The 144,179-nt window shown below is 29.6% G+C and overlaps 9 protein-coding genes across 13 annotated transcripts in view; 4 read left to right on the forward strand and 5 right to left on the reverse strand.

Annotated features, from left to right (window-relative positions):
- Positions 1–4,068: 4,068 nt before the first annotated feature.
- On the forward strand, positions 4,069–17,024 carry LOC129915617 (serine protease easter-like). The gene is made up of 4 exons (XM_055995237.1): positions 4,069–4,288; positions 15,747–15,916; positions 15,981–16,170; positions 16,240–17,024. The coding sequence occupies exons 1-4, from the start codon at positions 4,219–4,221 to the stop codon at positions 16,965–16,967; spliced, it is 1,158 nt and encodes a 385-aa protein (XP_055851212.1). The 5' UTR covers positions 4,069–4,218; the 3' UTR covers positions 16,968–17,024.
- A 1,817-nt stretch (positions 17,025–18,841) lies between these two features.
- On the forward strand, positions 18,842–24,140 carry LOC129913543 (26S proteasome non-ATPase regulatory subunit 13). Its single transcript, XM_055992276.1, has 7 exons — positions 18,842–18,996; positions 19,097–19,210; positions 19,319–19,454; positions 19,505–19,807; positions 19,866–19,957; positions 20,026–20,290; positions 23,907–24,140. Exons 1-7 carry the CDS (start codon positions 18,890–18,892, stop codon positions 24,033–24,035), a joined length of 1,146 nt encoding a protein of 381 aa, XP_055848251.1. The 5' UTR covers positions 18,842–18,889; the 3' UTR covers positions 24,036–24,140.
- A 34-nt stretch (positions 24,141–24,174) lies between these two features.
- Positions 24,175–37,153, reverse strand: LOC129913545 (glutathione-specific gamma-glutamylcyclotransferase 1). Its single transcript, XM_055992278.1, has 4 exons — positions 36,433–37,153; positions 30,094–30,129; positions 24,978–25,056; positions 24,175–24,915 (listed from the first exon to the last, which is right to left on the reverse strand). The coding sequence occupies exons 1-4, from the start codon at positions 36,673–36,675 to the stop codon at positions 24,479–24,481; spliced, it is 795 nt and encodes a 264-aa protein (XP_055848253.1). The 5' UTR covers positions 36,676–37,153; the 3' UTR covers positions 24,175–24,478.
- Positions 37,154–42,787: 5,634 nt separating this feature from the next.
- Positions 42,788–86,286, forward strand: LOC129913546 (myogenic-determination protein). 2 transcript variants are annotated; one of them, XM_055992280.1, is made up of 5 exons: positions 42,788–43,010; positions 64,885–65,007; positions 65,077–65,151; positions 80,845–80,923; positions 85,904–86,282. In XM_055992280.1, exons 1-5 carry the CDS (start codon positions 42,999–43,001, stop codon positions 86,068–86,070), a joined length of 456 nt encoding a protein of 151 aa, XP_055848255.1. In that variant the 5' UTR covers positions 42,788–42,998; the 3' UTR covers positions 86,071–86,282. The 2 variants fall into 2 exon arrangements, with proteins under 2 accessions (XP_055848255.1, XP_055848254.1); XM_055992279.1 differs by lacking the exon at positions 42,788–43,010 and adding an exon at positions 59,026–59,788 and having other exon boundaries at positions 85,904–86,286.
- A 77-nt stretch (positions 86,287–86,363) lies between these two features.
- On the reverse strand, positions 86,364–87,526 carry LOC129913544 (alpha-tocopherol transfer protein-like). The gene is made up of 3 exons (XM_055992277.1): positions 87,156–87,526; positions 86,714–87,086; positions 86,364–86,657 (listed from the first exon to the last, which is right to left on the reverse strand). The coding sequence occupies exons 1-3, from the start codon at positions 87,449–87,451 to the stop codon at positions 86,403–86,405; spliced, it is 924 nt and encodes a 307-aa protein (XP_055848252.1). The 5' UTR covers positions 87,452–87,526; the 3' UTR covers positions 86,364–86,402.
- A 13,476-nt stretch (positions 87,527–101,002) lies between these two features.
- LOC129915956 (lysosomal acid glucosylceramidase) lies at positions 101,003–112,768 on the reverse strand. Its single transcript, XM_055995683.1, has 11 exons — positions 112,597–112,768; positions 110,208–110,344; positions 109,897–110,044; positions 109,692–109,830; positions 109,473–109,629; positions 109,249–109,412; positions 107,416–107,545; positions 107,212–107,325; positions 106,804–107,146; positions 101,865–102,030; positions 101,003–101,427 (listed from the first exon to the last, which is right to left on the reverse strand). The coding sequence occupies exons 1-11, from the start codon at positions 112,664–112,666 to the stop codon at positions 101,328–101,330; spliced, it is 1,668 nt and encodes a 555-aa protein (XP_055851658.1). The 5' UTR covers positions 112,667–112,768; the 3' UTR covers positions 101,003–101,327.
- Positions 112,769–122,048: 9,280 nt separating this feature from the next.
- LOC129916363 (synaptic vesicular amine transporter) lies at positions 122,049–129,213 on the forward strand. The gene is made up of 9 exons (XM_055996248.1): positions 122,049–122,198; positions 122,276–122,695; positions 122,854–122,957; positions 127,718–127,880; positions 127,946–127,986; positions 128,052–128,348; positions 128,519–128,732; positions 128,798–128,922; positions 128,994–129,213. The coding sequence occupies exons 1-9, from the start codon at positions 122,054–122,056 to the stop codon at positions 129,084–129,086; spliced, it is 1,602 nt and encodes a 533-aa protein (XP_055852223.1). The 5' UTR covers positions 122,049–122,053; the 3' UTR covers positions 129,087–129,213.
- A 5,271-nt stretch (positions 129,214–134,484) lies between these two features.
- Positions 134,485–144,179, reverse strand: part of LOC129916450 (caspase Dronc-like) — a 15,031-nt gene continuing 5,336 nt past the window's right edge. The window contains exons 1-5 of one of the 4 annotated variants that reach the window (XM_055996422.1): positions 141,897–141,969; positions 140,976–141,069; positions 134,942–135,612; positions 134,764–134,873; positions 134,485–134,699 (exon numbers count right to left, since the gene is read on the reverse strand). In XM_055996422.1, the coding sequence (XP_055852397.1) occupies positions 134,485–134,699; positions 134,764–134,873; positions 134,942–135,612; positions 140,976–141,053 (1,074 nt within the window). In that variant the 5' untranslated portion in view covers positions 141,054–141,069; positions 141,897–141,969. Of the gene's footprint in view, positions 134,700–134,763; positions 134,874–134,941; positions 135,613–140,975; positions 141,070–141,596; positions 141,710–141,885; positions 141,970–144,179 lie in introns of those variants that run through there. The other 3 variants (XM_055996424.1, XM_055996425.1, XM_055996423.1) reach the window with 3 other exon arrangements.
- Positions 143,809–144,179, reverse strand: part of LOC129914912 (caspase Dronc-like) — a 1,168-nt gene continuing 797 nt past the window's right edge. Inside the window, exon 3 of the mRNA XM_055994362.1 lies at positions 143,809–144,026. Coding sequence (XP_055850337.1) covers positions 143,809–144,026 — 218 coding nt within the window. The remainder of the gene's footprint in view (positions 144,027–144,179) is intronic.

Below are 144,179 nucleotides of genomic sequence, written 5' to 3' on the forward strand. Positions count from 1 at the left end.
GTAGATTGTTTAGAAAAAATAGTTTTCACAAATGCCTAGCACTGGGAAGATTATTTATTTTTTTTAAATTAAATTGTTTTATTTTTGACTTGCGATATAGTTATTTAGGGCAAGTTTAGAATTCGTAAAAAAAATCGAACTCGAGATAACAATTTTACATGACATTAAAATGATGATAGGAGAATGCCAAAAAAGTGGGTCCGGCAATTGTGTCTGTCTCTATCTGGAGCTGCAGCCCAAACGAGTGAAGTGATTTTCTTCAAACTTAATAGTTAGCAGTTTTTGGTGATTCCCTGAGGGGAAATTGAAATTTTTTTTTATGACCAAAACTAACGGTACCTGCCATATAACGGAAATAGAAAAGTTAATTTTTTTCGAAAACGGTAAAATGTGTTTTTTACCTTTTTTGTAATAGATCAGCTTAAAATGGACTAATTTCATTTTTAATAACGGTTTTGGAAAGGTCTAAATATAACCCTACAAATGCAAAAAAGCATTCATTCAATTATGTATAAAGTCGCAAGAAATATGCAAAAAAGTAATTTAAGATCATGTTTTTTTTTACTCTCAAAAATTGAGTGACTTAGGGAATGATTTCATTCTACTCACTTGCTAATTTTTTTGGGGGATTATTTATATACAGAAGTTCATATTTTGAGCTAAGGAACCGGTAAAAAATGACACAAAAAGATTTTATGACATAGGTATTTTTCGTATATTCTTTTCACATGGAATTACTCACCTGTCATAGAACGGTTTTTTTCGTTTCTGAATATCTCGTACAAAATTAACCCGATTTATATTAAAATTTTAGAAAATTTTCAAAAAACGCATTTTTGGATTTTTAAAAAATATTAAAAATTTTTTTTTTGAAAAATCAATTTTTTGAAAACGGATCAATGAAAAATTTTGAAATTTAGTTTTTATGTGTAAATTAATTATTTCTTCAAAATGGCATACCAACTTTTTTTTTGAAAAATGTTAAAAAATTTTTATATATAAAAAATTATTTTTTTTAAAAACGGCTCCAACGATTTTCGAAATTTGTTTTCTAAAAATATCTTTTTATACAAGTTTAATAAAGTGGCACACTTAGTTTTTTGTAAGAGATCATTTAAAGCGGTATTTAATTATTTATTTTTTTTTGCACCACTTATGAAATTCCGTGCAAATATCAAACCTAACCTAACCTAACCTAACCCCAGTCGTGCAATTTATTATTCTCCAAATGGAGCACAGATATTTTTTATTTCTTAACTAATATGTTGCTGTGGCTATCAAGGTTTAACTGGTTTCAAATCAAATCAAACGCGAGTCGCCATTACAAAAGAGACAAAACTTTGTGCATTGCATACATTGCGCTCTTTTCCTCCCATTTACCAACTAAGAATAAAAAGTACAGGAATGGGTGTTTGAAGAAACCAGTGCGGCATTTTTTTCATTTTTACAAATAAGTTTTAGTTACACAAACACATATTCATTGAACCAGGGACGGAGTGCAGTAAGATTAAATAAAAAAAATAAAATATTGGCATTTAAGCATTAACTACATTGGCTTAAAAGTGTAAAAGTACTTTAGTGAAAATTTTCAAACATATTTCTGGATGGAAAACTTAAAAAAAGCTTAATTTTTTGATCTACAAAACAATTTATATACTCTTTTCTATATTAAACTTGCGCTAGCGAGAAAAAAATAACAAATGGAAAGAATAATTTCACATAAGGGTGCCCGGCGGTTGCAGCGCCTTACCATCACCAAACAAAAATAAATACACCCCTGTTTGTAAGATTTTCAATTTGACAGCTGTGGATTGAAAAAATCCAAGAAAAAAGGACACTTTTATTTTAGCAAATTTTATTATTTTTATGACTTTATTTAATATCCTAACATATTCAGCCCTATTTATAAACTTATCAAAGACAGTGCATAGCATTATGTACTCTGTATAATGTCTTAAAACAAAAAATTGTCATTTATAATATTTATTCAACGTTTAATAGAGATTGTATAAGCTAAACGCGTTTTTAGGTTGTTTAGAGCCTGAATAAGAATATATTTTGCTTAAATGTCATTTAAACATCAAATTATTGTCAGAAAAATAAAACACAGCAATGATTTGTATATTTTTTTATTGACGAAATTCTTTCGCATCTTTCTCTTTTTATTTTATAAACAAAAGTGATAAAATTGCAATGAATAATAATAAATAATAAATTAAATAATAAATAAGAAATTGTGTGTTTTTAGATAAATAATGAATTACAAATTGTGTGTTTTTGGAAATGTTTTCCTCATATTTCTTACGAGGGCTTTGTATGCATTTTGTTTTCTTTTCACAGAAATTATTAATGTTTATTTTTTTTATTGTTCTAATCAACTAAAAACAAAACCAGGAATCGCGTTCTGTTTTAGAGGTATTCTTCCTTAATTATGACATCGTACGAGAACTTTTGCTTTTGTTTGTTTTTTTTTTTTAGTTTTATTTTTTTTTTTTGTTTTGTTTATTTTCAAACGAAATGTAGTTAATTTATCGACAGATGGAGTTGTTTGTCGTTATAAAAAATACTAATTTTCAATTTTTAGTACTTATTTTGACACAAACCTAGCATAATTATAATTTCTAAGAAAATGTTTAATAAATAGAAATTTATGTAACGTTGCATAGAAGCTACATAAAACTTTATGTATTGTTTAACTATTCAGCCGTTTAGAGCTGTTTAGCGAAATCTAATAAATAAGGCTGATTGTGTATTAACAATTTGAAAGAAAAAGGTCCATCACTATTTCAACACAATTATTGTTTTAATAAAAAAAACCAAATTTTCAATTCATAATTATCAATGAATTTTAAATACATAATAATTAATATTCATAAATCATAACATTTATCCAGGTTTGACTGTATTATGCATTATTGATATACAATACATATTATTTTTAAAACTTTTCAGTTAAGGGGTTACCGTATTTCACTATTGTAACTATGGTTTATATTTCTATGAAATAAGTTCTGTTATAGTGTTATCACTTTAAATTATGCAGTAACGCCCCGATAATGATAACTTGGGAATGACAGCAAGTCAGTTTTATGTAAATTTTATTATATCTCAATAACATGAATAATTAATGATATTATATTTTATATTTTGTATAAGTTTTCAGCCTTAAATGTTTCTAAAAATTAATATGCAAGACGTACGTCACGCGTACTTCTTCTTATAGTTATTTTTTTTACAATATTTAAAGCTTTTTAAAAATCCATAAAATACTTTTAATTTAATTTTATAAGAAATTGAAGAAAAACCTTAAGAAATAAGTTAAATAACAAAAAATCCCTTTTAAATGGTTTTGACCTCCAAATAAAATAGGTATGCCATTAATTACAAAATATTTGTACTTGTTCGAAAGAGCAAGTATTAATTTCAAGTAAAAAAAATCGAGGTTTTAATCAAAACTTTTCTTCAAATTTTTAAAGAAGGAAATTGGTATTTGGTACAGATGTTTTTTTTTTCGTAATTTCTAAGGTTGATTTTTATTGTTTTGTAATATCTTCTTTAGAAAGTGTACCTCCTATACAAATATTTTGAATAATTGCACTAGGTAAGGATTTTAATAAAATTCGATGTAAAAAAAAAGGCAGACTGACAGAATTATGTGAAACCATGTATATAAGTATATGTACATCGCAAGTAAAAGACAGACTTATAATCTGTTTTTTAAGCTTGAATTTAGCTTTTTATTTGGCCTTGGTTAGTACAATTCTTTTTTAAGTTTTTTTTTCAGCGGTATAAAAGTTATTGTTTAAAGGTATATGAGGCGCTTCCTTTTTTTTCAAAATAATAATTTAAATCAGCTAAATTCTACGCAATTATTTTAATTAAATTATGAATTTCTAGTATCTCTTTTGCTTTCATATTTCAAAACAATATGTACTCATTTTTGTGAGCTTTTTGGATTATTTTAAAATTTAAACTACGGTAACTCTGTTACCCAGCGATGCTAGAATGTTAGAGATGGTCTATCTGTTTGTCGCAGTATAACATTTAACCAAAGCAAGAGATTAACTTTAATTAGTTTTATTCCGTTTGTTAAACTAAGCGCACATTCGTTTTCTTAAAATTATCTCTATGTACCTATCATCGACGTTCTTAAGCTGAAATTGGAATTTTGAATTGTTATCTATTATTAAACACTGACCAGTGCCGAAATTGTATACGATGATAAACTTATCTCTCATTGGGATCACCCTAGTCTTACTTATCAGTTTGATATCATTGACCATTGGACGTAAGTTAAAAAAAACCAATGTTTTGAATTTAAATAAATCTTTTGTGATGACATTTTGAACTCTTATAAAAAATTCTACATAAATATGTTAAATCCCGGTTTTTCGATTTGAATCAGAAGAATTGTGACGTATGAATAAATTCTATTTTTATTTATAATTACATATTAGCAGACAGCAGAGTACAAGTCATATTGTTTAATTCACATGTAAACAACCGCAACCCAATAAATTCATGGGAAATTTATAAATTGCAAAGTGACAGTTTTATTTTCGTACAAAAAGATGAGGTAAGAGATAACAAGATTCAATAGTTATCACTAAGAAAACCCAGCTTGCTTACTGAAACAGGTAGACAGACTGTCAGGTATAGAAACACTTTCTACTAGAAACTATAAAATTGTGTATGTGTATGTTTTGTTTACTTAGTAATATTAACACAGAGAATATATTGATTAGAAACTTGACTTGAGAAGTTTGTTCTCTTGTAGGGTTAACAAGCTGAAAGAGAGAAAAAAAGCAAATACTAACTGCATGATGTAGCCAACACATCTAAATGTGAGTAGGGCCAATGTGGGTAAATGTAAACAATTTCATGTCTTTTTTTTCTTTTGATTTTAGATTTTAATATGTTTTAAAGGAACAACTTGAATGGTATCTTCAAATGCAAATATGAAATGATGGCAATTCTTCTCTATAAATATGAACAAATATTTCCCAAATTGTTTAAATAACTGTCAAATATGACATGTCATTTACAAATACTCCACCATGTTTGTGTTTTTTTTACAAATTCAGGGTACATGTAAACGGTAGTTTAAAATTTAGAATTTCTCCTTTATCATTTGGATAACGACTTGAAAAACGTTCCAGAAGGTATTTGACAAAAACTTTTTCAAATTCCAATAAAAGTTTTTGTTTTCTTCCTTTGATTCTTTATATAGGCACCCAATATGCATCCTGAGCAGCTCTGAACGTCATTTTTTTTTTTTTTTAAATCAAAGACCGATTTAGCAACATCATACACTGAAAATGATGGTGTTGGTACTTTAAAATGTGACTCCGCGGCACTTTACCAATAGTAATTGACTAAAAATACTTTATTTTTATTAAAACCAATAATTTCAGCAAAAATATATGTTTATATTTACCCCCAGAAAACGTTGTTTACATTTACCCAATATGAAAAATATTCTGGGGTACCTAAATGTAAACACATGCAAATCGACATAAATGTCCTGTATTTTAAAATTTGTTTGTTTCACATAGAATCTACATCAAAATTAAAAACTAAAAAGTATATGCAAATTATACTGACTTAATTGAATCTGCAAAAATATTTAATTTTTCTGAAAGACTTACGACTTGTTTGACACTTTAAAAAATTTTCTTTAACGGAAAATACGCTCGTTGAATGAATTCTATCTTGACAGCAATGAGTTTGACGTATAAGTTAAAAGATACATACATCCGCGATTTGTACTTATGTATGCATCAAAGAGATTTAACTGAAGCTTGTTATGAGCCATGTTCTCATTTACCCCTGTTTACATTTACCCACATTGACCCTATAGCTAATTAGCCCGACCAATCTAGAAATTTTATCAAAGTTAATTTAAGTACAAAATTTTTTGATGCAGTTAAAACCACAGTACGATAACTTAGGGGCCCAGAATTGATAACGGTTTTTTGAAGAGGAGTTCAATACAATAATTTTTTTCTATAGAAGGGATGATCTGTCTCCCCCCCCCCCCTCCTCCATTTAGGTGGGAGGAGCAATTTTCAAAAAAAAATATTTAAATTAAAAAATTATTAAAAAACAACGGCAACACTTACAGCTATGAATGATACCATTTTTAAAAGCCAGAACTCCACACTTTATTTTAATTTATAAATCAAGTTATTTTAATGAATTGTTTAATACTGAACACTGAAAAATCGATTATTTTCGACTGAATTCCGTACTACCTAGGGGTCAGGGGTCATTTTCGGGGATACCCCAACTAACAATTTTACTTCCACAAAGGTCTAACGAAGCTGTTTCGATTTTAGAAATATTGCTTGTATACGACCATAGAGAAGCCCATTTGGCCCACCTGAGAAGCTTCATAGGTTTTAGAAGAGTCATATGCAAGTTGATTGGAGATACTTAAAACATGTGTTTAATGCCTTATCTTATAGAAACAAGAAACATTCAAAATTTGAAAATGTGTATTACTAATACAGGCTTTTAATTTTATTTAGAGGCTCTGTAGGCTATTGATTATGTAGTTTAGAAAGGAACTAAGTAGTTCACGGGTTTTTATTGCAGGAATCGTTCAATGGGTTATAAAAGGAGATAAAACCGCGGAGTGCTATTAAATGAGAGGGTGGAAACTGAAGATAGGGGTGCAAAAGCCCCTTTTTTGGTTTTTTCAATATACCTCGTAAATCAAGCAAAATTTTGATATATTGCACATAAAACTTTTTGTAGAGAATTAAATTTCCTATTGAAATAATGTTTTTTAAAAATTAAAAAAAAAATACCCATACCAAAATAGTCGAAACAATCATAAAAAAAATATCAAAAAAATCGATTTTTTGAGTTTTTTTGCTTTTTTAGTCGTACATTTTTTTTGGGTTGAGATAAACATAAACATTGCTCCACAGAAAAAAAGAAAATTAAATTTCTTTCAAAATGCTGTGCTCACAAAATTTTAATAATAAACAAAATAATTAAAATAACTTCATTTTAAAATAAATATTAAGTTTAATATTCTAGCTTTTGAAAAAAGTATCAATCAAAACTGTAAGTGTTGCCGTTGTTTTTTAATAATTTTTTTTTATTTGAAGTATTTTTTTTAGAAAATTGCCCCTCCCGCCAAAACGGGGGGACATTGACCCCCCCTCCCATAGTAAACAATGATTGTATTTAACCCCTCTACAAAATCTCATTATCAGTTCTTGGTGCTTAAGTTATCGTACTTTCCTCTCAAACGTTTCTGTTTTACTTGAGTAAAACTAAAAATGCGAAAAAAAAGATAGATTAAAATGGCCATACTTCGGTTAATTTTTTCTGTGGAGCAATGTTTATGTCTATCTCTAAAAAAGCAAAAAAACTCAAAAAATCGATTTTTTTGATATTTTTTTTATGATTGTTTCGACTATTTTGGTATGGAATTTTTTTTTTTCAATTTTTAAAAAACATTATTTCAATAGGAAATTTAATTCTGTACAAAAAGTTTAATGTGCAATATATCAAAATTTTGCTTGGCTTACGAGGTATATTGAAAAAACCAAAAAGGGGGCTTTTGCACCCCTATATTCAGTTTCCACCCTCTCATTTAATAGCACTCCGCGGTTTTATCTCCTTTTATAACCCATTGAACGATTCCTGCAATAAAAACCCGTGAACGTCTTAGTTCACTGTCATCTCGTGACCACGATAAGTGCAACCTTATCGAAACGTCGAGCCGTGTCATATTTTTATATGATTTAAAGTTTAATTGTCGCGGTAAGTCCGGAAAATACTTAATTAAAATAATCGCGCTTATCCAAATATTTCTTATTCTCATGTGTTTGTCTGACAGTTTACAAAATTTAGCTTGTACTCACTTTCACAGGGCTTCTACAAATAAAATGAGCGAACCTAACTTCGCTTAGGCAAACTCATAAAACTAAATGCTTTTTTCAATGTTTTGCTTGTGATTAAAGGGCTTCTACAAATATAAATAGATAACCCTTAACTTCTCTAAGGCAAACATATAAAACTAAAAGCTTTTCGCGCATGCGCCTGAAATTGAATTTCTTTTTACTTGCTCTATAGGGCAAGTATTGGTTTCGTGTCAAAAAAAAAATTCGAGGTTTTAATCAAAACTAACATTACGATGATGGAGAAGTCCAAAAAAGTGGGTTTCGTCATGACGTCCGTCGGTCTGTGCGTCTGTGCGTCTGTGCGTCGGTGCGTCCATCTGTACAAGTAGCTACAGCCTAAACGGGTAGATGGATTTTCTTGAAATTTGGTATGGATGTTTTTTTCGTAATTTCCAAGGTTGGTTTTTTTTTGTTTTTTAATATCTTGCTTAGAACGTATACCTCCCATACAAAATTTTCGAGCTATTGCAATTTTCTCGGAAACGGCTCTAACGATTTTGATTAAATTTAACACACGTAATGCTGTATATAGTTCTAACATAACTGCGTTTTTAGTTTTTCTCAAAAAATACGGATAGTGGAAATATGGTCTTTACATTTTTTTAAATCGCGGATGTCGGCTCTTCCCGTACATCATTATGGAGTTATTGCAATTTTCTCAAAAATGGCTCTAATGATTTTGATGAAATTTTGCACACGTAATATTCAAAGTAATTGCAGTAAAACTGCATTTTTAGTTTTTCTCAAAAAAGTCAAGTCAAATAAAAAAAAATTTATTTAACTAACATTTGGCCTCCATGCCGGCTCTTCCCCTACATCAACCAAATTTCTTAAAACTGTAGGTATATAGAGGCAGCTATTATAATCTACAAGTAAGCTAACATAAAAGTGCTTTGAACTGCAAGAGCAAGTACGTGCGGCCCCAGTCGTGCATTTTATTTGATAAAGAAATAGAATTGTTTTTAAATAGGTCAAGTGCATTTCTCGACTTCACAAGAAAGGTTAAGCAAAAGTTTTTGTAGTTAAGGAAACTTAACTTATACCTGATGCAACCAATACCCAACCAATGCAGCTACAAGGACATATTATACTCTCCCCAAATCATGTGACAAAAAAAAATGATACTCATACGCCATAGTGCACAAAAATAAAAAAATGTCTTTAACGGCAATGTGAATTTGAAAAATAAAAAGTTTAAAATTCTTTTTTTTTTTTGCAACTTCAAATTGCATAATTTCCAATTGTTTTTTGTTTTTTTTTTTTTTGAAAATCAATTCGTTTTGAAATTTTGTGTCAAATTATAATATTCTTTAATGTTTGAAATTTTGTATTATAAACCATCTTTTACTACTAGCGCAAGTACTTTTGTATAATTAAAATCAACGAGGTTTTCCTAAATTTAAAATTCAGATTATTTTAATGATATTTCTTTCTTTTTCTTTTTTGTTATTTTAAGAACATTTATGTATTTCTTTCTTACTTCTTTAAAATGAAACAAAACATTTCTGAAAGTGATTATTCATCATTAATATAATAATGGTGATATTATTATCTCTTTTAATTTTCTTTTTACAAACTATGTGAAGTGAAATCTTATTGCCTATCAAATTTGTTCAGTAGTTCATATATTTTACTTCTAAAAAACCCAAAGAGTTTTAAAAATTTTGCAAATTCAGATTTTTTATTTTTTATCAGAAAAAAGGTAAACAATTGCATTTTTCTGAACCAAAATAGTTTTATATAGGTACTTTTTCAGGTTTATTTCTCTTTTGAAATGGCTTTCATTTTTCTTTACGTTTTGAATATAGTTTCATTAAAATTTGATTTTCTTGTACTAAAAAAAAGAAGAAGAGTATTTAATATTAATTCATAACCAGAAAGAGTTATAATTTAGGTGCAAAGGAATTAGTTTTTCATTCAAATTTTCTTACATTTCAATAATTTTGATTACATTTTGATGTTTCGTATTACATTTTAATTTTTACTTGCGATATAGGTACTATATATCAAGTTATGCATTCGTACAAAAAAAAAAAGTTGAGATAACATTTTTCCATGACATTACGATGCTAGACAATGCCAAAAAAGTGGGTCCCGGAAGTCCGTCTGTCTGTCTGTCTGTCTGTATAAGGAACTAGAGCCTAAACAGATGAACCGATTGACTCCAAACTTGCTATATAGCAGTTTTTGGAGACTTTACAGAGGGGTTTTTGGAATTAATTTTTTTGGACCAAAAATAACGGTACCTGTCATACAAAAATTTCGGAAAAGTTTAATTTCACGAAAACGGCTCCAACGATTTTGTTAAAAAAATTCAAATGCTAGTTTTTAAACAAGATCTATCTTTTGAAGAAAAAATTTTTTTTTGAAAATCGTTATTAACGGTACCTGCCATAGGACCGCTTTTTTCAAATCGGATTTTCTGCAAAACTACTTATTGTATTTCAACGAAATTTTTTATACAAAAGCATTTATATTATTTAAATATAAGCCAAAAATAAAATTTTGAAAAAAATAATTTTTGGATTTTTAAAAAAATTTTGAAAATTTTTTTTTGAAAAATCAAATTTTCGAAAACGGGACATTGAATTTTTTTGAAATTAAGTTTTTGGATGTTGATTAGTTATTTCTACAAAATGGCATACCAATTTTATTTTTAAACTTTTTTTTCAAAAAATTAGTTTTTTAAAAAACGGCTCTAACGATTTTGAAAATTTTTTTTCTAAAAATGCACCCTAATATATCAAATAAAACTGCATACTTGTTTTGTGGGGCGATTTGATTTCAGATATTGTTTTATTTTTTTGAAAAATGAATTTTATTTTTTTTTTGTTTTTTGTTTTTATGTACCTACATTTCCCAAGTTTCTATATAAAAAGTCTTAAAAATTTAAGCAACTTCAACTCTAAGAGCAAGTTCGTGCGACCCAGTCGTGCATTTTATTTTGTTATACAGAGATACAAAATATAAGTCGTTATATTTGAAAGTGATATAAATCATACATATTTTGTATTATTTTCAATCAAAAACAACAATTCAACAATTTATTTCGATCAAATATTAAAATGTTGTAACTATAACACATCTATTTTGTGTAATATTTGTATAAAAAGGCAAAACTGTTTAACTGCGGTTTATTTGAAATTTAATGTAATGTTTTTTTTTTTATAAATATGTTTAACGGCTCACATATTAAAAAAAAGCAATTTAGTTTTTTGGGACTCCTGAGTTATATATTTTTTTGTAGATGAAATATTTTGTGGCTGGCTACCAATTCACTGAAATATATAATTTGTCTCTCTTGTGTCCGATACTTCGATACTTTTATAATCAATTGCTTTCTCTGCATTGTCTCCTTACAGGGTCCTGGCGTGTTTGGGGCCCCGGGGCACCGCCCCACTTGCCCCAATGGTGTGTACGCCCCTGGGCAAAGCCATTTAAAGGAAGTCATTTAATGGCTTTTATTTCTTGTGCTTCTAATTGAATTTCATGTGGCCTTATTGAAATTTAAACGAAATGTTTACATTAATGCTTGCACTTGCACTAGGTTTCTAGGAAGCGTTTAACGAAAGTTTAGCCTCGAAAATTTTAATTTTCGATTCACAAACTAAATACAAGACCTGTAGAGATAATAACTGCGAGAAATTAAAGATCCTAACCTGTGGTTTAATATTCTCCTCTATCAAAGGAACCTTACTGCATCAAAAAATTTTGTACTTAAATTAACTTTGATAAATAGTGAAATTTTGTCTAGGATGATCGGGCTATAATAGCGCGTGATTAGGTCGATTAGACCATCGATTTACACAAAAGTAAAATGCACTTTCACAATGTACATTGTACAACCCTGTTTTGTTGAATCCAAATTGGATTATCTTTCGTTCTAAGTTCAACTTGCATACCTACTTTTTTTTTAAATTTCAATAAAAAGAAAAATTTTCAAAATAATAAACCATTTTCAATCAGTAAAAATTCACCAAAAAACTGTAGAATTTGAGGTTCTTTACAAAATAGCATTTAATTTTTTCTGAATGGTATGGCATTTTATCAGTTTTTTTAAAGCATAATACTCCGGTTTCTTAAGTGGAAGGTTTTTTCTTAAATTCACTTTGAATTTAAATCTAACACCTTTAATTTTCAACATATTCCAATCGGAAGTTTTTTTTTAATTTTTCATACAACTTCAGATAAAAACTTATATCGAAAACTGGAGCTTCTAGATTCATAAACTTTATTATTTTATATCTAAAGCAACAAAGAAAACTTATATTTAAGGAAGGTAAAACCGATTTTTGCACGTATACGCCACAGTGTACGTGGACAATATGTTAATTTATTTAACACTGGCACTCAATAATTGCATAAAATTTTCAACTTCTTATTATTATCAGTGTTAATAAATAAATGAAAAAAGAAAATCCTTTCAGATAAGAACCAAACATTTTAAAATATTTTTTCGGCCTCGTTTACACTGCTTATTTTTAAAATATTACAAACACAAAAGAATAAATATGTAGGTCAATTTTCAGAAATGAATCATATTGAAATATTTTACAATGCCCAATTATTTTAAGAGTAAAATCGACTTTTGACCAAAAAAACTTAATGTGATTTCGTAGAGAACCACTGAACTACTTTTCGAAAGCACCTACCATTAATAAGTTATATATGTACAAGGCTGTTCCATTGGATTTCAGAATTAGTTAATTTGTAAATATAATGAATAAAACCAATCGAAAAATAAAAATAAGGCTTTGTTTCTGTAGGGGTCAGCTCTCAGCAATACTAATAATAAACTTTTTTTTTGTTGCCGAAACAAAAATATACTTTTCTAAAGGTTTTCGGTGTGTTGAACTCGAATCCGAAGTCAAAAAAAATTAATCAGCTCCAGTTTTTGAAATATTACCGTTTGAAAATGCGGGCAGTACAAAAGATATTGAAAAGATTTAAACAAATATTGAAAGATGGAAAACAGTTCTTATAGAAACCGTTTCTAAATATACTCAAACAATTTTCTTTATATAAAACAATTGGTCCGAAGTACTCAAAAAAAAACGTTATTTTGCATTTTCTAACGGTAATATCTCAAAAACAGGAGCTGATAAGTTTTTTTTGTCTTCGGATTCGAGTTCACCACACCGAAAACCTTCAGAAAAGTATATTTTTGTTTCGACAACAAAACCCTTGTAAGCCAGTGTAATCCGTTTTTATCAAAATCAAGATATTCAAGATATACCTACCCCAAAACTTGTTTTTCCTTAATAAATGAATAACAACGTAATGTAAGTATCGTGTAATTGTCAAAAATTACCCATTTTTATCAATTTTTGCATTGAAATAAATGAGTTAGTTAATAAAAATATCCCTTTATACATCGCACTAGTATTACAAGATTGTTGTAACTCAAATTTTTTTTTGCTTGAGGTGACATCATATTTTACACAATAACTTTATATTTATATTATCTAAAATTGTAAATAATTACTGAATAGTTAATTGCATTATTTTTATAAAGGAACTTGTTAAAAAAATTATTTTTTTATAATTTGGAACAGTTTGTAAATAATCACTTTTTCGCTGATTAAGTAAGACATTTTTTTTTAGCTACATCAGTCTTGTAATAGTGCAACATGTATATTTTATATTGTCTGAAACACTTGTATAGCCAAACACCAAAAGTACACTCTAAAATTGTATATCCTTTTATATCTTTTTTCGTATAATGTATGCAACTGAGGGTTTCATTTCACTTTTTTTGAAGTGAAAACTTCTTTAGTATCGTAGTGATTTGAAACAAGATGAAACGAAAAAGCGACACTAAAATTCAATTGATCATTCCTTTATTTATTTTATTAAATAGATGAATGAAATTTATACAGTAGATAGGTAATTTAATAAATTATGATTGTGCAAAATTTCAATTAATTTCATATTCAAATTTCTGAGATAACGGTGAAAACATGTTCTTTTTCTTAATACGTAAAATCTTTTGATCTGGAACACATAACAAATTAATACGCATGCTGATAATATTACCTTCCATTTAATATATCACACATAACGGTACGTGCTCTACAAGTTATATAATCTTTAATTGAAAAACTTGAAAAATACCTAAACACACCTGTGGAGATTTTTTTGCCGATGACCAGCCAGCAGTAGAGGAAGTACCGAAATCTCAGTTTGAAATTTCGTCATGGTTGGCTTTAAAAAATTCTAACTTTTTTTGTAGGCATGGTAGAAATATGATTGAAGCATCATATAAAAGATGAAATAATAATGATATAAAATTTATTATAGGTTGTCTTTTTAAAAAAATGGATTAAATGGCGTTAGAAGAGAAAAAAGATTGATTGTTTTGCTTTTTTTATGAAAACTAAAGTTCTAGCTCTTTTTGTAGGTGTTGAAACAATAAGCTTTCAGATGGTATAAAATTTATTGTAGGTTGTCATATTAGAAAAGTGATGGAATAAAAAAAAGTTATATTTTTTCGATTTTTTTAAAATGATTTTTAAGATTTCACTTCAACCACGTGTGAATTGCACACATGATTTTTTTTGCATATTGCTTCCTTCTTTCCCTTAGTCGTTGGTCTGGGTCTATTGTATAAAATCATTTTTTTAATGCATTTGTTTTTCATTACAAATAAAAAAAATGTATTGCAAATAAAAAAAATTTTGCATTGAAAAAAATATTAGGCATTGCAAATAAAAAAAATTTGCATTAAAAAAAATATTGCAATTGAAAAAATATTTTTATTGAAAATAAATTTTTTATTGCAAATACAAATATTTTGCATTTTTGAAAAAAAAATTCAATTCAATTTTGCATACATTAGCTATTTCAACTATAATATTGAACAAATTGTAAGAAATTCGACAAATATCGAATATTTAAAAAAATATTTAATGCACAAATTTTGCATTGATTTTTTTTTCTATGCACAGTTTTTTTTTTTATTTAGGTACAATAAAAAATTTTTTTGATGCAAAATATTTTTATTTGCAACAAAAATTTTACTTGCAATGCAAATATTTTTCTTTTGCAATTTTTAATGCAAAATTTTGTACTTGCAATTAATATTTTTTTCTTTTAATGCAAATATTTTTCAGTTGCATACTAATTTTGTTTAATACATTTTTTTTATTTGCAATAATTTTTTTTCTCAATTGATATTTTTACAATCCTGGTCTGGAAGTCAATCATCTCAGAGACGATTGGTGCCAAGTTGCTAAAATTGTAAAAATCTTAAATGAAATGGTTTCGAAATATGCCGTTTTGGGTATTTTAATTATTAGGGGTTATTGTGTCAAAATTGTTAGTTCCAAGGTTAAATCTATAGGCCCAATTATTATAGGCATATGCGCGCATGGGCTTATGTCAAAATGGCATGAGTGAGTTGTCGAATTTAACTTTCGTTAAGCATATGCCGTGCGCTCTGAACCGCACGACATGAGTAAATTTCTCAGAATCAAATGTAAACAACATGGATGCAAGGGGGATGGAATAATTTTGTCTAGTTCAACTCGTTTTTTTTTTTACAAAAAATTATGGAAACAAAATGTAAATTGTGACAGAAGGCTATGAGCGCGTATGTTCATTATGCCTATGGCTACTCTTCATGTTTTCAGAAACAGGACGAAGCAGTTCGTTCGTTTTTGACATAAGCCCATGCGCGCATATGCCTATTATAGTTGGGCCTAATGCAAAGAATAAGCGTAGCCCAACCGTAAAAATAATTAACTTTTTTATTAGAAATTATGTTTAATTAGGTATACCTATTATAATTAGTACAGTATATTTTTTATAAACCCATTCCATTCCTAGAAAATATTACTAAGGTACCATGTACTACACCTGATATGGAAAAAGGAATTTGCATTCATCTGGATCAATGCATATATTTGCTTAACATGATGATGCAGAAACCACTACCAGTTGCAGACAGAGATTTTCTTAAAAATAGTCAATGTAGTTTTACTAATGGAAAAGTTTTCGTAAGGCGACACATTAACAGATTGAACCAAAATACAAGTTTTAAACATTGAATTTTTATTTGAGGTATGTTGTTTAGAGGATAAAATTGATGTTCAAATATGGTCAATATTTAATACAAGGGAAACAAAAAAAATAAGAGAATCACTTCCTGAACCCAGTTCCTGTGTTAGTCAGATTGGAAATCGAATCTATGGTGGCAACGTTACGGAAATAAGAGAACACCCATCCATGGTCTTAATTGAATATAATAAAGGTAACTTATTTTCAATTTACCACACTTACTTTTGATCTCTATTTTACATTTTTTTTAAAATTCATGAAGGTGGAATAACCAACGAACATCATTGTGGTGGAAGTTTAATCAATGATCGTTACGTTTTGACAGCAGCTCATTGTATTATCGGTTTACCGGATTTATGGAAACCAACTCGAGTTCGTTTAGGCGAATGGAACACTACAACAAATCCTGATTGTCAAAAATACAATCTTGGCGCTGAGATCTGTGCTGATCCTCATGTTGATGTAACAATCGAGAAAGCAATACCTCACGAAAAATATGTATCTTTATCACCAACTCAACCCAACGATATTGCGTTGTTACGTTTATCACGTAGCATAAAATATAGCGACTTCATAAAGCCAATTTGCTTGCCGATTGCAGATCATCTTAGGCAAGCAACTTTCGATGGTCAATTAATGCAGGTTTCCGGTTGGGGAAGTACACAGAACGCAACGCGAAGTAAAGTTAAATTACAAGCCCATGTTTCGGTTTTATCATTGAGTAAGTGCCAGAGTGTTTATACTTCACCTGCTTATAATATACGAAATTCACAAATATGTGCTGGTGGTGAGAAGGGTATAGACTCGTGTGAAGGTGATTCGGGTGGACCACTTATTGGATTTGATACATCAAATAAAGGTATCCAGCACCAGTTTATTGCTGGAGTGGTTTCCTTCGGCCCGACTCCGTGTGGATTTGAAGGTTGGCCAGGGGTCTATACGAGAGTTGGTGCTTATATTGATTGGATTCTGGAGCATATGGAGCCGTAGTTGTATTTATTATGTACTTTGAGAATAAAATAACAGAAAGGTTTAAAGTAAAACAAATCTTTATAGAACTTTGTTTCTGCACTTACAGAAGCTACATTTAAGCTTCTGTTAAACATTAGTAAGGTTGTACGACATCGAAAAAGGAGAACGTTATACAAGTTGTACCCTTTAAATTTAAATTTAATTTCGTTCAAGATTTCTTTAACGAAATTTTGTATGGAAAATTTCGTTTCGCATCAGCAGCTTACTAGGCTTAAATAGAGACAGCAATGGTCAAAACGTTAACGTTTGATCGTAAAGTTAAGTCTAGTACGCTGCTGAAGCGAAAAGAAATTTTCCATTAAAAATTTCGTTAACGAAATCATGAACAGAAAATTTCGTTTTGCTTTTCGTTTTTCAAGTCTAGTACGTTGCTGATGCGAAACGAAATTTTCCATACAAAATTTCGTTAGCGAAATCTTGAACAAAATTAAAATTGTTTTGTTTTTTGCTTTTATACTTATTTTCTGATGTTTTTTCTTGAATTTTTTTATTTGTAGTTTTATTATTTTTACTCTGCTATAATCCGATGGTATTTTTTTGTCTTAAAAAAATGTCTGCTGCTGACTTTGGAGACTTCAATTTTTTCTGGCTAGCGCAATTGTTTTGTCAAAAAGAGTATACAAATTGTTTATTAGACCAAAAAATAAGCTTTCTGCATCATTTGTTTTAATTTTTTAGGCCGAAAAAATATACAAAAATGCGTTTGAAAATTTTCACTTTTGTACTTTTTCACTTTTTGAGCCAATGCAATGTAGTTAAGGCTTAAAGCGAAATAATTTCAATATAATTTTTATATCATTCCAAATTTTCAAGGAATAAGTTTTATTTAAAGTTTGTCTTATGGGGACTTTTCATGAGTCGATTTTTAGCGGCACGATATGTCAGCTATTACATACATGAAGCCTAAAGAGGCTTGACTCTTTTTTTTTAATTTTCTTTTGATAATCATTCTGTGAGGCGCGTACTATTCGGAATTTCGCTCATCTGTCAGTACCAAACGAACAAAAGAAAATAAAAAAAAAAATATCTCCAAAACCGGGTGAAAACCAAAACAAACCAAATTTTTCAAGGACACGCGCAATTTTAAAGAACTGTTTTATTGCAAAAAAACAACTCATACAAATCGATTTTAAGTGTTTTTTTTTTGGTAAAAACGTTCTACTATAACTAAATCTAGTGTCTAAAAATCGAAAAAATTACTAAATTTAAAATATATTTCTATGCTGTATTTTTTGCTTTTTTTATTTTTTGGTTTGTTTTTGCTGGTTTGTTTTGGTTTTCGCCGAGTTTAAAACGTCAAAATGGTAACTGTAAAAAGAAAGAGAAGACAGGGACAAATGTTCGAACTTCTCAATTACACGATGCCTCTTGAGTCAAAGACTCAAATTTGACATTTCTCTTTTGATTTAAGTATTGTTGTTGTTGTATTCCACTAAGAAGCAAAAAGAATGAAGTGGAATGTTGAAAAAAGAAAGAGTGGAAAAAGAAACGTCAAAAAAGAGTCTCAGAATTTTGGCCCACGACTCTCCGGTCGGATAATTTTTTGTTTGATCTTCTATCTCTTTTGCACTCATTAGTTTTGAAAAGAGGCGCTCCTCTTGAGGATTCATGTAATAGCTGACAAAACGATATTTTTCTTTTCCGATTTCTTTGTGCTGGTTTTCTTTCGCTTTACAAACTGTGGAGACCTCATCTCTTCTCATGTATGTCAATGTCATGTGTAAATCTCAAAGTGTAAAAACCTTACACTCCTAACAATTCACAAAGCTTGCACACATGAAAACCAACCTGTTTTAGTTTTTGACACCAACTGTCAACATTTTTTTTGCGAACAAAAAAGAAAAAAAAGCAGAATCAACTTTTTTACGAAAGTCATCACGATGGCGTCCAACGCAAATGTTTCCACATATTTATCAACTCAAAAGAAAACTACAAATAAAGAATTAGCATCCGAATGGACAACAATTGAAGATCTTTATAATGAAAAGTAAGTTTCTTCTTTAAAAATATATAAAATTTAAATAAATTAAATTGTTAACACCGGTCACTTACCTATTCTTTTTTTCCTCAAACTTTGCCTATTAAAGACTTTGGAATGAACTTACAATCAAATTGATTAAATTTATTCGTCATGAATCTCTCCAGGATGAGGATTCACTATTACAATTGTATCAGAACTTCATATCGTCGTTTGAAATGAAGTAAGTATAAACTTAACCAAAAATTTGTCTTTTCCCCAATCCCCAACAAAAAAAAAAAAAAAAGATGATGATGCATCAAAAATTTCTTTGTATTATTTTCCATTCAAGAATCAATCCTTATGGCTTGGTTGAAATGCTAGAAGTTGTTGTTGAGCATATTGCAGATAAAAAAGAAGCAATTGCATTTTTAGAAAAACTCAAAGACAAAGTCAAAATCTGCGATGAAGCTATTTGGTATATTCAGGTAAGAATTCCCTATCATTTGGGTAACTTTGAGTTAAGCCTTGTTTTTAGGTTCTTCAAGGTAATATCTATCTGACAAACCTTAAAGATTTGGAAGCAACTAAAAAGATCATCGAGGAACTGAGAGAAGTTCTCGAAGAAGCTGGAAATGTTACTCCAGTTCATGGAAAGTACTATCTTTTAGCTTCTCAATATTATGGACGTGTTGGCCAACACAGTGATTATTATCGTTGTGGTCTGCAGTTCTTGGGATGTTCTCTAGAAAATTATCCCAAAGAGGAATGGGCTCAACAGGCTTTCTTTCTGGGATTGGCTGCTCTTTTGGGTGATGGAGTCTACAATATTGGAGAACTTGTAAATATAATTCTCCAAATAGTTTAAGTATCGATTTTATTTCCCCCTTTTCCCTAAGCTTGCTCATCCCATTTTGGAATCACTTAAAGGAACTGAAAATGAATGGGTCGTGGAACTTCTTAAAGCATTCAATTTTGGTGACATTGAAAAGTATAATTCCCTTTTTCTGTTTTCTTTAAAGAACTCGTATTTTTTATCTTAAATGTATTCTTTTATAGATTCAATTCAATGAAACCAGTTTGGAGTAAAATTCCAGACTTGGCTGATAAGGAGATTAAACTTCGTCAAAAAATCTCTTTATTGTGTTTAATGGAAATGACATTCAAACGATCGGCTATACAAAGAGCGATTTCTTTTGAAGACATTGCAAAAGAAACTCAATTACCAATCAAAGAAGTTGAACTTTTGGTAATGAAGGCTTTAGCACAGGGACTAGTTCGTGGAGAAATTGATGAAGTTGCAGGAGTAGTTAATATGTCTTGGGTAAGTTTAATTTTATTGAAATATCTATCCACAGTTATTGTTTTACTGGGCGTTTGATAACTGAAATTAAGAGTTGATTAAGGTTGATTTACAATTCTCAATTATCGAATTTGAAGTCTTCATTGGTCACACTCACATTCCTTTCATGAATAGTCTAGTCAAATCGGGTTTTGTATTCATCTCGTCTCCTCATTGGAACTTAATTTTCAAACTTTACTTCGAAATGGAACTATTGGTTGAATCTCCGAGAGTCTGAATGAGAAAAGATTTATCGATTTCGAACTCACAACAAACTCTATTAAGGTTACGACAGGAAACCGATTCGCTGTAAAAATTTCACAATTCTCTGGATTTTCACCCTTCTCTCCATATTATAAATTAGCATTGTTTGTGTGAATTTCAATATTCGATAAGATGCCCTTGATATCCTCTTCGCGAATTTGACTATTACCACGTACCGCCAAGTCAATTAAAAATTAATGGCTCAATACAATGCCACAGTGGTACCGGTTTCTAAGAAGGGCGGCCATAGGGGATTATAGTTAGGATAGCAACAAAATATACTTGAATATATGTGAGAATATATTTTTTTAGCAATAAAAAATGAATTAATTTAAAAACAATTGTCTTATAAAGAAATCTTGTTATATTTAATAACAAAATGTACAAACGAATGATAAGTTATTTTTTTAAATTATTTTTATGTTACATTTCAGATTTAAAGCTTGCTTAATATCATAAATTTATATAAAAATATGTGCAAAAACTTAAGGAAAACATAAAAACTAAAAAAAAAAAAAAAAAAATTTGAAAAGGTTTTAAATATGAGAAATATGGGTAAAATTGAAACAATGAGTGTGAAAGAGTCAGTCGTAGCCCGTCGCACTTATTCGCAGACAGATTCAATTGTTTAAGAAACTACTCGTGCTAGAGAAAATTTATGTATATGAATCATGTATTTATATTGATGACAACATAGTTAAAAGTTTCGGTAAAGTGAGAAGAAAAACAAGAAAAACAAAAGTATGGAATTTGAACCTGTCCTTTTCTAGTCTGTTTTTTATTGAAAATTTTAAATAAAATAGAATTGTAAACTCTTTAAATAAAGTACATACCTTCAACTTTAAGTTCCATAACAAAAAAAAAACTTTAAAAATAATTTTAACCGAAAAGTACACTTAAAAGTTTAAGTTGATTCGGGACCAAAAATAAAGCATTGAAATCAGACTTTTTTCGACAACTTTTCATGGTCGATATGAAAAGTTCCGTTATTTTCTCAAAATGTCTGTTATGCTATCTTAAAGAATAGGCTTTTTATAAAAAATATAACGAAAAATGACGTCATTATATTGACATCGATATTTCGGCCTATGGCCTACTACGGAACCACTGTGCAATGGTGAAGCTGTCGCTGTAGATCGTGGCCTTGTCAAAATTGAAAGATGCAAAAATAATGTACTGCGATACAATTGGTAGTTGAACCTGCAGCTGTAGCTTGGTGTGTAGTACAAGTTGAGCAAACTTCAACATTTCCTAAGATCTATCGAACCACAGGCAAAACGAGCTTTGTAGACGACTTTTACTACACATTGAGTGATTTTAATGACATTTTGCACTACAGCAATTTTTTTAAGCTACAGATACATTCCACTGTTTTCTTCCAGTTATCCAGAGACTCGATTTGAAAAATGTTGTCGAGTATAAAAAAAAAAATACAATTCAATTTTCCTGAGACACTAATTTATTTCGTATATGAGAATATGAATTCAACAAAAAATATAAAAATGTGTTGGAGTTCGAATCCCAGCTGTGCCATCGCTTTTTTTTTTATTTCAACGAAAACAGATGAGAAGTCATGAGATTTTGAACATGAATCTATAAATATTTGAAGATTTAGTATCAAATATAAAAGTTTTTTTTTTCTGCAATCGATTGTGGGTTTGGGTCAGCTGCTTCCAGTTTCCCTTGAAAAAATCCAAGGAGTTTTCATTCGCCTTTCCATGCCTCTGCACAATATAGCAGGGCTGGGATTATAAGAGTCTTATATAGGAACACCTTAGTTGCTCGAGGGAGGGCTTTGTTGTTCAATTGCCTTTCAACCCCAAGTAGACTAATTCTCCGTTTGATTTCAGCGCTGATGTTGTTGTCTGTAGGTAGACCAAGTTCTTTGTTGAAGAGAAAAGCTGATCGCAAATTAAAGTATCTGATACATACAAAAGTCGAAGAAAATAGGTATTTAAAATTGCGATTTTGTATGATGTTTTATAAGTTGCCACTTGCTCGAATTTCTCACCCGGAGTTATGCCGTTTCACATACAACCTTGGCCAAAAGTATAAGGCACCCCAAAAAGCTTTTTTGAATACTGGAAGCGCGGATTTGTTTCATCTTCCATTTTTTGTTTGGCTGAAATTAGTCGTAATGCTTTAGTATAATGCTACCGTCATAGTCTCATTCACCTGAACACAAGAAGTTACAGGAATTTCCCTTGAGATATAGTGAGAGTGCGTTGATGAAAAACTACTTGTGTTCAAATCCTTCTACCTGTTTTTTGCAACAATATATTCCAAAGAAATTTGCTGCTGAAGGAGAAGCATCATTTCCTTAATACAGTGGAATTAAGACTTGGGGTTTCATTCTTCCCGACTTATTTAAAAAATTAGTGAAAAAAATAGTGAAATCGGCCCAAAACCACATTCAAACAATATGAGAACCAACGGATAAATTATTGTTAAAGTTGTATATATTTAATACACCCACGTGCATAACGACTAATTTCAGCCAAAAAAAAAAAAATAGAAGATAAAACAAATCCGCGCTTCCAGTATTCAAAAAAGCATTTTTTTTTGGGTGCCTTATATGTACTTTTGGCCAAGGCTGTAGATATTTATACCGTGGTTTAACAATTTTTATCTTCAGAAATATGCAATGCAGCTGGTTTATAGAGCTTGGCTTGAAGGTTCTTATGGTTTGATACAGGCGAGCATGTAAAATTGTTTTCTCTTCCTTGCAACAACTGGAGCCGAAACTTTTGAAAGTAGATACGCTGGATTTTTAGGCATATTTATCATTTAGACAAGGTCTAGTTATTAGACATAAACCAATTTACAAATCTTGCGTTAGATATGTTTCCTAAGCGATGTGCACAACTACGTTTGCCTTGTCGAGAAAGATGGGTATTTATGTTGCGAGTACATACGCTTTAAAAATGCCTGGAATCACGGCACTCATTAAAGTTAAATATTGAGCTGTTTTGCCATCTCCGTTAAAGAAAATGGAGAGTTGTTAAGATCAGTAAAGTAGAGTTTTCGGGAAGTCAAATAGGCCGCACTTTTTGATGCTGATGTAGTTTCCTGTGAAAAAGGCCCTTCACCAGAAAAAAGTATTCGAATATTAAAATACCTTTCCAAAATCGAGGATAATTTTTTTTTACAAAAATGCAACTATTTCAAAAGTTTACTTGTGTTTTTTTTTTAATTGTGCTTACTAGAAAATGTTAATCGGTTAAAAAGAAGTCGCCCGAAAAAATTAAATATTTGAATCGTTTACAAAAGTGCTTAAAAACAATATTCTTATAAATAGTAATAATTTTTATTTTTTTTGTTTTTTATTTCGCAGGTGCAACCACGAGTTCTCGACCGAAAACAGATTGCGAATATGGCAACAACATTAGACGTTTGGATGCAATCGATTACTTCAATGGAAAAACTAATGGAACTGCGAGCTGCAGATATACTTACGAATTAATTAAATCCATTTTCATTTGTCCCATAAATTTTTTTTAAACAAAAATTATATAAAAAGAAAAAATACTGTAAGCCAATTTGCATTCGAAACAAATTACAAAAAAAAAAAAAATAAAAATAAATAAATACAAAAAATGTAATAATATTGTCTTCTTCATTATTTTTATTCATATCTTTTCTTCTTCTTTTCATTCTTTCTTTCTTTTTGTATAAAAGTTAGTATGATATATTTTATTTTTTTTTTTTATTAATTTACAAAAAAAAACTTATGCGATATCAGCGAAAAAACTAATTTTTTTTTGTATTAAAAATTAAAACAACAAAATAAATATCAAAAGCTAAAATGTAATAATTACAGTTATGGTTCTTTAGTATTTAGATAATAATTACAACAACAAAAAACAAAAACAGCAGATATATAGATATTTTTTTTTTCTGTTTTGTTTAAATGTTCAAGCAGCGCAACTTTCTTTCAGGTATTCGCGATGTATATTCAAATGTTGGTGGTTTCTTAATATCTTCATGCGAATCTCTTCGTATTCTCGCCGGGTCAACACCCATCACAGATATCAAAGGTATTTCCTTTTCGGCAATTAATTCTCTTACATACTTCTCCAATGTAAACAAATGCTCATCTTCAGCATCGGGAATTTCTTGATGCATAAATTTGGCCAATCGCAAAACATATTCGATATTATGTCCACTTGGACCTTCGGCATTGACAATTTCTCGAGCTACCTGTTTCAGACAATTCTCACCCATCCAGTGGCAATTTTGATCGGTGGCAATGTAGACAACCACTTGGATGGCTTCTCCAGTGAATATTGTATCGTATGATGCTACCCGAGGATAGAATTTTGTATCGACAGTTATATAGCCTCCTGAAGGAACAAACTAATGGGTTAAATAATTGTGACGAAAGAAAAACGTTTAAACTGCTTACCTAGGGTACATTCTCTTTGTTTGAGATAATCTAAAGCAGTCTCACCGGTTATTTTGTATGCACAGCCCCATGTAATACCCTGCAAGAAAAAAAAATTGTATTTAGTCTGGTTTCTCTTTCATCATTTTATTAAAAAAATTACTTTACTCGATCACTTCATTCATTGAAAAAAAAAATATTAAAAAATTAATTCATCTAACAAAGCACACAAATAATCATAAAAACTACTAATCTAATCATCCCCTTGTGATTATTTATAAATATTTTTTGTTCATTCTTTATAATTCACAGATTTTTTTTCAACCATGTGTCTGTTTATATAGAAATGAAATTCACTGTCAGTGGCGGTGGTTACTTGTGTCTTCTAGGCTTGTCTCTCGGGGTTACATACGAGCTCCTGGTAGCTCTTTAGAAAAGTACAATTGTAATTTTCTTCATTTGACCCTGGGGAAAGTCCCCGGGCCTAGGATAGAAAGTATAAGGGCGCAATATTACGCCTATATTCCAGGGAAACTCTCCAAATCGCTATTGGGAGGATTTCGATCTGAATAAATGCGTTTGGTGTTCTTGGAAATGTGCCAGATAGATTAGATATCGACAAATGTTTGTTGGAACATACAGAATGGGGCTTACTTCAGAAGATACAACACCGAACTTTTTGAATTTTTTCTACAGCAGGGGGATGAATTTTGATTGTAATGTTTTTGATCGAAAAGATCAAGAAAAAAACTCATGAGGATATTGGTAATGTTTGATGATTCCTTGTACGAAGTTGAAGAGACTTTTACGATTTTAGCTCATTTGAAAGAATGGAATATGGAATGTAGGAAATAAAAAAAATAAGCTGAAGACTTTCAGGTAAGACAAAATTGGAGCAAAAATGCAATTCCGAGAATAAAATGGAAACGTTTCAAAATCTGTTGGATTGACAGTCATTTTTAAGGTTTTATTTATTTACCTGAATAAGTTCAATATCACTTATGATAATATTTTATACCTACGGATGTAGGCATATACAGCCATGGACAGATAAATAGCACACTATTGAGAAAAATCATGCGAATCGAATTTTAGATATTAGGAATGCTTTTTATATATTTCTTTCTTTTGGTATATTGTCGAAATAAAGTAATGGAGACAAAAATATCTTAAAAGTACCGTTATTTTCTATATTTATTTGCACTAGCAATATGATGCTTTTTCTGTCTCTTTTGCTAGTGGACACAGAAATAGCACACATTGGTTTAACCGTTAAATTTTTATTCCGCGTTCAAAAGTTGTAGACGAAAATGCATTTATTTTATTGCTACTATTTAATTAACAAGTATTTTTGAAAAAAAAATAGGCAGAAAAAAATATTAAACTGCGAAAAAATTGAGAATTACTTTCGATCTTCATAGCCAAGGGAAAAATCCTTCTCAATTAGCTTAAACTCTAAATTTTTCGAATAAATAATGGATAAAGCCATTTATTTAGAAAGAGCAAATAGAAATTTAAACTCTGAAATTAAATTGCGTTAACTTCTTCCCCGCAAAACTTCCATATGAGTGGATAGAGCGATCACAAAGAAAGGCAAATGTGGGCCTTTTAAGTCATCTCGCACGATTTTGCCCGAAGTAAATATAGAATTCGTCGTAAAAAGTATCAAGCAGACTTTTAAGAAGGATACTTAATGATGCTGAGTTGTATAGACAGGTAAGCAAGAAAAATCCAATGATATAAAAAGACACATGAAAGATCACCTAACATTAGCTAAAAAACATCTGAATAAAAGCATGCAGTTTTGAATGAGAGTCTTTTGGAGTGATGAAATTAAGGTTAACCGCATTGGAACCGATGACAAAACATTTGTCCATCGCACTAAATGTTAAAAGGACAAGCCAAAGTATTATCTCAAGACGATGAAACTAGGAGGATAGGATTTGATGGCCTGGGGCGCATTTTCCTGGCATGGTAAGGACCCATTGGTTAGGTGGATGGCAGAATTGATAAATTCTTTTGTCTTAATATTACATTAGAATACCAAAGAACCATATTTATCGCCAGGTAATAAGATATTCATACATGATAATGGCCCAAACATGCATCAAAAATAGTACAAGATAGGTTTTCGGACGAAAAAATCGATGTTTGCACCTAGCCATCTCAAATTCACGATCTTAACCCCATAGAAAATTTATAAATTGGTGTCAAGGTTAAGCTTGGGGAAAGAAAATTCGAAAATTCAAACGATCTTTGGGCCAGAATCAAAGAAGTGTGGTACCGTACTCCACAAAGTAGATACCAGACGTGAGTTGAAAGTTAACCAAAGAGGTGCGAAGGAACTTTGAAAAACTGTGGTCTACTAACAAGTTACTAACTAAGTAGTATTGAATTTATTGGAAATTGTAAGAATTTTTTCTTATAGAAATGATTATTTTTATGATTTTCGGAATGTGTGCTATTTCTTTGTCCACAAGAAAAATGGGTATTCTCTACAAATTATAATTTTTAAAAATTGAATTGAAACGAAATAATTTATAATTATTAATTTTATGAATCCCCATAAGCTAATGCATGCCCTGATATAAAAATTATAATATATAAGTTAAAAGGTCCCAAATAAATCCAATTTTTGTAAGAAAAATCAAAAGTGTGCTATTTCTTTGTCCATAGCTGTAGGTACAACGAATTTATAATTTACTCGTTGATTTTATCCTTATCGCTATAGGTAGACGACTTGGTTGTTTTTTTTTTTTTTAGCAAAGAAGATGTTAAAGAAGAGGTAAACAAAATACAAATATTTTGTACAATAGTAGGTGTGTAATGACTTATAATTTATGTATGTATTTGGAGAATTTGTTGTTTCCAAACTCGGTCTCTGATGATAAGTGCTATCTGAACTGGTTCATGGCAACAGGTAGACAGAATAATTTTTTTATTGTTTTATAGTTAAGTGTTTCATGAATCTTTAAATAGCTCAAGTTGAAATGGATCAAGTATTAAGATTGTAGGTATTTTGTTTTTACTCGGATTACACTTTTTTGAAATATAAAATGTGTCATGAGAAATGTGTATGCGAAAAATAAAATTTTCAAATAAACGTTGGGCCACCCCCTTGTTTGGTTCCATATATGTACTATTGGTATCATACTGTTGAATTTTCAGCCTCCTATCTTATATAGAAAGGGGTGCTGATCGATATAGAAAAATTTTATTTTTTTTGGAAAAAAGTAAAAAAAAAAATATTTTTGTTGTTTTGTTTTTTTTTTTTTAAGTTAAAAATGGCTTGAAAGTTGTGGTTGTTGTACTAATTCTGAAAAAATATCGAAATGATAATTTCTGGAGCCACTTTAAACTAAATTTCGTCAACAGGTACCTAGTACACAGACGTTTATTATTTTATTTTCACTTTTTATCGAAAAACAAAAATATTTTATATGTTTTATAAAGACAAGTGAAACTTAAATAAAATATTTTTTTTTTTCAAAAAAAAAAAAAAAAAATCAAGATTAGGTACCTACAAAACCTAAAAATTGAACTGTTACTAGCACTCTCTTGCGCTTAAGACAGCGAATTGAATTTCCACAACGTTAATGTTATAGATAAGTCAGCTATTACATGAAGCCTCAAGAGGCGCGCCTCTTTTCAAAACCAATGAGTGCAAAAAAAAAAGAAGGTAAAATAAAAAAATATCCGACCGGAGAGTCGTGGGCCAAAATTCCGAGACTCTTTTTTGACGTTTCTTTTTCCACTCATTCTTTTTTCAACATTCCCTTTCATTTCTTTTTGCTTCTTGGTGGAATACAACAACAACAATACTGAAAGCAAAAAAGAAATGTCAAATTTGAGTCTTTGACTCAAGAGGCATCGTGTAATAGTACGTGCCTCACAGAATGATTATCAAAAGAAAATTCGAAAAAAGAGTCAAGCCTCTTAAGGCTTCATGTAATAGCTGACTTAGTGGAACAAATTTAGCGGGTGGCCCGACCGAAAATAGAAACAAATATTTTTTGGACCACACTAGTGAAAAGGTATATTTATTGTACACACGAATTATTCAACATTTCTTTCAAATTAACTTTTTGATCAATATAAAATAATTACAATCAATGACCACAAAAATTTTATAAAAAAAAATTCTTTGGTATGTGGATATTTTGGAGGATTTTGAAGATAGTGACAAAAAAATTTCTTCTCGGAGACTTTGTTCATTGATACCCTTTCCCCCTCGTATTTTATTCAAATTTTAAATAATATAATAATAAAAAAAAAAAATTAATTCTCAAAATCAAAATTTTGAAGAAAAAAAAACTGGAAAACAAAATTTAAAACTATTTTTTTTCAAAATTGTATGTAAATAAGTACTAATTTAGTTTTTAAACTTTAATGCTTTAATTTGTTTTTAGACAAAAACAGAAAACTGGGTCCAAAAATATAGGTACAATACAATTTTTTTATTTCAAAAAAAGTAGGCAGAAAAAAATAGATAAATTATTTTATCTTTCAAATTCAGTGGCAATTATAATTATATTTTATTATTTCCCACACGCGCTAAGCTTTATTAAGAAATAAAAGGTGCAAACATTTTAATGTGCCAAGAATAGATGAAAAATGTATGTAGTACATTTGCAGACAATGTTTATAAACACGAATTTAAATAAATATATGGATGGCTACCACCTGAATAAGAAATATATAAATATCATTATCTAATGTTTTGAATATCATTTCAAAACACGCTCCTAAGAAATGTTCATATCACAAAGCGGAGATGACTTTAAAAACAAGTTGAAAAAAAAAATGAAAGCAAAATAAAATAAAAGAACATACAAAGAATGTGCTGACAAAAATAAAATTAAAATAAATAAAAATGGTCAAGACACATTACTTTTATTATCTCTATTTTGATATATCTGTAAATCTGTTTATATGCATGTGTATATTATTTTGTGGAAAATGGTAACAAGGAATATATTTTCAAAGTGGAGGAGTAAACAAAGAAAATTGTGTCACACACATTGTGTTGAAATAAAAAAAAGTACTTTTATCACTACCTACTGTTATATAAACAAAAGAACCAATGAACTTTTCGAGGCAATGTTTACATTTTATTCCTTGAAAATTAAGTACTCACCTCTTTGTCTTCCATCAGTGTTGCCACTCTTCCTGGCTGAAATAGAAAAAAAAAAAAGAAAAATTGTCAAACATTATTCCACTATAATTTTATTATTTGATGAGTAAAATTTTGTTTAATTCTGTATGGAGAAAAGTAATCAATTAAACATTTTATTGATTAAGTACAAAAAATGTCCAAGATTTTTGAAGGATACAAAAGAACATAGCAAAGTATGGATATATCCAAATATATTGGATATTATTTGTATTTTTAATTAATGGCCGTTAAAGAAAATTAAACATATCATTGAATCCTTTATAAACCTTATTTTTTTGCCAAAGAAATGAAATATTTATTTTGAAATTAAGACCTAAACGGGTAGTTTAAGTTCATTTTGAAAAATTCTTGAATAGATTTTGAGGCAAGCCCCCTCTTAAACGAAATCGTGACTACGGGCCTGAGGTAGTGACAAAATTAAATGGTTATTTACATGTTATTTAAATAAATATTGTTTTTGTTTGGCAGTCAGTTCTCCAAACCTACCTACAAGAAGTGCTTACGAAAAATACATATTTGCTACATTCAAACAAAAAAGAAGTAGATAAACAAATTCCAAAAGTTGTTATTGAAAAAAGAATAGAATTAACAGTGTTTTCTTTGCCAATCCTTATCAACTGCAAAAATTAAAGTCAGAAAAAGAAAAACAAAATAATTTGAATTAGTTTTATACAAAACTAAAACTGTTTTTCGACTTAGACGCGATTTATTCACTTTCCATTAAATTTAAAGCCGCCATTAGAAAGTGGAAATTTTAAAATTTGTATGCGTTTTGACAGTTTTCTAATTTTTAATGGAGACATTAAATTTAATGTAAAGTGAATAAATTGAGCCTTAAGTCTGAACTACCTAGAAACACAAAGTGAAAAAAGTACAAAAAAGTTTCTAATTTTAAAAATAATTTTGATTTTTAAAAGTCACATCAATAAAATTGTTGTCGTTATTTTGTACTTTTGTTTACTTTTTATACTTTTTTTGACTTTGTGTTTCGATGTAGTTCTAGCTTTAGAGTAATAATTTAATGGCGTTTTCGATTGGCTCTCCGGAAGCATCCGGAATGATTCAGAAGCCTTCTGAAAGTGTTTTATTCGCACAAAACTGACAGACAGAACGCTTCTCAGAAGAGAAATTCTCTTCTCGATTTAAAATCAGAAGCACTAAACCATGAAAACTAAAATGTCAACAAAAAAATACTCAATCATTCGTTTTTTGTTGTCATTCAAAAATTTAAATTAAATTAAATTAATTAAAATTAATAATAAGATTTAAATGGGTACCTTAATGCATTGGAATAATTTTTTATACCATTTTCTTCTCCCGTCGTCTTCAGATTTATAATTTTTATAATTTTTTCGTTTGAAAAAAAAAAAATAATATCAATATTTGACATTTGAAATTTCACAAACACAAAACAAAAAAACAGAATTAAGTGGAAGGGTCTTGACCTGTTCCATTCGATTTCAGAATGAGTGAATTCTTGAGTGAAACCAATCGAAAACGACATAATAGTTGCTAAAATTAGGTTTCCGAAATTTAAAATACTAAGGCCCATTTGCTGAAACGAGTCTTAAATATTTATGTGAAACATAAACCCTTAAGTTCTACATTACGGTTTGCACGAACTTCAAACTGTGTCATAAATTCCTCTAAGTTTAACATAACTTAGGGGGAAGAAATAGTAGAACTTAAGCTGTTATGTTCTACCTAGGCACTTTTATTTTATGAAAAAAGCAAGAATGTCGCTCAAAAATTGATGTCGGTAGTACAAAGGACATGAATTATTATCAATTTAATAAAAATAAACTTACATTCATTAACTTAAACCATCCACAGATGGTACAATTTACACCACAGTTTTTTGTATGAGGCACTATTTTGCTGTCATATTTCATTGACTAATTTTGACACACCAGCACATTTACACACACACACGAATAATTTTTGTTTAACCAATTAACACTTATTTTTGGCTCAAATATACTTTTTTATACTTTTATTCCGCAAGATAAAGACACAAACTTGAAAATTTAACGATATTGTTGTATATTAATTGCTAAATTGCTCAAAATCTATTTAAATTATTTGACGTTTCTATTGATTTGACTTTTGAATTTGAAGTTCTCAGCGATTTATATCATGAAAGTAAATCATTGCTAGGTTAAACATAAATATTTTTTAGCAACTTAGAATAAACTAAGTAAAACACAAGAGTTATGTTCGACCTAGCTAAGATGAGAATTTATGACTAGTATGAGCAAATGGGCCTAAAATATTATTTTTTATTCCAATGATCCATATTTTAAAGTTCTCTGTTATCCAAAATTCAAAAAAAAAAAAAACTATGGAATTTTTTTGTTTGTTTTGTTTTGAGAAACATAGCATGCTAACACTTAGTTTAATTTCAAAATTAATCAAAATAGAAATGCATAATTATGAACCTAGAATTAAAGTGCTGTCGTTGTGTTTTAATTATTTGTTTTCCTTTTATTTAAATACGTAATTTGGAGAGAACTGTATCTCACTTTAAAATATATTTTTTCTTGTATAGAACTTACATACAAAAAATATTTAAGTGCATTTATTTAAATTTATAATTACTATACCAAAATATTTAACTCAAAAATTAAAACATTTGAATTAGCAAAACTCTGAGAAGATATTGAAATCTTCTCAGAGTTTGCGTGCTCAATTCTTTTCACAAAATTGTATTGTATATAATTTTTTGATTGAGAAAATACAAAACATTGATAAATCTGAGAAAACTGATTGTTATAGAAAAAAGGGGTCATTACACAAAGAGTTATTGGTTGCAAAGCTCACAACTTCACTTTCTGAAAAAAAACTTGAAATTTGGAATTAATGCAAAAGAAATTTTCCGAAGATTTTATCTTAATATTATTTCAGAGTTCAAGGAGAATTCAAAACTAAATTACCTACGGTTCTATGGATCGTTTACAAGAAAAAATAAAATGCACGACTGGATCGCACGAACTTGCTCTTGGAGTTAAAGTTGCTTAAATTTTTAAGACTTTTTATATAGAAATTTGAAAAAAAAAAAATAAAATTCGTTTAAAAAAAAAAAATAAAATAAAATCTGAAATTGAATTGCCCTCCAAAACAAGTATGCAGTTTTGATTGATATAATAACGTGTATTTTTAGAAAAAAAATTTTCAAAATCGTTAGAGCCGTCTTTTAAAAAAACAATTTTTTATAAATAATTTTTTGGAAAAAAGTTTGAAAATAATATTGGTATGCCATTTTGTAGAAATCACTAATCAACATCTAAAAACAAAATTTCAAAAAAATTCAATGTCCCGTTTTCGAAAATTTGATTTTTCAAAAAAAAATTTTCAAAATTTTTTTAAAAATCCAAAAATTCTTTTTTTTAAAATTTAATTTTTGGTTTATATTTAAATTATATAAATGCTTCTTCACAAAAAGTTTCGTTGAAATCCAAGAAGCAGTTTCGGAGATAATCGGATTTGAAAAAAAAAAAACGGTTCTATGGCAGGTACCGTTAATAATGATTTTCAAAAAAAAAATTTTTCATTAGAAGATACACCTTAGCTTAAAACTAACATTTAAATTTTTTAAACAAAATCGTTGGAGCCGTTTTTGAGATATCTCAATTTTACTAAAATCGGTATATGACAAGTACCGTTATTTTTGGTCCACAAAAATTAATTCCAAAAACCCCTCTGGAGAGTCGCCAAATAACACTACATACCAAGTTTGACATTAATCGGTCCATCCATTTAGGCTGTAGCTCATTATACAGACAGACAGACAGACTGACAGACCGACAGACGGACTTCCGAGACTCACTTTTTTGGCATTGTCTACCATCGTAATGTCATGGAAAAATGTTATCTCAACTTTTTTTTTTGTACGAATGCATATCTTTATATATGTACATATAGTACCTATATCGCAATTAAAAAGGGGTCATTACAAAAAAAGTTATCGGTTGCAAAGCTCACAACTTTATTTTCTGAAAAAAAACTTGAAATTTGGAATTAATGGAAAAGAAACTTTCCGAAGATTTTATCTTAATATTATTTCAGAGTTCAAGGAGAATTCAAAACTAAAATACCTACGGTTCTATGGATCGTTTACAAGAAAAAAAAAAAAAACGGGTTAACAATTTTCATTGGAATGTTCTAAATCCTTTCTCCATAACAATTATCTGCATTTTTACCGACTTCCAAAAAGGAGGAGGTATTCAATTCGTCTGTATTTTTTTTTTTTTTTTTATGTTTGTTACCGCATAACTTTGGACTGAGTGAACCAATTTTCATAAAAGCTGAAACACAATCACGCTTTAGGGCGTCGCTTCGTTGCGTTACGTTGAGAAATCCTCAAATCGCGCTTCTGTCACTTTAACTTTGAACAGCTGATTGCAAAATAAAATCTGCTGTCAAATAAAAAAAACACAGTCACTCACAAAATTATTGGGCCAAGTCTTTATCTTGATTTAATTGTGGAAAAATGAAAAAGGATATTAATGTGTTTAAAAAATGCATAGAAATTTGTTTATTCTTTAATCCTATAGTTATAAAAACAAAACCAATCAAAATATATTGTTTTTAACAATAAAACTCAGTCCAAAACATCATTAAATTTTTTTGTTTTTAATACGTAAATTGTTTTGATTTAAAATATCTCGATGTCGTTTTTTTGTGCAAAATCTATATAGAGAAATTAAAAAACACACATAGTTTTGCAATAATTTATTTTTTTTTATTCACATTTGGAGCAATAATAATGTGGGTGACTGTAACTATGTCTGTTAAATGTCAGAAAGCGAGCAAAAGTTCAGTCTGGTTGAACTTTTGCTCGCTTTCTTACGTTTCCTTACGTTTGTCAAAAAAAGCGTACGTAAGAAAAGCGTCATTGTGTGAGGATACACAGATTTCCTATAGTAGAACTTTTCGCAGTTGTCAAAATCGACGGCAAAGCGTGATTGTGTTTCAGCTTTGAGGATACACAGATTTCCTATAGTTGAACTTTTCGCAGTTGTCAAAATCGACGGCAAAGCGTGATTGTGTTTCAGCTTTAATTCTTTTTGTATTGGATAGCTGGTGGCTGCAGTGTGGTCCCATTTCAATTTCGTTCACTTTTTGTCATAGGAACTATTTTAAAAACCATAAAACCCAGTTTTGATCCATGGAAGTCGGTTTTGTTTTTTTGCTAAAAATGATTATTTGTATTTAAAAATTTGCAAGTAAGAACCGATGTGTCATACAATTTTCAAAACAGCTATTCTTTGTTCAAGCTTTAGTATCCCTTTTGTATATCTTATTGTCTTAGGTCCAATAACAAAAATTAAAAACAACCTATATTTTTGTGAGTAGCATGTTTTAAATAGGCCACTATAACTCATAAATAAGTCTGTTCAGGAACACAAAAAAGCAAAACAAGTTGATTATAATGCAAAACAATAACAAATATTATTCCAACTGACGCAGATGTTATACGTATTCCACATCTTATAAAACCATTTTTTTTTTCGCATCTGTTTTCGAACAATGAAAACCCATAAACATATTAAACCATCTGAAAAATAAGACTTTTTTAAATCTCTGCAAAAAACATTGTGTCTTGGTTTGAAGTAGAAACAATTTATAGTTAATAAAAATAACAAAGAAAGTTCATTATCTGCGCGAACTAGTTACTACCAACTTGTTTAATTTTCAAATCCACTGAGATATTATATTTGCTAAGAACTTTGAACATCTTATCGATTTTATATACAAAACACTTCAACCAGGTCTGGATTGTGCTGATTATTATTATCGGGCGATTATACCAAATTAAACATCCGATACTGTGTTTTTTTTTTGCTTTTTGGTAGGTATAGTAAACTGGAGTATTAATTGTAGCATATTGTTTATTGAAATTCAACAATATTTTAGTACAGAAAAAACAATGTTTTTTTTCCTAAGAAAGGTAGAACTAACTATTTAATTTTATTAGAAAACAAAAAAGAAGACCTAAAACCTTGATAATCTCGATAACTACTGCAGAGATTTCGGTTAAATATGTTTTCATGGAATAGGTAGATTCAATTGTAAATAAAATGGCCGGCCCATTTTTTATTTCTTCATTACAATCCTGCACTCAATTAACGTCTTGTGTAAAGTCTGTCAAACAGATGAATACATAAAATATTTACACAGTTGTTTAGTAAACTTAATCGTTATCATTCTGATGAACTCTTGCCAAAGTACAATTATAATCAAAGCCACGTTGTCTGACAACAAAAACTAATTAATTAAATTAAAAAAATAAATACAAACCTTATTGGGAGTCCCCCGATGTGTGATATTTCCCTGCCAGAATCTTCTTACGAATCCACGTATATATCCTGTAATGCACTTTGAGTACTCAAATCCAGGATTCCAGCACAAGGATCCATACCCAAATACCCATATGGAAGGTGTACTTCCATGAGCAATGTCGTCATTGATTTCATTGAGATTTTCGTCCAAAAAATTGCCATTAGCAAATAAATCTTCAAAATTAATCGGTGGTTGATTCATTTTTATATATTTTTTAAACTTTTTGTTGTTTTCAATTTTTTAAAAAATTTTTCGAAAGTTATTTTTTTTTTCTGATAATAAATTATTTTTTTTTGTATCAATTTTTGTTAGCTAAAAATTTCTTTTAGATTTATTTGCCTTCTTTGAGATCTGCGGGCGCGTTTAGATGTTTTGATAAATTTTATGCTGCCGCTGCAAGACATTGATGCTTTCAATACCGCATACCGTTAGTTAATTTGGAAGACATTGTTAAAATTTTATTATTTTTTTTTTCAACTATTTTCGAGAGTGATTTTATTATTTTTTTAATGCACAGATGTTAATTTCAAAGGCTTCATATTTGTTTGTATTTTTAAAAATTATTGTTTTTCATATGGATTTTAAATAAAGATTTTTATTTGTTTCTGAAAAAAATATAACAAAAACAAAGAGTTTATATTTAATTTATTTCGAGACACAGAGATATTTTGTAGAATGAAATTCTAGACACAACTCGAGTACAGTATAGATACAATTCGATCGACCGAAATATTTATTATTTTCTAGCTATAAGTTCCACTCGCTTAGCGATCTTTGTGTGGAATGAATTGAGAATTGTTTATATAAACTCAGAATAACACGAGCAGAAAAGCTTAATTGAGAATGAAAGCGGTTCGGTGTGCAAAAAAAAATAAATAAAATAAATATACATAAACGACTTGAGTAGCTACATTAGTAGGAGATAATGCTCTGTGACAGAAAATATAAGCAGTTTAAAAAGTTCCTTTATATAGGGGTGGGTGATACTCGTATTTACAGTCGATGTCAAAATAAAATATTTTAAAGAAAACATAATTTATGGTTTTTGATTTTTTTAAGGCTTCTATTTAAAAAAGTCTTGTACAAGATTTATTTATTTCTTTTTTTTAAATTGTATATTATAGGAATTGTATACAAAAGGATAACTTTTTTTCCTTTTTTTAAATATTTTTAAAATAAAAAATTGGACATAATTTACCTATGTGACATTTTTCGAATTTAAAAATTCGAAATAGCTCCACGTGCTGAAATATCTATCTTGTCGTTTTTAGAAAAAATAGTCACCAAAGCTTAAAAACATTGACAAGCTAATTTATTTTACTTGTGAAGTATACAAATAGCCCAGTCATTTTAGTCATTTTTAAGCCCAATCTGCGGAAAAATTCCTACTGGGCTGAATTTTGGTATACAGCTTAATGACGGCTTTGTTATGAAGATGTGAAAAATCGACATTGATATCGTGTCCGCGTTAAGAGTTATAGGGGTCAAAAGGTCACAAAAATTGGTTTTTCACGATTTTCAGCAAAACGGTAAGTCTTATCAAAAAATATTCAATGCAAGAATTGTAGACCAGATTATTATATATAAAAAGTGTCATGACACTTTTTTTCCTAAGACCCACCGTTTCTTAGGTATAACGATTCAAAAAGTTGAAGTTTAGTTGTAATCGTCATAATCCTATTCCTGAAAAAAAACTCCTAACTGAAAAGTTCCTGAAATTTCATTATTTTTGTAGCTTGAATTTCGTCCCTCAACTGTTAAGAATATGGGGAAACCAAAAAAAATGGAAATTTTCGCCATTTTTCCGATTGGGGCCCTTCTCCCGAAACCATTTCCCTGGGAATTTTTGTTTAGAATATGTCTGAAAATATACAGGGTGTGCAATAGAGAATGGACAACCCTAAAACGGCTTATAGCTACACTTATGATTGTTCTAAAAACAGATAGAAAAAAGTTCTGTCGCAACCAGTTCATAAAATAGATATGGACTTTTTTTCGTTCAGTGTATTTTAAATTTTATCATCTTATGTTTTCGTTCACTACAACCACGAATGAATGAATTTTATTTATTTCTTTTTTTATAATTTTCTACAATAATTGGATGAGTATATAAACACTTTAAAAATTTCATAGCTATTGCACATTTTCGTAAAAAAAATTTTGAAATCTGTTTTTTGATGCAAAATGTAAAAAAAGTATTTTATGAAAAATTTTAAACACCTGTGGTATACAATAAATCTATAGAAACCTAGGTGGCCATCTTTCTTAAAAATATTCTCCTTATACCAGAATATTTTTAAGAAAGTTGGCCACCTAGGTTTCTATAGATTTATTTTATACCACAGGTGTTTAAAATTTTTCATAAAATACTTTTTTTACATTTTGCATCAAGAAACAGATTTCAAAATTTTTTTTACGAAAATGTGCAATAGCTATGAAATTTTTAAAGTGTTTATATACTCATCCAATTATTGTAGAAAATTATAAAAAAAGAAATAAATAAAATTCATTCATTCGTGGTTGTAGTGAACGAAAACATAAGATGATAAAATTTAAAATACACTGAACGAAAAAAAGTCCATATCTATTTTATGAACTGGTTGCGACAGAACTTTTTTCTATCTGTTTTTAGAACAATCATAAGTGTAGCTATAAGCCGTTTTAGGGTTGTCCATTCTCTATTGCACACCCTGTATATTTTCAGACATATTCTAAACAAAAATTCCCAGGGAAATGGTTTCGGGAGAAGGGCCCCAATCGGAAAAATGGCGAAAATTTCCATTTTTTTTTGGTTTCCCCATATTCTTAACAGTTGAGGAACGAAATTCAAGCTACAAAAATAATGAAATTTCAGGAACTTTTCAGTTAGGAGTTTTTTTTTCAGGAATAGGATTATGACGATTACAACTAAACTTCAACTTTTTGAATCGTTATACCTAAGAAACGGTGGGTCTTAGGAAAAAAAGTGTCATGACACTTTTTATATATAATAATCTGGTCTACAATTCTTGCATTGAATATTTTTTGATAAGACTTACCGTTTTGCTGAAAATCGTGAAAACCCAATTTTTGTGACCTTTTGACCCCTATAACTCTTAACGCGGACACGATATCAATGTCGATTTTTCACATCTTCATAACAAAGCCGTCATTAAGCTGTATACCAAAATTCAGCCCAGTAGGAATTTTTCCGCAGATAAAACCTAAAATTACTGGACTAAAAGAAAATTATTTGCAAACCGGCCAAACAGCTCTGATTTTGATGAAAGTTTTTGAACTAAAAACAAAAACTTTTTTTGATTCATGATATCTAAAGATTAACTAGGATCTTTAAAGAAAATGTAGGTACGTGCAGAATTAGTGAATAAGTTTTGGGAGGTGCACCTTTCTCAGTTTCACATATTGACTTCATACCGAAAACAAAATATTTGAACTCAAGGGCCACATCTTACAATACCAAAAGACACATTTTTGAAAAACGAATATGTAGGTAGCATGAATATGGGATCTTTGAGCCTCAAAACCTAAGCCTGATTTCGTGAAATCAATACGTTCTCAAACTTTATTTTTTATTTGTTTCTGCCTCAGGTTCTTTTTTTCATAGCCCGAATAGGACCTAATCCTTTTTTCTGAGATACCTCACACTCAACTCATCATTGATTGGGCTTTATCATTTCTGAATAAATTTAATTTGGTTTGTTCACCTCACCTATTTTTCAAAGCCTAGTCACTAGGCTTTGAACACTAGGCCCTAGTGTTATATTTTATTGAAATATTGCACGGTTAAAAATTCTGTCGTAGGTTATTTTTAACAACATTTTTGGAATTTTGGTGTTGCCTCACACCCAAATTTTCGTAGAATCAATCTACACCAAAATTTTTAACCGTGTGACAAACGAAAAAATTCCTTTCATATTTTTACATTTAGTTTCTTTTGATTTCGAGATTTTTCGATTTCGAAAATTTGATGAATTTTTTCAATTGTTTGTAGCCCAGCAAAAATGAATATAAAATTTTAAAAATTCAGAAAACAACTGTGTTAAATTAGATATATTAAATACACACAACTGGCGAATTTATTCTTTTCAAAAACATTTGTATTTATCTATTTCTATTTATTGACTGCGTTTAGTACAACAAATGTTCATTTTACTTGCGATTAAGGTACTATAGCAACATTAAAGTTTAGGATTCGAATGATAGAGAATGCAAAAAAAAGTAGGTCTTGCAATTCTATCTCTGTTTGTCTATCTGTCAGTCTGTATCTACATACCTAGAACTATGTATTATGTAGCCTAAACTGCTCAAATGATTTTCTTTACAATTTACAAGTACTTTTTCACAAAAAATGTAAAATAATTGGAAGATTCTGTTTCACCAACTTTTAAATACATACACAAAGTTACAAATTTGTTAAAAAAAAGTACAAATACAAATTTGTGATTGTTAATTGTATTTGGTGAAATAGACCACTGGTAGTGGTAGTTATGTATAAATTTTGTGTGAATTCCTAGAGGCGAAGATGAAACATTATTTTTTGTACCAAAATTAACAGTGTCTGCCATAAAACCAAAAATGAAAAACAAACTTGTTTTTCTCAAAAAACGGACCTAACATCTTTGATAAAAAATTGTGTGTAATTTGTAAAATAAGGTCGAATTTTCAAAGTAAAAAAATATTTTTTGAACCGTCTATAACCGGGGTACTTGTTATAGAACCTTTTTTTTATTTCTGACTTCCTCGTAAACGATTCAAATGATTATAATGAAAATATTTATGCAATAGTGTATTAGCGATCTTAATTTCAAGACTAAAAACAAAAGAACCAAATTTGGACTTAAAAATAAATCAAATATTTTTTTTGGAAAAATCAATTTTTTTGGAAACGGACCAATTTTTTTTTTGAAACTTTTGTTTTATGTGTCGATTAATTTCTCTTTTTAATGAAATACAGTTTTTTTAATATTTAAATTTAAATATTTCAAAATTTTATATTTATGAAAAACTTATTTTTTGTAATGGTTTTCATTTTTTTTTTCTTAAAATTCTTTGTTACAAGAAAAATTATATCACATGTTAAGATTGGAGGTAAAGACCATTTTGAAAGATTTTTTTGTGTTATTTTAAAATGAAATTTTATATTTTTATATTTTTTTTTCTTATAAAATTAAATTAAAAAAATATTTTTTTACGTATCGTAACATAAAAAGCTTCTTAGCAAATTTTAACATAAGAGCAAGTACGTGGGACCAAGTCATGCATTTTATAATTTATTTTAAAACGGATAAGTGAATTAATATGTGACTTTGTTTTTGTACTTAAATTTTAAATATACAAAAAGTGATATGATTAATTACATTTGGTTGTAATATTCTTCTAAATAATAATTCAATCTAGATTTGAAACCCATAATTCACAAATAACTTCAATTGCATTGCATCATATCGGTTTGAAAAAAATGTTGAGTATTTACCGCCAAACCTGGCAATGCTGTGTGATATAATCAACCCTCCTGATCTGTCTGTCTGGCAGATAACACATGCATCAAAATCAAATGTAACTTACATAACCTATTTTTCAACTCTTAACCTATACACATTACTAAATTGTTAAATAAATTATTGAAGTCTTAAATCATGCCTTGTATCTCATTTTTATTACGGAAATATGTATGTATATTATAAAAAACATACGTCACTCCTAAAACAGCTAAGAGGTGAGCTAAATAAAAATATCATATTTCACTGATGACACGAACAGTGGTCATTCGCTTATGACACTAAATATGTCGATTCAGCGTCACTTGAATTGCTGATTAGGCATGAATTAATTGAACACGTAGAAATATAAACCCTCGTTCGAAAATGACCTGAGTTGATTTCTTTCATGTCATTGAAAATGAATTTATTTTTTTTTTAATTCACGAAATCAAAAAATTATAACTGCAACTAAAAAAAATTATATAAAAATATAAACACTGTTCATATTAGTGTTCCAATAAAAAAAGCTACACTAGACGAATAATTTTTAATCATACTGTAGGGCAAAAACGTGTATGTTTCGTCTGCGATGCCGATGGCTTGTGCTAGTGAAATGTAAAACAAAAAAATAGACCGCACAAATCAAAACATGATAATAAACAACTTCGTAAATTCAACAACATAAAGCTTTTAAAAAAATATATTTTTTTTCAACAACATCATAAGCCCTATTTCCGACGAAAAATAATTTTGTTTAAACTTTTTTTTTAAGTCTGCAAACGTAATTTTGTCGTTTTGTAGATTTGATGCTGAGATGAAATGAAACATGTCAGGCGTTAATATAGATTAAGCTTGACGAGAACAGTTTATTCAGTCACAATTTAAATTAAATAAATCAAATCAAATTATTGTTGGTTGCAAAACACCTCTTTTTGCATACGTTTTTGTATAGTGTTGGGACGTCATTCATAAAATTACAATCATTCGTTTACATATTTAGCTATGAGTATATAAGACGCGCAAAATGTTTTTTGCATTCAAAACATGAGTGATGCAGTGAGTTGATGATGTTTTGTTTTCATTACATTTAAACTGCGGGATATATTTTTTTTTTCTTAAACACAAACATGTTTATAAAACTTAAAACGACGACATTTTTTGATCTTTTCTGAGTGGGATAAAGAATTATTTATATGCATTTAGCTGAAAATAAAATATTAAATTTACTGTAGAAAAATGTGTCTATCAAATATTCATTAAAGAACGTAAATTTGAGCTTTACCCTCTGAAGAAGTATAAAAAGTTACTTAAAATCAGGATTTAAAATGCCGTTGATGTGCAAAACAAACTTACATTTTTTCTGAAAACAAAAGTAACCATTAACGTATAGAAAAAAGGAAACATTTAAATGTGCACTGTGGCGTATACGTACTTTTTTCAGAAGACTTTTTTTTCTAAGTTTTATTAAATGTCATTCAATTGATATTGTTTAGTATGTACCTACATTAGGGTGGTCCAATTTTTTGGTTTTTACATTTCCGTTGTTCCCCACTCAAAAATTGGTTGCATATGTGTTTTGTATTACACACGTGAAATTTCAGCTTTTTAGGTGAAGTGTAAGTGGGCGCTCAACAGGCTCAAAGTTTTTGCTTAGATGCTGGTATAGCTGGGTCCTCATGCCTAGTAATTAACTCTTGTTTTGATTTATCAAGTGAATTAAGTTATGATGTGGTAAAGTTTTTCATAAAAAACCAATAGTTATGTGATATTTTCACAGATAATAATTTTTGTTCATTTAAATTCGTCTGTAAGTATTTTTTGCTTAAAGTTATCAAAACAGAATTAATGAATGAAATACGAGCTAATGACTCAAAACCAAAGAAACGTGAAAATCATTTACTTGGTTGTCGGGAACATGCGTGCTTATCATGTTTAATCCAAATTGCAACCTCAAGCCAAGTCCTAATATAAATGTAACAAAGTCTAATATTCCAAAGCTGATGAGCGCCCTCTTCCTTTTAGTTTTGAAGGCTAAAACTTTCGGCATATGTTGTAGTCTAAGAGCCCAGAGCAGATTTTGGGAGTTTTTGGATAACCGAAAATGGGTCATATGTATGTGTAGGTAATAGCGTCCTGATGAAGAATTCGAAAGTCTGGCAGGTTTATTTCACGGCATTCTATGGTTTATGGGGAGTTGAAAAATGCATTTTTTCCGATTTTTGTGTCGAGTATATAACCACTTTAATTCATATAGAGCCGATAGAGGGCGATACCTTGATTGCAAAAAGTTCGGTCCCAGACGTTTTATTCGCGGCATTACCCCCGCCAGACGTCCTTGAAGATTCGCGAAATGGCGATTTTCATACAAAAGTCAGAATATTATTTTTTGCAAGATATATAACCGTCTGGTGGTACCTATTAAGAAATCACCACTACCCCTTGATAGAAAATAAATTAGTGCCAGACGTTTTAACCACGGCATTACCCCCGCCAGACGTCCTTGAAGAGTCGCGAAATGGCGATTTTCATACAAAAGTCAGAATATTATTTTTTGCAAGATATATAACCGTCTGGTGGTACCTATTAAGAAATCACCACTACCCCTTGATAGAAAATAAATTAGTGCCAGACGTTTTAACCACGGCATTACCCCCGCCAGACGTTCTTGAAGAGTCGCGAAATGGCGATTTTCGTACAAAAGTCAGAATATTATTTTTTGCAAGATATATAACCGTCTGGTGGTACCTATTAAAAAATCACCACTACCCCCTGATAGAAAATAAATTAAAGCCAGACGTTTTAACCACGGCATTACCCTCGCCAGACGTCCTTGAAGAGTCGCGAAATGGCGATTTTCATACAAAAGTCAGAATATTATTTTTTGCAAGATATATAACCGTCTGCTGGTACCTATTAAAAAATCACCACTACCCCCTGATAGAAAATAAATTAGTGCCAGACGTTTTAACCACGGCATTACCCCCGCCAGACGTCCTTGAAGAGTCGCGAAATGGCGATTTTCGTACAAAAGTCAGAATATTATTTTTTGCAAGATATATAACCGTCTGGTGGTACCTATTAAAAAATCACCACTACCCCTTGATAGAAAATAAATTAGTGCCAGACGTTTTAACCACGGCATTACCCCCGCCAGACGTCCTTGTAGAGTCGCGAAATGGCGATTTTCATACAAAAGTCAGAATATTATTTTTTGCAAGATATATAACCGTCTGGTGGTACCTAATAAAAAATCACCACTACCCCCTGATAGAAAATAAATTAGTGCCAGACGTTTTAACCACGGCATTACCCCCACCAGACGACCTTGAAGAGTCGCGAAATAACGATTTTCATACAAAAGTCGTTATTTCGGGACTTTTCAAGGACGTCTGGTGGGGGTAATGCCGTGGTTAAAACGTCTGGCACTAATTTATTTTCTATCAAGGGGTAGTGGTGATTTTTTTATAGGTACCACCAGACGGTTATATATCTTGCAAAAAATAATATTCTGACTTTTGTATGAAAATCGCCATTTCGCGACTCTTCAAGGACGTCTGGCGGGGGTAATGCCGTGGTTAAAACGTCTGGCACTAATTTATTTTCTATCAAGGGGTAGTGGTGATTTTTTAATAGGTACCAGCAGACGGTTATATATCTTGCAAAAAATAATATTCTGACTTTTGTACGAAAATCGCCATTTCGCGACTCTTCAAGGACGTCTGGCGGGGGTAATGCCGTGGTTAAAACGTCTGGCACTAATTTATTTTCTATCAAGGGGTAGTGGTGATTTTTTAATAGGTACCAGCAGACGGTTATATATCTTGCAAAAAATAATATTCTGACTTTTGTATGAAAATCGCCATTTCGCGACTCTTCAAGGACGTCTGGCGGGGGTAATGCCGTGGTTAAAACGTCTGGCACTAATTTATTTTCTATCAAGGGGTAGTGGTGATTTTTTTATAGGTACCACCAGACGGTTATATATCTTGCAAAAAATAATATTCTGACTTTTGTATGAAAATCGCCATTTCGCGACTCTTCAAGGACGTCTGGCGGGGGTAATGCCGTGGTTAAAACGTCTGGCACTAATTTATTTTCTATCAAGGGGTAGTGGTGATTTTTTAATAGGTACCAGCAGACGGTTATATATCTTGCAAAAAATAATATTCTGACTTTTGTACGAAAATCGCCATTTCGCGACTCTTCAAGGACGTCTGGCGGGGGTAATGCCGTGGTTAAAACGTCTGGCACTAATTTATTTTCTATCAGGGGGTAGTGGTGATTTTTTAATAGGTACCAGCAGACGGTTATATATCTTGCAAAAAATAATATTCTGACTTTTGTATGAAAATCGCCATTTCGCGACTCTTCAAGGACGTCTGGCGGGGGTAATGCCGTGGTTAAAACGTCTGGCACTAATTTATTTTCTATCAAGGGGTAGTGGTGATTTCTTAATAGGTACCACCAGACGGTTATATATCTTGCAAAAAATAATATTCTGACTTTTGTATGAAAATCGCCATTTCGCGAATCTTCAAGGACGTCTGGCGGGGGTAATGCCGCGAATAAAACGTCTGGGACCGAACTTTTTGCAATCAAGGTATCGCCCTCTATCGGCTCTATATGAATTAAAGTGGTTATATACTCGACACAAAAATCGGAAAAAATGCATTTTTCAACTCCCCATAAACCATAGAATGCCTTTAAATAAACCTGCCAGACTTTCGAATTCTTCATCAGGACGCTATTACCTACACATACATATGACTCATTTTCGGTTATCCAAAAACTCCCAAAATCTGCTCTGGGCTCTCGGTCTATTGGTATTGATGTCTGTAGCAAAATAATGGGTGGGGAACTAATGAATTATATGGTTTATTTTTTTGCCTTATAACGTGGACCACACTAACCTACATAGATACATATGGTACATTGAAATAATTAACAATGCAAGGAGAACTAGTAACAATTTCACCATAGCAATGTCTTTTAAATAACGATAAAAAGTGTGAAACAAGAAAAAATTACATCGATTTTAAAGATGTAACTGTTTCTATTATGCAACATATTATTATTCCAAAGGCTCAACGCTGTATTCTATTACAAAGCCTCACGTGAGCTTCGTTATAGGAATTGTGCTTATGTACATGTATGTACATAATGTTTTATTTATAATTTCCAGCATTTTTAGAAAAAGTCATGCAGGTATAAGATTTTAGTGGATTTTTTTTTATAAGAATAACACTATTTTTGGAAATTTTTTTTGAAAAAAAAAAAGTATTTGAAATGATGGTACGGCCACGTTGTGAACTTATTCTGAGCGCCCAAGCGGTAGAGATGTAGAGTTCAGATTTTAATAAAGAATTACTTAATTAGGGCATTTAATTTTGTTTTTGCTATATACCTATTTAAATTAAAAAAAAATGGTTATGTGTAAAGTCGGTTTACGGACGATAATTTTATGTGATAACGACATTAGAAAACAAGTTGTTTGCTTGAGGTACAAAACTGAATTCAAAAAATAATTGTTAGCAACAAAAATTTAGTTCGAAATATGGTAACCAGGCAGTTTTTTTCAGATTTTGAAAATCTTCGAAGTCAACTGGGTTACAAAAAAAATTTTAAATAACAAATGAAAGGTACGCTATGCGAATAAAGATATTTTTGTACATTTTATCAAAACAAACTTGATAACATGATAGTATAACACAAAAGCAAATAAAATACAGGTAGAAAATAAATTGCACGACTGGGGTCGCACGTACTTGCTCTTATGCTTAAAGTAACTATAATGTTAAAGCTTTTTATTCAAGAAATTTAAAATTTGATATTTTGAAGAAATTTCATAAGTAGTATAAAAAAATTAAATCTGTTTTTATATTAAACTCCATTTTAAATTATCTTAAAAAAAAACACAAATATGCCATTTTATTTCTTGTACAAAAAGGTATTTTTAGAAAAAAATTTTCGAAAATTGTAGGAGCCGTTTTTTAAAAAAATAATTCTTTATGTATAAAAATTTTTTAACATTTTTCAAAAAAAAAGTTGGTATGCCATTTTGAAGAAATAATTAATTTACACATAAAAACTAAATCTCAAAATTTTTCATTGATCCGTTTTCAAAAACTTGATTTTTCAAAAAAAAAATTTTGAAATATTTTTTAAAAATCCAAAAATGCGCTTTTTGAAAATTTTCTAAATTTTTAATATTATCTTTACTTACACACGTTTGTATAAAAATTTTCATTTAAATCGGGTTAATGTTGTACGAGATATTCAGAAACGAAAAAAAAACGTTCTATGACAGGTACCATTAATAACGGTACAAAAAATATTTTTTTTATTTTAAAAGTTGGCTCTTATGTGTAGTACTACACACAAAAATTTAAATCAAAATCGTTAGAGCCGTTTTTGAAAAAAAATTAACTTTTCTATTTCCGTTATATGGCAAGTACCGTTAGTTTTGGTCATAAAATAAAATTTTAATTTCCCCTCTAGGGAATCACCAAAAACTGCTAACTACCAAGTTTGAAGAAAATCACTTCACTCGTTTAGGCTGCAGCTCCAGATAGAGACAGACACACAGACAGACAGACAGACAGACAGACAGACAGACAGACAGACAGAATTGCCGGACCCACTTTTTTGGCATTGTCCATCATCGTTATGTCATGTAAAATTGTTATCTCGAGTTCGATTTTTTTTACGAATCCTAAACTTGCCCTATAGTACCTATATCGCAAGTAAAAACCCAAAAAAGACAGTATATAAGAAGAAAAACATTTGTAAAAAGGAATCTCATTTTATTTTTTGTTATTTTATTAAAATCACACCTCCCTACACATATTTTTTGCTATCGCGCACCGGCCGGCCGGCTTTAATGGAATTTAGAGCTTTTTCTTTTTGCTAAAAATACAAACATAAACATCGTAAATTTGGCCTTCACATCACCACATGTACCTACATACGTGAAATTTAATTTTAGATCAAAAAACTTTTATTTGATAAAGAAAATTCTAAACTTGTTTAAAGGGAAAACAATAAAAGATGAATCGTTTTTTATAAACAAACAAATTATTTTAATTAAATGAATCGCAGAGACATAAAGTCTGTGCTGTCGGCCAGAGCTTAGCTATATTGTTATGGAATCGAATGCTTTTTGAATCTTACGTAAGGGAAAATTTTTGCCCCGGAAATAATAACAAGTAAACAGTAAGAACGGATACACTTAGGAATTTAGATAGAAATAAATATAAATTAATTAAATAAACAAAAAACGTAAAAGAAAATAAAAATATTGTTTACGGTTAGTTTTTAGCTATGTACTTAGAACTTACAATCCGTATGATTATAGTATACAGATTTTAAGTATTGAAATTCTATTCAAAGTTTGAAGTGTTGCCAAAAAACAAAAAAAAATGATCAAACCCGCATATCTTCTTACTCATTCAGTCACTTAATGAATCTTTTCACGCGTAGCGCGCCCACCTAGTGAGCTACAAGTAGAATTAAAAATGCGCATTTTGTATAAGCAAATCAAACCTCCCAGCATACCTTACTACTTGCCACATTTATAAGCTTTGATTTAAAAGCTTTTGATGATCCTAATTCCAATGCAAATTTAATTACTTATATTTTATCACCATTTCCAGCTCATTATTTAATTATGTATTGGTAGAAGTAGATAGAAAGATACATTTAGCAAATAATGACTCGTTAATGAAATTACAAATTGCAATTTAGCTATACATATATGCAATATAGCAATAAATTAATCTTTTCATAGCAGACCTACTGATAGCAGAGAAAGACATGATATAGATAGTACATTCTACAATCTACATGGGATTCATATTATACTAATTAATTCATTTAGACACATTTTAGCACGTTTTTTGTTTAATTGCAAATCGACAGAACTTGATTATTTTGTTTTTCCTTTTTTTTTTGTTAAGTTATCAATTTATCAATCGATTCAGCTTGATAAGAGAATTACAGTTATATTTGTTTTATTAATAAAATAAATCTTTATCTATCTAGACAGATAAATCTTATGAAAACAAGTTAACAGGAAACGAGTATACCTGATATATATATTTTTTTGTTTGTTTTAGTGATAAAACAAGTGGAATTACTCGTATTATGAAGACACACTTTTATATCGATTTATAATAAATATAAAATAAAAGGTTAACATTTAACAGCAAATATTTAAGTGTTAATGTTTGAAATTGACATGTTTAGTATCTACATAAAAGGAATTTATAAATTTAAATCCTGTTTCAAAAGGTATTGCTAAGACGTAGATGGTTTCATCTGAGTTTGCAAAAGAATGCAAGGACATTTAACTCTACACGTGCTTGTCAAAAGCTAAACTTGTCCCTAGAAAGTATTGGGTTATATACCTACAGTACTTTACCATACTATTAGGTCCAAGCGAAAAAAAAATACATTTTTTGATTTATGTTGCTGAATTGTTAAAGTTTTTGTCGAAGTATGTTACATTTTTTTTTGTTGTATCAACTTACTTTCATTACGTTTGTTTAAAGCTCTCTAATACATATCTTTCGTTCTAACCTCAACCTTAGAAACTTTTGGGAAAGTTTTTAAAATATTAAACTAGTGTGAATACATAAACATCTTTTTCAGGGTGTTGCTCTCAAATAAATGTAAGAAATTGAGTTTTATTAAAACTTCCAACTTTAAACTAATTTGTAGCGAAATGGTGAACGAAAAAAAAATGTTAACAGTTATTATTAAAAATTTGTAAAAAAAAAAAACAAACCAAAATCAATTGAAAATGGGAGGAGCAATATACTGTTTAAAAGGAGGGATTTTTTGAAATTCCACAAAAACTGCATTTAATCGAAAACCGTAAAGATTTGAGGATAAACAAGTTAAGAAATTCTGAGAGCCCTTAAGTTCACCTATATCTCTCAAAAATTTCGTTTGAACCATTACTTTTGGGACACCCTGTATGAATTTAGGTGCAATAGGGCAATTTAAGACTAAATAAAAATTACAATTTGACATGAAATTGCATACAATTGGAAACCAATTAAGTATCAAAACTTTTTTATTTCTTTCGCCATTTCTTTACAACTATAATTTGTATTTAAATAACAAGTCTAAGTTTTAATAAAACTCAATTTCTTACTTCTATTTGAGAGCCAGCCTGAAAAATATTTGTATGGTTTGACACTGGTTAAACATTTTAAGAACTTGCCCACCGCAGAAAAAAGGGCATCTCAAAATAAGAAAATGCCCAATCCAACCCTCTGAAAACTATAGGATTTTTGCTTAAAATAAGTGGAATTTGCTTAAATTTTCGTTAAAAAAAAGACTCGAAATGAAAAGATTCTGTCTCAATTCTATGACGATGCGTGTTAATATTAAACGATTTTCTTAAAAAAATGAAATCATTTTAGATTAATGTGTTGTTTATTTCTTTGTAAACAAAAGCCACTATTTGTGTAACAATAACAATTTAACATGACATAACAATAATTTAGAATGCCAAAAAAGTGGGTCCGGCAATTCTGTCTGTCTGTGTGCACCTCGAGCTACAGCCTAAACTACTGGAGCGATTTTCTTCAAAAATGGTAGTAAACATTTTTGAGTGATTTCCTAGAGGAGAAATTGAAATTTGTTTTTTAGGACCAAAACTAACGGTACCTGGCATATAACAGAAATAGAAAAGTTAATTTTTTTTCATATGAGCCAACTTTTGAAACAAAAAAAAATTTTTTTTTGTACCGTTATTAACGGTACTGGCAGGAACGGTTGTTTTGGTTTCTGAATATCCCGTACACGACTAACCCGGCTTCAATGAAAATCTATGTACAAAAGCTATTAGGTAAAAGCAATATTAAAATTTTAGAAAATTTTCCCAAAACGCATTTTTGAATTTTTAAAAAAATATTTTAAATTTTTTTTTTTTAATGGTCTGGTGAAAAATTTCGAAAATTTGTTTTTATGTGTAAGTTATTTCTTCAAAATGGCATACCAAATTTTTTTTTCTGAAAAATGTTAGAAAGTTTTTATATACAAAAAATTATTAAAAAAAAAACGGCTCTAACGATTTTCAAATTTTTTTTTCTAAAAATTCTTTTTTATACAAGAAATCAACTGGCATACTGGTTTTCTGTAAAAAATCATTTAAAGCGGTGTTTTGTCAATTATAAAAAAAAAGATTTGTTTTTCACTACTTATAAAATTCTTTAAACATATAAAATTGTAAATTTAACCTGATTTTGTTCAATAAAAAGCTTTAAAATTACAGTAACTTTTACCGTAAGAGCAATTATGTGCGACCCCAGTCGTGTATTTTATTTATTTTTTTTTTGTAAAGGATGATTTTCCACTGCCTGGGCACTCGCTTTGAAAAAACTGTTGAAAAAATTGTTTGATTTCGACAAAATTGATGATACTTTAGCAGCAAAAGGTATTTTGGAAACCATTTAACATACTCAGAAGATTTTAGGTTCAATTTATTAGCCTAAAGGCTATACATATTTTTTTTTGATAAGTCCTTTAGACCTAAAGTCTCAAAAGACTAAAAAATTCAGGTATTTGTAGGTATTATGAATTTTTGACAATGTCTTCTTCGACACTCGAAAGTCAAAACTACCACACACAGAGGAAGTAGGTAGGTACATTTGCGGTGACTCAATCGTGCATTTTATATTATTTGCCTTACAGAACCCAATATACCCAAACTCCCTTGACATTTCTATTGAGTCATTGATGTTTGTTTACCCTTCTTTTAAGTTACGGAAACACACATCAAAAAGACTTGTTATTCTTAGAACACTCACATGCTAAATTAGACAAAAATTTGTCAAATCCAAAGTGCGTAGGTATATAAATATGCATCAAACCAATGACAAAATCGACTTTTGTTCTCTATTCTCACATCTATTCATAGTTTATTATTACTCAGGTACATAAACTGAACTGAGTTAGTAACATAGGTATAGGGTACATTCCACTTTGATGCAGGTAGATATCATATTTACTATATGTTGTTTTATTTTTCCCACACCATTGACCTTGGGCGAGAGCGATTCTCAATGAAATATCTGCTCTATTCTGTTTTGCACATTTATATGTATATTTTTTTTGTTGGTATACTTTAACTTGCACCTCGTGCTCAGGTGCTTGCAATGCAATAACCTAGTTATTTTGTAGATACTGTTATGATAATTTTATTTTAAAACTTAAGGTGAAGAGTGATAATTAGGAAGATATCGCGCAATTTGTATCTCTGTGTCATTAGATTTCATTCAACAACAAAAATAACCAGAAATTTCTATACACACCTTTTAGACAGAGAAGAGTTTTATATTTTCACTTAAAACATTTTAAAGTTCTCTTTATAAAATACTCATATATTCACTTAGGTCGTGTTTTGTTTGTGTATTTTTTTTTTAAATAACGTGTCACTGTTTATTGCAAAAATACTATTTCAATATTAATTTGGTATTATTTTAACTCACTGATGACAAATTCAATAAACAATTTTTGAGATGGATGAACTAATTTTTGGCAGATCGAAGTAGAAGACGAACCGTGTGTGTTGTGCATGTGGCCAAAAAATGAAAGCACAAAGAAAAGAATAATTATTTTGCTCTCTTCACGGCGCACTTGTCAATTTGGGATTGCGTTGCGAGAGTTTGCGATTCGATGATGATGTTGGTTTTTACTTTTTTGTTGTCAGTTTACATAATGGGCGAAGGAAAGCCGGGGGAAAAATCAAGAAAGTGTTTTGATGAAAATTTAAGAATGTGTTATTTAAGAGTAGATATTTCTCTTTTAAGAGAAAATCGAACACAGTAGGGTCGAGAAAAAGGGTCTAAAAATAAAATGTATTTTTAGGGAAACCGACGAAGTTACGAATACCAGAGTTATGGCGACAGAGTAACGGCCGTCAAAGTTACGCGAAACCGAAGTTACGAAAAACATTTTTCTCATTGGTCAGAACTAAATGAGTTAAGCGAAAATGGGTGTTATTTAATCTTGTAAAATTTTGATTGGATAGGTATAGATATACATATATTTTTTTTTTGTTTTTGTGAGAAGATCGCAAAAACGTTGAAATAGAAAAAAAACATAAGTATGCTTATATAAGTTTGGGGGACATAATTGAAATTAACTTCTTATTTGTCCAACTAATATTGCACCTACGTATTTTTTTTTTCTATTAATCATATAATAAAACGGCAAACACTTATTTTGTGGTACAAAATACGCGGCCCACAAAAACCGAAGGGGCATAAATTATATACCGAACGATAGGAAATTTTATCTAGATGTGCAGAATGTATACTTTTTTTTATTTTTTTTTACCGAAATAGATAAAAATAATAAATTAAAATTGAGAAAAAAAAAACAAAAACAAATGTGCTGAACCACGCCCTCTCCCTTCTGTAAGTGGAAACTTCTAAAAGCAAAGACGAGAACCTTCGAAGACATTCTTGAATTTCGAATAAAATTAAGTGTTGCATATTCTTAGTAGTAAATAAAGTGATTTATATAGTGTGCTTATTTGAGCATAAATAAAAGTTACAATTGGCACTCGAATGTTGAGTGCGGGGTCGGCTAGTTAATATAATTATTCATAGCGTACTTTGTAATACCCACTTTGTATATCTATACCTATCCAATCAAAATTTTACAAGATTAAATAACACCCATTTTCGTCTAACTCATTTAGTTCTGACCAATGAGAAAAATGTTAATCTCTTGTTTGTATTTCCATAATTCCATATCGTTCCTCGCAATTGTTGCCAACCCAAAAATCACATGTCATAGCTTAACATAACTTTAGAATTCGTACCTCTAGTTTTTCGTAACTTCGGTTTCGCGTAACTTTGACGGCCGTAACTCTGTCGCGCGTAACTCTGTTTTTCGTAACTCCGTTACCATTTCGTATTTTTAAAATGTTAATTATAATTTGTTGGAAAATATGGTCAGCAGTTGAGGGTGTTAAACCGTTGAACGATTTATCTTTTGCACCAGAAATCCAGGTTTCGAATCCCAAGAGAGCCAAGAAAAGACAGCACAAAACCTGTTTTCTTATTTTTCAAAAAATAGAATTTGAATACGATAAAACTTTTATTAATTTTGGGAAAAATAAAATTATCGGAAACAAGTGTATGATTTTTTCGAAATTTTTTTTTTAAGGGAATCAACAACATACACAGGTATCTACTATATTGTTAGGTTCTTTTATATGGATATAAAATATATGTCTTTTAAAATGTCTTACGATTTACCTCCTATAAAAAAAAATTCAGATAAAAAAAGTTAGGTGAAAGTCATTAAACGTTTTGCTGCGTTTTTAATGAATGAAAAACAGTAAAAAATTAAGTTTTTAAAAATTTGCAGAACAAGATTCCTCCACACGTCAATTTTCCCTCATTGAGTCCCGAGTTTCAATTGGCGATTTATACAATTATACGTTCAATATTCCGGCAAGAGCCAGTGTTACTCTGTGTGAACAAAAAAAAAAACAAAAACAAACTTGCCCTATAGAAGGTACCTATATCGCAAGTAAAAACATTTGATACTTTTTTGGAAAGTCAAGAATTTATTATTTTGTTGTTCAGTTTTTAATTGTAAATGTAAAATTCTCAAAAAAATATAGCCGAGTTAAAATTTATTCAAAAATTTAAGCTGAGTTGTGCGCCCTTTTGAGTGATTACTGTACGTCGAGTATAAAAATAGAGAAGACATAAATTATAAGTGATTGCCTAGATTTTGTTTTAAATATACAATTTGTATTTGCGATGAATTTTTCATGGACAAAGCCTAAAATTAACCATTAAAATCAAATTGTCCAGAACTTTTCCACTTTTATTTGAGCCTGTGTGTGCTATATCTAATCAAAGCAAAATCTTTTTATTTAACTTTTTTTACACCTTAAACCTAGATTTTTCTACTATGTCTTCATTAAAACCAATTCGTAGTATTTTTTTGTGAAAGTTGTATGATTTGTGGCCTTCACTGTAAAAAAAGAGTCTATTTTGAGTTTAACAAAAACAAACAAAAGTTCTCTTAGTTTTCTTTCTCTTCTACTTAAGGTTCGAAATTTTTCCATAACATTAAATCATCTTCACTATGGCTCTTTAAAATTTACCTTTAATCATGGATGAGAATTGAAGAGATGAACAATTTATTTTTGTTGTTGTTAAATAAAACTGATGTAATAATTGTGAAAGATTTCACTTCATTATTTCAATTTTTCAGCCGGTGCGTGGCTGGAGATGTGCTGTTTAGAATAAGAAGTGGGTATACCTTATGGTTTAAGAAACAAAGAAAAAGAAGAACATAATTTTTCTGCACGACCTTAATCTAAAAGTAAGTAACCAACATATTGAAGTGACAGGTAAGTTAAAAATGTAAGGTTTAAAATTTAAATCTAAAGAACAGTTATCTATTTTAAAGATTTATTAATTAGAGAAGGCTTAAGGTTAATTTAAACATACCATCAGTATAGGTAGATTAGGGAGTAGCAATAGATAATTTTTTGAGGTTATTTCAAAGATCATATATGGTATTCAACAATTTTAATAGTTTCAAAGAGATAAGTCGTAAAATATGTTATTTGATTACCTCGATTTTCAAAACATTGCATTCGCATTTAAAATGCTTTGATTAGGTAGAGACACTTCTTCCCTTTAAACTAAAAAAATTTCGATTTTAATTTTTTTTGCAAATTTGGAGTAACCCAAATAACCCTGAAAATTATTTTTTTTTTTTTTAATTTTTATAATTTCTTTATAAACAAATTGCGGTCGGAGAGCGATTTAGTGTTTCCCTCTATAACTCAGAAGTATGAAAAATGTAGAGAGATTATGGGCAGATAAAGAAATAAAAAAAAATTGGTTTGAAAAGTTAAATAGGGGATTGGAACTTGAATATTTTTACCATAGAATAACGTTAATTTAAGCTGTGTTTAAAAAAATTTATTCAATAGTAGGTTTAGCTAGGGCAGCGGAACTATTACTGGTACTGCGAATTTTTTTCTGGAAGCCAAGAATTCACCGTAGTTTGTGGATGGTAAATTTGTTTGTTCTGATTTTTTTTTTTTTTGTTTCGTTGTAATTAAATATGGGTCAAACAAGAAAAACGGAAGTAAAACAAGGGCATCTGAAAAACCTTATTTATAGATCGGCTTGTTATAGATTCCATCACTGAAAATTAGAAACCAAACAGAAAACCTTCTATTCTTTGGTGACTCATGTCCTTAGAAGGAATTTTAGGTAAATATAAGGAAACTTTCTGGACATTAGATCCGTTTGCTTCGTTATTTTATTTATATTAACAAGTTTCCTAGCCCCATTATTTCCCGGGGACCTCGGGGTTAAGGGCGAACGCAGAAAAAAATGGGGGGGGGGGATGTTTCAAAAAATTAACTAACCATTTTTTGTATTAGTAATCAGCCCTGTTGTGAGTTTCACGTGGACAATTTTTGGTCAAAATATTTTTGTTACCCCGGAATTTAAAAAAAGCTATTGCAAGTTTCATCAGAAGGAAATTAGCATTTCTACTAAACTGGTTTTAAAATTTTTCACCAAAATTTAAGTGAGCTTCTCATCTTGCATTTCAGGACGCAGACAACTTATTGTCGCCCTCAACTCATAATAGAGGAAAAGTGAAATTTATTTTTTCGGGTTGGAATCTTGTTCACGTGAAACTCAAAATAGGGCTGAATGTTTTTCGGGAACATATTGTCGCTTGAAAAGCTAACTGACTGTTGCCAACTTAATTCGGAACTATAATGTATAGAACAACCAATTGCAATTCCATCTTATTAGAAATTTCCATAACTGCAGCAAATATACTTCCAAATCAATCGCCAAAACCCCCCCCCCCCCTGCCTTCACCCCTTGCACACTTAACTAAGCGACGATCATTTCCACCCATCATGAAAAGGTTTGATCTTTGATTTTGATTTTTAACAGAATTTGAAAATATTTACTTAAATCGTTCTGAAAAAATTCTACACCTATTTAATTCGGTGAACATTTTATTATTAAGAGCTAAACTCAAAATGAGTCATATTTAAATCAATAATGCTTAAATGTAATTAGTACATTATTTTAAAAATATGTTATATATGTCAACGAGAAACATTAAATGAACGTTTTCTACTTAACAAAATATTGCAGCCAGTAGATTTGTTCGTAACTCTATTTTTATATTTGAACAAAAAGTACACTTTATTGTTATTTTTGGTTAAATAAATTGATATTTTTTGAAAAGAATACAAAATTTAACCAATATTATATCACTTTCAAATAATATCGATTTATATTATGTTATGATTTGTTGTAAAAGCTTTCCATCATTAAAAACAACCCGAAAAAATTATTAGCAGATTATTTTAAAATACTTTTTCACAAGTATTGCTTAAAATAAAATTGTTTTAACTTAATACAAAATTGATTTTTCTTGGTGTCTCTCATCAAAAGTCTACGAATTATTACCTGTCAAATCAATTTCCAAAAATTTTAAATTCAATTTCTCCTTGTTGACAACTTTTCTCTAAACTGCAAGGCCCTTTAACCTATAGATGTCACTCTTAGCAATTCAATATCACAAATATATTTTTCTCTAATAGCTTTACAACCAATTTAAAAATTTTCTAAGCCAATTATAAATCACAAACTTACAAATCATTATGTCCACAGTGGTTTTTGTGCTTAATAAATAAGAATCTTTAAATCCTCAATGAAATCAAAATATGTATATTTTATTTTTTTCTTAAAATTCTCACGTTTCTGATGTCGAAAACTCAAGAGGTAGAATAAAATATATAAAAAAAAGAAATAATTTACAAAATGTGTATAGCGATCAAAAAAATAAAATATACAAAAAAAAAAAAAAAATATTCCCAACAATGTTGTCCATTGAAATTGTCACATCAACGAAATTTTATTATTTTAATTTATCCAGAGAGAAAATTATTAGAGTCATTTTCGATTCTATTTTTTTTTTTTTTTTTGAGAATGATTTGTGATGCTACGCAAAGCAATCGATCACTAAAAATATAAACAAGCATCATATCATCACCAATGTCTCTGAAAATCCTTAATTAAATTGTCAACCATCACCACGCACGACATTTAAACTCACTTAAAAAACAACTAAATGGGCGGGACCAAGTTAGGAACCATCCCATTGCTACTAGTTTGTATGTCGAAAACGGTGTGTTTTTTAAAAATAGAATCCACTCAAATGCGAAGATCGTTTGGTTGTTGTTTCTTTTTTGTTTTTAAAAGAGTCCGATTTGTTTGTCACAGAAAACACATGTAGATAGCACGAAAAACTGCAAATCAGTATAAAGTTGGTTAACGGTTCGCGTCGGACGTGTTAAGCTTAAGAAACGGACTTTCTTTTTAAAATTCAAGGATAAAATTGATATTTTCGAAATATTCAAACAGTGCTCAAAGTGCTCAAACTAGTTGAATTTTTTAAGAAAAATGACAAAATATACAAATTGTAAAATAAACCAAAATGATCAGAATTTAAAAAGTGATTGTGAATTCCAACAACGCCCTTATCATAACTTTTATTCAAGATACGACCATGGAAACGGTTTCGGTAACAGAGTTAATAAACATGTAAATTTGACACCTTCACCAATTTTTACGGATTACGACGATAACAGTTTGAGTTCGGAAGAGCATGTTTTGGCACCATTAGTCTGTTCTTCCGGACAATCACGTCCTTGTTTGACATGGGCCTGTAAGGCATGCAAAAAAAAGAGCGTCACTGTGGATAGACGCAAGGCTGCCACAATGCGTGAACGAAGACGATTGAGAAAGGTATTAAAAAAAAGTTTGATACAAATCTAAGTTTTTAGATGGTTTCGCCATCAAACAGTTATCAAGGAACTTTAAGTATGAACAATGTGAGAAAAATTTTTCCCAATTGGAATTCTGTACGAAATTCTAAGTTTTTTTTTCGTGTGTACCTACTTTCAAAAAAAAAAAAACAGGGTTTAATAAATACCGGTGCTTGCGTTTTTCACAAAAAAAAGGTGTGATGAGTGATGCGTGTACTTATCTACATTGTACATGCATTGAAAGTTATACATTCATACATACATAGGTAATAATTTTTCATCCAATAAAATACCTCAAAAGAGGTATAACTTTTAGCGTCTACCTACTTAAATATGTATGCTACTCAGAATTCCGAAAACGACCAGTTTTTCAGAAGAATTAAAGAATAAGAATTGACCAAAATTCAAACAGTAGAAGTTGATCCCAGGATTAAAATTAACTGAAAACTACAACAAAACAACATTATGAATATTGTTCAAAATTGTTTGCAATATTTTGTTTAATATTAAAATACCGTTTAGGTATTATAAATTTCATATTATTTTTTGCCACAATAACCAAAATATACTTTTTTATCTGAAAATTTTAGGGGTGCTGAATTCAAATTCGAAGTCAGAAATATTATATTAGCCTCTGTTTTTTAAATACACATTATACGGTTTTTTTTATTATATTAGCTGTGTTTTATTTTCCTCGTGATCCAGATCAGATCATTGTATTTATTTGCAAAACAATAACAAAACAAAATCCTGCTTTTGTCGTAAAGCTAATAAAAACAATGATCTGATCTGGATCACGAGGAAAATAAAACACAGCTATTATTTCAAAAACGGATGCTAAAAGAATATTTCTGACTTCGCAATCAAGTTCAGTAGTTATCAGCCACATTTTTAAAAAAATAAAAAAAAAAATTGTATCCTATCAATTGTGAGAATCTATAAAATAAAATTTTTAAGGAGCTTTTTTTGTAAAAACTTGTTTATCTGAGTTTTTGTTTATATTTTATGATGCACAAATTTTTCAAGAAAAATTCTGAAAAGGTTCGATTAAAAATGCTTTTTACTCGACTTCTTCCAATTAGAACTTCCAGATTAAGGTTATCAAGGAAAAAGACAGAAAAATTAATTAAATTATTAATTAAATAATATTCCCCTTGTCATAAGAATAATAATGCTTTATACAAGTTATCGTAATTACAAAAATTGTTTCCCTCAAGCTAATTGACCAAATTGGATAAAATTGGTTTAAGGTGACGGAGAGATAATACAAACGGATACTTCCCAAATAACACTTTGCAGACAATTTACACAAAATAAGGGTTTTTTTGCATATGGGGTACCTTAAAGAAAAATGTTTTTTTTTTTTTGAAAATCATTATACTGTACGTACCTTCTATGAATCGTTGTTTTTTATTTCTGTCATTCTCCCAAAATACTTGTTCAATTTCAACAAATAATAATTTTATGCAAAAGTTGTCCAATGGTTAATTTTCTCCGCTCGATAACTTCGAGTTATATTTGCTACGTTTTACTATTGATTTGTTATTAAACAAGTTCTAGTTAAAAACGAAAGGTGAAAAAACGGCATACCTATCCCTTCAAAATTAACAGCTTCGAACCAACAACTAATATGAACAGGATTTTATATCGTCGTAAATTTATACAATTTATAACATATGTCCATTGCGGTACTTTTGGCATCTAAAACGTCAAATTTATCTCTGCAGGTACAAAGCTTCCCAATTTTGCTGTATGAAATGAAATGAAAAATGAATTTTTGGATTATAATAAATTATTATTATTTTTTTTTTTTTAATCAATTTTTTATCCTAAAAATATATGGAGTTTGGTATTAGCAACATAAGTCCAAAATCGTGGTTTTGAGATAAATGCATTTAAAAAAAATTCCTCCAAACCCAGTTTTATTTAATACAAATAGTTATATTGGGATGCAATTTATTATTAAATAATAATATTTAATAAATAAAGTAAAAAATTTTAATTTTTGATCGTATTTATATGTTTTTAGTGAGATTATGGTATTTTTGCCAAACTATTTTTCGTTAGTGCCAATATTAAAATTAGTTTTTTTTAAGAATTTAAATTTTTCGGACTTACCGCGATTTACTTAAACTTAAACTTAAACAAATCAATCGATTAAAATATTTTCCCGCCATTTCCATCACTAATCAAAAAGCAAAGGAACTGAGTTGTGCTGTTTTGACCAAACACTTATTTAAAAGTTTAAACATTTTTGATTGGTCAAAACAGAACAAGTTGGAGTTATGCCATTATGATCAAACATAATTTTAGAAGTAGGAGTTAAGTGTGGTTAGGACCATTGAATATCTTTGGAACTTGTTTACTTAAAGTTATGCTGTTAAGAAAAAACGAAAATAGACTTATGCTCTTAATACCAAACTCCATAGAAATAGGATACAAGGTTTCAAATTTTTTTTAATAATTTTTTTTGTTGTTATTTTTGTAGATTCATGTAATATTTTCTTGGTTTTTTGACATTTACCAAATTTTTATTTAATAAGTTTTTAACATTTAAGAGACTTAAACTTTAAGAGTAAGTTCTTGGCGCCCAGCTGTGCATTTTTTTTTTGACTTTCTCCTTTGTTTGCCTAAGATTTATCAAAGAGATCTATCAAGATTTTACTTTTTGGAGATATACATATGAAATTGCAAAAAAATTTTCCAATCAAAGTGAACTGCAAAATGAGCAATGTAAAAAAACTAGGCGGAAGCATACACATTACACAGTTATAGTCTATTTTAAACACTTTCCGAATTCTTCAATTATTTTATGTAACATTTTAAAAATCTCATTCAATTAGCATTTTTTATGATATTATTAATTTACTGTAATTTTCCATATGTATTTGGAGTTGGCATTTTTCAAAATCTTCTAATGGAGTCTTGTCTTAATCAAAAAATAATGTTAGTTTTCAAAGATCAGAATTCTCAAAACTCAATTCTTTTGGTTAAAATTTTTATATATAGTTGTTAACGTAAAAAGTTCTAAGCCATGGAAAAGTTTGGAATTACCAATGGTTTGTTCTATTTATTCCATTGACAAATTTTATTGATCATCACCCTATTAAACTATTTGTGTCAGTATTTTTTTTTTTAGTCTAAAGTGTTTCCAAGATATAAAACAACATTTTGGAATAAAGTTAATAGAAAAAAGAATACAGCACAAAAATCACTAACTAGAAAAATTTTTATATGTATGTATTCTCTTAAATGACTTGAACATATTTTTAATGCAATACTTAAATATTGTGATCAAGCTACAATGTAGCAAAGGAACTTTCACTTTACAGGCAATTAAATTAAAATCTTTTACAAGTGTTCACAGTAAAATGTTTTTCCACAAATTTGAAATGGCTTAATATATATAAAACCATTCAACAAAAATGATTTAGGATCTTAATAATTATTAAGCTGGTTAATGTGGCCTCGGCCATAAGCTTTAATGGCATTTTCACATCATCGTCATCATCAAATTAAACGATCGTAAATTGTAAAAATAGAAAATTATTTTCTTAACGATGCATTCATCGTAAAGGAAAATGTCATTCTAAAGTTGCTTGAACATCACAAAATAAAAAAATGTGATGTTTGAAGAGAACAAAATTGTCGCGGACCGAAGCACGAAAATGAGAACCTGTTAAAGTTAATAGCCTCTTCCTTGTAATTTATAGAAATTAATATTATAGTGATTGTATTAATGATAGTTTAAGATGATTAAGAAAAACACATAAACACGGATGATATTGGGTAAAATCGGTTTTTTTTTGTAAAGATTTATATGAAGATTTAGTTTGCATTTCCAAGATGTTTATCAAAGGGCATTGGCAAATACAAACAGCTGCTTAATTGGTAATAGATACTTGTTGGTTTTGATAAGTAAAAGTCCTTGAATGAAGCATATACATCGTTTTGGACTTTTGACGAAAGCTTATACTAAATTTATTGACAATGCTCCAAAAGAGTATCTATACAACTTGATAATTTTGTTTTGACTTATATGAAAATTATACATATAAATAAAAAAATTCTTTCAACTCGATTAGGAGAACGTAAAAAAAGACCGTCGTCTTTTTGCACGGATTGCCACTTTTTAACCCCCAATTAAAATATCCACCAATTTCATTATGATGCGAAATACCTATCAATTTCCTTGTAATAGCACTTGGAATTAGACCCGATGTAATTTTGCCCTGAACGGCAAAAATTAGGGGTGGCGAATTCGGGAGGAAGAAGTAAATTTAAATAACTATTCATTTGCAAAGTGCTCAAGTCCTAATGATTTAAATTTGATAATCTATTTACTTGCCATGTTTTTAGAAACATGGCGAAGCAGTTTATCGATTTTGATATACATAAGCTCATTTTTATTATGGTAAAGCCTTAAATATGGCTATGTGAAGTTGGTACCCCCAAAATGCTATTTTTTTTTTCAAACCTGAACAGTTCGATTGCCCAAATTTAGTCCAAAATAGGCCACTTTTGATTTTCGCCAACCTACGCTTAGTTTACAAATTATAGAAGCATTTTGTATGCACTTCACAAAAAAATAAAAAATAGTACGCATACACCACAGTGACCTTTTTTTTAATTTATAAGTTAATTTGTTTCATTTCACCTTAAAATCCACATAATACAAATAGTTTTGCAAGTGTAAAAATAATTGATTTTTGGTTTCTTATATGAGCACATAGAAAAGCTACATGCTTAGTATAATCTATCCAAACTTTTTTTAAAGTATACAACAAATGTAAAATAGTGTGCTTGGTGATTTCTTTTTCAGTACATTAATAGTACTTTTTAGACCCTTTTACACTAACCTTGGTTATTCCAACAAATTAAATCCCTTTTTTCGTTAGCCTACCCTTAGTTCAAAAATTATGACAAAAAACCTTTTTTCAAAAACCTATTAAAAACCAAAATTACAAACTTGGAAGATGAAATTTTGGCTCAATAAATAATGTCTCCACGTCACACAAAACCAAACGAAAAGCTATAAAAATTTTTTTTCAAATGCATCTCTTCTTCTTTACATAGGTAAATGAAGCATTTGAAGTGCTTAAAAGAAGAACAACATCCAATCCAAACCAAAGACTACCAAAAGTTGAAATACTAAGAAATGCCATTGAATATATTGAAAGTCTCGAAGATTTATTACAGGTAATCTAATATATGTTATTCCACTTGAAACCATTTAACTATAACATAATCAAAATAATTTCATTTAAGGAATCATCACCCTCACGTACAATAGATAGCTTATCAGAGAGTATAAGTGGTAAACCATGTCAACAAGACTATTTGGTAAGTGTAACTACAACTCAATTATTAAACAAGGTATAGAATCAATTATAATTTGCAAGAGATACTTGCTACAAATTTTACAAGCAGTAATTTGTAGAGATAATAAAACTCAATTAAAGTATATTAGAACTATAAAGAAGAAGTTATTTAGGAAATTTTAAATTGAAATGAGTTATTTTTGCCTACAAAATGATTGATGCTTTAAAATCTTACAAAGTGCACCAACCATTTCTTCTATGTCATGCAAACGGAAAGTGTCAAAAACAATCGATTGATTTATTGAAACGATCCATTGCAATGACACCACCTGAAGGAACGCGAAAAAAAAGAAACATTTTATTCAATTCTGTGTAAAATGCATCTCAATTTTTCACTTAACATGTCTCACAGAAAATGTTAGCACTTCTCAATCGTTTTAAAAAAGGAAAAAAAAACTTCCATTCTCAGAATAATGTGACACCAAATATATTTAGGTAGAAGAGAAGATTGTATGCGGTTCACGGCACGATGATTTGAAGTTCAAATTCTTTTTGTTGACACTTTATAAATTAGTAGCCACTTATAAGAATCAGATCGGAAATTATATGAATAGTTTCTGATGAATAGATATCAATTTATTTCCATGTATTTTTAAGGCTAATGAGTTCATTTTTGTTTAAATATATCTTTAAATTGAATAGATGAAGGGAAAAATAAATCTGCATTAGTTTGTTTTAAGGTTTTTTTAAAATAAGATGGTGGTTGAAATTTGAAAACCCGATAACTTTTGTTAGAATTGAGATAGTAACAGAACAATTCACCCTGAATACTTAAAGATTTAAAAATTTAAAAAAAAATGTTGCACATATTCGCCACAATGACCCTTTAATACATGAACAATATAATAAAATGAAGAAGAAGAATGGGATATTTTATATGAACTCCCTTGATGTAAGTTAGGTAAGGTATAATTGGCTACCCCTCATTCAAAGGAGTTTTTTTTTGTTTGTTTCCACACAAGTGGGACTTAAGTTTCACCTAAGGTTATATTTTTTTTAAATCAATCAATTTATTAATTTAAAATTTTATTTTTAAATTATTTTAAAGTTATACATATAAATCATTTTTAGTTCAGGTAAAATAGTAGATACATAAAATCAACAAATAAAAAAATGTTACACCAAACCAAGTCTATAAGAAAAAATTGGGTGGAAGGATGTTTTTCGCGGACAAGGGGAAGGTCAAAAATATAGTGAAAAAAAAATTGTTTGTGGAATATCATCATATGACACATGTTTTTAAGGTTATTTTTTGATGTTGAATCTAATGACATAAAAATAAAGTCAATACGATTGCTCTAAGAAAAGTTATTGCCGATCAAAAACAAGGGTGCTTGTTTTATGACCCCAACAGGTAAATATTATCGAAACCCATTTGAAAAACAAGATACATTGATGATATTCGGGATGAAGGTTTTAGATAAAGCAGGGACAAAGGATTCACAAAATTTGGGTTGAGTAATGAATGAGAAAGTCATCATACATTTGCTAATTTTTTAAACTTGGTGAAAAAGTTTAGTTTGTTATAAAAACTTAGAATCAACAGAGACTACAAAGAAATGATGAAATTAGGAATTTGTACCACAAAAACTTCAACAAAAATGTTATACCAATGAAATTGGTACAAATGTTTCATTTATAACAGAAAAAAAGAATCCAAGCAGTCTATGCAAATATTTTAGGTGAAAAGGTGTTTTTTTTTGGAAATAAGGAAAATCCGCGATAAGTCCGATAAAATTAATAAAAGTTGTCTTATTGAAATTTATTAAAAATGTTGTCTTTTTCATGGGAATTATGAATAAAATAAGTTTATACCTTTTTTTAATATGAAAGGGTGTTTTTTTTTCAGGTGTAGAAAAAATGTTGGTCCTAAAAAGGCAATAATTCGTGTAAAACGTCTAAGAACTTAAGTATAAAGTTCGTTTTGTCACCGAAATTCTTATTGACTTTATTTTTATGTTATTAGATTTAGCATCAACAAATGACTTAAAAGTACCTAAACATTTTGCCAAGTTTCATGAGTTTCATTTGTTTATAGACCAGTGCCAATAATTTTTGAAAATAAAAAAATTATTAGCAGCATATGGGTGGTAGGAAAATTTAGGATAAATGGTATATGAAAGGGGAAAAATAAATTGCCCACAAAAAAATTGGGGGAAAGGGGGTGGGTGGGCGAAAAAGTGGGGTGGGTGTCAAAAATCATGGTTTTTTACGATTTTTGTCAAAACTAGACGTCCTTTCGAAAAAAGTCAAATGCAAAAGTTGTAGGTAGTATAAATGTCTACAACTTTTACTCAAACAATTTTTTTCTATAACCTCAAAAAAATTGGAAAAAATGCAAAAATACGATTTTTTAATTTTTTATTTTTATCTTTTACAAAAATGGTTGGATTTTAACAAAACTTGGTTAAAAACTACTTTGTTATGTTTTCTATCTATTAAAAATGTTTTTTGAGCAAAAAGTGAATTTCTGGATTTTTGACGAATTTAATTTGAAAAAAATAGCCTATTTTTCAATCAAAAAAGTTACCGAAAAAATTTTTGATTTTTGAAAAGTTTGAAATGAAATTATTTAGATTAAAACCTATAATTTAAGATTAAGTGGAAAAACTATACTTTTGTTTTAGAAAATATTGAGAAAAATTGAAAAAAACAAAAAAACGATTTTTAAGATCGATTTTTCCGTAAATGACAGTAATATTGGCGAGAAATAATTTTCCATAGAAACTAAATTATAATTTTCTAATGGCCTTTGACCTTCTTAATTTGAATCTAGCATTATAATAGCTCTAACGTTAAAAGTTTTTGAGATATTGAATTTTGAACGTCCAAAACACTATTTTTGTGATGTTTTGCATGGTAATATCTCAAAAACGTGATGTGATAGAATTTTTCTGACTTCTGATTCGAGCTCAGCGCACAAAAAACCATTAGAAAAACATACTTTGATTTCTGTAAAAAAAAACTTTTTGACTAGTGAATTCGAACAGGGAAGAAAAAATCGAATGCCTTATTCGAATTTACTAGTCAAAAAGTTTTTTTTTATAGAAGTCAAAGTATATTTTTCTAATGGTTTTTTATGCGCTGAGCTCGAATCAGAAGTCAGAAAAATTCTATCACATCACGTTTTTGAGATATTACCATGCAAAACATCACAAAAATAGTGTTTTGGACGTTCAAAATTCAATATTTCAAAAACTTTTCACGTTAGAGCTATTATAATGCTAGATTCAAATTAAGAAGGTCAAAGGCCATTAGAAAAGTATAATTTAGTTTCTATGGAAAATTATTTGTCGCCAATATTACTGTCATTTACGGAAAAATCGATCTCAAAAATCGTTTTTTTGTTTTTTTTCAATTTTTCTCAATATTTTCTAAAACAAAAGTATAGTTTTTCCACTTAATCTTAAATTATAGGTTTTAATCTAAATAATTTCATTTCAAACTTTTCAAAAATCAAACAGAAAACATAACAAAGTAGTTTTTAACCAAGTTTTGTTAAAATCCAACCATTTTTGTAAAAGATAAAAATAAAATATCAAAAAATCGTATTTTTGCATTTTTTCCAATTTGTTTGAGGTTATAGAAAAAAATTGTTTGAGTAAAAGTTGTAGACATTTATACTACCTACAACTTTTGCATTTGACTTTTTTCGAAAGGACGTCTAGTTTTGACAAAAATCGTAAAAAACCATGATTTTTGACACCCACCCCACTTTTTCGCCCACCCACCCCCTTTCCCCCAATTTTTTTGTGGGCAATTTATTTTTCCCCTTTCATATACCATTTATCCTAAATTTTCCCACCACCCTTATGCTGCTAATAATTTGTTCAACTTTTGCCCTCTGAAAACCGGATTGGCACTGGTCTATTAATACCTATTTTACTTTTACTATTTGTCTTAAACATTTTGTTGAAATTGAATCATTCGTTGGGGAGGAATTCAATAATAAAAAAAAACCGTTTCTAGGCAGGTGATTTTTAAAACAAAATTTCGTTTAAGTATAGCTAAATTTCCAAAAAATAGAACTCGTACATACCAAGTTTGATGAATCGATCTATCTATTTAGGCTGTATCTCCTCATACAAACCGACTTGTCATATTGTTATCTTGAGCTCTAATTTCGAGTGCCTACGTATATCACAAATAAAAAGCAATTTAGTGCTAGGTTGCTTTTGTTAAAAAAGGTTAAAATAAAATCCATTTAGCCAACGACCTAGTCGTATATTACAACATCTAAACTATTATATCGCTTATTTACTAAGCTGAATTTACTTTTCTACGAGTTTCTTAAGTGCTTCATCCCCAGATATAAAACTTTACTAGACCAATTTTTTAAAGTCCAGAGAATTTTTAACAAGTTAAACAAGTTCAGCTCATCTGAATAAATGGTGTAGAACAGTACGATTTGCACTAGACAAAAGTTTCACATACGCCACAGTAACCACAAAAAAACCGTTGAAACAGCAATACTCAAGTCATAAATGGTGGCAATTGGTGGATTTTTTTATTTACATAGCATATCTACAAAAAACTTAACTTAGAGGAATATATAATATTAAATGAAAAATTAATTGGTGCACCATGAATTGCAATGTTTTACAAAAATAAAAAACAAAAATTATACTTTCGCTATTGGAAGACAGTAAAGAGGTTGCGAAAAGTTCGGTATAAGTTCAATTTCGGTTTCTCTCTCTATTAAATTAGACATCTTTTAGTCACTTTTATCTAGCACTTTGAGTGGCCTAACACCCATTTTTTTTTTTTTCAGAAAGTTTACCATTTTAGTCCCAAACAGTCCACAAACAAGTTCTATTCTTGATTTTCTGTTTGTCTTGTTGCACATTTGAAAAGTTTTGTATTACTCAGTGCATTTTATAGTGCCAGTTAATTTTCATAGGGCATATCAAAAGCTATAAATCATTCTACAACCGCTTTTCTTTCTTCAGCCTTCATAAATATGTCAAAATGGTATAAAGCAACCTCATTCCGTAGCCAGCCCACCAATCATCGATGTGAACATTTATAATAACCGTGCGATAATATGTTCGTCTGTCACCTAATGTCATCCAACCAAATATTCTAAATGAACATCTTTCTTTATGTTGCTCCCATTAAGGTGGCACAAAACAAAACAAACCATTCACGGGCATCTCTGCATGCATCCAAAAACGCATTTAACTCACATATGATCGAAAAGAAACAGCAGAGCCCGAGCATGTCGAGCTAGATATGCGGACATGCAATTCATTTTTGGTGTCATGTTTTTCGTGGCAATTTGTCTTCTTGTTTCCTTTTGATACAAGTTGATTCAAAGATCCGTGGAAGTATGTATTTTGCGCCATGAAAAGACACAAAAGTCTACAATAGATTTAACTTGAATTCCAAAGAAAAGAAAGTATCCAAGCAAAAAACTTAAATCCTGCCATATCGTCATGTAAGTATGTGGAGATGATGTTGCTCCGAAGAAAAGTGTCATGAAATATTTTTTCTGGATTTTGAAGTTGGATCTTTATCACTGCCGCCATCATGGGCCACACACGGGATCTATATGACACGCGCCCTAAAAATGCGTTCCCGCACTTTAGTCCGTCTAAAAATAACTAAAGCCAACGTCGAATTGACGTTATAAATTAAATGCATTTATATAATTTTCCATTAATTCACGTATTTCTGTGAATTCTATTAGCTCGGGTATGCACACGAAACGTCAAAGTGACAGTTAGTATCGTCGTCGGTGGATTTTCATCTTTTTTTTTCCTGAAAAATTACATGGAAACATTTTTCGATATGAGGAAAAAGTCGATCTTGTCAGGAGAATGTTGGAGATCTCTATGACGTGAATGAGATGATGAAAAATTGAAGAAATTTAAAGACGAAGATTATTATTTGCGATTTTTCTTGAGAAAAAATTTATTGTATGATTTTCTTCATTAACTAATTGATGTTGAAAAACTAGGAACATCCATTCTCTTTCAGCTCAACTGTCATGATGTGATAATTTCCTAAAAGACTAATGTGGCCTAAGAGTTTGATTAATGCTTTGTTATGAATTCTTCGTCAAGCTTTTTAAATGTCATTTAATTATAAATAACGAAGCGTTTTAATATTATTATTTTGACATAACTGATTGTGGGTGTGTTGGTAAAGAATTTATTATGTATACTGTATCTTATAGAATCTTATAGAATCCTAAATAAAATCGTGTAGAAAATTATTATTATTCATTTTGTGCTATGTTTTTCTAAGAAATTAATTTATTTTATCTATAATAAATAGATTAAATGTTATTTTAGCTGTTAAATATTTCAAGCGATTGTTGTTTTTATAAGTGTGACAGGAAACATATTGGAGACATTTAGGATAAAGGTTATTCTAATATATCAAAGAGTCTATAGTCTAAGAAATTAATTTGAAAAAAAATAATGCCACATTATGCTGTTGAAGCAAATAAAACACAATGAACTATTAATTAAACTTTCAAGGTTTTTTTTTTTTTTTGTTCTCATAGTTTGAAAATATTTTACAGTTTAAAAAGTAGTTTGTTTTCGAAAATAAAATCAAGCAGAAATATAGACAAGTAAAAATGTAATGAAAGAAACAAATAATACATGCTGAAAAAGTTGTTTAAAAATGTGAAACAAAGGGTTAATCTGAAAATGAGTTTTAGAAGTCTAAACATTTTGTAAAGATCTTCATTTTGGACCTTACCTCAAACAATAGTTCATACAAGCAAACGTTGCTTATCCAGAAATTTTCACGTCTCTCTTATAACAAATATGAATCGATTTCAGTGTTTTATTTTTAAACTAAAAAGGTCACTGTGGTGTATGCGTAATTTTTTTTATTGATAAATCTTACTGTCTGTAGTGCAAATCGTTCTATTTTTTACCAATTAATCAAACAAGTTGAATTTACTTAACTTGTTAACCTTTTTGTTAAATTTGTCTAGTAAAACTTTAAGCATTGCCAGTGAATAAAATATTTTAGGTTTTTCTCTTAAAAAAAGCTGTACAAAAACCCTTTTGTGAATACATTTTCAAAATATTTCTTTTCCTAAATTATAAATCAGAATGAGGTAGATGGAAAAGTTTTGTAAAATTGAACATACACGAAAAGAAAAAAACATTATAAAAAAAAGCGGATTTTTGTATTGAATTAATCGGATTTCGGCATGGTTTCTGGCCAAGTAGACTTCCGTCTTAAATAAAGCGGACAAGTCTTCTTAATTTCTTAAATGTGCAAATTTAAGCGAATTCCATTTATTTTAGGAAGAAATTTTATTGTTTTAAGAAGATTAGATTTAGAGGGGACCTCATCTTATTTTAAGGTGTCTTTTTTTCTCCGTGTGGAATTGTATGGCTTCAAGTATGAAATCCTCAGGGCTTCGTCCGCTCTCTGATTTTCTTTGTCATTTACATAAATGATATTTCTAAAACTTTTATTCCTGTTTTGCTGATGATATTACTCTGAGTTTTTCATCTTCCTCGTTGTCACATGTAAATGTTGTACGGTAAAATACAATGAGCTTAAATTGTGATCTTGATACCATTAATTAATGACGTAGAATTAAATATATACTTCAAAAACAAGATGTGGATTACTGTCATTTAAGAGGAACCTTCCTTTGCCACTAGTAATGAGTGCACCTGCATTTTGTGTGGCTCTTTAGAGCTAAATAGATAGATAAATGTGCATTAAGATTTTTCGATAAAAAAAAGTTACGTATACACCGTAGTGACCCTCTTAGTTTCTATTAATTTAAACACTTTTTAAGTAATTCAATAGCAACTTGGAATTCTCACCGTCATTAAAGAATTTCTCCAATTTTGTTCAACCTCTTCTCTTGATATTATACCCACTCTGCCATAAATATTCAATAGAAAATGAATGAGATCAATATATCAAAAAATAACCTAAAAATTAAAATAATAAAATATTGCATGCAATATCCTCCATTTGCAAATCTAGATAAAAAACAAGCTGACTCAATTAATATGTTAGATTTTGAAAAGAAATAAATAACTTGTACAAAAACACTTAGACTCATATAATACACCTCACCCATTGATCAAATGTTAAATATTTTAATGACTGCATTCAACACCAGAGTAACTTTTGAGCGGGAAGAATAATAATAATAATTGAAGACGATCCCGAATTTGTCAGATAATATGCAAGGCATATCAAAGTGAATGTAAAGGGTTGTCACATTCGGAACTCGGCGAAACAATGTCAGACAGTAAACATTTTTTATAATTAAATTTAAATAACCTCTTGACGTGCTCTCGGGATGGATGCTAGATTTTATTATTATTTTTTTTTTTTTTTTTCATTTTTAATTTGTCGTTTGGAATTCAATTTTAATGACTCCCTTCGTTTATTTTTACCCCATCATGATGATGATCATCGTTAAATGCCACACGAATCATACATACAACTTTTCACAAATAAAAATGACAAGAAAAAAACGCGCGCCAAGCACACAAAAAATAATATGGGAGAGACAGGAATATATACCAATGCTGCAATGCAGCAATGTGCAATACCGTGAAGATGGAAAACGCATATACACGCTTTGACGTTATATGGATTCAGGGTTTTGATTTCATGGCATTTGGCCAAAATCCAATCAAAACCACACCAAATCCACCAACCCAGCAAATATCAAACGTTTATGGTAAATTAGCAAATTTGTTTATTGTGCATAATGAATGGTGGTGTTAGTTTTTGAATTCGTAGCACAACATATACATTGCACAACGATCATAGTCGTGGATCTGGATATGTTCAATGTTTCTGATCATATAAATATGCATGTGTTTTGCGATAGAAATCTTTCTCCAGATATAATTCTGATTAATTGCCCGGAGGCTTTAGTTGTGCATATCGCACTATTAATATATGAATTGCGGAAACTACATTCAATGGGGATCCTTTATATGAAAAAAAAAAAAAATAAATCATTTGAAGGTACTCGTACATCGCTCTGAGATTAAATGATTTTAGTATAGGGAACATAGGGTCTAAAAAATTAACTGAAGAATTTTTATAATTGGTTTAAACGAAAAATATCGCCATCTTTGACATGTTCAAAGTTTAAACCATTTTTAAGGAGGGAGAGTAAGAAAAAAAAAAAAAAGAGTGTGTGTACACATGTACACGCGACTGAAGTTATACTTCTCATTCAGTATATGTAAATGAATTTCATTTGATATTTTTAATTTCTATTATTAAATTAATTAATCCACACATCGTTTTTTTACATTTTTATCAAATGAAACAATAAATTAATTCTTTCAATCTCCTTGCGTCCATGTAGTTTTCAATTTATTCTGTGAAATTTACACATGTTGTGCGGTTCAGAACGTACGGTATACGCTTAACGAAACTAAATGAATTGAGCATAAAATGTGCGATATGGTTATTTTATGAGAATTGTGTGTGCTTCAGCACTAGTAGTAGCAATATGGAACTTGCAGGGTTGCTACAAAGCTCAAAAGTGAGCTGAGCTCAGCTCACAGCTCAGCTCAAATTTTGAGCTAGCTGACTTTTGAGCTATGTACCATAGCTCAGCTCATTTGAGCTGAGCTGAAAGTCAGCTGAGCTGATGGTTGAGCTGAGCTGTTGGGTGAGCTAAAGTAAAGTGAGCTGAGCTGAGCTGTGATGGGTGAGAGGATACATTGATTTTTATTTGGAAAGTATAATGAAATATGAAGATATTTTAAACTTTTATAAAACACCATAGCTCAAGATGTTTGGTTCTAGTTATTAATGGAATTATTTTAACACATGGATATTTTTATAAATAAAACAGATAATTTTTCGTGATCTTTCTCTTGGTTTTTTTAACCCTAGAAAGATAATCATAATATACGTCTCAGAGACGTATGATTCTAAAAAAGATTTTTGGTCTTATGTTAACACTTTTTGTCATATTTATTTAACTCATTACTTAGATTATTTTAAAGAAATGATATAATAAATCAAATCAATTTAACAAAAACCCAGAAATTTGAATTGAATAAGATAAAACAGTTCTTTACACGCCATAAGTCTTACAGACGTAGATTATCTTTCTAGGGTTAATAGTAAATATATTTCTATTTTTTTAGTAAAATATTTCTTTTTTAATCATAAAAAAAAATCAGGTATAATCCGGTTTTACGACTTTTTTCAAAATTCCGAGAAAATCGCGTTTGAAAGTTGGGGTAAATTTTTTTTTCGAAAAATCCCCGAATCTTTGAACGCTCCTGGAAGCTAAACCGCTTGAGAGCAATTTTTGGGAGTGGTGCCAAATGATAGCTTGTGTCATGGGCCTACGCTTTGCACATTATCAGATTTTTAAAAAATCGCCTTCCATGTTAAACCGCCACATCATGCCTTTTTTTTCAGAATCGTGTCTATTGTTTTTTTACTTTTAAGTTCTCCCGGTTTGAGAACGCGTGGACCTACAGGGATGGGAGTTATACCCAAACGTAGGTTAGAGTCCCCGCTACCTTTTGGCATCAAAAATTTTATTTTCATTTTCTTCAAAATTCCGCGATATAGGCGTTGGAAGGCTTTGATCTAGAGACAGGGGAGTGGTGCCATATGAGAGCTTATATTCTCAGCTACCCGAAAGTGGTATAATCCGGTTTTTCGATTTTTTTCAAAATTCCGAGAAAATCGTGTTTGAAAGTTGGGGTAAATTTTTTTTTCGAAAAATCCCCGAATCTTTGAACGCTCCTGGAAGCTAAGCCGCTTGAGAGCAATTTTTGGGAGTGATGCCAAATGATAGCTTGTGTCATGGGCCTACGCTTTGCACATTGTCAGATTTTTAAAAAATCGCCTTCCATGTTAAACCGCCACATCATGCCTATTTTTTCAGAATCGGGCTTAACTTTTTTTTTACCTTTAAGTTCTCCTGGTTTGAGAACGCGTGTACCTACAGGGATGGAAGTTGTACCCAAATGTAGGTTAGAGTCCCCGCTACCTTTTGGCATCAAAAAAATTTTTTTCATTTTTTTTCAAAATTCCGAAATATAGGCGTTGGAAGTTGGGGCGCTCACTTTCAGCTCAGCTCACTTTCAGCTCAGCTCAAATGAGCTAAGCTATGGTACCTAGCTCAAATTTGAGCTGAGCTGTGAGCTGAGCTGAAATGTTAGCTTTTTGCAAACCCTGGCAACTTGCCACATGTAACTTGCCACATGCAACTTGCCACACGCAATTTGCCACATGCAACTTGCCACACGCAACTTGCCACATACAACTTGCCACATGCAACTTGCCACATGCAACTTGCCACATACAACTTGCCACATGCAACTTGCCACATGAAACATGTAACTTGCTACGTGTTGTGTGTTTTATGTTTGCCGTACTGCGGCGTACTGCATTTTTAAATACTAAAGTACTGCGTACTCTAAAGGTGAAACGACAGCCCTGCTACCCAGGGTGATCGCGTCATAATCCCTTTGACATTCTTGTCAAAAAGTAAATTTTCATACCCACCCTCCCATAAGAAGTATAACTTCAAAAATCGCACGTTGACTCCGATAGTGTCACAACTTAAAAAGTGTCACTTTTGAATTAGATCAATATTCGAGTTCGCAAGGTCAAGATCTACATTCGTACCAAATGGCATGACTTTATATCTGCAAAACTCGCCGTAGGAGTAGAAGTTTCGTTAATAAATTCATCTGTTTCAATGGTTATGAGCAGCGTTACCACTTGCAGAAAAAAGTCTAAGTTGATTTGAAGAAAAAATGGAAGTAGATTGAAAAAATCGAAGTAGATTTCAAAATATCCTTTTCTTTATAAAAAATCTATTAAAAAAATAATTCTATTAAATTTATTTAAGTTAAATAATTAAATTAGTAAAAACTGCATAATTTTCGTCATAAATACACTTTTATACATTTTTTTATAACAATTTTTAGTCAAATATTTGGTTTTCTGAAAAAAAAAGAAGTAGATTTGGCTTATATTTTGATAACTTGAAGTAGATTTTTAAATGAAGTAGATTTCGATATTTTTGTGATGGTGCGAAGTAGGAAGAAGATTTTAATTTTTTTTTTTTTTTTTTAAAGAAGTAGATCTACTTCAACTGAAGTAAAGTGGTAACACTGGTTATGAGATGACTTTTGTATTTAACTTCTTCTGAAAAGCTGTGTTTTTTGAGTTGTGAAAATTCCGTCCAACTTTCAAAATGAAACCGAAAATGATGTTGGTAAAATCTAACTTTACTTGCGATAAAGGTACTAGGTATTAGGCAAGTTCAAAAAAAACAAAATTAATGTTGAAATAACAATCAGATACGTTATAACGATGATTTTAATATATTAAAACTAATGTGCTTCAAAAAATGTTATTGAGCTATTGGCATAAGACATATCTTTTCAAAACGTCTAAAAAGAAACAGTGTCAAATTATAATTTTTTTTTTTTTAATCCAATTTGTGTGTCTTAGATTTTGCATAGGTCTCAAATTTTGACTTCCAGAATGCAAATACCTATGTAGTTTTCACGTCCTGTAAAATAAAATGCACGACTGGGGTCTCACCTACTTGCTCTTATGCTTAAAGTAACTCTAATGTTAAAGCTTTTTATTCAAGAAAATTAGGAAAAATTTAATATTTTCAAGAAATTTCATAGGTAGTGTAAAAAAATAAAATCTGTTTTTATAATTAATTAAACACCGTTTTAAATGATGTTTAAAAAAAAACCAAGTATGCCATTTTATTACTTGTATAAAAACGTATTTTTAGAAAAAAATTTTCGAAAATCGTAGGAGCCGTTTTTTTAAAAAATAATTTTTATATATAAAAAATGTCTAACATTTTTCAAAAAAATAGTTGGTAGGTATGCCATTTTGAAGAAATAATTAATTTACACATAAAAACTAAATTTTAAAATTTTTCATTAATCCGTTTTCAAAAAATTGAATATTTTAATATTACCTTTACTTAAACACTTTTGTATAAAAATCTTCATTAAAATCGGGTTAATGTTGTACGAGATATTCAGAAACGAAAAAACCGTTCTACGACAGGTATTGTTAATAACGGTACAAAAAATATTTTTTTTATTTTAAAAGTTGGGTCTTATGTGTAATACTACAAACAAAAATTTTAATCAAAATCGTTAGAGCCGTTTTTGAAAACAATTAACTTTTGCAGGTACCGTTAGTTTTGGTCATAAAAAAAAATTTCAATTTCCCCTCTAGGGAATCACCAGAAACTGCTAACTACCAAGTTTGAAGAAAATCACTTCACTTGTTTAGGCTGCAGCTCCAGATAGAGACAGACACACATACAGACAGACAGAATTGCCGGACCCACTTTTTTGGCATTCTCCAGCATCGTAATGTCATGTAAAATTGTTATCTCGAGTTCGATTTTTTTTTTACGAATCCTAAACTTGCCCTATAGACTATAGTACCTATATCGCAAGTAAAAAACATACATGTTTAGATGTTATTTTTACCTTTTTAAGGTCAAAAGAATTGTTGCATTACTCGTTTCAATAAACGCTGTTGGTGATTACTACTGAATGTTTTCTCCTAGGATTTTCGATCCATTGTGATAGGTTTTTACCATTTTGAATTTTTTTTTTTTTTGACTTAAACAAAAAATGTCGCTATTAAACAAACAAATAGCTTGTTATAGGCTTATAACAAAATTTTTTGTTATTAGCTGTAATAAAAATAAAATAAAATAAATTTAATCAAAATCTTTAGAGCCGTTTTTGAGAAAATTGCAATACCTCGAAAACGGTATATGGGGGATATGCGTTAAAAAAGATATATTAAAAAAATTAAAAAAAACGGACCTAGGAAATTACCGAAAAATCATCTGTATAAAGTTTCAAGAAAATCCACCTATCCGTTTAGGTCCTAGCTTGATGTACAGATGGACGCACACACGACGGACGGCATGACGAAAAGCACTTTTTTGGTCTTCTGTATTATCGTAATGTTGGTTTTGATTAAAAACTCGAATTTTTTTTCTACACGAAAATAATACTTGCCCTATAGAGCAAGTAAAAATGTTCACCGTCTACAAATACTTCATGACCGGCTTCAATGAGCAAGGTTTCGAAAACGCATTGTAATTTGACACTATTATTGGAACAAACTGGTATCTGTATAAGTCGTGAACCAGAATTTCCGGTTTGAAGATTTGAAAAGAACAATGATACGATCTTAAATGGACATGTAGAAAGCATATACAATCTTGGGAGTGCGGTATGTAGGTTCTTAGTTCATGGAAGCAACTTATGGTGGTAACCAACAAGTGTCCAAGAGATTTCTTATTCTCCTACTTTAGTGTCGAAATCTATGGTCACTCAGTATCGCAAAGTTGATAATGATCAGAGTCTGCTAGATTTCTACAACATCCAATAGCGTTATCATGAGAAAGTGGTTAAGACATCATATATTATATTAATATTGGTTTGAGGTCTCAAAAAGAAAAGTTCTCTTTTCAGTTCACAGTATTCTATGATCTGAATAGTAAGCAACAGCAAAAACTTATTTTTTTGTTTTTAACATATACGAATTATTGATACGTTATAAGATCAACTTGCCACCTTCTTTCCCCTTTTATATATTTTTTAAGAGTTCCATGTTGTTTTGTTCTTGCTAAAGGAATTAAGACATCACAACAAACATCGTACATACATTCTTAATCCTCCATATGTGCCGCCGACCACAACAAGATTTATGAGTTCATGCAAACATTGTGCGTTCCAAGTATACCATCATCATCATCTTCATCTACAGAGAGGACTTTCTTCATGCTCATTGCAGCACATGTATCTTCAATAAAAATATTTCCCAAAGTACTTACGGTAATACTTTAATACTCGTGCATCCTTTTCTCACAACGAAAATCCAGCAGAAGCTGCATGTTCTTCATGATCATTACAAAGTGCTAAGTGCCCCTAGTATACCCTCAGCATAATGGAGTAAACCTCCCAGAATTAAGAGCCAAAGGCGATGAGAGCTGCCTAAGTTAAAAACAAAACGTTTCTTTGCGCCGCTGCTGAGTAAAAATGATAAAGTGTCATGCTGCAGTGATAAATGGATCCTGGGAAAGTGTTGCTGGGGTAATGCAACAGAAAAGGCAAGAAGGGTAGAAGATGCATTCGACATGGAATCCTTATAATGCCTCCTCTCTGATATTCTTTTCCCTCTTCCATCACATGGTCACTTTTCGAGTGATTGCGTCGTCTGGGAATGTCTCTCTGCTGCTGCTACCGCGCGGTGAATTTCAGTAATTCCTGCAAATTAATTTAATTACTAATAAGAGTGTATAGATCATTCTGTATCAAGAGTCTACAATAGCATGGTTCAGTGCATTTTAATTGGGGTTCGTAGTGATTTGAGAATGGGAATTCTTGTTTCTATAGTTATTTTGAATATAGGAAGAACATTGTCAAAGAAAAGACAATGACAAAAAACTGCTTTTGTGTCTGATATTTTGAAGAAGCGACATCTTTTGGCATAAAATCAACAAATTATTACAAAGAGCATTATAAGAGAGAGAAAGTTGAGTTAGATTTTTTAATTAGGTTCTTTAATTTGAATTGTTTTTGAAAGGAATTTTCTTTTTGATTTGTAAATCAAAATTAATTTGAATTTTGTTTTTATTTTTTTTTTGGTCTATTTACAGAATTCATATACAGATTCGTATTTCCGTGAGAAATTGCAACACTTTAACAAGGATTCGGACAGATACACTCCAATATCAGGTAAGCATTTTTATAATGATGTTTAAAATGCTCAAAAAACTTAATGAAAGAATTTTTAAAATAAATAAAAAGTATTAGACTGTGATGGTTGTCCTAGAGAACGTTAAGTTAATGTAAAAACTTTAATAATCGCGTCGTGTGCTAACCATAATCTGTGTAAGCCTTCAACATCGGTGTCATGTTATAGGCGAGTATAGATCCTTAGCTACTGGGGGTCGGGATGTCTTTTTCTTGTGCTGTTATTGCTAATGTTCGTATTAGTTGATGCAGATGATTTTCTATAGCTTTTGGAGATATCTTTTACTGGATTTAACTTGATATCTACTCCTTCTCTTAAGGCTTTTTGCTAGTGGGGTATTCTTTTCGAAGTGGTTTCTCTAATTCTTTGGGTTTTTTACCAGCTATTCAGTAAATTACCTAATACTTTTTCCTGGGCACTTAATTCGTGGTCGGAATCCTCTAATTTATCCCCTGTTTAATAGATAACACTGGTCAACAAGGTTTTTGCCACAAGAACCTAAATATACTTTTCTAGTAGTTTTTGGGGTGCTGAATCCGAATCTGTTATGTTTTTATGTGGAGTAAATGTCCTTAATCAATAGAGTTATGTTTTTATGTGGAGTAATTCATTATAAACAAATTTGTAACGGTTATTATAACAACATATATTCTTCTTTCAAAAAATGTTTAAATCTTTCCGATATCTCTTTTATTGCCCAAGATATTTAAAATTTAAGTAGCGGTCTTTGAATCAGAAACAACACTGGCCAACCAAGTTAACCTTTTTTTTGCCACAAGAATCAAAATATTTTTTGGGTTGCTGAACTCGAATCCACAATCAGAAAAATTCTCTTAGCCTTCGTTCTTGAAATATTTTCGTTATAAAATGCAAAAAACGGGTTTTTTTTATAACGGTTATATTTCCAGAACGGAGGCTAATAGAATTTTTCCGATTGCGGATTTGAGTTCAACAGCTCGAAAACCTTCAGAAAAGTATGTATATTTTGGTTCTAGTGGCAAAAATTCAGTGACCAGTGACTTATACTTTAGATTAAGTTTAGTTTCTCTTTGGCTTATTAAATGAAACTTAAGATATCTCGAGCAATAAAAGAGATATCGGGAAAATTTAAATAGTTTTTGAAAGAAGAATATATGTTGTTATAATAACCGTTACAAATTTGTTTATAATGAATTACCCCACATAAAAACAGAATCTTGAAAACAGCCAAAATGACGTTTTTTAGCATTTTATAACGGTAATATTTAAAAAACGGAGGCCAATCAAATTTTTCTGACTTCAAATTCGGATTCAGCACCCCAAAAACTACTAGAAAAGTATATTTTGGTTCTTGTGGCAAAAAAAAAGTTAGATTTTGTTGACCAGTGTAATTGGTTCACTTTCGACATCTTGGTTATATTCCCTAGTGGTGTCTTTAACTTTCTGGGTACTACGTGGTAGGTTGATTCTTCTTCCATCGGCATTGGTGTTACTTGCACTACAGAGCGCTTTTCAGCCGTTGCGTTCGTTGGCTGTGGTTGGGTTTTCGTTTGACTTTACGTGCTGCACTCAGAGCTCCTTAACGTAAATTGATGATCTAGTTTTCGTACACTGAGGGAAAAAACGCCACGTAAAATGGAATATGTTCAACGTTGATTTAATGTTAAAAAAACTAACATCTTTAAATTACAACTGAAACACCGTAAGAAATTTTTACTTGCGATATAGGGCAAGTTTAGGATTCGTAAAAAAAATCGAACTCGAGATAACAATTTTACATGACATTACGATGATGGAGAATGCCAAAAAAGTGGGTCCGGCAATTCTGTCTGTCTGTCTGTCTGTCTGTCTGTCTGTCTGTCTGTCTGTGTGTCTGTCTCTATCTGGAGCTGCAGCCTAAACGAGTGAAGTGATTTTCTTCAAACTTGGTAGTTAGCAGTTTTTGGTGATTCTCTAGAGGGGAAATTGAAATTTTTTTTTTATGACCAAAACTAACTGTACCTGCCATATAACGGAAATAGAAAAGTTAATTTTTTTCAAAAACGGCTCTAACGATTTTGATTAAAATTTTTGTGTGTAGTACTACACATAAGAGCCAACTTTTTAAATAAAAAAAATATTTTTTGTACCGTTATTAACGGTACCTGTCATAGAACGGTTTTTTTCGTTTCTGAATATCTCGTACAACAATAACCCGATTTAAATGAAAATTTTTATACAAAAGTGTGTAAGTAAAGATAATATTAAAATTTTAGAAAATTTTCAAAAATCGCATTTTTGGTTTTTTAAAAAATATTTCAAAATTTTTTTTTGAAAAATCAATTTTTTGAAAACGGATCAATGAAAAATTTTGAAATTTAGTTTTTATGTTTAAATTAATTATTTCTTCAAAATGGCATACCAACTTTTTTTTTGAAAAATGTTAAAAAATTTTTATAAATAAAAAATTATTTTTTTAAAAAACGGCTCCTACAATTTTCGAAAATTTTTTTCTAAAAATACCTTTTTATACAAGAAATAAAATGGCATATTTTTTTTTTTTTTTTAAGATAATTTATAACGGAGTTTAATTAATTATAAAAACCGATTTAATTTTTTTATACTACTTATGAAATTTCTTCAGAATATCAAATTTTAAATTTCTTGAATAAAAAGCTTTAACATTATAGTTACTTTAAGCATAAGAGCAAGTACGTGCGACCCCAGTCGTGCAATTTATTTATTTTTGTATTATATCTTATTTCCAACAGTGAGATAGCACGTTGGTAAAGCATTCGGCTAATGACTCAAGAGTTGTAGTTTCGATTCCTAGTGGCTGAAATTTTTTCTTTTTTTTTTTAATAAATCGATGCTTTTTTTCAAAGCTGAAACAACATTTTATTTTAAAGATGTTTTATAACGGCAAACCACTTTAAACTAACGATGTTCTACTTTGATTTTAAAATTTTCGTCTTCAACGAAAAATCAATCCGAAAAATAGTTGAATCAACGTGGTTTTTGTTGATTTTAAGTTGTTTTGCTTAAAAGTTAGCAGGTATCCTTTTTGGATTTATTTAGATTATATTATTCGATGATGTCGTGAATAATAGCAGGCAGGGGCGTACACTCCCTTGGGGCAACCGGGGTGGCGCCCCGAGGCCCCAACCGACCAAAGGGCCCCCACTGGAGACAATGCAGAGAAGGAAACTGTAAGAATAAATTGAGCTACGAAGTAAATTAAAATGTATTTGAATCACTTCGTATACAAAGGAGACAAATTATGTCATTCAGTGTAATGTATAATGCATGTAATGTACACAATATATATTGATTAAAAAAAAGGTTACCCCAAGGGCCCTAAAAAAATAAACTGCTTTTTTAAACGAAAAATTATAATTTTATCTTAATGCCTCAAAAAATATTACTTGAAAAATGTTTGCAACCACAAATAATACATTAGGGGCCCCAAAAAAGCAAAAAAAATTTTTGTTTATGACATACCAAATATTACTTCAAGTCCCAGGAGCCCAAGCAAAAGCAAACAACTTCAGGCCAGGGGGCCCAAAAGCCTTTACTCCAGGGCGTCAAAAAAAAAAAATAAATAAAAAAAAAGTTTTTTAAATTAAATTACATTTGTTGATGGATTCATAAATATTACTTAAAGAGCCCCAAAAAAAAGCTAAAAAAATTTATTTTAGAGGTCTGTAAATATTTAATCTTGGGGGCCCCCTAGTACAAGTTTTTACAACTTTTATGATAGGCATTTTAAGTAAATATAGCAAAGTGCATTACGAACATATTAAAACATTAAAATAAACCTAAAAATAAATAAGCCATACAAAAAAAAAATGTATGGCGTATACGTACTTTTTTTGTATCTAAGGAGCCCCCAAATATCAAAGGAGCCCCAAAATTTAGTCTTGCCCCGGGGCCCCGGCGACTCAACGTACGCCACTGATAGAAGGAGTTGTCTAGATGCCTTTTATTCCTCATTACTTCTGATTCCGACTCAGCTTGAATATTCTTATATAGTAAAGTATTTATAAATTGACATTATGGAGACTTAATCTCCAGAAGAAGTAGAAATATCTAACATTATGGAAATATCTATAATATTTCGATGCACAAAAAAAAATGAGCTTAGAGTGGAAACTGTAGCGTTGACCACATTGAACTTTTTTTAAAAACTCTTTAAGGATTCTCGAAAAGTAAATAAGGTTTCTAGAAATAGAAGTTTTGTTTATTCAATGAACATGGTCTGTAGAAGTGAAAATCTATCCCAAATTAAGAATATATTTTGAACTGAATTCCTTAATCAAAGTTGCATGTAAACTAAAAAAAAGCAATTTAAAAAATTTAATAAAAATATCAAATTCAATTTTAGTTTGCCCGATACTGCAAGTATCTGATTTTTTTTTCATAAATGAACGTCATTTTAAAGAAAACGATGCAAAGAAAACATAGTTGCAAGCTCTCAGTCTGCCAAAATTTATTTATTTTATTATTCCTGTTCAAAGTAAACCAGGGGTTGCCAGGCTTTCAATTTACGATTCCGAAAACGGCTACAAAAGAAAAAAAAAAAAACAACGGCAACATTTACAGTTTTAAACTACCTATATTTTTTTAAAAGCCAAAACTCTACACTTTATAATAAAATTTCAAAAGAAGTTCAAGCAATGGTTTTTAAAATAATTGATTTCGAAAGAAATTTTGAAGAAAAAACATATATAAAAAAAAAAAAAATTAAGTAGGTAGGTACTTGGTATATCTTTTAATACTTCGAATTTTAAAACAAATTTTACTGATAAAATTAACTCAAATACTGAAAACGATTCTGCCTTCTAGTTTTTGAGAAAATTGAAAATTAGAAAAACTTCGTTTTCATCTGATTTTTATTTTATTACTTTGTATTTGTATTTGTATTGTGGATTAAATATTTACTTCATAATCTGCTGTATATACATATTTTCATTTTCAAATTTTGTTCCACTTTTTCTTTCTAGAATTTGATTCAACTTCTTCAGCTAACGGTTCTAGTCTAGAGTGTCTCAATCTGATAGTTCAAAGTATAAATAAAAATACTTCCTCTAGCAGCAGTGCATCGTCATCATCATCTTTATCGTCTTCAGCCTCACTAAATCAATCATTTGCTCAAAAGTGCACAACTTAAGTAAAAAATTAAAAACAATTCAACCGTTTGTGCATTTCAAAAAAAAAAAAAATAAAATCTCAAAATTATTTATTTTCTTAATTTAAGTTAAAAATAGGATACAACGTTATACAATTAAAAAAACTATAATTTTAATTTGAATCTATCTTTTTAGTTAAAAAAAAAAATGATTGCCTTAAGAGCTAAAAGTAATTTTATCCCAGTAATAATTTTAGATATTAACTTTGAATTAAGATATAAATTTTCCATAGAATAAAATAGTAACGTAAAAGTTAAAAATGTAAATGTAAAATGTAAAAAACAAAAAATGTTGTAAAAATATAACAAGTTTTTCAGTCAACTTCTAATTTTCTAAAACTTCCTTCAACTCCAAAATCAGTTTGAAGATTTAAATAAGGCTCACGTCGAAGTTTTTCATTTGTACCTAAAATTTCATCTTTTTGAAAATATTCTTCATGATCCTGAAAGCTTTTGACTAATTCTTCAATTAAATCAGTTTTCTTTCCATTTGATCCTCCATAATCATCATTTAAGGACTCTTGAGGAATGTAATTGAATAAGTCTTCTTCTTTTTCATGCAACAAGATCTGAAATTTAAAAAAATATTTAGCCCTAAAACAATATACAAAATTTTGGAAATAACCTCAAATGGCACTCCTGAAGGCACAAATCCTACAGCAACTCTATAAATTCCTTGCAATTCTCGTCTGAAATTTATAACATGTACTCTATGGATACGAAATGGTACACATTTTTCATGATAAGTAGAGACTTTTCTTAAATCTATTGGATTAACATGAAGTGTCTGTTGGAATGTGCAGTTTTTTAAATCTATGACTTGCTCTATTCCGTTGACACCAGCAACATCATCTTCAAAAGCCAGAAGTTCAAATTGCATGAAATTTACTTTGAACATATCTCGGAGTTTAAACTTTTGTGGGTCAAATTGAGCAAATTGTGTTATGCATATCCTCGAGCCATTGGTTGGATGTGGATTTGGTAGAGTGCATGTGAACCTATTACAAAAATTAACAGAAATATAAATACACTTGTAAAGTTAGACATATGTACATCTTTTTGCTTACCCACTTCGAACAATATCCAAGACATTTGAATCAACAGGACGTACTCTAAACAGTTCAGGGTAGAAAGTCTTACAAGTTAAATAAGCTTCAAGACGTCTTTTACTTTCTTCCAGACTAAATTTACAAAAACGAAGAAAAGTTACAATAAACTGGTCATCATCTCGAGAAATCAAATGTGGCTGTTTGTTTATCCACGATCGAAGAGCCTCTATGTCATCAAGTAAGTGATCTGGTCTTTCTCCTAGATTTTCCTGAGCGGTTTTTGTTAGTTCAGGACTTAGTTTTCTGATATTCATGATTAATGTGATTTAAAAATTCTATCTAAAGTAAGTACATTTAGTGTAACCATCGATGGTTGATTGATAAATTGATTTCTAAAACCCCTCAAAACCTTTAAATTCTTCGATTAGCTACTTAAAGTAATCTTTTTGATAACGATTAATTGTTAACTCTTGAAAACAATGTAATTTTTTCTTATCTAATCGGATTGGAAGTTAAGTGCATTATTAGATCGTTCCCATGTGGAAGGTATTTAGAAACTAATCGAGGTTGATTATTTTGGAAGGCTTCTATAAGATCAGATTTACATAATGTAAAACAAAATAATGATAAAAAAAATTCGTTTTTATTGCCTCTAACTAAGATGAATTGAAACTTAGAGCAGCTAACCTAGCGTTGTTAAATTATGTAGGTGCAGTCCAATAACACCCGCGGAAATAACCCCTGTAACTCCTCCAAAATCAAAAGGAAATTTAGATTTTATTTTGTTATATAAATTTTTTTCAAAATTTGTATGAAAAAAAAAAATGATTTCAATGGTTAAGCTTACCAGATTCGTTTTTTTAATCGCTACGCTATAAAAAAGAAACTCATTTAAAAAAGTAAAAATAATACATTTCTACTTTGGGAGCGGGTCAAAACTCAAAATTCTGGTGTCGAATCAAGGCACACGATAACGATCATACGTTAACGTTTTGACTATTGCTTTAATCAGTAGAAAATGATAGGGACACATATAATTCAACCTCTGACTTCAATATTCTTGTTTTCAAAACTCTGCTTTTTTAAAGAAAAAACTGTTTTTCAAAATTCTGCTTTTTTGTCTTTCAAAATTCAGCCAGGATATATTTGAACAAAAAATTTCTGCCAATTCTGTATAGCATATGCACTTGCTAAAAGAAAAATATATCTCATTAACAGGGCAAGGATTCTTATGTAAACACATATTTTTTTTCCGCATTAATAGAAGCATTCGAATGAGACAGTTTTTCGAATCAAGTAATTTCCTTTAACCCTCTGTAGGCACACCTCTTTTTTGCGAATTTGTTTTATACTTTTTCATGGCGCTAGAACTTTTTTCGGTCTCACTATTTTATGGAGAATCATATATGAAATTGATGTAGAATTTTCCGAGGAATTCGAATACTGTATTCACAATTCCAAAAAAAAGTATTTTTACCCTTACAAAGACACTTTTCTGTGACCACTTATCATTTTTGTCCTGCCAAATTCGCACCCGTGTGCTGACAGAGGGTTAAAATGGCATTTATTTGTTACACCGAAAAAAAAAAATAATATCAATTTAACATTTTTTAAATATCAAATTAACATTTTTTAAATATCAGCCAAAAATGCTCTATAAAATGTGTTTTATGATATTTAAAATGTTAAAACAACATTTTTAATATCAGGATGATATTTAAATGTCACATTTTGGAATTTTGTTTGATATTTTATTATCATTTTTTCATATCAATTTTAGTGGAGTAACTAAAGCTTAAAAATTGGCAATATTAGGGAACCCGGCCGAACAGCTTAGATTTTGATGATCTTTTTTTTCAAACGTCGGTAATTAAAAATACTTTAAAGTCTATAGATTAAAAATTACCGGTGTTGCCGTTTTGATTTTTTAAATTGTATTGAAGATTTTTGTGAACAAAAAATTTTTTTTTTCAAAAATTTTTCTTCAATTTCATAAATTAATTGATGCCAAAAGATTGTCTAGGAAATTCAAGGAAAAAATATATATGGGAGTAAGGGACAATCTTTCATCGTTCAAGCGATAGATGCAATTTTCTTATTAATTGACTTCAAACACAAAAAAAAATATTTGAACACAACGGCAACACCTACAATATTTAAATGTACATTTTTAAAAAGCTAGAAGCTTAGTCATATTTGTAAAATTAAAATTAAGTTAATTGAATTAAGGACTTTTGAAAGAATGGTAACTCAACTCAGATTCTTGAAAAAAAAAAATTATTGAAAAAATCTTAACATGTGGTTTTTAAAACTTTTTCGTAATATAAAATGCATTTTTTTTCAATCTTTTTTGGCCACATTTATTATGATTTGAAATTATAAAAGGAAATTCAATATGTATTACGGTTTATGAAAAAAATTCAAAAAGTTTTAAATATAAAATTATTTTTTATTAACTAAATAATCCTTACTGTTGAAAGCTAAATAGCAAAAATTTAAAGTTCTTATTTACCAAAGTCTTTGAGAAAATCAATTATTTCAATGCAAAAATTCAGTTTTTATCAAAAAAAACCCATTGAAATTGAAGTAATTTTTAATTTTTTTTTAAACTGTATATTACCTTTTCCTCTTCGGAATTCAACTGAAAATACAAAACAAAATTCTAAAAATGATGCTAAATCTGCCATGGCATTATTCTACCGACAATCTTCACACATTAGCCAAAATCGATCGCATTCCGGCAAGAATTAATTACCTATACGAACGATATAATGTATCTTGTAGCTTATCTGAAAATTATTTGATTTCAAACTTGGCTGAGTAAGAAATATCAAAAAAAAAAAAAAAAAAAACACAAAAAAAAAGGTCAAAATATAAAAAATTAAAAAAAAAAAAAAACACAAATACAAATGTAGGTAGTACATGAAACAAATCAAGCGAGTAGTTTATTCGATTAACTACGCGTAGTTAACCGAGTAGATTACCTGACGTAATCTACTCTGCCATCTCTGCTACTCGCTTGATTTGTTTCATGTACTACCTACATTTGCTACGTGCAATAACTACATAAAAAACGTTATATTTCAAAAATATTAAAAAATAAATAGCTGTGTTTTCGTGAGAATTTGGTTTCGTAAAGTAAAACCTTTTCAAAGAAACCACCCCAAGTCCATGTGGTTTCAAATATTCTATTCAAATTTACACTATCACAGCTATGTATTTCGATTTGAATAAGACTTTGACAATTTGGTGGTAAAATTGGCATTTCAAACTACATTTTGACGTCTAGCGCTACGTCTGCTACATTTAATTACGTTAACTACATTAAACTACGTTAACTACCTCATTTATGTAGTAGACGTAACAAATGTAGGAAATCAAAAAAAATCCAATTTTTGCCATCTCTGATTGAGGCTATCAGAACAATAGTGGCGTAAGCCACAAAATTCAGTTTTGAGCTATGAGAGATTTGAGATGCATGGTGTTTTAAAACAACACTTTTTTGAGTGCCATCTAGTTCTGAGTGTATCTAGTTGCATAAATCTATTTTTGTATTAAAATAGACATATTAAGAGACCAAGTTTTTAGGAAAAACTCATTTTTGAAAAAAAGTGGATACGCCACTATTGCTCTCATAGCCTCAATTTTAGTCCAGTGAATAGAGACATTTTACTATGAAGCAAATGGAAAAAATAGGGACAGGCTGAAATCTTGCAGAACTGAAGTTTTTTTAGGTTTGTTGAATTTTTGGCAAAAATCTCAGTTTTTACTATAACTACAAAATTGAATCATCTGAGAATATTCGGAAAGCATTCTAATTTGATATTTCATAAATAAGTACATTTTTACAAAAAAATTTTTGGCCGCCATTTTGAAAAATGCCTTTTTGTGATTTTCTCGGCTTCCGTTTGTTGTAGAAAAGATTGTTTTGTCTTGTTTTGTAGAAAAACTCATTCTCTATTTTTTTTTAATTAAAAAACTTTTTTTTTTGTAATGTTTCCGTATAAAAAGTTTTCAACGAAAAAATGTAGGTAAAATTTTCGGAGATAGTCGTCAATATTACATTTTTTTCTCGATTAAGGTTCATTTAACCGAAAAAATCTTTTCATAATTTTTGTACAAATCTAAATTTACATTTATATTATGTTTTTTTTTTTTGCACGCCCAAAACTGTTTAAGTTATAACGAGAAAAAATTCACGACCACCCCGAAAATTTTACATTTTTGTGTCACTTCTAATACGAAAACAATACAACAAAAAATTATTTAAAACAAAAATTAGACAATTAATTTTTAATTTTGTCTGTACTGAGGTAATTTATTCAAAAATTATCTTAAAGGTATAATAGCACAGTGTAGATACGAAACCGGAAAAAATATATACATAGTTGCTTTTAGGCAAATTATTCAATGGAAGCAAACGAATCACATTCCGTTTTTGTTCGATTCAACTATCACATTTTCCACCTATCAAAATTGTTGTGCCAAAAATTTTGGCATGACCACCCCCCCCCCCCCCCCAAGAAGTAAACCTGTATACGCCCCTGACAATTATATCACCTATAATAATAGAAAAAATAATATCACCATTATTTTGTAAAGAATATTCCCTTTCAGTAATTTTTTGAAAAAAGAAAGAAAATTCTTAAAATAAAAAAAATAATAAAAATGAAAAGGAAAGAAATAGGTTTCATTATAATAAACTGAAACGTAAAATCTAGTCAACATTGACATTTTAATTGTCAAAGTGAAATTTTCACTATCCGCTTAAACTTTAAAAAAATGTCAAAATGATATTTAAATTGTCAAAGTGAAATTTTCACTATTCCACCTGAAATTAAAAAATGTCCAAATGATATGATAAAATATCAAAATTGATATTTTAATAGTTGGACGACTTTTGTCACTGAAAAATGTTACAGTACCTTGCCATATTATTAGGCCCAAGCGAAAAAAATACAATTTTTCGGTTCAGTTTTTGCTCAGTTTTTAAAGTTTTTGTAGAAATATCTTGAATTTTTTTTGTCCCATTTACTTGCACATATCATGTAGATACGGATTGACTTGAAAAAAGTTTAAAAATTCATACTTTTTGAAAAAAATAACGTACAAAAGGGGATAAGCTCCAAAAAACGTACCCTATGGAATTCACGCCCGGATAATTACCAGACCGGTCCAATACTTAATTTCTTGTACCTAGGAATAACGTGACATTCTTAACTTTATGACAAGGATCGCAACTTGCATAAATATAGCAGTTTCGAGCCTCCAGCCTATTCCGAAATCGTAGAATCAAAACGTTCCCAAGCTCCTTTTTGTGTTGGTCTGGAGTTATGGCGTTTTCCACAATATAAAAAGAACCTTATTCTTTCCCTGAGATAGTACAACAGCCAATAATGACAAGAGGATGTTTTTTTATTGGAATAATGTACTTTGAATAGCTGTGCTCGTCTGGTCTTATAAAAAAGAAAAAAACTACCCCAAATCTAAGAACATGTTTTACTTTCCAGACGATCAGGGCTTCTATATTTATGCAAGTTGCGATCCTTGTCATAAAGTTAAGAATGTCACGTTATTCCTCGGTACAAGAAATTAAGTATTGGACCGGTCTGGTAATTATCCGGGCGTGAATTCCATAGGGTACGTTTTTTGGAGCTTATCCCTTTTTGTACGTTATTTTTTTCAAAAAGTATGAATTTTTAAACTTTTTTCAAGTCAATCCGTATCTACATGATATGTGCAAGTAAATGGGACAAAAAAAATTCAAGATATTTCGACAAAAACTTTAAAAACTGAGCAAAAACTGAACCGAAAAATTGTATTTTTTTCGCTTGGGCCTAATAATATGGCAAGGTACTGTAATTTGATAGCTGTTATTATCAATTTTTTTTTTTCGGTGTAGTGCATATTTTTGCATATTTTGCTTTAAATGCATATAAACGCATTTTTCGGTTCTTAGTGCATATTTTAATGATAAAAACATATTTTTGCGTCATATTTTTGAAAAAGGGAACATTTTTTTGTTTCACTTCATTTTTATTTTGATTAAGGGATGTAGGTATGCAGATTAATCATTTTAATTTCAACATCCATGAAAGAACGCATTTTGCAGCACTTAACACAATTTTAACCGTCACAGTTTACTGCAGTGAAAAACCTTCTATACAAATAATTTCCAAAATTTTGAAGAAGTTTTTAATTAATTGGATGACTTGATGGAGTTTCTATAAAAAAAAAATTTTTTTTAAATAAAAAAAATTTTAAAAATATGTAAAACAAAGCTGAAAAATCGCTTTGTCAAAATCTGACGATGAAGAGGTTTGTTTTATTCTAGAAGATTTTATATTTTATATTTATATTATTTTGTTTGAATTTTGACGAAATTCAGTTAATTTTTTGGTTTTTAATGTGGGTTTTTAATGCATATTTTCAGATTTAAGGTGCATATTTTATGCACATATTTTGGGTTTTTAAGTGCATAAAAATCCTTGCCCTGCTCATTAACTTCATTAAAAATTTTAGTGTTTTAATAAAGTTTTTTATTTCTGTCGCAAATATTTTTTTAAATGCATAGACTGACTTTTTTCAACTTACATACATCTTTATACTAATTAGAAACGATATTATATGATACAAAATATTCCAAAATTTCTTATTCAATTTTTTGAGTACTCATCTTAGTTTGCTAAATTAATAAATTTTTAATTATTTTTCGAAAATATTGTTCCTAATATTTTCAAATTTATTTATTTAACAAACAAAAAGTTAATACGCATACAAAAAATGACAATTTTTTTTTTTGCAGAGTTTTGTAAAACAGAATAATGAAATGCAGAATTTTGAAAAGCAGAATTTTGAAAAACAAAATTTTTAAAAGCAGAATTTTGTAAAACAGAATTTTGACGCCAACCCTTCTACTTTTTGAGATGATCTAATTTATATGGTGAATGCCAGTAGTCGATAATCCATAAAAATCAAATCGAAAAATGATAGTTCACTTAAAATCACTTATATTGTTTACTTTGCTAGGTGCAAACCCCGAAAATGACAATACTCAGGTTTGGTATTTCACAAACGGTTTAGTGTTTGATAAACGTAACCCGTATTTTGGTACCTTCCACTTACCAAATTCACCTTATGGCCCCTTCTTAGATTTTAGTTTTTGTCAAATTTCTAGGTTTTTGTTGGTCCAGAAAAAAATAAAAATCAAAACTGGGCCGCGCGTTCTTGCTCTTATGGTAAAAGTTGCTAAAATAAATAACCACACATTAAAGCTTAAGCTCGCCTCGAAACAGACAAAATAACGTTTTTGTTTGCATTTTAAAACGGTAATATTTAAAAAATGGTGGCCAATCGAATAATTCTGACAACGAATAAAAAATTGGTATGGCCAAATTGGTCAAATTGGATGGTTTTTGTGTTTTTTTGAGTTCAAAAAATTAAAGTAGCTAAAATCGATTTATAACATTCAGCAGATATTTAAATAAGATTACATTATGTAGGTTTGTATTTACTTCTTGTAAAAATAACTAAGTCATATGTATTTTTTCCCAGGACTTTTATCAAAACATCTGCACTGCAATCCTATATTTATGACATAACATAAAAATGCTCTTATGTTTATCACCCTTTATCTCTTAAATAAAAAAAAAACATTACATTATCCCTTTTCGTGCTGTCATCATCCAAATTGAAGCGTGTTAGCACTAAGTATCTAATCAAGAATGGCGCGCATTCTTTACATCCTTTGAAGAGACTCTTTTCTTGAAACAAAAATAAAACCACCCTCAATGAAAACACATTTCTGTCAGCAGTTTCGGATATCAATGTCCGTATATTAGCTCCTTAAAGTCAATTACATCAACTCGGCACCCTAATTTAGATGTTAAACGATTGTGATTTACACGCCACCGATATCATCGTCGTTGTTGCGCTCTGTACAGAAGAATATTGCGCACATGTTCCGAAACAGAAGAATGTAATTCAAACTGACAGTTAAGTAAACATCGCGGCTCGAAGGCGGTACTTCTATTTCAAGCATAAAATTGTGATCAAATTTCGAAAAGACACATCAGACACCACTTCGTTCAACGAGTGACGATAGGCTCCTTTGGTTGGGAAACATCATCCGGATATAACCACTTAAGTGTGTCATGTTACAACTACACATCAGAAGATGCAACAGGATAAAATTAACAACTGCAAGATCGAAACAGATTTGTTTTGGGTATCACTATCAATCCCCAGGGAAAGGAAGGGTACTTTTATACAAATGTGGAATTTTGTACTTGTTCATAGATATAAGGGATCTACTCCTGCATCCAATTGAATGACAATTTTCAGTTGAATGTTTTGTTAAATTCAATAAAAATGCGACAATTTCCTAAAACAAAAGAACGAACTTGCAAAACTTCTATACAAATCTTATGAAAATAAGAAATTTAACTTTTCAATCACTATACAAATTTTTTTACAACATTAAAAAAACTAACGTTGATTTTTTTTATTTAAAAAAACAAAAACATTAAAAAATTCGTGACACGCTCAATTAAATTCACTAAACAAATTACGCATAAATGAAGGAAATGAATGATCGCTTCATTTTCTCACTCGTGCGAGTGCTGCTACGTCAGTATATGAATGAATGAGTGAGTGCCTGGACTATGCTTGAATGCAAAATGCATTCAAGATTTCCGGGTGCGCAAGCTAAAAATACTACAGGATTTTAAACAGAGGGAATTGAATTACTTGTACATAGTAGTTCTTTTTTTTCAGTTTTTTCTTTCTTCTTTTTTTGTTAGAAGACAGTGTGAAGGATCATCGTAAATGATTTATTAGTTTCCGTTTCAATTCGTCTAGTAGTTTTTATTTAGCTATCAGAAAATGTTAAAAATTTTGTGTTGTTCTTTTTTTTCAAAAAATTATGATACATTAATCTCAATTAAATGGACAACATTTTTGAATGGGTTTTCATGTAAAACAATTTGTTTTTCACACAGCAACTTATTAAAGGTATATTTTTGGATATACCTACTTATAACTCAACATTTGGTTAAATGGATATACAAAGGTACTGTTTTTTTTACACGAATTTCTAATTTTCTTTTTTCAGTTAGGGCGATCAAATATTGTCTTCTTGTGCCAAATTTTAGTAATATTCGTCAATTTGTACGAAATTTTTTAGACGTTTTGACAACATTTTATTGTAACTTTGAGCTGATATTGTTTTATTTGATCGTAATATCGATGGTGTCGTTTATTGTTTATACTTAAACATTGAAAATTGACCTTTTAGCGCAACACCATCGATTACGATGTATTTGTTTACAGAAAAAACTTTATTATTGTTTTGTTTTAAGACTTATTCTGCCCATAATCTCGTAAAGGCCCTAACTACATTTTTCATATTTCTGAGTTAAAGAGTTAAAATCAAATTCCGCAATTTGCATATAAAAATGAAAAAAATTAAAAAAATATTTGGAATTTTCTGACTTATTTAAAGATCTAGACTTAAAAATCTGTTAATTTTATTTTAATGTAAATTTTCATCTTAAAAAACGACAAAAAAATACAAATTTTAAAACTATAGCCAGACTTCAGCTCTAGTTTCAGTTTATCGTGCTTATTTAAAAAAGTGAAACTATAGCCGGTAAAGCAGTTGCTTATTAGGTACAGTGTTATTATAGTGACCAGAAATGTTTAGACATAAGAATAAGATGATTTTCCGCTTAATTTAAGTGGATTTCTTTTATATTTGCGCATTCAGAAATTAAAAGAATTGTCCGCTTAATTTAAGTCGGAGATCAGCTTGGCAAAAACCATGAAGAAATCCACTTAATCCCAAAAATCCCAATACTAAAAAGGATATTTAGGCATTCTTTTTTACCTTAGGGGAGAGTATGGGTACGATAGTAACAATTTGTATATTTGGTGCCATATCTTGAAACCCAAAATACATAACTAAATGAAACAACGCGTATATTGATAAGTGGACATTTGGCTACCATTAAATACTTATTTTTTTCTAACTTTCTACTTTCTCCTGCTGTATCCTGTGAAAAAGAGATGAAAGTCGAATGTTACAATGGTCCTTTTCGGTGTATCGATTGTAACACAGTGAAAGGACGATTGTAACACCATATAAATACAAAGAGATATACCTATTAATTTTACTTCATATTTTTTTCAAAATTCAATTAAAATGTGAATCAAGACCGTATTTGGAAAAAAAAAGTAAATACAAACATAATAATAATTAATCAGACTTGACCTTGATTCATTTAAATTCAATTTGGTTTCAGTTCACGTATTAAATAGATTAGATTAGATTAGATTAGATTAGATTAGATTAGATTAGATTAGATTAGATTAGATTAGATTAGATTAGATTAGATTAGATTAGATTAGATTAGATTAGATTAGATTAGATTAGATTAGATTAGATTAGATTAGATTAGATTAGATTAGATTAGATTAGATTAGATTAGATTAGATTAGATTAGATTAGATTAGATTAGATTAGATTAGATTAGATTAGATTAGATTAGATTAGATTAGATTAGATTAGATTAGATTAGATTAGATTAGATTAGATTAGATTAGATTAGATTAGATTAGATTAGATTAGATTAGATTAGATTAGATTAGATTAGATTAGATTAGATTAGATTAGATTAGATTAGATTAGATTAGATTAGATTAGATTAGATTAGATTAGATTAGATTAGATTAGATTAGATTAGATTAGATTAGATTAGATTAGATTAGATTAGATTAGATTAGATTAGATTAGATTAGATTAGATTAGATTAGATTAGATTAGATTAGATTAGATTAGATTCTTCCTTTATTCATTATATAAATTACAATTTTTTTTTATTGGAAATACGGACATGACAATGCTGCCGTCTGACGGAAATGACATTTCAGTAAAATAAATAAAATTATATAAAAAGAAGATGTATCAAAAAGATTTACAATAAATTTGAAATAATAAATTACATAAATAAATATTATACAAAATATTAGACAAAAGCTTATATTAACATAGATATGAGGAATAAATTTGTATATAATTTTAAATTTTAAGTATTAAATATTAAATTTTTAATTTTAAAATTTTAAATTTTTTAAATTTTCAAGTATTTTAAATTTTTAATATTTTTTAAAATTTTTAAATTTTTTAAGTTTTTTTTTTTTTAATTTAAAAAAATTTTTTTTTTAAATTATGGAAGAGCGAGAAACGTTTTAAAACATAAAAAAAAAAATATAAAAAGAATATCAATTTTAATGATTTGAAATATAAAGATTTGATTAAAAGCAATAATTTGCAGCCCTTAAATTGAATAGAGACTTGTTGTAAGAACTAATTTAACAAAAAACTATTACGATAAGTCATAGCATGATTGCAATATTTATACAAGGTGAGCTAACCACGGGCGCCATTTAATATTTCGTAAAGACTATTTACGGACAGAAAACTTTCTTGGAAATGCAATCTTCGGATTTCTTGTAGAATTGGGCAAACAGCAATGAAGTGGTAAATATTTTCAGACTCTCTCCTGTTACATAGATCACAAGTTTGCTGAAGATCGACTCTATGTGGCATGAAATTCAAATTTAATAATTCAACTCTAGCTCTGAAATTTAACGTATTAAATATAAACTATATTAACTAAGAAATTCACTTCAAACACAATATTATCACTTATAGTAGGGAAAAATAAATAAAATCATGATTCAATTTTCAATTCAAAAAAGATAAATAATATATACATAAAATCAGCATTATAACATGTTAAAAACGTCCACACAAAAAATGTTACAACCGTCCACATCTCTTTTTTGTATATTTAAAACAGAAATAAAAAGAAACTATTGTGTCCATTATAAAAACATAAACACCATTCTTCTTCTTCCTTTTTCTCGGCGCTGTTATGATCTCGATGTCGAGGGGATCATAACTATCCCACGTTACTGCTTCACACTAGTGATCCGCTTGTGGGGTTCGCCGGGTTGACCTCAGAAATCGGCGGCAAGCCTCCCGGTTTTGTATTGTTCCATTTCTAAGGCCAACTGAATGCTGGTGTTTTTGCATTTGCTTGTACCAGGAGTTTTTAGGCCTACCTTTCTTTTTATTTTGTGTTGGAACGTTGTATGATATTGCTTTTTTGACGGGGTTCTCAGGATCTCTCCTTTGAACATGGCAATACCAACTGAGTCGGTCGTGTTCAATTTTTTGGGAGATGGTGTTTTTAACATGAAGGCTTCCTCGGATCTTCGTACTTCTAATTCTATCAAACATAAACACCATTAGTTTTAGAAAACAATGAGCTTTGTCTAGTAAGGTGGGTCGTTTTTGGGTTTTTTTTTTCGAATTTCAAACCGTAATAGCGCGGAAAAGTTGTGAATGGTGAAGACTAAGAAGGGGTTAAAAAATAATCAAAATCGGTTAATATCTTCAATCCGCGCATCGGCTCTAAAGCTTGAAAAAATATTAAAAAAATGGTATTTTTACAAAAAAAATTGAAAAACCATAGCATCTTTTTTTTTTTAATAAAATAGCTTTGGAAAACCTTTATATTAGCTAAATATTAAGTAGAAAAAAAAATTGTTCAAATTGGGTAAGGACTTCCGGTCGCACATGAGTTTCGAAATTTGCCATATGGCAAAATTCCTATTTTTACAAATTTTTTTCAAATGGTTAAGACCATTTGGTAAATTATTATTTTTACCAAATTTGAAGTAAAAATGTAGTTGACATAATCAGTGAATGCTATGAACTCGTTAAAGATTTGAAAATCTATCGGTCAAGAGGGATTTGACTATGTATCATTCTCCTCCTCGCACAGTGGTGCTTTATGGCGTCAAAAATCATTTACACGGCCATTTCTTGACGAAAAGTCATGAAATTTGGGACAATGAAGCATATTAGTATGAGAAATACGAAAAATCTTCCAACTTTTATTTTTTCAAAATGGTGGTTCCAAAATGGCGGACAGAATAAGCGTTTATAGAATTTTCTTTTACAAAACTGAATATAAGCTAGAAATTTAGCTAAATTGATGTCAAAAAGATGTTCGCTCGTGGATTTGTTTGGAACTGTTCATATTCAATGAAAAACAAAATTTAAAAAATTTAAAACAAAGACCAAAACGCACCAAAGTAGTAAAAAACACTTTTACACTATTTATGCTATTTCTTGGAATTTTTGATTAAATTAGTACATTTTTTACATATTTCATATTTATTTTCACATAAAGTTGATTATTTTGGCGTTATATATTTGGGACTATGTTTTTATGGAAATAAATATGAAATATGTAAAAAATGTCCGCCGATGCGCGGATTGAAATTATTAACAAATTTTGATTATTTTTAACCACTTCTTAGTCTTCACCATTCACAACTTTTCCTCGCTATTACGATTTAAAATTCGAAAAAAAAAACCAAAAACGACCCACCTTATTGTCTAGGTTTTTACCAGTTTATCAAAAAATGATAATTGGAAAAATATAACGAAAAACAAACCACGGACAAAAAAAATTTTTTATAGAAATTACGCATATTGAACTTTATTTGGTACAGTTCAGAACTTAGACGTTTGCATTTTTGTGAGAGCATTCAGGACTTAATTGTGCAGAATTCTGCATTTAAAAATGAACGATGAACGTGTTATAGTTTTTTGTTAAAATCCAGTGTTATAATCGCCACATGTTACTTTCGTACCCAATCTCCCCTACAATTACTTTAAGCAAAATACAAAAATGTTAATAATGTAAGATTAAATTACATTTTTAAACTATCAATGCCCTGTTCCTAGAAACTTTGTAGCTCGTATAATACTTCAAATAAAAAAAAAGCAATCAAATTTCCAAATATTTATTAAAACACAACAAATAAGATAGCAAATCAAATTGAATTTAATTGAATACTTACTACACACAGTGTATATAAGCATTTTAATAATCCAATTAAATTTAATTTAGCTGGTCATAAAATTTGTTCACTTTTCACATACGAAAAGCAAAAGCCAACCATTAACATTATTTTGTCTAAAATAAAATACCATCAATGTTACTTTGTTGCAAGTCTTCAAAATAAATTCAATTTTAATGCACAGCATAATCTCATTGATCCTCTGTCCCTTCGACAGACTCTTAGACCTAGACTCCTCCTCCATCACAAGTTTTAATTATACTCAATTGTGTGTAACGATTTTGGTGGAATAGTAATCTCAATGTTGCCTCGGATACTATCAGCCAGAGTAACCACTACTTCAACTTGCGCACTAAAATTAATGTTTTTTTTTTTTAGAAAATTTAGTAAAAACCAATGAGAAATCTACAAAAATTATGCCAAAGTATTCTGCAATCGAAATTAAAAACAAGATGAAGATACATCGCAACACGATCGGCCAAAATTGTGCGGCGCACAACCTACAACGACAACACATACTCTGCGGTGGCGGGCTAATAAAGCAATTAATTTATTTCAACAACGATTTTATGCAATTTTTATGGATTCGACTAAGTCAGAAAGTTCGGATATAAATTTCTCCTGAGGAGAGGTACTTAAAGATACTTTTAAGAACAACGTCACGCGCTCGTAAATTATGCACAATTTCATCGTATGTGTTGTAGGCATTTTATGTGTATGGTAGGTATATCTAATACAATGTATCTTTGCGCTTGTTTTTGTAACGAAAAATTATAATTTATGACTTACCTATTGAAGAAGACACAGCTAATGGTTCCGTCGGGACGTTCAAATGCAGCAGTCACAATATTTATATTCGAACGTTCAGCCTCTATCCTTATTGATCCTTCGGGAATGAATTTTGAAAAATGACCGATCACATAGTGAATTGGTTGTTTGTATATTTCCTGGCCACCTGGGAATATTGACAAGAACAAATACATGTTTATTTTATGTATTGTGATAAGTTTTAAATTATAAAATGGACTTAAAAATAGAAGAAATATTTAAATACTATAAAATATTTTATGTTTAAATTATGAAGAACAATTCAAAAATTGAAGATTTTTAATAGCTGTTTTAAAATATAATTTTTTTGTTGAGCCTAGCTTAAAGCATTCATCTATTGGCCAAACGAATTGAGTAGAGAGTTTGAAAAGAAATAAGAACTTCTTATCTAAATCACTACTGATACTAACCGCCAGAAAACCCTTATTCTGAACCGATTAGAAATGATCGGAGCAGAGCCTAACGAATTCCAGGATTAAATAAGGCAATGCTATGGGTTGAAGGAATTTTGAGGGGTCCTTATTAAAAAGTTTTAATATGGACTGGTTACAACACAGACAGAAGACTAAAGCTTAAATAACACTCCAAACTAAAAGACAAAACTTCTTTTGGAGCTGGACAGCTGAAATGTAGAATCATTACTGCTTTTGGATGTAGACTTTGGTGTCCTACTATGTAAATGAAATGAAGTGAAATAATCAAAAGAAATAATAAGAATGAACTTCATCAGGAGCATAACAACGTACAACAAGTGGCCACGTGCGTCGTGTATTTTTTTTTTTTTATTTTAAGAAATTACATTTAAATAAAAACTCGTACGCTCAAGCTCAATATAGTTGAAGGATTTAGGAGAAAAACGGCATAAGTCCATTCCAACTCATACTGATAAAAACGCATTTTAAAATGTTCTGCTCTATACAACTTAGTAGGTACTAAAAGCATGTATTTATTTCTATAGCAAGCATGTTTTTTTTTAAATAAGGATGCCATCAGGTAGTGCTCAATGAGGACCTGAAGGATCTCATCATTAGTTTATTTTTGACTAAAAGTGAACATGCGCCGCCGTTTTTTCCCTTTCCCATTTTATTGGTATATACAAAATTTAATAAATCGTTCGATTTAAATGAAGATTTCATTAAAACTTTTGACAAATTTGCAAAATTGGTATTTATGCATAAAAATTGAAAAGTCTTATAACTCATACCTATGGACAACGTCTGCTTTTGTATATTTTCTAAGATCTAATAAACAAATATTTTTTAACCCTAAATAACAGCTAACTCGAAGCATAACTCGTATATAATTTTTTTTCTTTTTTCAAAATTTTTCCTTTTTTTCGAGTTATACTTAATTGTTTGTGTTTTTTAAATGAAATATTCCTATTTGGTTAAAAAAGTAAAGAAATTTAAACACAAAAAATTGATATTTTATTATTTATCAGAAAAGGAGAAATGCTACTCAATAACTCATTTTTTTGTCAAAGTGAATAAAATGCACGACTGGATCGCACGTAGGTACTCGGTCTTGCATTTTTAAGCATTTTTATATTAGTTAGCTTGTGGATTATAAAAAAAACTGTCTCTATATAAATTTAAAAGAAATTTGATTGATATACGGGAAGAGCCGAAATGGAGGACGAATTTTGAATTAATTTTTATTGTTCTTTGACATTTTTGCGAACAACAAAAAAATGCAGTTATATTTTAATTGATTTGAATATTACGTGTGCAAAGTTTAATCAAAATCCTTAAAGCCGTTTTCGTGAAATTTTCAACAATTTTAAAATTTTGTACCGGAGGTAAGCGAGATATACAAAAAAATCATCTGTACCATATTTAACCCGCTCTACTGCATGAATTATGATCGAAGTGATATAAAAATTTTTTTTACAATTTTTAAGCTTGATTAGGGGTTGAAAAAAGGTATTACATACAAATTTTTATTTTTTTACATATATATAAATTTTTGGCATACTAACCCATATATGGGTTAGTATGCAGCAAGGTGATTTCCAGCAAAAAATTAATAACCCATATATGGTTTAGTATGCATTCAAGGTATGTTTTGTAAAGTATGTTTTTATTACAATGGACTTTTCTTATTCATGGAATTTATTCAAACTCGTTCTTTTATCATTGTAGCAGAAGAACACATTCCATTTTCTACACATTGTGCACGTCTTCAGTCCTCAAATTTGACATATTGGCGGTTTTTTTTTGCCATTCAGGGATTTGGTCGATGTTTCCAGTTGGCACTGAACTCAACTACTTTTGCCCTTGGTTGTTGTGAGTGAATTGAAGTTTCGGGATAAGATGGGGATGCACTTTCCTGACTTGTATAACCCCCTCCCCTTTGTTTTGTCCCATCTCTGCTTTGATCACCTGCCAATGTTGAAGGTCGTCCTCTTTTTCGTGACATTGTAGGTTTTAAAGATTTGCATATAAGTGCTCGGAGATGGCTTGTTTGATGTTAAAAAGAGCCAGAATCTGAAGCTAAATCATCATCTCTTCGAAAGCCATCACGAGTTATAGCATTTACATTTACACACTTATTTTTTCTCTAGAAAGTCTTCGAATTCATTTTACAAAAAAAAAAAATTAAAATCCCACAAAAATCAGTAATGTATGTCGCCAACGCATGATAACCCATATATGGTGTTTTGGAAATAATACCATAAAAAAGACAAAAAAAATTATAAAAACAAAAAACAAACTTCGTAAACATATAAAAGTATAATAAATACATACGAAACTTATTTTTAATTGGATGCAACTTACTTGTTTATTATAAAAAAAACATCGGAAAAATACACACTTTTATTTACTGATTTGCACTTTACACATGCTCTTGAAACAATGAGTTTATTTCAGAATCACGACTCTCTTACTGATAATAAAAACCGATTTATTATAAAAAAAAATAGACGTAGCTTTATTATAGTTTTTTTTCTTTTTGACATTTGGTGCAATATAACGGAAATAAATCGATATGAAATCGATAAACCATATATGGGTTGGTATGCGGTAGAGGGTTAAGGAAAATCTGGTCATCCGTTTAGCCTCTGAAATGTATACAGATGGACGCACAGGCCGACCCGGACGGAACTACGATTCAGATTTCTGAGGTTTGTCAGAATCAGGTTAAACTAGCTAAATGATGCTGACTTAGCCAAATGTTTCTATCCGGTCCGACCAACAGATTAAGATATTAAATTAAGATATTCTGCAATAAGTAAAGTTTCTTTAACAGAATATTCTCTAAACGTATTTTGTCTTAAAATTAGCAATCAATTTGTTTTATTGTTTTTTTTGAAGTGAAAACTTCTTTAGTATCGTAGTGATTTGAAACAAGATGAAACGAAAACGCGACACGACTTTAACTTGTTATAACTTTTTTGTTTTAATAGATAGATGAATGAAATTTGTACTGTAGATAGGTAATTAAATAAATTATAATTGTACAATTTTAATTAATTTCATATTCAAAATTCGGAGATAACGGTAAAAAGATGTTCTTTTCCAACACACGTTTTATCTTTTGATCTAGTGCACATACAAATTTGATTTAACTTTAATACGCATGCTGATAACATAACCTTTTATTTGATATATCACACATAACATAACGTGCTCTATAAGTAACACAATCTTAAATTGAAAAAAATTAAAAATACCTCAAAACACCTGTGGGGATCTGTTGGCGATGACCAGCTACCAGTTTAGGAATTACCATAATCTCAGTCTGGAAATTCGACATGGTTGACTTTAAAAAATTCTAACTTCTCTTGTAGACATCTTTGAAATAAGATTTATACATCATTAAACATTAAACAATAAGCTTTCACATGGTATAAAGTTTTTTATAGGTTGTCAAACAAAAATGTATATAGGTTGTCATATAAAAAACATGGATTTATAGGTGATAGAATAAAAATAGGTAGATTTTTTCTATTTTATTTTTTTTTTGTAAGAAAAATGATTTTTTAAGGTTTCACTTCAACCACGTGTGAATTGCACACATGATTTTTTTTTTAATATCTAATATTTTAATATATAAAGACAAATTCAAAATTTTGAAATTTGATAATTATAAAAATTTGTCTAATTATTTTACAAATCTAAACTTAAAAATAAAGTTGGATGTAATTTAAGCATAAAATATTTCTTTTAACAAACTTGCTCTTAGTACTGCAGAGCCGTTCACGATGTGAATTTATATTCCTGTTTTAATACTTTTTTGTAAAAAAAAGTTTGTAAAATGCCTACATTGTTAAAATCTGCTCAAGGTCCTCATCTTTACAATGTAAGACTGGACTACTTTTTTAGTATTAATTTTTCATTAATAATTATTATAATTATAATCATAGTTTCAAAACATATACCTATTTCCTAATTTCGAGTGAGTTTTTTCTGCCCAAACTGTTTCATATTATCTGCCGGGCCTGGCAGTGGTAATGCATTATGTAGGTCTCAAAAACTTAGCAAGTTTTTATATTTTTTAACTTTTTAAACCACCTAACCTATGACTTTTGTTAAATCATAACATCAGCTGCAGATTTTTTAAACCTATGCTAAAAGTTTCCACATGCGCTTATTCATGCTTATTCATTTGTCAAAAAACTTAACATATTGGCAAGAAAAACAACTTTTGGTAAAAATGAATTTGTTTTGCCAACTTTATTCAAAGAGATTCTATCACAGCAAGTATACCTACAACAAAATCGGGCTTATAAAAATAATAAAATGCTAATTAAGTGCTAAATAACCAAACCAATGTTTTTAAAAGTGCTCTCAAAGACACATATTTTTCCTTGAATAATTAGGTTCTCAACTTATTTGAATTAATATCAAATTCACAGAAGCATTTTCAAAAATCAAAAATTTATTATTTTCCCACTTACTTGTAACATTGACAATAACAGGTGAATCCACAAAATTATCAACATAACTCGGTCCACCTTGTTCATTCAAAATCAAATTCCAATCAATGTATCCATTAAAAGAATGCTGCAAATCTTCCAAATAAGAATGTGCATACTTCTCGGCCCGCTCCCAAGATCCCAATTCAGGTCCATGTGTCTGCAGAGGTTTGTCACCAATACAAGATTCTGTATTAAAAATCAGTTTGTCAGGCATAAGTTCATGGGCTTCATCAATCAAACTTGGCCCAAAATATTCATCCCAATACCAATGCATAGCCAATCCATCCAAATAGTTTATAGATTCTTTTCTCGATTCATTCATCTTAAATTATTCATGTTTTTAAATACTTTTGTCAAATTAATGTCAAACTAAATTAAATGACTTACCGCCTTGAACCAAAACGGAAACGTATACCTTTGATCATCATTGCTGAATATTTTGACATCTTTGAATTTTGAATTACGTATAGTTGGTCCTAAATTATCTGCCAACCACTTAGCCTTTAAATTTATTGAAAATAAAAGAACAAAAATTTATTTATTAAAATATCTTACAATTTATTTTGTTTTTAAATTAATATATAAACTTACTTGACTGCTTGGTGTCCAACCAAGACTCATGAAATGTACAAAAACCCAACCGAAAACGCCATTCAATGGCTCGTTGCCGGTTGTGATGGCCCAAATCGGCATATTTTTAGCTTCCATTAGTTCGAGAAATCTTTATGAAGCATAAGCAGCAGCCCACCCATCAATGCAATATGCAGCAAATAATGTATTTATCCAAAAATAAATGAAAACATAGACAAATTCAATTAGAAAAAAAAGAAAGAAAATAAACAAAAAAATAATTGTGACAATAATGAGAAAAGAACCTAATACACTCTCTGGTTCCACCCCATCGATAAAATTTATTAGGCGTATCAAATTACAATCCTTCCGATTCAATTAGGAGAGATTTTGAAAAAAAACTTGCTTTTTTTGTAATGATTTATTTTTATTTTATCAAGATTTTCTGGAAAAAAGATGCTAGTTTGTCCAAGTCTATTTTATAAGTTTAAAAATTAAATATTTTTAAGACAAAAGAGAAAAATGGAATTTAGGGTTGATAGGTTTTGATTTATTTCATTTGTTATGGTCGGAATAATGCATCACAAGATAGCATACCGGAAACGATTCCAACAAAGTGAGGTCATTTTTCCCTTCATTTTGTTTGATGAAGGAAAAATGGACATGAACAACCTTATAAAGTCTTACTGTTCAGAAGTTTTATCCTAGTGAAGTATCTACTTCAAAATCTTTTAAAATGCATTTTTTCATTGAAAACTTTTTTTAGATTTTGTAGATATTATTACTTTAAAGCAGGAATGTAAAAAATCATTTTCTTTAATGCATTTGTTTTCATTACAAATTAAAAAAAAAAATATTTATTGCAAATGAAAAAATTTGCGTAAAAAAAAATATTCATTGGAACTGAAAAAAAATTTGCATTAAATAAAAATATTTATGGCAACTTGAAACTGAAAAATATTCGCATACAAAATTATTTATTGCAACTAAAAATATTTTGCATTGATAAATAAATTTTATTGCAACTGAAAAATTTTTGCATTGAAAACAAAATATTTATTGCAAACAAAAAATTTTTAATACAAAATTTGTGTATTAAGAATTTTTTTTGTAATATTCGCCGAATTTCTTAAAACTTTGGCTATTTGACTATACATTAGCTTTTCAACTACAATATTGAACCCGAATACTTAAAATTGTTAGAAATTCGAAGAACATTAAAAAAAAATTAGTGCAACCATTTTGCATTATACTTATTTTTTTTTTCAATGCAGGAAATTTTTATTTTCAATAAAAATATTTTTTTAATGAAAAATATTTTTAACTGGAATACAAATTTGGTTTTCAATGGAAATATTTGTCAGTTGCATTAAAATTTTTTTTTTTCAATGCAAATTTATTCACTTGCAAAAAATATTTTTTTTGTAATGCAAATTTTTTTATTAATATGTATTTGTTTTGTTTTTATTTTAAATGCATTTTTTTTTAAATTAATATTTTTAAAACCCTGTACACTTATTTTAAGTGAAAACTATGATTCTCTGCCATTTTCGTTGACTCTGACAAACTTCAAAATTTAATGGAGAATTTGAATTTTGTTGTATTGGTTGATTTTGAAAAATTATTCTTTAACCTAAAACCAAGACAGTCTAAAAAATTCGGGTAGTTTTTGAAATTTTCCGAAACTTTATGATTTTTTTATAAGCAACCGGATTTTATATACGGTCTTATGTTAAAGGTTGCTTCACAGTAAATCGAAGAATTCGTTTTTGAATTATGTTTTCCAATAAAAAAAAAGAGATAATAGTCTTTTACTAATAATGTTTAATTCAAATTAATAAGTATAGTACTCACTTGAGATGATAATCAGCCCACGTTTGATAATAATTCTTCTTAAGAAAACTAAGTCCATTCCATGACTTTCTAGTTTTCATCCATTTTGGTGGACTCCAGGCAGCTGCCAAAATTTTTATATTTTGAATATTTGCAACGGATTTTAATCGTTCAATTTGTTTAATCTGGCAAATATCCAACAATTATTTTTTACTATTTTGTACGTTAGTATTAAAAAAAAATACCTTCTTTTCATCTAGATAATGTAATTGTGTAAAATTTGACAAATTCGTATCATCTTCTGGTAATTCGTTATATGCCCAAGGTTCCAAATCAAAATCACACCCTCCAATTGGCATACGCATCATAGTAAAACCAATTCCTTTCTTTGAATATAATGATCTGAAAAGTGAAAATAATAAATAGTAAAAATTATTTTTAAAAAATCATAAATGTTTCCTCACTGATATACAGCATCCTGTAATTCATGAGGTAAACCTTCCAAAATATGGGATACTGCACCGGTGAATGCACCACCAAAACCAACTATTTTCTGGTATTTCGTCTTTCGCTCAACTTTAATTGTCACCTTTCGCTTTGAAGCTAAATAATGTTTAACAAAAAAAAAAGAACTTATATTAGTTTAAGGATTTAAATTCAATTTCAAACCTCTCGATTCCAATTTTTCTATTCTATTTCCTCTGTTGAGCAATACTACCATGGGTTCTTGTATAATCTCATTCTGCTCTGCATAGTCTTTTACCACTACCGTTTTGTCAGAATACTGACCCAATTTTGATGAAAACCGTAAACCCATCTGAAAATTAAATCATCCAAAATTTAAATTCGCAGCTTTTCATTAACTCCATATAAAATTTATATACGACCGACTACGCACAAAAAGGCTAATTATTCCTCATTGTCCTACGTTTTCCGTGGTTTGGGTTGGCAATTTAAAATCGAAACAATAATAAACTTACTTTGCTTGACGAGGTTAGAACGAAACCATCAACACCTACAGGACTCATTGGATCCAGATAATCGCAGTAGGTGACATTGCAAACACATACCGATCCATATGGGGAAGGACGAAGTGCACATGGTGTACTTACAGCGACTGAAATTAAATGTTAACTTTATTATATATTATAGCAAAATTGTAAAGTGTTTTTACACCTAATGCCCATTTTCCCACTGGACTATTGCCCGTTCATAAAAAATATAATTATGAGTTGGGAGTAGTTTATTATTTTGTTGCTATTTAGTTTGGAGTTATAGAAATTTTTCGCTAAGTTCATATAAACTGAGCGAAATAACCAAAACACAAAATCTACTGGAGCAAAAAATTAAAATTGCCGTAACAACCCAACCCCAACAAAATATGGACCTAGTTTGGATTTGATCCAGGGGGAGGGGGCCCTGGATCGAATCCAAACTAGATCCATATTTTGTTGGGGTTGGGGTGTTTCGCTAAGTTCAAAAGAACTGAGCGAAAAATTCAATAACTCCAAAACTAACAAAGCAAAAAAATTAAAATTTCCTTAACTAATAAGCAACAATTAGTAGAGTAACTAAAGCTAAAAAATTGTCAATATTAGGGAACCCGGCCGAACAGCTTAGATTTTGATAATCTTTTTTTTTCAAACGTCGGTAATTAAAAATACTTTAAAGTCTATAGATTAAAACTTGCCGGTGTTGCCGTTTTGATTTTTTAAATTTAATTGAAGATTTTTATGAACAAAAACAAATTTTTTTCAAAAAATTTTCTTAAATTTCATGAATTAATTGATGCCAAAAGATTGTCTAGGAAATTCAAGGAAAAAAAATATATGGGAGTGAGGGACAATTTTCCATAGTTCAAGCGATAGATGCAATTTTCTTATTAATTGACTTCAAACACAAAAAAAAATATTTGAACACAACGGCAACACCTACAATATTCAAATTTACATTTTTTAAAAGCTAGAAGCTTAGTCATATATGTAAAATATTAAAATTAAGATAATTGAATGAACGGCTTTTGAAAGAATGGCAATTGAACTCAGATTTTTGAAAAAAAAAAAATGATTGAAAAAATTTTAACATGTCGTTTTCTAAACTTGGTCGTAATATAAATGCATTTATTTTCAAATTTTTTTGGCCGCATTTATTACGATTTCAAATTATAAAAGGAAATGTCAATATGTATTACGGTTTATGAAAAAAATTAAAAAGTATTTCATTTTCGAAGAACTTTTTTTAGTAAAAGTTTTGAAAAAAATGTAACTTATTTTTTTTTTAAAGTTCAACATCTAAACATAAAATTATTTTTTATTCATTTAATAACCCTTACTGTTGAAAGTTAAATAGCGAAAATTTAAAATTCCTATTTACCACAGTCTTTGAGAAAATTAATTATTTCAATGCAAAAATTCAGTTTTAATAAAAAAAAAAAACCATTGAAATTGAAGTAATTTTTCATTTTTTTTTTCAAAACTGTGATATATTTTACCTTTTTTTTGCTTCGAAATTCAACTAATAATATTTATGGCCAAAAATTTTTTTTAAATAAATTCATATTTTATTAGAAAAAGTTTGGAAAAAAGTCATTTTAAATTTTTCTAATAACATTTTTTTTTTAATTCTGAGTTTGAGGACCATTTTTTCAAAAAGTCTTGATTAAATTTAGTGGATTTAAATTTAAGAGATAAGAATGAGCTTCTGGCTTTTTAAAAATGTATTTTAAAATATTGTAGGTGTTGCCGTTGTTTTCAAAATATTTTTTTTTTGTGTTTAAGGTCAGAATGTTAGAAAATTGCATTTATCGCTTAAACGATGGAAGATTGTCCCTTACAGCCTTTTATTTATCTACCTTAAATTACCTAGAGAATCTTTTGCTATAGTTTGTTTTATGAAATTTAAGCAAAAAAAATGGTTTTGTTAAAAAAAATTTAATTTTAATTTTAAAAAACAATACGGCAACACCGGCAATTTTTAATCTATAGACTTTAAAGTATTTTTAATTACCTACGTTAGAAAAAAAAAAATCGTCAAAATCAGAGCTGTTCGGCCGGGTTCCCTAATAATTTGCTTTAGTTACTCTACTAAATTCGATTTGCGAAAAGTGCTCGCTAAGTTCACATTTAAAAATACATAATAGTTTAAAACAAATCTAATGCGCTAGTAGCAAGAAAAACTATAGAATGTAAACATTTGAGCTCATTTTTTGTTTAATTTTATTAAAACGAACATGTGTGTGTAATTGATTTTCACACGTTATTCATTTGGTAATATTATGCGAGAGTATTATCATTTTATCAGGTATCATTATCACTATCTGCCGGATGCTTTATATTTTTATAATTTTGAAAACAAAAACATTCAACTTACAACTCAATTTGAGACATGCGCTTAAGCTCAAAAGAAAGACGAACGTCTCGATGAAGCCGACGACTTTCATTTTCAGAAAAAACACCAACCGGTCAGCAAAAGTAAAAGAAATTAAACACAATAAAATACACTACCCCGAATCGGAGCAAATTGCTGACTGATTTCAATTTAATCTCATTTGCCAGTTACTACTGGAAATTTGACCGAGTGGCATTATCTTATGGGGTAGTATCTAAGTTTTGGGTTTTTTTTTCTGTACGCGGTAGAGATCTGTTTTCAAAGATAAATTTGCAATATCGCAGAAGCGATTGGATATTTCGCTCAGCTAGAGTTTTTTTTTTTTTATTTTTTAATAAAAGTCTTGGAATTATGTATGTATTGAAAGATGAAATGATAACGAGCAGCTGGTAAATTGTTAAGCCTATTTTGCTTCTGTATAACTGATAAGGGATAGAAGTTGTTTAGTTTTTATTTTCGGTTTTTTTATTGATAAAAATATTTTATTGAATGTTTATGATTTATAATAAGAATTTAATAAGTTTACGGAATAATCATGAGCGCATTGGAGAAATTGAGCCTTAAATGAATGTTATACAGTACTGGACAAAATAAAGTACGCCCTATCCGAACTTTCACATTTATGCTGTTCTCGCTCCCCGAGTCATCAATAAACTATCCCTAAGTAGTGACTAAGAAAGTCTATTACTATACTTATACACTCCTGTCGAAATAATGACAAATATGCTTGAAACGAAAAATAAAATAATTTAAGTTCTTAAAAGGGTCCATTTTAGGCTGGACAAAAAAGAGTTCGCAATGCAATAATTACAATTGTAGGTATTTGAATCTCAAAGCTTCTCATTCTTTGGAGCTGAGAAGTTAGCCATTACCTTAGTTAATGTCTCACATGGGTTTTTTTCAATTATTATTATTTTACTAAAAGACCATAGTCCAAAAAAGCACACAGTGACAAAAATTTAATTTTAAGTGAAAAAACTCGAGCTTTAAAATAAAAATTTTTCTTTATCGAAATGAAAAATCATTAAAGAGCATTAAATAAATCAAACCTGCATTAAAATACATAAATTCATAAGAAGTTTAAAAAATTAAGTACTTATTTAAGTCTTGTACAGCTATTTTTATTAGAAATGTTTAGTCTTGTATTCTCTACGACTTTGAGACTACTAATCATCGGATTTTTCTTAACTTTTTTGAGAATTCGACAATCATCAAATTGATTTGTTTTTCGTTTTCTCCCAAAAACCGACTTTATAACCAGTTGTACTTTATTTTTTTAAATTTCTTATGAATTTATTTAAATGCAGTTTGATTTATATTTCAAAACTTTGTTTTTTTTTTTTTTTTTGAAAAACCAATTTTTTAAAAACGGTTTAGTGAAATTTCGTTTTGAAGTGTTAGTTAATTATTTCTTCAAAATGGCATAACAATTTTTTTTTTGAAAAATGTTAAAAAATATTTAAAAAAAACAGCTCTAAGGATTTTCAATTTTGTTTGTAAAAATTCCTTTTCATACAATAAATCAGATGACTTAGTTTTGTGATATAATCATTAAAAAATGGTTTTTCATTAATTAAAAACATATTTTATCTGTTTTTTAACACTATCTGAAATGCTTTAATAAAATCAAATTATAATTTTCCCTAACTATTTTTCATAAAAATCTTTGAAAAAAAAACAGCTACTTTTACCATAAGAGCTAGTCCCAAGAGCAAAAAGTGATTATACCAACAAATAGTTACTTAAAGTTCCTGTGTCAATTACAGAAAAATGCTTTATTCGTGTAGAGTTTTTGTTTTTAACATTTGAAGGAATTCGCTATATTCGTGCATAACATAATAAAGATTTTTCTGTCACTAAGTCTTAAACATTTTTAAAAGCACTATACACTAACACTCCAAATAAATAATTTGATAACAAAAATATACGATAGCAAAATATTACTCATACGCCACAGTGATCACCGCTTTATTGAGGTTTTACATAAAACTACACTACCCCAAACAATAAAATTTCTTTTAGAGCTGGAAAGTACTGATAAAAATATACAAATTCTCTAGATCTATTTATTGTACTCATAACGAGTACCAACGACAAACTTTTAGGTAGGTATACTTCTCTAACCTTCCTAAGCTCAACTTGTGTTTTATCTAAAAAGACGCGTTTCAGAAGTATTTTCATTTTGAATTTTTTTCAGATTTCTTTTTGTTTCAAAATCAAATACATACGTGTTTAAAATTTATTTCAACAAAGTTTCTGTAATAAAAAAAAAAAAATGTCAACTAGCAAAAAATTCTACTCCTACACACAAATATTTATAAAATTGAAATAAAATATTCGAAAACAACACCACACCATAAAATCCCTTTACATCCTAAAAAGATATCCTTTTCTACCATACCAAATAAAAAAGTAGGTATGTTGTTCAATAAACAGTGTGTGTCTGTGTATATTTTTTTTTAAGGAATCAGAGGAAACCCACTCTCACACTCCATCAACTAGAAACTTTACTACATACCTACTAGCAGTGAACAACACAGCAACACCGTTTGATTGATTTCCATTGGAACCCATCGACTGGAATAAAACAATTACACACTGGGGTAATGGATATTCGTAGTTTAAAATTTCGCTATGATCCGATTTTTTTTTTATAAATATTTTCCTTCTTGTTTCTTCACAATATTATGAGAGAGCGAGATATCATGAACAACGTGACCTGTTAGTTCATATATGGCCTCCATATCGTTGCACACCAGTTGAGCAGCCAACTCAAAACATGGCATCCCGCCGCCCGTGTCGTCGATGGAGTTATTTTGATATTATATACGAATATTTTGATTATTTAAAGAACGGATTTAGGGGAGCACATTTCAATGAAAGCGGTTTGTTTCGAAAACAATTGATTTCGAAAGCGGTTTGTTGCTAAAACGGTCCCAAATCCGTTAAACAATGGTAGGGGAAGTGGGGGCAAGACCGCCCCTTTAGTGTTTGATTGTCTTAAAAACCAATAAAAAACAACTTTTAATTAAAATAAGGTCTTTATTCATTAAGGCCCATTTGCTCATACTAGTCATAAATTCTCATCTTAGCTAGGTCGAACATAACTCTTGTGTTTAACTTAGTTTATTCTAAGTTGCTAAAAAATATTTATGTTTAACCTAGCAATGATTTACTTTCATGATATAAATCGCTGAGAACTTCAAATTCAAAAGTCAAATCAATAGAAACGTCAAATAATTTAAATAGATTTTGAGCAATTTAGCAATTAATATACAACAATATCGTTAAATTTTCAAGTTTGTGTCTTTATCTTGCGGAATAAAAGTGTAAAAAAGTATATTTGAGCCAAAAATAAGTGTTAATTGGTTAAACAAAAATTATTCGTGTGTGTGTGTAAATGTGCTGGTGTGTCAAAATTAGTCAATGAAATATGACAGCAAAATAGTGCCTCATACAAAAAACTGTGGTGTAAATTGTACCATCTGTGGATGGTTTAAGTTAATGAATGTAAGTTTATTTTTATTAAATTGATAATAATTCATGTCCTTTGTACTACCGACATCAATTTTTGAGCGACATTCTTGCTTTTTTCATAAAATAAAAGTGCCTAGGTAGAACATAACAGCTTAAGTTCTACTATTTCTTCCCCCTAAGTTATGTTAAACTTAGAGGAATTTATGACACAGTTTGAAGTTCGTGCAAACCGTAATGTAGAACTTAAGGGTTTATGTTTCACATAAATATTTAAGACTCGTTTCAGCAAATGGGCCTAAGTTAATTGTGTTTTGTTGGAACTCTCATTATTAAAAAAAAATAAAAAATATTGAACAATTTTTATTTTTACTACCCACATGGGGGTAAGACCGCCCTATCAAATTTTGTTGGTAGAAAGAGCGTTTCTTTTCTTTTAAATGCAGTTTATTTGCAATAATAACACACTAATGCTATATTTTCATTAGTTCTCAGTCAAGTAAAAACTTTGTGGTAGGTACCATTTGAAGGTAGAAGGTACAAAGTCCTTTTCCGCAGAATCATCACTTACAGTATTATTTGGCGCCTGTCACGTAGCTTTTTGGAAGTTTTAACGGTGAACTTATTTTTTCACTTTTTTAAGCTACCACAGCTCCCAATTTTGCCCATGGGCGGTCTTGCCCCAGTCATATCATATCTGATGTTCTGGAATATATTTTTTTTTTATTTATATTTATGACTCTTTCTTTCGCAGAAAAATACTTTTGAATAATCACTTTCTATTATAAAAACAGAAAAAGTTAAAATTTTAATTTGTTTAGTGTTAAAAATACAAGTGATTTTTCACATGAACAATAACAAAATGATGAAAAATCAAATATTACAAATACAATACAATATACAAATATTGCAAGTGTTGCCAATTTTACTTTTTCCCCATAGGCGGTCTTGCCCACACTTCCCCTATATTTCCCAATATCAGGATCCACGTGTCTTGTTCAGGTCAGCTAACATAGGTTTGTGGTTGGTGGTAAAAATTATGAATGTTTTTACACAATGAAGCTCTTAGGCACTCCAATTTTAAGTTCATTTACCGGCTATGCAGAACTATTTTTGGATCTAATCCTTCCCTTAAGCCCGGTTGATAAAAAATGTACCAGAGGGTTTAAATTTGTGCTAGTCGCTGGCCAATCCATTGTTGCAATAACAGCTTCCCAAACGAATTCAGAAGTTCTCCGTTGGGAAACTCAACCACAAAATTTAACATAGCTTTAGCCTTAAACGAGCTATTAAATTGGTTATTAGTATGGTAAAATATGTAGAATTCAGTTTAATATTTAAGTACCTAAGCTTCAAATTTGATTATTTTTATAATTTAAAGTTTAATATTTTTTGTCTAGACACCTTCGTTCTCTTATGAACAGAAATTGGGCAGGTTCAGAAACGTTAGGGACCACATATTTAGTCAACTGTATGACCAAAATACGGTAATGCAAAATTCTGGTTGGTCAAAATTCTGTATTTTGAAATGCTGTAAAAGGTCTGAAAAATCGTTTTGATAATGTAAAAAAGTGCGCACTTTCAAAAAAAAAAAAAAATTCAGCATTTTTACAGCCTTTCAAAATACCGAAGATTAAAAAGAAATTTTTTTTCAAGAACTATATCAATTTTACTCCAACTTAATGAATCGTTCTTATAAACTTCACTTAAGCAATTGCAGTTGCAAATATCTGTTTTAAATGTATATTTTTTTCATCTCTTTCTCTTTGTAATTTCTAAATTTACAGTATTTTGAAATACAGAATTTTAACCATACAGTATTATGATCATACAGTATTATACAGAATTTTGATCATACAGAATTTTGAAATACAGTAATACGACCCGCTCCCGGGTTGGGGTCGAAATGCTGTACGGGTCATAACACTTTATTCAAAATACTTTAAGTCAAAATACTGTAAGTCAAAATACTGTTTTTCAAAATTCTGTTTTCAAAATTCTGCATTTAAAAATGCTGTACAAAGGCTAAAAATTGTTTTGATAATGTTAAAAGGTGCGCACTTTTTAAATATTAAATATTTTAAAATACAGAGATATTAAAAAGAAATTTTTTTCAAGAACTGGGTATCATTTCAATTTTACTCCGACTATAGGACACTAAAACGTTCTTTTAGACTTCACTTGAGTAATTAAAGTTGCGAATACCTGCTTTTAATGTTTCTTATTTTCATCTTTGTATCTTCTTTTTCTGCTTGTATTTTGTATACATTTCACATTCAATCACCAACTTCATCAAATTATATCGTGGGCACAAAGCCAAAACTGCAAATCTGCAAAATTCTAGTTTTGGAAAAAAAAAACGGCTTCAAAGTTTTGGAAGCTCGTGCAACGGACATTGATAGTTTAGGTTGCTAGGCAACAGATGGAGGATTAGGGTCGACGCAGTGAATAGAGGAACCTATAACAAGTTAAATGACGCATTAAACTGAAAATTTCCAAAAATGCAAATTCGCGGTTTTGGCTTTGTACCGACCGACAATATTAGGCTATTGATTATGTAGTTTAGAAAGGAACTAAGACGTTCACGGGTTTTTATTGCAGGAATCGTTCAATGGGTTATAAAAGAAGATAAAACCGCGGAGTGCTATTAAATGAGAGGGTGGAAACTGAAGATAGGGGTGCAAAAGCCCCCTTTTTGGTTTTTTCAATATGCCTCGTAAACCAAGCAAAATTTTGATATATTGTATACACAACTTTTTGTGGAGAATTAAATTTCCAATTGGAATAATGTTTTTTAAAAATTGAAAAAAAAAATTCCATACCAAAATAGTCGAAACAATCATAAAAAAATATCAAAAAAATCGATTTTTTGAGTTTTTTTGCTTTTTTAGTTGTACATTTTTTTTTGGTTGAGATAGACATAAACATTGCTCCAAAGAAAAAAAGAAGATTAAATTTCCTTCAAAATGCTGTACTCACGTAATTTTTTCATTGAAAATTGAGTGAAGTATGGCCATTTTAATCTATCTTTTTTTCGCAATTTTAGTTTTACTTAAGTAAAACAGAAACATTTGAGGGGAAAGTACGATTACTTAAGCACCAAGAACTGATAATGAGATTTTGTAGAGGGGTTAAATACAATCATTGTTTACTATGGGAGGGAGGGTCAATGTTCACCCGTTTTGGAGGGAGGGGCAATTTTCTAAAAAAATACTTAAAATTTAAAAAAAAATATTAAAAAACAACGGCAACACTTACAGTTTTGATTGATACTTTTTTCAAAAGCTAGAACTATAAACTTAATATTAATTTTAAAATGAAGTTATTTTAATCAATTCTTTTTGAAATACCCGATTTCAAAGTCAAAACTTGTAAAAAAATTGTTTAAAAAGCACATTGAGTACAATTTTCACAAAGACTGTGGACTTCAATACGACAAAGTAAACTGCCTCAATTGATTTCTTATCAAATCATGAAAATCATAATGTTTCTATGCCTTCTACTTTTTGAGAAAATTGAAAAATAGACAAAATACTTTCTTTATCGGAATCACTCGTTTATTTCAAAAAGAATTGATTAAAATAACGTCATTTTAAAATTAATATTAAGATTATAATTCTAGCTTTTGAAAAAAGTATCAATCAAAACTGTAAGTGTTGCCGTTGTTTTTTAATAATTTTTTTTAATTTTAAGTATTTTTTTTAGAAAATTACCCTTCCCCCCAAAACGGGGGGACATTGACCCTCCCTCCCATAGTAAACAATGATTGTATTTAACCCCTCTACAAAGTCTCATTATCAGTTCTTGGTGCTTAAGTAATCGTACTTTCCCCTCAAATGTTTCTGTTTTACTTAAGTAAAACTAAAAATGCGAAAAAAAGATATATTAAAATGGCCATACTTCGGTCAATTTCAATAAAAAAATTTAGTGAGTACAGCATTTTGAAGGAAATTTAATCTTCTTTTTTTCTTTGGAGCAATGTTTATGTCTATCTCAACCAAAAAAAAATGTACAACTAAAAAAGCAAAAAAACTCAAAAAATCGATTTTTTTGATATTTTTTTATGATTGTTTCGACTATTTTGGTATGGAATTTTTTTTTTCAATTTTTAAAAAACATTATTCCAATTGGAAATTTAATTCTCCACAAAAAGTTGTGTATACAATATATCAAAATTTTGCTTGGTTTACGAGGTATATTGAAAAAACCAAAAAGGGGGCTTTTGCACCCCTATCTTCAGTTTCCACCCTCTCATTTAATAGCACTCCGCGGTTTTATCTTCTTTTATAACCCATTGAACGATTCCTGCAATAAAAACCCGTGAACGTCTTAGTTCCTTATTACCCTGTTTTTTTCGACATAATCAATAGCCTATATGATCATTCAAAACTTCTACAAATATAAAGCCAATTTTTTTTTTAAACTTCTTCAAGATTTTGCGAAAATACAGTATTTTTTGTATCAATTTTTTTGATAATACGCAGAATTTCGAAAAACAGAATTTTGTAAAACATACTCATACAGTATTTTCAGTTACAGGATTCTGAATTTACAGTATTTTGAAATACAGATTTTTAATCATACAGAATTATGTTCATACAGTATCGTAAAGCATTATACAGAATTTCGATCATACAGAATTTTGAAATACAGTAATACGAACGCTCCCAACTACTTTTCTTTTATTTCCTACTCCAGGGCCACGCGGAGACATAATAAAACCAGGGATAACTTTATTTCTGGTAAATGCAACCATAATATAGTAAAATATACCAGAAATAATGTTAAATCTTCCTGAAGTATTATTCCTGCATTATTTTCTCTCTATACAGGATTCTTTATATACAAAATTATACCTTAAAACCACAACTCAAATTCTAAAAAAAAAAACAAACAAATCTACTAAATGAAATTAATGCTATATGAAACACATTTTAATTCAAAATGTTTTCTTCTACTTAAAAATCAGCTTGTCATCAAAGAACATCATGATATTGGTTTGCCGCTGCACAAAGGATATATAAATTTCTTTTTAAAAACAACAACAATAATATTTAAAAAAAAAAAAAACATTCCCACAACAACAACAAGAACAACACATCAACATGATGCTAAATAACTATTTGTTAGCAAGCTCTCTTTCATTCACATCCCACCGTCCACCGATGCTGCTGCTTGCTACTCCATAAATTGGTCCTCGCATCACAGAATCCAATTCAGTGTTGCCAATTATTATTTTAGCATTTCAATAAATTCAAAAAAAAATGTGTTAAAAGAGAAAATATAACTAAAAAACCTTAAACAAAACCGAATACAGCAAAGTTTGTTGGTTGGGAAAATATTTTGTGTTCATGTATTCATCTCTAACTTCTTTAAAAATTGTCATAATTTACCAAAAAAGGTATTGTTAGAAGCGTCTTTTTTATTCAAGGGTCATAAATTATACAATGGTAAATTTAATTCAATATGGCGCCCTCTAGATCCAAAAGTATGAACTAATAAAAAAAAATGTTCATAAAGCAGCCGGTCTGTAAATATCTAAAATGTCATCAATCTACAATTTTGTACCTAAGCACTCTGATTTTGATGTACTTGATACGATCATATGGCAACACTAATCGAAAAACAAACCCACTAACAACAAGGATTATAAAGGCTCTCTTCAACAGAAAAAAAAAAGAGGCTTTCGGGTTGAAATTCCACCCTTCTGGCTTCTCGTTTTTAAATCAGACATTTTGTTCTATATAACGGTATCAAATCTATTGGGAGCCTTTCAATTGTGTTCTCCCCATTGTCGAGTGAGCACCTGTTGAATAAAAAGTCGATTTTCCGAGTGCGCTAGTCCTTTGGCAAGGATTTATTATAATAAAAGAACATTTATATTATATACGGTTTCGGTTTCTTTTGAAAGTTGATATAAAGGATCTTGTGTAGAATTTTTTTTTAAATTAAAACTAAATTAAAAATGGAATCAGGAAAACCTGAAGATGAACAATCGGAAATCATAAATTCCCAAGTACATCCTCCAAGTATTGGCCAAAGCCGCACAGTTATCGCTACCATAGTGTATCTTGCACTTCTCGTTGATAATATTTTACTAACGGTTATAGGTTAGTAAAACCTGACCAATTACCATGATTTTTTTTTAAACCTTTCTCTTTTTGCTTGGAATTTCTCTGGTGTTCAGTACCCATTCTACCGGATTATCTGGCCACAATTAACAACAAATCCCTGCTCGACATTAGTGAAACCAATCAACAACAGCTGCTTATTCAAAATCTTGCCTATCGTAACTTAGATTCACATCATGCTCCAGTGGCGATTATGACAAAGCATCCGATACCTGGAAAATCTCTAGTCAATTTCACAGTTGTCGAGGATAAAGTAATTATAGCACCTGTTGTAGGAGATGGTTCATCGTCACTTTTAAGCGAGAACAACGAAAATGATACTTTGGCAAGTGAAAATGGTTCGATTGGGATCCTTTTGGCTATGAAGGCATTAGTTCAACTTATTTTCAATCCTATCGTTGGGGGTATGTCTAGTAAATTTGGATATCGATTGCCAATTGTGTTTGGAACATTTTGCCTGCTTATATCAGCTTTGGGTATGAAAAAGAATTATTAATTTTAAAAGCAAAATTATGTGTCAAAGGATATTGTTTTTTTTAAGTAATTTACTATCAGAACTAATTTGATTTTGTCCTTGTTTTTTTTTGGTTTCTTTGTTATTTGTTGGGCTCTATTTTATTTTTCTATGGAAAAGTTTTCGCAATCGGTGAAACATATGTTACATTATTGATTGCACGTTCTGTACAAGGTGTTGGATCAGCTTGCATTGGAGTTTGTGGAATGAGTTTAGTTGCACAGGTAAGTGAATTTATCTATTCAGCTTCTTTTATTTAAACAAATTTTTAAACTTTTGCTGTGTTATTGGATTCGTATATAGATTTTGAATAGTTTTTCATACTTTAGATTAAAGTTTGAGAAAGGGTCTGAAAAAGGTTCAATAGAATTTAAGATTGAAGCCTTAAGATAAGTTTCCTTTCATCAAAAAAGGATGAAAATTCAAAGCATTTTGAGATTTGATGTTTAAACAAAATTAATTTAAATTGAGTGGGTTTTTATATTCAAATTGTTGTACATTACTTAATGACAAACTTATTTAGATACATAAATACATGCATGCATGTATGCATACACGTTTTCTTTGGAAATTTCTTTCGTTTTTTTTTTTTTTAATAGTAATGGGAAGCCTTTGAAGATATTTATTTACACAATTGCTACTGACATTAACAGAAACCAATAAACAATTTTATATCAGCCCACGTTGTAAAGGATATTGAAAAAGATATCTTACATGAAAGTGAGAAAAGAAAATGAATAAAAGAAAAAACAAGAAAACAGGAAAACAAATACTGGAATAAAAATTAATTTCTGAGAGAAATCTGATATCTTCCAGGAATATATATTTTTTGTATATTTTGTATATTTTTTGTATATTCTTTTTTTTAATTTTAAATTAGTTTTTTTAAATCACCTTGGGAACTGATAATGATAGATTTAATGATAAGTTAATAATACGGTTACAGTTTCTTGAACAGATTAGAATAAAATTTAAAATGTAGCTATGTCATGTAATTTCTCGTATAAATAAGATTTTTTAAGAAAACATTTTGAAATCGTTGAAGCTGTTTTTGTTTTAAAGTTTTTTATAAATACAATTTTTTTTTAAAGAAAATTTAAGAAATTCTTTTTGTCAAAAAAAAAAAATTAATTTTCCAACAAAAATAAAAAATAGGTATACCTATTGAAAAAAAATCCATAAATAATTTAATTAATTTTTTTTTAAATTTTAACATTAAGTTTTAACACTAGTTTTTTACATAAGTTTAAAAAAAAAATTATAAGTTTTGTTTAAAATCAGATGGAAGAAGTTTTGAAGAGAAAAAAAAAACTCTTTACGCAGTTTTTGTTGACTTAAACAGCCTTCGAAACTTTTGACAGAGGTTTACTTCTATTTAAACTCTTTGGTATTGTGTTATCGACCAAATTAAAAATAAAAAGAGTTTATGCAAGTTTTTGTGTGCGTTAGTTTCCTCTATTCATTATGTGGAGGTTATGTTATTTTTGGTGAAGTTCTTATTAAAAAGCTGCCTTACGTGGATCATAGCCGTAGCTAGAATTTCATTTCGGGGGGGGGGGGGGGGGGGGTTTGGTCAGACCAAACAACATTTTTTTAGGAATCACAATACTTTGTTTCAACTTTAATATGTCACTGCAGTCAATTCTCCCGATAATCCCGCTAAAGCTATGGTCATTAGAACTTTTTCGAAGCGAAAAACTTGCCAATTCCCTTTTTAAGTATTTTTTTATCGTAGTTAAAAGTTTAAAATAGCTCTGCTTACCGTAATCGAATTTAAAAATGGCCGAATATTGAATTTAGTTTAAATTGGTACAAAGAGTGATAAGTTGGTTGATATAAATCGCGAGCGTTAGCGAGCAATAAATTTTTTTTGGAGAAACAAATTTTAACCATTCTTAGGCTTTATACAAAAAATTATTTCGTACAATTTTATATATAAAACATTGAAAAATGGACTTTTTCTCGCACTGAAATTTTGTAGCAGAAAATTTTTAGGTAGGTACCTACATTCTATCTATTGAGTTCTAAATTAAATTGGCAATATTTAAAAACAAACATTTTAGGGCCAGTTGTACAAATATTCCATCCGAGGTTTAGCAACTTTTATCTTCTGAAATCAGTGATAATGTTCCGGTTTAGCACTGGTACAAGGTCCACATATCGTCGGCGTATAGCAAAATTGTTCTAAATCCACTTTTTATCCAAAATGAGTTAATGATGCAGTTTTACTAATTTGAGGGTGCTCTTTCCGAATTTTAAAACCGTTTTTGTCAAAAAAATTTCATTCCGCAGATAATATAATTTAATGGGACATAGAACAATAAAAACAGGAAGTAGCCTTTAGAAAATGAGCCCGAGTATTCTTGATTGTTTTAAGTCCCATCATATTTTGTTCAGGTCCACTTTTTATTTAAGGAAAAAACGTACTTATATATAGGAATTGTTCTATGTCCAATTTTGGGTTTTCAGTTTCAAAATATTATTAATATTATTAATATTTTAAAATAGTATCCACCTACTAATGACGTAAACTTGTAAATTTTATTCAAGAGAAAAGAACAAACTTTATAAAAAACATAACTTGAATGGCAAACGAGCAAAAAAATTGTCACTTTAAACCAATTTGAAACTTAAAAATCGCCCATGTAAAATTTGCAAATACCCTATTTTTTTCATATTTTTATCTCTGACCCTTCCTGGCCCTATTTTGATAAGAAGTTACTATAGCAGGAGCGATATTCAGTGTTGAGTATTGGGTAAATGGCGGATGTTTGATCATTTATACATATAAACTTCTTAATCAAAAAGGGTCAGGAAGGGTCAGGAATAAAAATTTGAAAAAATTAGGGCATTTGAATTGGAACTATTCTAGGGGCGTCCCCAATTTTTTTTCCCTAAGGACCACCCTAGTGTTCACAGGCATTGAAATCCTTGGGATCAATTTTTGCGACTGAATAATCGCGCGACTAAAATCGAATGTGTGCGCCTAGCCTTAACGGTGATATTTCAAAAACGAGATGTGATCGGATATGTCTGTCTTTGAATTCGAGTTCGACACACCGAAACCCTTTGAAAAAGTATAGTTTAGTCTCGGCACCAAAAACCATGCATAAATACTTGTGATATTTAAAGGGTTCTTAAAAGAGCATTTTAAGGTGTTAACATGGTGCTTAAGGAAATGGTCACAGAGGCAAAAACTCGTTTTTTGAAGAATTCTTTACCAAACGTTGTAATGGACCAAACAAATTTTGTTTTCCCTTATAAAAACTTCATCAAAAGCTTCTTTAACGATACAAAATTGGTAGAGACTTTAAAGGATATTTTCAGATAGTTAATTAAATCACTAAAATACAAAAACAAACCATTTAGTGCTACACATATTAGACTTGAATTTGTTAATAATATATCTTTTGATTTTCTAAAAAAATACGGCTATGACGTGGATTAGCCTGTGGTTTTGATGGATAACTTGGAAGTCAATTTTTTTTTTACTTTTTCGCTAGATACGGATAGACCGATTAATGCCAAACTTGGTATGTAGCGTTATTTGGCGACTCTCCTGTTCAAATTTCTCAACAACGGCTTCAACGATTTTGTTAAAAAAAAATCAAAAATGTTAGTTTTAAGACAAGGTCTATCTTTCAATTAAAAATATTGTTTTTGAAAATCATTATTTACGGAACTGCCATAGAACCGTTTTTTTTTTTTTTTTTTAAATCGAATTTTCTTCGAAATTACTAGTTCTATTTCAACGAAACTTTTTGTAAAAAAGCATTTATATAATTTTAATATAAGCCAAAAATAAAATTTTGAAAAAAATCTCATTTTTGGATTTTTTTAAAAATTTTGAATATTTTTTTTTTGAAAAATCAAATTTTCGAAAACCGGATATTGCATTTTTTTTTTTTTATTTTAAAACTTTTTTCCAAAAAATATTATTTATAAAAAATTAGTTTTTTAAAAAACAGCTCTAACGATTCCTTTGAAAAATTTTTATGTGTTTTAAAATTTTTTTTATATCCTCGGTCTAATGAGAAAACCTCGTAACTCCCAAAATCAAAATTTTACAGGAGAGACGAAAGAGTAAACAAACAACAGAGTAGTTGGGAAGAAACGTGCTGTGCAAAATTTGAATTTAAGTCTATTTAGAGTTTTCGGAATGACCCCAAATTTTCTGGGTTGCTCCGCTGACATATTTTCTAAAGAATGGCATTCAGAAGTAATTTTTGAAAAAAAAGTGGAGTTACGAGGTTTTCTTATGAGACCGACGATATGCCTAAAATAATTACATTTATTAAATTTCTAGGTATATAAAAAGTCCTGAAAATTCAAGCAACTTGAGAATTGTGCATTTTCAACTTCTTGATATCAAATTTATGGCAAGCAAAAATAATACAATTAGAATTTCTATTTACAGTTCCGAAGAGAACTTTATCTATCCAGAAAAATATTCATATCTAAAGAAAGTCAAAGAAATATAAATTCTTTTAAAATGCAAATAAAGGTTTTATATTTGCAAGTAGAGCAAACTTGATTCATCCACTTTTCGTTCCTTGATTGAGTACTTTTATTTTTATAAATATAGATACGAATTTCCTTTTTTCTTAATTTGAATATTCACGTTTGTGATATGATTCACTTGAATAAACTGCATACAGAACAACTAAAAAAAAAAAGACAAACAAATTAAAACCATAAGGACTTAATCAAAATGTTAAATCTACGAAATGGATAATTTTTATATTGATTAATTTCTGCACTTAATTATTTGAAAACTCTACTGTCTACACCATGCAATACTCAAACTTTATTAAATAACTTTCTAATAAGTTATAAGTTTAGCAGAAATCCTTTTGAAAATCATTACATTATAGACTACTGGTAATTTTATTAAATTAGTTAGGGATATTAAGAAAGAACCATATTAAATTAATGGGAGAAAACTGAAACTTCAACTTTTTAAGAATAATTTTTTTTGTTTCAGCTCTATCCTGAAGAGGATAAACGTTCAAAGGTAATGGGCATAATTTTGGGTAGTATTGCACTTGGAGTACTGCTGGGATATCCTTTTGGTAGTATTCTCTATGACCTTGTGGGAAAATCATCTCCATTCATTATTCTTTCAACTTTGATATTTCTTAATTTAGGTAAGAGAATCTTACTGTACCTACTTATAAACTTACTTTTTAATAATATTTAAACTTTCTCTTAGGAATGCAATTGTTGACAATGGATTTATCAGTTCAACCTGAGGTATTTAAAATAATATATATATAGCTTTTAAACATATTTTGAATAGTTTTACTTTTTTCCTATAGGTAACTCTTGAAGCTGGCCAACCCAAATGGCGTCCAATTTTCGAAAGCAAAATGATATTAGCCATTGTAGTGGCTATTTTAGTATCGACATCTTCGATGGCTATTTTAGAACCATGTTTACCAATTTGGCTAATGGAACACCTTAGACCATATAAATGGCAACTTGGCACTGTATTTATTCCCGATTCGGTTGGATATTTTATTGGAACAAACTTTTTTGGTACTGTGGCTTATAATTTTGGACAGATAAAAGTTTCTTGCTTATCGTTGTTGTTGGTTGGAATTGCATCAATTTTGGTAAGTTATTAATACAAATGGATTCTAAATCCTGTCTTGCAACTTAATTTTACCTGCAGAAGAAGTAACTTTATTTTATAGACGTCAACATCTTTTGAATTTATAGGTCATTTATTCTTTTGATGCATGTTAATTCATTACACTTTTCATTCATTATTTGTATCCTTTAGATCCCAAGTGCTACAACAGTTCCTCAACTACTACTGCCTCATTTCTGTTTGGGTCTTGGAATTGGTATAATTGATGCTGCATTGGTACCACTTCTTGCATCGTTTGTCGATATTAGCTTAGGTGATGATCAAGTACCAGCAAAGGATTTAATGTCAAGCTATGGAACTGTCTATGCCATCCAACAGACTTCTGTTAGTCTTGCATATTGCTTGGGTAAAAAACTATTTCAAACATTCCTTCAAAAACACTTAAGTTTAATATCTTGTTTTAATTTCTAGCGCCATTACTTGGTGGAGAACTTGTCCAAGCAATGGGTTTCACTTGGTTAATGCGATTGGTAGGATTGTGTAATATTGTTTATGGACCGTTATTGGTTTTGCTTTATAATAAATATAATCCAAAGGTAAATTAAAATTTTCATAAAAAAAAAAAAAAAATAATTGCATGTAAACAATTTAAAATTTTCCATTTTAGTTTACAGCTGAAAAAGATAATCAAATGTTACTTGATACATCCGGGAATGGTCCGGGTTCCCATTATAAAAAGCTTTATAATTCAGTTGAATAGAAAGTTCTAATGCAGATTGATTTGAAAGGATATGTTATAAATAAGATGTGTTGTATGATGTTAATTTTTAAATGTTTTTTAAACTTGTTGTTTTTATTTTTAAAAATAAATACTATTAATAAATGTATTTAATTTTTTTTAATAGTTTATAGTTGTATAGGATAAAAATACAAAGTTTTAAGGTATTGTCTGCTCAGTCTTCACTCAGCAAAACATTTTTTTTTTTTTAATTTCTTTTGCGCACTTTTTTTTTAATATAAAACTAATATCATTCAAGATTAGAGTGTAAAAGCATAGTTCGGACAGGATGCAAAAGATCAAACCAAGATAAAACTTCCAGTTTGTTAGTTACTTTGAAAGATGGCAATTCAATGTGAGAAATCGTTCTTATGATAAGAGGATGCCATTTATTACCTTAAACCTCTGGAGAGGGAATTATTTGTCTTTAACCAGAGGAAAAGCAAGATACTTTCAACGATGCCTCGATTATAAGATGATGATATGTAGCTTAGAAGTTATAACGGAACATATATGTAATTTTAAAAATATCCAAAAATTACATTTTATTTATTACGAATCACCTAAAACAAATTTATATAAAATAGTACGTATACACCCTGGTGAACTATTTGTAAAATGCCAGAATTTAGAAAAATTGATTTTACTCTCAGTTTTTTCGGTCGTTTTATTTTTTTTTATAACTAATTATTTTCATTGACTTTATTATTTTCATATTAACTCGTTTAATTCGTTTATCCTAATTTTTCTTCGACGTTTCGGTGGTGATTACATTACATTGTAAGTATAGATTTTTTATTTTCTTTTTAATTATTATTTTTTAGACTAAGAATATTTATTATAGATTCCTGAAGAAGGTTGTAATCACAACCGAAACGTCGAAGAAAAATTAGGATAAACGAATTTGACCTAAAGCCCACATAGGAGTTAATATTATATATTAAAGAAGGTCACGAAGATAGAAATAATTTATTATTTTCATTTTTTTTTATTTGAATACCTATCTTAATTGAATTGTTTATTTTATTTATAATTTAATTTAAAAAAAAAATAATAAAAGTGATGTGGACAAAGCCACAAGGTGGGATGATTTGCCAATGGGTGAGGGAGGGATTGCCAGTAACCAAAATATCAAAGTTAATACAAATAAAGACCACTGTCGTAAAAAAATTTATTTTTTTTTATAGAAGAAAAAGATTGATTTTTGCTAAAGACATCCCCTTAGATGGCTTTACCACTGCAACTGGTAAAAAAATTCGTTAAGATCCTTCTTTTGAAATAAAAATATATTTTTGTGCCGTTATCAACAGTACCTACTGATTTTAACAAAAAAATTTGTACAAAAAGCTTTAGTAAACATATGTAATTTTGGATTTCAAAATCCAAATAAACAATCAACATTAATTAAAGACTCTTTTTGAAGCTTTGTTTAATACATATGTGGACTAATAGTTTCTTCAGAATGGTATATTAATACTTTTTTTTAATTTTTTGAAAATTGTGTGTCAAAAACATCACAACTAAGAAATATGAATAGCAAAAAATTATTTTCCAAAATAATAAAAATAGCAAAACTTACTCTCATGTTACATGTTAGTAACATGCACTGCAACTGATAAAATAATTTTTTTATCGAACAATAATGTATGTTACTTCTTCTAAGCCAAAAAACAAAACACTTTCTGGATTAACATTTTTTATATCTTTTTTTCAAAATTATGAACACATAAACTCCTGCTCAAAATTAACGCATACATTTTTCTTCAGAAGTTATACCCATGCCTATTATTTTAAAAGGCTTTAAGATTCTTTGGTGCATTTTTTTTTGTGTTTGCTTATTGTTTAGCAAGTCGAAAAAATGTTAATATGCAACAGTATTATCAACCAAAAAAAAAGATAAACCAAATTTAACAATTCAAGGTCTGAAAACTGATTATAAAATAATTTTTGTTTTTAAGAAGAAAAATTTTAAAAAATGGAAGCGGATGACGGTCAGTGGTACCACTTTACTTCAATTGAAGTAGATCTACTTCTTTTTTTCAAAAAAAAAATTAAAATCTACTTCCTACTTCGCACCATCACAAAAATATCGAAATCTACTTCATTTAAAAAACTCTGTTCCAATTCACTTCAAGTTATCAAAATATAAGCCAAATCTACTTCTTTTTTTCAGAAAACCAAATATTTGACTGAAAATTGTTATAAAACAATGTATAAACAAATATTTATGACGAAAATATGTAGTTTGAAAGAATAAATTTTTTTGGTTTTAGTTGTTTTTACATATTTAATTATTTTATTTAAATAATTTTAATAGAATTACTTTTTTAATATTGATATTTTATAAAGAAAAGGATATTTTGAAATCTACTTCGATTTTTTTCAATCTACTTCCATTTTTTCTTAAATCTACTTCGACTTTTTTTCCGCAAGTGGTAACGCTGGTGACGGTTCTTTCCCATAATTGTATGCAATATAGTCTCCTCCAGCGCATATGACAACCTAGAGTCGTTTTTCATTCCAATAATTAACTTTTGAAGGTTTTGTTGTAATACTTCTTTCACTGAAGTTTTCAGTTGATCAAGAATGCTTGGGGTTGGATTTCGGTCGCGAATGCATTTTTTCAATATTTCCTACACATGTTCTATTGAATTCAAATCCAGATTTCTGTGTGGTCAATCCGAAGTTGGAATATTAAAATCTTGAAGATATTCTCAAACCACTCTAGCATGCATTATCGGCGCAGGGACATAAGTCCCCGGGACACAAGTCCCGAATTTTTTTTTCGGGACTAATGTCCCGTTTTACTGGGTCACAAGTCCCGAATCCAATTCGGGAATTATGTCCCACCCTACTGAGACAGAAGTCCTGAATTTTTTAGTCGAAAATGGGACATAAGTCCCGAATAAAGTGAAAACTATTTTATATACATAAATTTTTACTATAAATGTTCATATAGGTACTAATTAATCCATAACATTATTTTTTGGTGCCATGAAATACGCCCAAGTGAAATCAGGAAGTATTTCGCGAATTGGTATAATTTTAATTTTCAAAAGAGAAATAAAGCCATTTTTCAACATTTGGCTTTCTCTTTCGCGTCAATTTATTTTCAAAAAAAAAAAATAAAAAAAAAGTGCCTCGTTTCGGTTTATTAAAGCGAAATAATACCATTATGATTTTTAAATCATTCTTACTTATCAAAGAATAAGTTTTATATAAAATTTGTCTTACTCCAGTTTGCTCCAAGGAAACAAAATATAACTCAAACTTCAAAGAGAATATTTTGCCAGATTAATGTTTGTTTCAAAGATATGCTTGTGTTCTAACTCGATAAACGCGAAGCGGAAAAAAATTTCTCAGATTTGAATCTCTTTAATTTGCACAACCCAAACGCGGAGCGGAAAAAATTTTGCCCACGGGAGAATCCATTTTGAGGTGTGCAAATAAAAATTCGCGCGAATTTTTATTTGCACACCTCAAAATGGATTCTCCCGTGGGCAAAATTTTTTCCGCTCCGCGTTTGGGTTGTGCAAATTAAAGAGATTCAAATCTGAGAAATTTTTTTCCGCTTCACAATGGTAAGTACTCATATCGGTTATCACAAATATCAATTATTAAACTTTCACTTTATACATTTGTTTATATTTTATCACGATGCAATTTCGACTTACCAATAAATTTGCAAGCTTTGCTTTTGTTTTCCAACAGCTTGTAACCGTACCTTACATCGGAGTTGGTACTACGAAAAAAAATCGTGAGAACAATATCGGTTCTATTATTTCGTCAGCTGTAGTCTTTAATAGTCTCTATAGATATATTTATACAAAAAAAAAAACGTGGGACATAAGTCCCGAAAATTTTTTTCGGGACTAATGTCTCAGTAAGGTGGGACATAATTCCCGAATTGGATTCGGGACTTGTGACCCAGTAAAGTGGGACATTAGTCCCGAAAAAAAAATTCGGGACTTATGTCCCGGGGACTTATGTCCCTGCGCCGCATTATCGTGCATCAGACTAAACTGTGGACCAAATCTAGGGGTGATTGGAACCGGATGCTGTTCGAGGGCATCAGTCAAGCATTTTTGGGTACTAAACTTAGTTCTAGGAAGGCTCAATTACTCCGTAGGTGTTGAAAAGCAGATTTAACTCCATGAAATTTTATGACTCTTCTCTAAAATGTTCGCGGGTTAACAGACAGACTTCAGCAAATCTCTCCCCAAATCTTCCCGACAAACATTTTATTCCATACCTTGAATTTAAGATCACTATTGTCTCATTTCAGAAAATAACCATGATACTGTGGCATAAAGTAATAGCAGGACTTTACTTTAAAATAAATAGGATGTGCGTTAAATTTAAAAAAAAAAATTGCAAAAAAGAAAAAAATGTGAATTTCAGTCCCTTTTTCATGATATTTGACTAGCTTTTTGTACTAATCCAATAACCAGGCATTGTTATCTTTCAATCAAGCCATCGAAACTTAAAAAAATATTTGATTTTATATTTTTTACGAATTTTTAAATATATATTAGGGTGCTTCTTAAAAATCAATTTCCGAAATTTTAATGGGACACCCTTTCATTTTGTTCTTCCTGCCTTAAATATAAATTGGGTAGAATTTGGTCCAGTTTAAACACGTTCTAGGGGTCGCTACCACAATTCAAAGTTTCGAAAAATACACCAAATTTTGTTTTTTTTTTTTCTCAGAAAATTTTAAAATTATAAAAAAAATAATAAAAAATACCATATACTATGCTTATATGGGAGAACATAATGCAGGGGTGTCCCATTAAAAAATCGAGAAAAAGATTTTTTCGACCATATAAGAAGCACCCTAATATATATGTTACATGAGAGTAACGCTGGGTCCGAAAGGGTTAAATTAAAATTATTCTTTTATGAATGCTTTAAAAGCCATTGTTCGTGCGACCCAGAGGTGCATTTTATTTTTATTTTTTTTTCTAAGGCTATTTTCAATGGTCATGTTGTTATTACAGGTCACAGCCAAGTAATACACCTTTCCACGAGATGTAAGTAAATAATAAACGAGATGGTTATTATTAACTGCTTCAGCTGAGCTAGTCAAGAACTTCTTTTTTTTATTTATTTTTTTTTTAAATGTCAACTTAAAACTAAAACTTATAATTAAGCAAAAAAAATTAAAATATACCAAAATTAGCCCATTCTTTTTTTTTTGGTGTAACCTAAGAAGCTACTATTTTAATGTTTTTAATTTTTTTTTTTTATAAATTATACGTAGTTTTTTTTTTTAATTGCTACAGATAAGAATATTTAACTTTAATAAGTAAGAATAACATAATTATATAACTACAAAAATATATAAAAAAAATGTAATAAGTAGAAATTGAATTATGTTCTAATTTTCACATATTCCAGGGTTAAAAAACAACAGGTTGTTAAACCCGTAATTGTAATGAGCTATAATTTGTGAATTTGTCTGTTCACGCAGCTCTTTGCCGATCAATTTTAACATATCCTCTAAGTGCATGTAGTGCGCATGTTTGGCTAAGATCTTACAAAAGACCTGTATGTAGTTTGATCCTTCAATTGGGTGTCGATATGATGGAAAACCTATAGTTGGAAAGAAAAAACTTGATTTGCTTAAAAAAAATTATTTAAAAAAAAAATTCCTTACCTCTAACCGTTCCATAGCAAACAAGAATATCTGATAGAACAGGTGGTGGCTTACAAACTGTAGGAAAGCAGCCGACCGTTTTATTTTCGGTAAGATTTTGTGATGCTTGTCTAATGTGGAAATATTTGGCATTAAAAAAGCAAAATTTAAAAATCCAAAGTAAGCTAAGTATTCCTACCTGCAGAAAGGAAAAACCATAACTTTAGGTTTACCAATCAAACTCTTGCAATTGGTTTCCGAGAAGAACTCTTCGATTTTCTTTACTTTGCACATTTCTCCATCACTAAATTGTACTCGGTCGTGCATGTCCTCCATCCCACCATGCGACATCACTGTCAAAACAAAAGATTCTGTTTTTTCCAAATATTCAGACTTTCTAAGTTTTTCTGATATTTCAAAAAACTGTTTTTTTGTAAGATTGTGATATGGAAAACATGTGAATCCGAATTCTTGAAACAAATGCAACAAACTTATTGAATCGTTTTTAGCACCAAGCCGTTCTTTAGCTTTATTTGGGAAATCTATGATGTTAACCATGAAGAAGATTCCCCGACTTTTTGTCTTCATTGGATAACTTGGCAGTCCATCTTGACCATAGTGTATTATTTTAGATTTTTTTACTTCGAAAACTTTAGGTAAATTTAAGTCTTCTGTGTTAATTGGGACTAAGTTTTTCTTGAGATCTGGTGCGGGTGGTATTTTGATGGAAATTGGTTGATCATGATCTTGATACGTTGAACTTAAGTCATAGAAACTATTTTTATTTTGTAGTATGATTAGATGACATGTTAATAATATAAATATTATTATTAATAATATTTTAATAATAGTGAATGCGTTCTTGATGATCTGAAAAGATAGAGAAGAAGAAAATATAGAGTATTTAATATAAAAATTGTATACATATTTTAGGTGCAGAACCTTGGAGTTTTGCCACCCCAGGCCAATTCAATTTTGGCGCCCCAGACTTAAAAAAAAAATTATGTGTGCGATTGACACGTGGTAGCAGTGAAACATTAAAAAATCATTTTTCTTGCAAAAAAAAAAATCGAAAAAATCTACCTTTTTTGTATTCCATCACCTTTAAATCTATTTTTTTAAATGACAACCTATAGTAAATTTGATATCATCTGAAAGCTTATTATTTCACCTTTTATATGACGTTTCAATCATATTCCTACAATGTGTACAAAAAAGTAAGAATTTTTTCAAGCCAACCAAATTTCAAACTGAGATTACAGTACTTCCCTACACTGGTGGCTGATCATCGGCAACAGATCTCCACAGGGGTTTTGATGTATTTTCCTTTGGCAATATTTATCTACTGCTTAGTACCTACTTAAAGATGCTTTGAACTAATTTTTCAATAGAGTAAAAGTAGTTCAAAGTAGTTTTAAGTACTAAGCAGTAGATAAATGTTCCCTGTTAATAGTCTCTACGAAGCCCTCAATGACTCCCGGGGTTGGTCTAAATTGTTCAAATTCTGCAACCATGCCTAAAATTTCTTATACTGCTCTAATACTTATTAACTTTTGTGCCACAAATCACTTCTAAAAAAAATGTTGGATTCGATTAAAGAAAGATTTACAATAATTCTTATCACCAGCCCAATCTAAGCTGCATATCAAATTTAAATATCATACTCTGCATTGAAATCTGCTGAAATTATGTAAAGTTGGTCCTCGATATGTTTGTATGTGACAATGAACCATATCCAAAATCCAAGCATTAAAAATGTTCTTTATCTTATGTCTAAATAAGTTCAGTTCTCTTTTGGCCACATAATGGAACCAAAGATACAAAGGTTAGATAAATTTGGTTTCTTGCCAATACTTTTAAATTACTTCACTCTTCGTCTTCTGTCTTAACCCATGAATGCTCGAAAAAATTATCAGTGAATGAAACGAACTGGAGACAGCTAGGGTCCGGCTGTGTGGTGGCTGGAGAGGCTTGTTGGTTGAGATCCATCTTGGACTGTGAGTGTGAGAGGGTTACCTTAAGTAAGAATGAACTATCGGGACCCATCATGGCGATCTAAACTCATTGGATCAATTAGATTTCTATGCACTGAATATTATAACAAAACTTGTTCTGAATATTTAAATTTAATTTTTTCCAGCCCAATGGAAATACTTCTGTTGATCATTTTTTTTAAGTCGTTTCAAATGGACCAAACGATGATGTCATAATATTTGCGATACTTCGGTTAGTTTGTCTTCACTAGAAATCTCAAAAACAACTTTCGACATAAAAACTGGCATTTTTTTTAACAAAAAATTATTAATAACTTTTGTATTTAAAGCGATACAAAAAAAAAAAGTACAGCAGAGTTTTAAAAAGTTTTAAGGTGAACAATATTATTTCGGAAGATGTTTTCATAATTTTGACAAAGTGCTGAAAACTTAAAAATTTTTTTTTTTTTGTTTTTTTTTTTACTTTTTTGACTTTTAGCCTTTTTAATATTCAGAATATGGAAAAAGTGTTCTTAACATAGGATGAACAGAAGTGTGCGTTAAATCAGGGTTATGATATTCACCCAATTCTCTATGGAATTAGGAAAAAAAAATTTGGAGTTGGTAGGTACAAACTGCTGGGTCGCCCATATATGAACAAATGAACATCATAAATAATGCACTTAATGGAGTTAGGGCATTGTCTCTGATTTATTCTCATTTATTTTGTTAGCCTGGGTCTTCAAATAAGTCAGAAAATTCAAAATGTACTTTTGATTTTTTTCATTTTATATGCAAATTGCTATATAAGATTTAGTGTTTCCCTCTATAATTCAAAAGTAAGAAAAAAAGAATTAGGGCCTTTACGAGATTATGGGCAGTATTATCTTCACAAGATGCACCAGATTTTGCTATTAATATATTGGTAATCCATTCTTTGAATATTTTTGAATTACTATTTATTATTAATAAATAATATACATATATTGTTAGAAATGACATTAAATTAAAAAGTCTTAACTGTCCATTTCAGAATTCCAAAGGATGGAAATATTTTATTTGGAAGTTATTTATATGTTGATCTTGATTAATCATTTTTCCAATCGATAGTAATAATAATTTTTGATTTTCGTTTTCAAAAACAGTTTTATTAATTATGTTCAACGAGGATTTTTCTAGATCAGAACAGGACAGGACAGCATAGTTTCGTGAGAAACGTCAGAACAAGTTAGAAAAGTCCTTTAAACGTCAGTTTTCAAAAAAAAAACAATTGTAAATTATACGAATTTTTTGGTTATCGTTTCCCGTTTTATTCTATTTTTTTTTTTTTGTGTTTTTACTGCGAAAAATATAATTAAAAATTGTTTTTAGTTATAAAAACCACGAGCAATCCTGTTCTAAACTGTTCTAGATTTGTCAATGAACAGCAAACTAGAAAAGTTTAGCACAGAAAAAAACTCAATGAACAGCAAAGAGCTGTACTTTTCTGCCTAGAACAGTCCAGCACAGCGTCAGCGAACATTTAGGGCGAAATTCATAGTCGTCACTCAAGTTGAGATATATCTTAAGCATTCGCTCAAGTGAATCCTTATTCATAGTCATCACTAAAGTCAAAAATTTTCTCAGGTGAACATTTGAGAATGCTTTTTTACTTAAGGAAACGCTTAAGTTTTTTTTTCAGTCAGTTGACATTAAAACGCAGGTGTCATTGCGAGCGTTTGTTTTTTGTATTTAACAATCAAATTTTGTACTAATTTTATAATAAAATAAATGAATCGCGAATATATTTTTGCATTTATTTATTTTTAAATATTGTTTAACCGCGACAAATCAAACCGATGTATGTAGACTTATTAAAAAAATGTTTTTTTTGAATTAACAGACAATTAATTCAAATCAGTCAAATTTTCGAGTCTGAGAAAAAAATACAAGATTTTTCTTTACTCAAGTGACAGCCCTATTTTCAATTCCCTTGAGCGATTGCTTGAAATATTTCTCAACTTACTGGAGTTGAGAAAAATCTTAACTTGTTGAGTAAGGACTATGAATTCCGATCTAAAACGCAAGTGTCATTGCGAGCGTTTGTTTTTTTGTTTTTAACAATTAAAAGGACCCCGCACATTTTGTATGGGAAGTGGCCCTCGGTGAAATTGTCTGAAATTTTAGTATGTTGTTGTCTTGAAGCTCTTGATCAAAAGTCGGTATGGACAGAAAGTCGAAAAATGGGCAGTTTTTAAGATAACGGGTTTTTTCCGGTGACCATCTCAAACCATTTATAAGGGATAGTAACTTTCTATATTGTGTTTTGCGTCATTTTTTAGTGGAATTCATAGGATTTTAGGGTCGCTGAATCCAAATCTGAAGTCCATTTTTCCTCATGCGGTCAGGTTTTCAAGTTAACCTCAAAAAGTATAACAGCCTTAAAAAATTTTTTTTTTTGATGTGGGAGTGCGACTATATTAATTATATGTTTTTTGGGTCGCTGAACCCGGATTTGAAGTGTATTTAATCCTATCACTTCAAGTTTTTGAGATAACCGCAAAAAAGTAACGAACAACTTTTTTGAGATTATCTCGAAAACTTGACGTGATAGGACAAAATAGACTTTGAATCTGGTTTCAGCGACCCAAAAAACATATAATTAATATAGTCGCACTCCCACATCAAAAAAAATTTTTTTTTGAGGCTGTGGCACTTTTTGAGGTTATCTTGAAAACCTGACCTCATGAGGCAAAATGGACTTCAGATTTGGATTCAGCGACCCTAAAAACCTATGAATTCCACTAAAAAAAGACGCAAAACACAATGTATAGAGTTACTATCCCTTATAAATGGTTTGAGATGGTCATCGGAAAAAACCCGTTATCTTAAAAACTGTCCATTTTTTTACTTTCTGCCCATACCGACTTTTGATCAAGAGCTTCAAGAGAACAAAATTCTAAAATTTCAGACAATTTCACCGAGGGCCACTTCCCATACAAAATGTGCGGGGTCCTTTGTACTAATTTTAAAATAAAATAAATGATTCGCGAATATTTGTTTGAGTTGTACGAGTGAGACGACGAATTCGAGGAGTATGTATGATATACTAAAAAAAAAATGTTTTTTTGATAACAGTTAATTCAAATCAGTCAAATTTTCAAGTTTGAGAAAAAATTTTCCTTAAAACAAGATTTTTCTTTACGCAAGTGACAGTCCTATTTTCAATCCCCTTGAGCGATTGCTTGAAATATTTCTCAACTTACTTACTTACAATATGTAACCCCCATTTAAAGATATTGGGCCACTTAATATTTTACCTTAAACGGCGTTTATAACGATGCACATAAAGCAAATTAAATGAATTTTTGTGAAACTTGTGATTATTAGATGGCTCATGTACATCCTCCTAGGTAAAATATTAAGTGGCCCAATATCTTTAAATGAGGGTTACATATTGTATTAACAATCCTATTAATTTGATCCCTTTACCACAAACTGCACAATTGCTTTTCATACTTTTACTTTTGCACCTCACTCCTTCAAAACATTAATTTGTATGAAAATTTAATAAAAAATAAAAGCAAACAATTTAAGTTTTGCATGAAAATTCAATATTCTATGGTAAATATAATTATTTTTTTGATTATTTTTGATTCTCATACGATGTATAAAATATATATGCGGTTTAAAAAAATGCAAAAATTTTCCATGTGGTGCAATATGGTACCACATGCACCACTAGCTTTCTCGCTAGAAAAAACACTCTTTGACCTGAAATTTTTTGATGGACATATTTTATTATTTTTTTCTATGGTATATGAAATGTCCACACAAAATTTTATCAACCTACCTACCACTTTTTTTCAAGGAGTACTTGGTAATATTCTGATTCTAGCTCTTTGAGTATAAGACAATTCATAAAGAGTCCAATAACTTTTTACATGATGGTCGAGACATTTTGGTATTGATTTTATTCGGTCGGGCGTTAGAAAATACCTCGAAATCATGTATCATATTAATAAAAATGTTTCATTGCCTATACTATGATATGCAACAAATCGAGTGCAACACAGAAAAAGTCTTGTATCTACTTTTCCGGATGGAATACAAGGTGGCCCAATATCTCATAATAACTCTTATATTGAGTACTACCAACGATGTTAATTTCATGCTTTTATCACAAAGTGCACAATTTTGTTGCTAAGCCGGCTCACTAATATTCTTATCAAGTACTTAAGCTGAATGAAAAATTCCAGATAAAAAAACTATATTACTCACGTATGAAAATGTATCTCCACAAAGACCAAAAAATCCATCGACCTTGTCGGGCTTTCGTTTTTCCTTGTCCTTTTCCATTGTTTAGCACAAAAATCTGAAAAAAAAAACAATAATTTATAGTTATGAGCATTTTTTTTTTGGTCAAATTAGATTTGTGTTAGCTTCCTTTGATATCCTCTATATTAAAACAAAATATTTAGGTGCATTCTTCCTTATCTGTATAAGTTTTTCGGATGACTCATTTTTTTCTAAACATTGCATTGTATTTGTAATTTATCATAAATCAAGTTTAAAATGTTTTCAGCCAACAGGTGTTCCAAAGAAAAAAAAAATTGAATGAAAGTTCTAGAACATGTTTGATCCTGTTAGGAGCATAATAGAAATTATGGACAATAGTGGCCAACTTTTGAGTTGGTTTTTATGAATTTCATATTTTATAAAAATATGGATTTGGCTGAGGACAATTTTTGTACAGACTTTTTTTCTTTATTTTCTTTCTCGTCAACATTTTCGGCTTATAGCTTACTTTATCTTTTTCATCACTAAATAAATAAAAAATAAACATTTTTCGGAATTTAAAATACGAGACACATATTTTGGCGGAAAACAAAATACCATTACCATTCCCCCAGAGCCCAGATAGTAAAAAAACACATACGCGTGCCGACCGGCTGGCAGACGATGCATACGATTAAGTATGCAAATTTTTTTTCTCGTCAAACAAAACAAAACAAAAAAAAATACAATTCGATCTTTTGGGTTGAGATTGCTGATACAAAAATTTATACCACTATAACTATCCGAGTTATTCTGTTATTCGAAATCAATAAAGAAGATTTTAGCCATTTCTTTTTATGAAAAAATTATTTCTTGTAACAATAATATGCATTTAATTTAATATTTTACATACACTTTACTCACTGATTGTTGGTTTTGGTTGCAGTTAATTTGATTAGCTGTTGACTCCGACACTTCCTCCTTCCTTCTGAAATCGTTATCAAAACGATCCAGCAAATTTGCAAAAAAACAGCAACATATATAACTTAACTTGTCTCTCTCTCTCTCTCTCTTGTTGTTTCTGGAATATTCCATGTTCACGATAAATTGCGCATGCGCTTATAAGCTCTATTTGAAATTTTAAATTTTAAATGCGCACCTATTTGTCAAAATTTGAACTATATATCAAAAAGCTTTGAGCTTTATTATACAATTTTGGTGCGCTAGGGATGGGCTTAACTGCTACTTTTCGATAACCGTAGCTACTTTGAAATAACAGTTAAGAATACATGTTACTGAAATAACAGTTAGTGAAATAATGTTCAGTAAAGAGAGAGAGTGCAATCCCATTATTTCGGCAATTTAATTAATAATATTATAATCAATTAAAACCAATCTGATTCTCATGTAGATGTTCTCTAGGTCTGTAAGAAAACAAATCCATAACTATTTAATTTTAAGTTGCGCGGTTTCTCCGCTACCCGCATTCGAACTTTTAGAAAACGTCATTTTTATGTTATTATAGTTTTGCATCTATTTAAGACAACTTTTTTATTTGAAACGGCATTTTAAAGCTTGAGAATAGTATTTTTTTGAATAAATATTAAAAAATTACGTATTAATTATCCCTGAATTAAAAACAATTTTTGAAAAATTACCTTTTTCTCCATATTTAAAATTTGTTAATTTAAGGGGTGATTCTTGGGTAGGGAATAGCTATATTCTAAGCTGACTTGTAAAAGATTGCAATCTTTTTTGTCAGTCTTTGCATTCCTTTGCATTCTTTTGCATTCTTTTTGCATTCTTTTGCATTCTTTTGATTTCATAATGATAAGTGGGTGACACCCGGGTCGGTGGATTTATGGATTTATGATATGCAATACCAAAAAATTTTTCAGCAAGTATGCGATCTTCTGTACTTTGAAGTCGTGTGCGAAACTACCTAAAAACACAAACATGTAAAATAACCTTGAATACATTTTTGAACATAAAATGCATCACTGCACCTTCCACGAGATAGAGTCTTGTGTCCATTCAAAGAAATAATGTTTTACACCAATGGGCCACGTCCCATACAAAATTGTTCTAAAAACCGAAAAATGCATTGCGTCATGCGTGAAAACTGGAGATGGAATAGCCTAATTAAACTTCCAACACCGTTATTATAATGTTTTTGATTCAATTTAATCTAGCAACTAGTCAAAATGTATACATTTATGAATTTTATTACATACATTTTTGAACATAAAACGCATCGCTGCACTTTCCCTGCACGAGAAACAGACTTTTGCCCATATAAAAAAACAATACACTCATCGAGACCTTTCATTTGATGTATATGTGTCAATGTGTTACACCTGTTACACCAATGGGCCACGTCCTATACAAAAGTGCCCAGTCTATTGAAAACAATTTTTTTCTAAAATTACTTGTTATACAAGAAAACTACTCGTATATATAAAATGAATGAAAAAATTAAATTAAAATTATTATTTTATGAATGTTTAAAAAAGTTCATAGTATTCTAAGCAACTTTTAACATAAGAGCATGTACCTACTGTACAATTGTACATACACACATATACAATATACATACATAATGTACGTGTGACCCAGACGTGCATTTATTTTTGTTATACTTTTTTTAATGGTCATGTTTTCGTCACATCCATGAAAATAAATCTTTCTACATGTAAGTAAGTAAAAAACGATTTGGTTAGTTTGCTGCTACAGCAGAGCCAGTCGAAAACTTTTTTTTGTATTTTTTTTTTTTCAAATGTCAACATAAATTAAGAACTAAAACTTATAAAATAAGAAAAAAAATGTAAATTATGTTTTATGTTTCACATATATGTATTCCTGGATTAAAATACAATAGTTTGTCGAATCCATAATTATAAAAAGCAGGTATTTGTATATCCTTATCTTTCAACTTTTTGCCGATCATTTTAAGCATGTTTTCCAAGTGCGTGTCATGGGCGTGTTCAGCAAGAGTCTCACAAAATTCCTGAATAAAGTTTGATCCTTTCTCAATGTCTAGCCATGATTGAAACCCTTTAGTTAGAAAGAATTAAATTGATTAGCTTGAAACCAGTGGTCGAATTACGGCATACGACTACAATTATACGTATAAGAAAAAGATAGAGACACATAGCGTCAATACGTTTACGTATACGTGTGTCATAATTCAACCCCAGATCCCAGATA

Source organism: Episyrphus balteatus, chromosome 3 (assembly GCF_945859705.1).
Source record: "Episyrphus balteatus chromosome 3, idEpiBalt1.1, whole genome shotgun sequence".
In the NCBI taxonomy this organism is placed as follows: Eukaryota; Metazoa; Arthropoda; class Insecta; order Diptera; family Syrphidae; genus Episyrphus; species Episyrphus balteatus.

Bases quoted from the DNA above. Each gene is read 5' to 3' on its own strand.
- LOC129913543 (XM_055992276.1), top strand. From the start codon at position 18,890: ATGGCGTCCAACGCAAATGTTTCCACATATTTATCAACTCAAAAGAAA. The intron at 19,455-19,504 runs GTAAGAATTCCC...CCTTGTTTTTAG, and splicing joins AAGCTATTTGGTATATTCAG to GTTCTTCAAGGTAATATCTA. The intron at 19,808-19,865 runs GTAAATATAATT...CTTTTCCCTAAG, and splicing joins TCTACAATATTGGAGAACTT to CTTGCTCATCCCATTTTGGA.
- LOC129916363 (XM_055996248.1), top strand. From the start codon at position 122,054: ATGGAATCAGGAAAACCTGAAGATGAACAATCGGAAATCATAAATTCC. The intron at 122,696-122,853 runs GTATGAAAAAGA...TCTATGGAAAAG, and splicing joins CCTGCTTATATCAGCTTTGG to TTTTCGCAATCGGTGAAACA. The intron at 122,958-127,717 runs GTAAGTGAATTT...TTTTTGTTTCAG, and splicing joins GAATGAGTTTAGTTGCACAG to CTCTATCCTGAAGAGGATAA.
- LOC129913544 (XM_055992277.1), bottom strand. From the start codon at position 87,451: ATGAATATCAGAAAACTAAGTCCTGAACTAACAAAAACCGCTCAGGAA. The intron at 87,087-87,155 runs GTAAGCAAAAAG...TTTTTGTAATAG, and splicing joins TTGGATATTGTTCGAAGTGG to GTTCACATGCACTCTACCAA. The intron at 86,658-86,713 runs GTTATTTCCAAA...TTTAAATTTCAG, and splicing joins CTTCAGGAGTGCCATTTGAG to ATCTTGTTGCATGAAAAAGA.
- LOC129913545 (XM_055992278.1), bottom strand. From the start codon at position 36,675: ATGAATCAACCACCGATTAATTTTGAAGATTTATTTGCTAATGGCAAT. The intron at 30,130-36,432 runs GTTTGTATTTAT...TTTCTATTTCAG, and splicing joins ATCGGGGGACTCCCAATAAG to CCAGGAAGAGTGGCAACACT. The intron at 25,057-30,093 runs GTGAGTACTTAA...TTTTTCTTGCAG, and splicing joins CACTGATGGAAGACAAAGAG to GGTATTACATGGGGCTGTGC.
- LOC129915956 (XM_055995683.1), bottom strand. From the start codon at position 112,666: ATGAAAGTCGTCGGCTTCATCGAGACGTTCGTCTTTCTTTTGAGCTTA. The intron at 110,345-112,596 runs GTAAGTTGAATG...ATTTAATTTCAG, and splicing joins CGCATGTCTCAAATTGAGTT to TCGCTGTAAGTACACCATGT. The intron at 109,630-109,691 runs GTGAGGAAACAT...TTCACTTTTCAG, and splicing joins TTACAGGATGCTGTATATCA to ATCATTATATTCAAAGAAAG.
- LOC129913546 (XM_055992279.1), top strand. From the start codon at position 59,444: ATGACAAAATATACAAATTGTAAAATAAACCAAAATGATCAGAATTTA. The intron at 65,008-65,076 runs GTAATCTAATAT...ATTTCATTTAAG, and splicing joins GTCTCGAAGATTTATTACAG to GAATCATCACCCTCACGTAC. The intron at 65,152-80,844 runs GTAAGTGTAACT...GTCTATTTACAG, and splicing joins CATGTCAACAAGACTATTTG to AATTCATATACAGATTCGTA.
- LOC129915617 (XM_055995237.1), top strand. From the start codon at position 4,219: ATGATAAACTTATCTCTCATTGGGATCACCCTAGTCTTACTTATCAGT. The intron at 15,917-15,980 runs GTAAGGCGACAC...TTTTTATTTGAG, and splicing joins TTACTAATGGAAAAGTTTTC to GTATGTTGTTTAGAGGATAA. The intron at 16,171-16,239 runs GTAACTTATTTT...AAATTCATGAAG, and splicing joins CTTAATTGAATATAATAAAG to GTGGAATAACCAACGAACAT.